The sequence below is a fragment of the Meriones unguiculatus genome, chromosome 11 (assembly GCF_030254825.1).
Source record: "Meriones unguiculatus strain TT.TT164.6M chromosome 11, Bangor_MerUng_6.1, whole genome shotgun sequence".
Taxonomy (NCBI): domain Eukaryota; kingdom Metazoa; phylum Chordata; class Mammalia; order Rodentia; family Muridae; genus Meriones; species Meriones unguiculatus.
In genome coordinates, this window is record NC_083359.1 from 40,119,288 (window position 1) to 40,221,514 (window position 102,227).

The window sequence follows — 102,227 nt, forward strand, 5'->3', positions numbered from 1 at the left end:
CGATGGCCCCTGCTTTGGTTCCAGACCCCAGATTCCTGCTTGAGTTCCTGCCCTGATTTCCCTCGATAAAGGACTGACCTGTAAGGTAAAAATAAACCTTTTCCTCTCCAAGTTGCTTTTGATCAGAATGTTTTATTATGGCAAGAGAAAAACCAGGACACCTGCCTAGCATGTACAAGGCCCTTAGTTCCATCGCCAGCAATCCAAAAGAGGAAGAGAGTGATGCCATGCCAGGTGTATCACAGGAGGTGAAATGTCCCCAGAAATCTTGCGGTGGCAGAATATACTTTACACTACCCTCCAAGGATGCAGCCACCCTCTGTCAGCCCATGGGGTCGTCACACCAGTGGGAGGGCACTGTCTATGGGTTGATTTGGTTGGTTGGTTGTTGTGATAACTCAGGCCGCCCTTGAACCTTTATTTCCCCGGTGCTGGCACTTACTTCCAGGCCGCATGCTAGTCAAGCAGCTCTGCTATAGAGCTACATCCCCAGCCCTGACTCTGAGCTCTCGATCTTCCATCTCAGCTTCTAAGTGACGACGTTACAGGGGTACACCTCCATGTCTGGCTCAGAGCAGAGGTGTGGTTTTTCTATTCTTTTTCTTTTTTGGTTTTTCAAGACAGGGTTTCTCTGTGTATCCTTGGCTGTCCTGGACCTGCTCTGTAGACCAGGCTAGCCTTAAACTCACAGCGATCAGCCTGCCTCTGCCTCCGTGAGTGCTGGGATTAGAGGCGTGTGCCTCTGAGCCTGACTTGAGGCATGGTTTTTCTTATTCCTAACATTGCTTCACTTTGCCTTCCAGCAGGGGTTCTATCTGTGGGTAAATATGGAGGAGGTCTCTGAAGGACTTTTCCAATCTCCTCCTGGCCCACCAACCCTCCTCTTAAATAATTTATATTTACAATACGACAGAGATGAGACATTGGCTTCTGACAGCAAGTATACTGCGCCTACAATATTTCTTAAAATATCATACCTACATCTGGGGTCTTACCCAGTGGAACTCCAGCTTTCCCGGTGTCATGGGAGGTATTTGGGGGCAGATGATCTGGGAGAACTGTCCACTATATAGGACATGAGCAAAAACTACTGATATAAAAGGATTTACCACCCAACACTTTCCAGGTTTCTCTCCACACCCCATCACTGAAGAATTGCTCCTTCTTCCAGAACATTTGTCCTGGTTGGCTTATGCTATTGTTTTAGTTTTCTATGCTGCTTAACAAATGACCAAAAAAAAGTCAGCAGTTCAATACAGCACCCATTTATTCTCCCAGGTTGCTGGGGGTCATGAGTTCTGGATGGCTGAGCAATGTCCTGTGCCTCAGGTTTCACAAGGCTGCAATCCAGGAGCTGGCCAGGGCTATGGTGACTCTGAGGCTTATGGCTCTCTTCAAAACTCACTTAGCTGAGGGGAGAATTTGATCCCTTACATTATAAGCCCAAAGTCCCTTTGTACTTGATAGCTGATAGTCCTGAGCCCCTTTAGGCTCTTAGAAACTGCCTGGTGGCCCCCCACAGCCCTCAGTCAGCTGATTGTTTCCTGCTGGGCCAGCAGATCTCTCTCTCTACCTCCTTCTGCCCCTTTTTATTTATTTTTATACGGGCAATAGTCACATTACACAAAATTAACCACCTAAGGGGGAACAGCTCAGTGGCGTTTAGCGCAATAGCATTAGCATTCAACCATTCTCCTGTATGTCCCAGGGAAACTTCACCCTCCAAAATGTAGACTCCCTTTGAAGGAAACACACCTCCCCAGCTAGGCCTGCCTGGGAGCTGCTTCCTTATGAGGGATTCAAAGTCTGTAGAGCAACAATCAAATCACACGAGCGACAGCCATCATATGCACGGTCACCCACCAATCTGGGGGCAGAGTATTTTACAAAGGTTGACGTTATTTTACCTCCTACCTCTGTGCCCTGGAGAGCTTGACCCCTCCCCCTACTCCACAAGGACCCACATATGTGCATGTTATGGCTAGATGAACCTGAGTTTATATGTAGTGTGCGTGTGTGTACATATACATATATATCCTATATAACATATAACAGCTTCTGGTAACATAATCCTTTCTCACCCTCCCTTTACTCATCTGTAATTAAAGGTAACAGCATAGCTATTTGACGTAAATTAAATAACACTGACTGAGCATTTGCCCACATCAGTGTAGTATGTAAAAATAAATATTCAAAAAACCATTCAGTGTAGGATATACTAGCAGGATATACAGGAAGTGCCCCCAGGAACGCCAGCTTTAGTTATCATCACCACCACCATCACCATTATCACTACCACCGTCAACATCATCACCATCTTCACCAATAAACATCATCGCCTCCCAATAGGCTTTTCCTTCCTCTCCTTGCTGACTCCCTGGAGTTTATTTCAGCAGATACCGTGAGGAACTAGTAAACTCGAGATCAGAGTTGTCTGACTTCAGGTCCCATGTCTTGCCCACTGTTTTCTAGCTGGGTGTCTTCCCTGTGTTAACCCCATTCAGGACTAGCTAGCCTTGAAACAGGAGGGCCTCCTCTGTCACTCCACCCCCCCTTCAATTCAAGTCCAGACAGTGAGACCAAGGGGCCAGACAGTCTCCGGATGCTTCTCCCCCAGAACCGTTGTGGTTGGCAGAATCCCCCCTGCTGTGCGGCCGCTAGGTTCCTCTGTGAGGGACAGGCTTTCCCTGAGGCAGTCAAAGCCTTTGTCTCAGGATCAGCTTCCCATCAGATATCCTGTCCTCCCTCATAGAAGACGGAAGAGGGATGATAGGATCTGACCGTGGGAGGCTGTCAACTCAGGCCAGATCTCTCTTCCAATGAGGGGCCCGGTGCAGAGCTCTGGGAGCAGAAAGACAGCGAGAACAAGATCTCTGATTGTTCTCAATTGCCTGACTGGAGATCTCGTTTTCCCCTTAATCAGGAGGCTCGTGTATGAAATGCTTCTGGCAACAGTTTTGCATTAACTGTTTTGGTTGACTGACTGTTTTTGTGCAGCTCTTCCAGCCAAAAGCACGCACAATGTGGCTCAGATTAGGCAGTATGAAAGGAATTCTCGGCCTCAAAGCCAGGAGTTTGGCTTTAAACTGGAGATGGGTGCTTCCTTGCCTTATGTCCCAGAAGCCTCAGCAAGACCCCGTTGCTGGGCATCACTTTTAGATAGATCTCACCATTTCTGAAAAGCCAGCGCTAAATGTCCCCTGACAGCAGGCTCTGGAGCAGGGATGTCACCTGGGGCTTGAGGATCTGCAGGTGGCACATGAACTGAGGGTCTTCACAACCTTGTTCACTGAAGCTCTCTGCTGGCTAAAACAGCCAAACCCCCAAGCCAGGCCTTCAGCTGTGCTCCTGGCCAGGTCCTGCCCACAGCCCATCTGGAGATGCATCATGTGGTCAAACTGTACAGAGGGTGGGGTCCTGCCTCTGAACCCCAGCAGACTGGCTAGCCTCCAGAGCCATCAAGAGCCCTGTCTAGCTTTCCATCCTCAATCCACAAGGACTTTCAGTAAATCTTTTACCCAGCCCAGCTTGTCCTGGATCTCTCGAGGGTTCACTGCTGAAGAGGGAGGCTGGACAATTTCAGAGGTGGTGTGTCTGGAATAAGCCACGGTTCTCAGAGGTGCTGTGGTGCCTATCAGCAAGCCTAGCACCGTGAAAACTTAGAACTACAGTGGGCTGGAACCCAGAATGAACCAGGACACAGTCTGCATCTGAGACAAGTCCCCAAGACAGGGCTATAGTTCCCCGGCTTGTGAAGGGAGGGTCTGGGCTTCAGTGGAAAGGGCCCTTGCTCAAGCCTGAGAAGAAAAGCCTGTGCTCTGGTTCTCTTCGGTTCTGTTCTTGTCTTGGTTTGATTTTGTTTGTTCACCCATTGAGACTGAGTCTTGAGTAGCCCAGGTTAGCCTCAAACTGTTTATGTAGCTGAGAATGACTTTGAACTCTTGATCCTCCTGCATCTATCACCCAAGTGCCTGGATTACAGGTGAGTGCCACCCTGTGCCTTTCCCTTCTTCACATGAATGTGTGCATGCACACACTTATGAACACACTCAAACACCATACATAGTCATTTATTTATCTCTCTCACACCTGAAACTCTCTTCTACTTTTGGCCAAGATGGAATGGCAAGGACTGGGTTGACCTTTCTGCTTGAAGCAAGCAAAGATCAGAATGAGCAAAAAGGTAAAATAATCTCCCTTCTACCATGACCTTTTAAAAATCTGAGCTGTCGCCCGTAATCCCAGCACTCAGGGAGGCAGAGGCAGGCAGATCTCTGTGAGTTTGAGGTAGCCTGGTCTACAAGGCAAGTCAGGACAGCCAAGGCTACACAAAGAAACCCTGAATTGGAGGCAGAAGCAGGTGGACTTCTGTGAGTTTGAGGCCAGCCTGGTGAGTTCCAGGACAGCCAGGGCTGCTAGCAGAAGATGCTGCCCACATTCAGGGTGGGTCTTCCCACATCAACTAAGGCAGCGGTTCTCAACCTTCCTGATGCTGCAACCCTTTAATGTAGTTCCTCATGTGTGGCCCCATAAAATTACTTTTGTTGCTACTTCATAACTGTGTCTTTGCTACTACTTTGGATTGTAATGTGAATATCTGTGTTTTCCAATGGTCTTAGGCGGCTCCTGTAAAAGGGTTTTTCAACCTCCAGGGGGTTTTGCCCCACATGATGAGAACCACTGAACTAAGGCAATCAGAACAATTCCTCAGGGGGGGTTCCCTACTCAGCAGATTCACAATTCCTCAGGGGGGGGGGTTCCCTACTCAGCAGATTCTAATTTATGGCAAGTTGACATTAAAACCAGCCATCACAGGTCACAGCGTTGGCACACATCTTTAATGCCAGCACCGGGGGGAAGAGAGCAGAGGCAGGGAGGTCTCCAATTTAGAGGTCAGCCTGGTCTACAGAGGGAGTTCCAGGCCAGTCGGGGCTACACAGAGAAACCCTGTCTCAAAAAACAAACAAACAAACAAACAAACAAACAGACAAACAAAAACAAAAAACAACAATCTTAATCCCTAACCCCCACTTGGTATCATCTAATTTGTGTCAAACCTCCTAGAAATGGGGAGTCCTGTGAGTTCATCACGAGGCTGAGGAAAATGCCATTTTGTGCTAAATTCCTAAAAGATAAGCTCCCCACGACCCTGATTCCTTGCTCCCTCCCCAGAGCTGTAAAGCTGCTTGCTCTGGCTTTCGTAAACCTGCTTACTTGAGTAACAGGGAGTGAGGGGGACAGCTCCCCACTAGCTGCGGGGAGTGAAGCAGTTCCCACTCACCTGCATATTCCAGGAAAATGAGGTAATTGTGGTCGCCACCTTAAAAAAGTCTCCCTCTAGCCCCTTCTGGGCGGCAAACCTTTGATTTGGCTTTAAGGCTGTTGCCCTGCTAGCGGTAATAATTACAGTTTTGATGAGTCTGCGGTCTTTTGCCCAGTGGATTCAAACTCCACGACATTCACAATGGCAGCACAATCCCAGTCCCTCCCAACGGAGTTCCAGGAACTGCGCTGAAGACTTCAGGGAGGCTCCGAAAACTAAACCATCAAAGGCCTTCTCACAACCCTGGCCTGTCGTCGGAAGCACTGAAGCGCTATGGACACTCCTTAGAAACCAGTCTGGCAGTTCCCTAACAGAAGCAAAAAACCCAGGGTAGGCTGACTCAGGCATAGGGCTCCTGGACAGGTGAGGAGGTCCCCTGGGGATGGCCTCTAAACCCAGACTTGTCCTTCATAGGCCACTCGGAGGACAGCGGTGAGAACCAGTAGTATATGGCCTGTCGCAAAGCAGGGCACTCACGGGTGTTCCCCGTGTTCCAAGGGTGCTGCACCCAGCTCCTCCTTCCTTCTCCTGGCCCCACCCTGACAACACATCCCTGGGTGGAAGCAAGCCAGGGGCTGCCTCCCTCTGATCCTCTAACTGTGCCCTGACCACAGAAGCTGGCCCAGCCCTACCAAGAGAGACCACCCACAACTAGAGACCTCAGGCTCACCTCACTGACAGAAGGGAGGGGTCAGCAAGTACAGCCCTGCAGTGCTCGGAGACTTGTCCTGACCTTATTGCCAAGATCTAGCACACCTCTGAAATGGGTGGGATGGTGATAGCCTTTTCAGGAGAGTGACACCTGAGAAGAAGGGTGGGCAAAGTGTCAGCACTTTGTAGGTATCCCAGGATGAGTCTTCATGTAAGGAGAGCATATCCAGGCAATGGAGACGGTAGATCCAGGGGCTGCCTTTTCTTGCCTCCCCTTGACCTTGGGCACTCAAGCCAGAGTCTGATCAGGATCACAGAATCTGCTGTATACAAAGCCACCAAGGCAGGAACAAGAACACTGGCCTCACCTAGCAACCCCTGCCTGGACCAGGTATGGCCAGGAGCCTGGGGCGGGATGAGGTCCTCCAGATAAGAGTAGCCTCATCCCAGGGCTTCTCCAAGCCCTTTCCTGGGCCCAGGGTGGAAAGGAGGCTTGTCCCCTCCCACTCCATCCCTGTCTGACTGAGAGCTGGAGAAAGGGTCCCAGGGCCACTTCTCCACTGGTCAAGACAGGAAGAAGGTAATTGAATCAGCACTTCTCACTCCATCTGGAACATTCCAACATGGAAAACCCACAGAGCAGCTGGGGAAGCAATTTAGGGACTTTAATTAAAGGCTGATGACTCCCCCAAGGAGCTCCACCCCCACACAGCCTGTAGGACCCACCACATCTGCCCACAATGTGTTCTGAGGCACAGCTGGGCACCTCGAACGGGGCGTTGGCCCGCAGGCTAAGTTTCCATTGGGTGGTGTGAGTAGTCCAGCTTTCTCCTTGCTGCATCTAGAAACTGACGTGACAGCCTGGGCCCAGGCAAACCAGTGCCCTCACGGCACTGCGCCCATGAAAGCTCCATGGTGGGAGGTGGAGTACTCACCTCAGTGGTCTCAGACAAAGAGCTCTGAACACAGGGAGAGAAACAGGAAAACCAGAGTGGAGGCCCAGCTGCCCAGCTCAAGAGTGGCCCTGCCTCTCATGTCCCTTCTGCTTCTATCTGAGTCACCTGCAGAGAAGGGCATCTGGGCAGAGAGATGCAAAGCTTGTGAAAGTAGAAAAAAAGCATGACATAGAGATAGAGATGGCAGAGGTCAGGGGAGCCAGAACTTAGAGCTGAGGGGAGCAGGTAAAATGGGAGGGGTGAGCTTTAAAGGTTTTAAGAGCTGCAGGCAGGCATTTAGTCTTCATCCAAGAGGCACTGGGGGTGGAGCTGGGAAGGAGAACAGCTTAAAATAATGGGATCTCTTGGGCATGGTGGCACACAACTTTAATCCCAGCATTTGAGAAGCAGAGGCAGGTGAGTTCCAGGCCATCCTGGTCTACAAAGTGAGTTCCAGCATAGCCAGGGCTACACAGAGAAACCCTGTCTCAAAACAAAACAATACAAAACAAAATAATAAAATAATGGGATCTGCTGAAGACACCATTCCAGTAGAGGACAATAATGAGTCAGGCTCACAGTAAAGGCCCTGGGACTGTCCAAGGAATAGATGTGTGTGCCCTGTTCTGGCAATTGACCCAGGAGCCAAGTGCTTTCCTGCCCTCCTTCCCACCTCTGACCCAGGGAATAAAGACAGTTCAAACCAAGCCATTAGGTGCCATCTAACAGGGCAGGGTATGGAATGTGTCTCCCTTGATCCACATCAGTGTCTGCGTCTCCTCTCCTCTGCATCTGGACCAACATCTGTCCAGCACATTCCCATGGCAGTTGCTCTGTGGGTGCTAGAAGGAAAGCCCAATGCCAGCCCCCAGCCCCACTGGCCTGGCCCAGGGCAACTTGGTCTGGAGAAAGCACCAGCCCCTCAGGGCAGCCCCAGACAGGAGTGTGAGCTCAGAAGGCACCCTGAGCAAAGGCAGAGCCCTGAAACCTTCCCTCAGTCCTTCCTCTTCCTCTCACTGAGCTTCTTCTTGGCACAGACATTAACTGACCCGGTGTTAACACTGCTGATGAAGTCATGTGACCAAAACAGAGACTACAGTGACCTGTGAGACCTTTGGCTCACAGTGAAACTTGAAAACTAGGTGAGGCAGGTAGTCCACAGACTATCCTCATCCTAGGTAAATCTTCCCTTACTCAGGGGTGTCCCTAAGCACCTCAGAGGGAAAGAGCCACATCACAGCCAAGGACAGCCCACGAGACCCAAGGAGTCTTGGATGCAAAAGCCACAGCCAGGTCCTTACGCAGGCCTGAGACAGTGCAGGTACGACAGGGCTTAAGCGGCCTCAGAGATCATTTTCAGAATAGCCGGGGGGGGGCATCTGGGGCAAGGGAGAGTACCTGGCCTGCCCAAGTCTGGCCTCTCTTGGCTAGGAATGGGCAGGTGGGCTGTTGGTGGGCACCAGCTCCGGCTCTGCCCTGACTGGAGAGGAGCAGGAGACCTGGAGAACAGGCATGGCATTGTGGGAATGATGGCTGGTGGGCAGGGCCAGAGGGGGGGTAAAGCTCCTCGAGAACCACTTGGTGGCTGTCAGAGAATCTGCTCACCTATCACTCACTCACTGCCCGGCTCCTCCATCAGGCTATAGGCGGGACTGAGGATGAAACGAGATGGTGGATACAGCACACTCAGCTTTGTCTTACCCTACCACTCAAGAGCCTGTTTTCATCCTAGGCATAGAGACAACCCTGCTCGGCCTCCGAAGGCTGAAAACAGTGGCTGTGGACAACCTCCAGAGCCACCCGTGTCACAGGTGCTCAGCCTCTCTAAGCCTTGCATGTTCACCTGGGACCTGGGACCATGTCACTGATCGCCTCTCAGGGCATGCCATGGTACAGTCAGTGTCTGACAGAGTTGGGTTTTATGATCCCACCCCCACCTTCAAGCCCGAGTGGGAGAAGATAGATTCAGACTTTATTTTCTAAATTCTCTCTACTCAGCCACCTGCAATGGCCAGGCAGACCGACATAAATTAAAGTTTGTCCAGGGACAGGCTGAGCTGGGCCCTGATCAGTCCCAGCCGAAGTCCTGGCCCGTCATCTGGTAGAACTTGAGGTTGAACGGCCGGTAGAAAGCCTGCAGCCGCCGAACCACAGCCTCCGGCACTCGGGGGTGAGGCCGGCCCTTGGATTTACCCAGGCAGCGGGGGCGACCACTGCCCTGGGCCTTTTTGAGGCAGGGGAAGCCCTTGGTAGCATTGAAGTAGAAGTGTTTGTCAGTGACAACCCGTTTGAGGCCCAAAAAGTCCTGTACGCGACCCATTTCACCCGCTGGGTCACTGACCAGGCGCTCGCCGCTGACGAACAGGAAGTGGGACAGAGGGAAGTAGCGCAGCCAGTTGTCCAAGTGCTGGGCATAGAGACCAATGCGCACAGCACTCCAGGCTGTGTCCACAGGACCCAGGCCATGGCGGAAGGCCAGGGCGCGGAAGCTAGGCAGGCCTGGGGTCTTGGAGAGTGTCTGTGCGTAATCAGAGATGGCCCGAGTCACGGGGTTCCGCACCACCACGATCAGCTTGGTGTCTGGGGACATGGCATGGATTCGGCGCGGAGCCTCCTGAGTCACAAAGTAGCTGGGTGTCTTCTCCATGGTGATCTGCCCGTCCAGGGTACGTGGCATCAGACCCCTGTGGAACGGGCAGCAGGAGTAACCGATCATAACACACATCTCTCCCAAGGCCATCTTCCCCTCTCAATTAGACCAACCCTCAGAACCAGGAGCCAACCCCTCCTCCTCTGAAGAAGGCCCAGGCCAAGGAAGACTATCCTCCTCCCCTCCTAGGTTCACCTCCCCTAAAGTGCAGGGGGGGTCCTGCCCATTGTGGGCCTGCAGTAGAGCCCCAAACCAGCCCCACCTTAGTCGGCATGGCTCTAGGGCAACAGCCTAGACAACCTCAGAGGGCAACAGCCACCAAGACATTCTTCAAGTTCTGTGACCCTTTTCCCTGAAATGCCACCTCCATAGAAACCTAGTAAGCCCCACACCACAGACCAACCCATTCCAAAGCTGCCTCACCCAGCCTTGACCAGGCACCCCTGAGGCTGGCCAGCACAGACCCTGCATGCCTCTTTACTGTAATCACTGACCATGAACTAGGTCATCAATTATTACTGACAAATGCAGCTACCAATGTCTGGCCTCTCCCTCCCTCCCTTAAATTTAATTACATCTCCTCTTAACCTTTAGTTTTCTGTCTGGGCCCAGCTAAGAACATCAAACAGCCATCAGCAGCGCCCAGCACCCTTAAGAAAGTTAGTAATATGGCTCTGATCTACCTGGGGGCCTGTCCCAAGGTCCCTAGTGGCCCTAGGGTACTAGGAACCAGTATTCCTGAAATTGCCTTTATTCTGAAGGAGAGTGTTGACCTAATCCAAACGTTCAGGGAAAGTCAGCTGACGACACCCACACAGAGCACCTAGCCCAGGCAGGCCCAGGCACCCCGAGAGGTGTCCTTGGGCTGCACCTGACAGTTGGTACACAGTGAGTTAGGGCAGGGGAGGGTGGGTCAGCTGAGCAAACACAGCTCCAAAGAAAAGGTAGGAACTAGGTCAACAGAGGCAGAGGGGTGGGGCTTAGATACAGCTGCCCAGCGCTGACTCCCCCCTTAGGGATACTGCTCTCCCCTTCCTAACAATCCCCAGGACCCACTCTAGCCAAGCTGACATACCGGACAAAGCCCAGCTTTACTGACCTTCATTCTCTTCTCTCTGTTCAGGCTCCCTAGAGAATACAATACAGGGCAGGTAAAAATGCACAGGACCCATACCGGGGTGCTTGGTTTGGGGGTGCTTATGAAAGTTAGTGATAGGGCACTAATCTATCTGGGTCCTGTCCCAAGGTCCTTAGTGGCCCTAGGGTACCAGGAACCAGCATTCTAGGCAGGGGATATGTACATGTACATAGATCAGGCAAGAGTGAGATCAGGCCCAGACACAGTGGCACATGTCTATAACCTCAGGACTCTGGGGACTGAGGCAGAGATGTTGGAGAATTTGAAAACGGGGTAAACCACACAAGACCATGTTGTCTCAGAGGGAGAGGGAGAGGCACCCGCCAGCAGTGCCCGGCTCCTGACATCACCCATGACCAAAGCGGAGAAGGGCGAGCGGCATGTAGGAAACTGCAGAACAAGGATCCAGGCAAAGCTGGTCTACGGAAGTTATAAGAGCACGTGTCTCTCTCCTCCATCTGGATGGCATGGTGAATCAGTAACCTTCCTCCCCCATTGGACAGGCAGGCATCTTAAGACTGAGAAAGAATAGAAAGTGCTGAGGGAAAATGATAGGCCTCGGGCCTCCTCCTGGCCCACCTGAAAGGAGGGAGTCCATGAGACTTCTGTTTCCAAAGCCCCTGCCCCCAATACTCTACCTTGTGTAGTCAGGAAACACATGGGAATGGCACCCAGACATTGGAGGGGGGACTTCATTGAGACTGTAGGGTGTGACTCCAAGGTCTGGGAACCAACCCCAAGCGCTTCTGCAGCCTGGCATCTTTGGCATCGATTACCCGCCATGAGCCTCAGCAGCCTTGCCTAGTGAGCGTGGGGAGAGGAGTGCGGTGTGTTTGGAGGTGAGAAGAAGCAGAGCAGAGCTCTGTCAAGTAGCTCCCTGAACCGTCTCTCCAGTTGCACCCACCCCATCTGGTCTGCATTTCTCCGTGGCTCCCAGCCAGCCCGAGACCACACCCCCTGCTTCCCCGGGCCCCTCCGGCACATCACCACAACCTCTGTATCCTACACCTCATTTGGGCCAGATCCAAGGAGCCCAGGGGGAAACTGGTTAGGGATCTGATCCCAGTGTCACAGAGTGCTAGGGAACCAAGTCCCCAGCCACAGGGGGGACGAATATGAACAGACCCTCCCCCTGCATGCCCTCACACCCCCTCACAGGCCTGATCTTAAACTCCAGAGACAACAAGGGTTCCCCTACCTGTATCTCTTATTGCCTCTTCTTGCTTCTCTGGAAGATACAGCCTGACAGACACCCCTGACAGACAGTGGGTAAGGGTGACTAATGAATGCTAATAAATGGGCTAATAAATGCTGAGTGATTTTTAGAGTGGTCAGGGGCAAATGGCCCCCAAGATGGAAGACTCTTAAAATCCTAAGAAGCTGGGATATAATTCAGCTGTCATAGGATTTGACTAGTATGCACAAGCCCGGAGTTCAACTCCTAGATCTGCATGAAAACCAGCCACAGGCTGGGTGTGGTGGCACATGCCTCCACCTCTTTGAGTTTGAGGCTGGCCTGGTCTACACAGCAAATTCCATGCTAGCCAGACTGTATAAATGGGACCCTGCCGCAAATAAACAAAAACAAACAAAGTCCCCTGGGGTCAGTGACATGGCTCAGCAAGTAAAAGCATTTGCTGTGCAAATCTGTTGACTGAATTCAGTCTCCAGATCCCACGGAGGTGGGGAGAGAAGACTCCTAAGAGTTAGCTCTCTGGCCTCCATGCTCATGTCAGAGTAGTCTCTCCTCTGTCTCTCTCTGTCTCTGTCTCTCTACTCTGTCTCTGTCTCTTAGAGAGAGGTGTTAGCAAGAGAATGAGAAGATCAGCATCATAATTGGCCACACTGGAAATTTGAGGCCAGCCTGAGCTGCAAGAGACCCTGTCCCATGATCTAATGGAGAGCCAGTGAGGAGAATGGTTGGGCCAAGGGCTGTGTCCAGTAGATACTCGGGTCACTGCCTGAATGAGGCAGATCACAGCCCAAAACCAGGAGTACCTCACCTGTGGCTGCTCCTCTCCCACCTCCCTCCCTCAATCCATACTGGGACAGAGTTCCAAAGGAACGGGGGGCTCAGCCCAGGTCCTAGGGCTGAAGATAATGGTAATTTTCAGAGGCTCAGTTCATGCATGTGATGGGTTGAAAGAACATTACCAGCCAGGCATGGTGGTGCACACCTGTGGTCCCAGCACTAGGGGAGGCACAGGCAGGTGGCTCTCTGTGAGTTTGAGGCCAGCCTGATCTGCAAAGTGTGTCCAGGACAGCCAAGGCTACACAGAGAAATACCCCGTCTCAAATAACCACCACAACATTACCTGAGGAGTGGTTGCCAGCGAGCATAGCAACCCTTTTGGCTATAGCCAGGTAAAGATACTAAGACCACACAGTCCAGAAGCCCAGCCAGGCAACTCAGCTCACTCCCTATGTTTGAGCAAATCTGAAGTGGCAAGTGGCAGAGGATGACCCTGACTAATGGGAGGGAGGCCATGGGTTTCACCCCTCCCCAGCACCCTATGCCCTATTTCCACATGGAGTCTGAAAATTGGTGCACTGCCCTGGACCCTCTCTACTCCCATGCTGGGAACATCAGTGTTTCCGAGAGCCTCTCCTCAGAGAGTGCCAACCCTTCAGACCCTGGGGGCTTGCTCTCTCCCAAACCCACAAGTCTCAATGCAAAAGGCAAAGCTAGCAAATGGGAGTAAGGAAGGACCCAAGAAGCAGAAGCGGGTGTGCCTGGGGGTCCTTCCACCCCTGCTGATTCTCCAAGCCATCTTGGCTCAGCACAGGCTTGCGGATGGGGCAAACCAGTCTATAAATCCCAATTTCCCCGAAGGAAAGGACAGGGTTATAAACCCCTCAGTGCCTGCAGAGCTCCCTGGGGTGGGCAGAGCCTGCCTCTAAGACCGAACTCAGCAAGGAGGGCCTAGTGTCTGACCCTCCACCGGGACTGCTACAGCTGGGGGGTGCGCCCACATTCCACTGATGCACCCCAAATCTATACTGGGTGGAGAGAGGACAGCTACAGGAGTCCGTATTTCAGCCCCCACCCTTGGGCTGTACTGAAGGGCAGAGTCTCCCTTGCCAAAGCCCAGACCTAACTTTCTCCGGACTCCAGCAGCCAAGGGCTCCCCTTGATGCAGGGTGGGAAGAGGTGCTTAGGGGTGGAAAGACACTTTCTGGAAAGCTTCTGGAAACCCGGAGACCCTCCCTTAACATACTTGACTAGTGATCAAATAATTACCCATACTTACCCAGAGTTATAATAGGGAACTGACGGACAGGAAAGGATGAAAAAGTGACTGAGTTCCAAGTATTTCTAAGGCTCACAAATAGTCCCACCGGGATTCTACTAACATAGTCCATGATAATATATGCGTATATATTAATAGCTTAGTGGTGGAATACTTGGTTAGAATATATGAGGCTTCATGTTCAATCCCCAATACCCGATCCCCTAAAACGTCTACCTACCCGGTTATCTCACTGGCTTGAAAGTACTTCCGGCTAGGCTAACACCTAGCTGAGTCCCTCAGCCCACCAACAGGAGAACAGTTTTCCCTATTTTCTGATTCCTGCGACACTAGGCTACAAATGACCTTTCCTTCAGGGGCCTCGTCCATGAGGTCAGGTCTGTTTCCCTAACAGGCTTGTTTCAGACCCAATGCCAGAATTCTACCCAAATCTTCCTGGGTTCCGGAAAAACACAACACCCTTGAGCTGAAAGCACAGCCCAAGGTGCCCGCGGACGCCGCTGAAGGAGCGGACTAGCAAGGGCACTCACCTGTACCAGGCGAGGCCGCGATCATAGCACCTGTCGAAGAAATGGGGTTCAGAGCCAAGCGCACGGACGTCGGGGTGCAGCCGCAAGAACTCCAGCAACGCGCGCGTGCCACCTTTCTTCACGCCCACGATGAGCGCCTGCGGGAAGCGCCGGAGCCCCGGGCCGCTGGCCACCGGCAGGCCGGGCCCTCCTAGACGGCGGGAGGCGGGGGGCGGCTCGGCGGGCGCGGGAACCGGCGCAGGGGCGCGGGCGGCAGGTGGACAGCGGCCGGGGAGGGCGAAGAGGCAGTAGGCAATTAGCAACAGAGCTACGAGCGCCAGCGGAGCACGGGGAGCACGCAGGGCAGTCCCCTGCCCCTGCCCCGCGCCCTGGAGGTCCCCGGCCCCGCTGCCCAGGCCGCCGCTACCTGCCATGGGGTCGTGCAGCGCCCGGGTCCGAGAGCGCGAACCTCAGACAGGCGCGCATCCCGGCTGTCGCACGCTCTGCCCGAGAGCGCCCGGCTTCTGAGCTCAGCAAGCCTCGTGCCCCGGGAGCCCGGGAGGGCGGGGCGGGGAGGGGCAGGGCCGAGATGCCCCGCCCCGTCCCAAGCCCGACTACGCCTGGAACTAGCAACTCTGGCTAATTTCTAGAGCTACCTGGAGCTCTCCCAGCTACCTTAACGCTCCTGAGCTGCTCTCCAGCTCTTTTGGCTCCAAAGTCTTCGCTCTTACACTGCGGGAAGGCGGTGGCGGGGAGGGACACGAGACAGCAACGAGGCTGAACTAGTGGGAGCCCCTGACCTGTCTTTGTGACCGGGCGATAGGTGTAAGGCCTCGTTCCCTGAGAGCGGGAGCGTCATCACTGGGCGAGCAGGAGGACCAATGAGTCCTCCCTGCCTGTGAGGGAGGATGAAGCAGTCATGCACCCCGCGCAGAGGGGGTCCCCACTTGTCTTTGAGCCTGAGGCAGGAACACTCGCTCATTGCATTCCTTGCCAACAGTCCAATAGCCCTCCTTTAGGGTGGGAGCCCTGCTCTGTGGAGAGAGCTTGTCTGATGGTCGGGCGTGAGAGATGGAGCTGGCCTCCCCAAGATGTCAGTGACGCCCTCGGGAAGCTGCAAGGTGGCTCCCCCAGAGGATTGGAAAGACCTGTACTAGAAGGCGGGGGCGGCAACTAGCTTCCTCTGAGCTTCCCCGGGGCCCTCTCCTGTGTGCACCCTGTCAACCTAGAACCCTATGGGGACTGCTCACCCCCATCTCCTGTTCCAGGCTCGCCAGGTCCACAGAGCTGCTTAATGGGAAGGCAGAGAAGGAAAGACTCTAGGAGGGTGAATAAGCGGTCCCGACCCAGGGATAAAGAAAGGTAACTGTGCCTAAGTCTTCTTTCTGCCTCAGTCCAACTTTCCAAGTCCAGCCCCTGCCCACACACAGATACTCAGCCTCTGCCCTGGGTTCTGTTTGTTTATCAGCTGTCTTTGGGCCTCACAGCATCTGAGCAAGTCTCATCACTGCAAGAGGGACAGAGAACTTCAATGACCCACAGACATTTAGTTCCCATACAGAGAACTTCAGTGACTCACAGACTCACCCCAAGAGCAGCTGGGTCCATGGGGGACATACAGCTCCCAAACCCAGTCTCAGACACTAGGGTAATATTTGCTTGTCAGGGCAAGCCGGTGCCAGCAGTCCTGTGGGAGGGTTTTTTGGCACAGCACTGTCTGGGAAGCATGTTAGTACATGCAGGGTCCCAGGAAGTTCTTCTTCAGATCTATCTGTAAATGGAATTTGTTGCAGACATGCTGGTTCCCCTCTGAGCACTCCCACGGGAGGCCCCAAGCTGCCCTTTTGCACCTACGCAGTCTGAGCTTGTCACTACTTGGGACTCCAAATCCCTACACTTATTCCCTAGTAATTCTCCATCTCCCTAGCACTGGCTGAATTCCCACCTCCTGCCCTTGGTTCTTCCTTTCCCCTGCAGGACGCCTTTTCCATCCAGAGACACTGGCCCAGAACATCAATATGAGCTGACAGTTTGGATGCTGACTCCCTTTCTCTACCTTCCCTCTGGCTGTCTTGGTGGAAATGGGTACAAATCTGCAAACACCCCAGGGTGACATGGTCTCCCAAGGTCTCCCAAGCACCTAACATAGACCCTAGCATGCAATGAGTACTCGATACATGCTGATTAGAGAGGAGAGATTAGGGAAGGCCTCTGGAGGTGGTGGCCAGGCAAGGAGGAAAATTCAGTCTAGGTAGAAGAGAGAGTGGGGTCAACAGAGAACACAGCTGAAGGGCAGCCGGGGAGACAGGGAGTGGGGGGTGCAAGCTCATCCTTCCAGAAGGTAAGGTATTAGAGTCTTTCCTCTAGCCTGTGACCACAGGCTCTGGCTACCTCCAAGTCTTTGGGGTAACAGCTTTCTTGAGGTACAATTCACATGCTATCCAAAGCTGAAGGTCATTGACTTCCAGAATGTTCATCATGCTGCACAACTGTGGCTATCATCAATTTAAACGTAAGATTTTGTTTTATTGTTTTATGTGTCTGTGTATTAGTTTATGGTTTTGCCTGCATGTATGTCTGTGTACCACCTGTGCCTGGTGTTCCAGGATATCAGAAGAGGGTGTGTGGCCCCCTGGGACTGGAGTTACAGACAGTTGTGAGATGCATGTGGGTGCTAGAAATTGAGCCCAAGTCCTCTGAAAAAGCAGCCAGTGATCTAATTCTCACACCTATCGATTTTAGAACATTTTTATCACCCTCAAAAAGAATCCTAGACCAATTAGCAGTCATTCCCTGCTTTCTCTCCCCCGGAGTGCCTGGCGGCAAGCCACCAATTCATTTTCCATCTCTCTGGACTTGCTGGTCTATTACCTAGATGTGGACTCGTTCAGTGTCTGTCAGCTCACCTCTGGCTTCTCCCAGTGAGTGTCACCATTTCAGGCTCTGCCCTGGCGCTGCATCTCGAGGCTCCATGCCTTTTAGTGTTTTTTAGTTCCCACGTGTGGGAGAGCACATTTCCTGTATCCCTTCCACCACTGGAGAACATGTGGATGCTTTCCACTCTCTGGATATAATTATTAGTGTTGCCAGGAACGTCAGTGTACAAAGCTTTCTGCAGTTGTGTTTCACTGTTCATGGGACTTTTCTCAGGAGGGGAGTTTCTTCTGGGTCTTAAGGCAACTCTACTTAACACTTTGGGAAGAGCCTCTTATTTACTTCTTTCTTTATTTTTAGAGATTTATCATTCTAATTATGTGTGTGCTTGTGTGTGTAAACCTGCATAAGACTATCCACATGTGAGGGTCCGTGCCCAAGATGACCAAAGGCCTTGCATTCCTCTGGAGCTGAAGTTAAAGGCTATGGTGAGCTAGCTGACATGGGTGTTAGGAACTGAATTTAGATCCTCTGCAAAGCTAATTGTACACTCTTAGCCAATGAGCCATCTCTTCAGCTCTGAAAAACCTCTTTTTTAAAACTTTATTTATGCCAGGAGGTAGTGGCACATACCTTTAATTCCAGGGTTTGGGAAACAGAGGTAGGTGGAGCTCCGAGTTCAAGGCCAGTCTGGTCTACAGAGTTCTAGGACAGCCAGGGATACACAGAGAAACCCTGTCTCAAAAATCAAAAAGAGGAGGAGGAGGTGGAGAAAAGAAAGAAAGGAAGGAAGGGAAGAAGGAAGGAAGGAGGGGAAACATTATTTATTACTATTTCATGTATGTGTGTGTTACGTATTGTGCGGGTACACATACTCTGGTGCTCATATGGAAGTCAAAAGAGAAAGACATCATTTCTCTGTCAACCCGGGGCCCAGGGATTGAACTCAGGTCATTAAGTTTTCACAGCAAGCACCTTTTCCCACTGAGCCATCTTGCCAGCCCAGAAATGCCTCTTTAAAGGTAAATCTTGATTCCAGAAGCATCCTCTGTGTTTACCAACCTCTCTCCATTGGGATGTCCAGGCTATCCTCTGCCTGGCTCTTGACCTACTTTGCTGGCTGGACCCAGCCCCAGACCCTGCTAGCTTCCTCCTATGTGACCTATCGACAGTGAGTCCCCTGAGCCATACAGTCCTGGGAAGGTCACTTGCTTCCTACTGTCTGGTTCTGCCTCTTCTGTTCAGCAATACACATGGAGTTCCTGGGAGTCTCACACATAATCTTCACACTTAGGAGGCAGATATAGCAGGGTCCTGGAGGGACTGGGTATGTAGCTAAGTTGGTTAAGTGCTTGTCTAGTGTGCCTAGTGAACCCAGGGCTATCCTGTGGTGCTATTGCCAGCACCACACAAATGAGACATAGCACTGCATGCCTGTATAAATAAAATAACAATTCACAGCAGGAGGACCAGGAGTCCAAGGCCTCCTCAGCTACATAGTGAATTTGAAGCTATCCTGGATTACATGAGATCTTATCACACACACACAAAAAGGCTCAAAGAGTGGGATGGGCAGAGGAAACCCACATACCCACATTTCACTGACTCTGTCAAGGCAAGACAGCCAGGTAGGTGATAAGTAGCCTCTGAGACGTGGGCCAGCCAGCATGGCTGCAGTTAGCCTTGGTGTAGTGGGTGGAAGGGAGAGGCCCAGGTACAGAACCTTAGACATGCCTCTGGGGAAGAATGCTAACCAGAGCGGGAATGGACAGATAGAAATGCCAGCCACCTAGCCCTGCCTTTGCCTCATCAGAGACTAACAAGTTCTTTGTGTGCGGTTTGTTTTTCAGTGCTAAGGATAGAACCCTAGCTTTGCCCATGTTAGCCATATTCTACCACCGAGCTACTGAGCTACACCCCATCCTGTTTGGGTACATAATTTTGACCCCCATTTATCTTGACCTCACAGTCAGTTTCGAAAACAGTGGGCATAGTCTCTACTCCTCTGAGGACTCCACACCTAAGCACGGACACTAGTGAGTGTTTTTAGCGTGGCTGTGTGCCTCTGTCTCTGTCTGCCTCTTCTGCCTCTTTTGCAGTCCCTCCCCTCTTTGCAGAGGGTACCCCTAGCCCGGGCCTCCTCAGCAGCAGGGAAGGCATGCATAGGGCTGCCCCTCTCTGGAAGATGATTAATAACATTGCTCAGTTCTTCCCTCCATGGGAGACTGCTGGGGGCATTAAACATATGTGAGAGCCCTAAGACCTCCTCCCTTAAAACCACACCCTTCACCCCCAGACCCATTCCTGCAGCCTGCAGAGCCCAAGACTAGCAGGGGAATGATGGGGCGGGGCTGTGGCCAGAGGGTGGGCCCAGATGTCCTTGATTTGTGCAGGGTTTTTCCACTTTGGAGGCCGGATATGGCTCCATCCTGGGGAGGAGCCCTTAAGAGAGACTTAGTCCATCCACCCAGCCCCAGAGAGTTCCGTTGAGTTCACCCTGATGGGAAAGGAGGCCAGGCAAGAGCCCCCTCTGGGGGCAGGACGGGGCACTGCTAACAGCATAAAGGGATGTAGGAGCTTTCCCTGCCTCTTCCCCATAGGTGACCTTGACAGGGACCCAGCGCCCTGATCCCTCCCTTCCTACTTTACAAAAAGAGAGCCCAGTCCCTACTTGACGTCTAGCCGTAAGAGGACAGAAGATGGCAGCGGTGACAAGCACCTGCTTCTACCATGGACAACCTGAGTACCTCATATTCTAGATTCCCTGGACCAAAGGTAAATGGTTTCCCTGTCCCCACCAGCCAGAGACTGGAGCCTCAGTCCGGGGGCCTGAGGGACACTGCCCTGAAACAAAGACAGGTCATGGGACAGACCAAGTCAGGAAGGGAGACAAGCAAAAGTCTCCTGTGTAGAAATCGTTACTAGCATGGTCCAGGTCAGTATGGAGCCTGCCTGCAGCTGCGAGGATTGTCAGAGATGCCCAAACCCTGTCGTGATGCACAGCTCCAGTCAGTCCCCCTCCAGGACCCCCATGGTTGGTTGGTTTTCCCTTGCACCTTGGAGGAACTAGCCCAGAAGGCTACTGTCCCTACTCCTGTCAGAGCCAGGTGCTAGGTTCCCATGACCTGTATTGCTTCTTGCAATGCGGCCCAGATCAGCTTGGTTTTGTTGCTGCTGTTTGCTTGTTTCCGAGACAAGGTCTCACTGTGTAGCCATGGATGGTCTGGAAAGTCCTTTTATAGGCAGGCCTTGTACTCAGAGGTCTGCTTGCTTCCTGGGTGCTGGGATTAGAGGCCTGCGCCACCACATCCAACTGGGTTCAGTTTGTAACCGTGTATCTTCTTCCAGGATTGCAGCACCAGCTCAAAGAGAGACTTTAACTAGCTTAGGGTGAGGGTGGGTGGATGAGAGGAAGATCCTGCAGAAAAAGTTTCTCCCTGCCTGCTCCAGTTTCATAACCCCAACCATGTCCGTGGGCTAAGAATATCCACTGGGCTTCACAGCCGACCACTCTGTGGCCCAAACTATCTACATTCCCCGCTGACGTCCCAAGGCCTGGAAGGTGACTGTCAACAACAGGAGAAAGAGACCTGGTTTCAGGCTCAGAAGCCCATGCTCTGAACGTAACATCCTGTTACCAAGTCACTGGCTTGGGTCCTTTTGCTCTAAGGGGAGAAGTGGGCGGAAAATAGGAGAAATCAGAGATCTCTTCAAGGGCTGAGTCGTCCCTCACCATTTGACAGCAGCGAGCTACGTGAACTCGTGGCGCCCTCTAGTGTTACCTCTTGGTTAGGCCCGGGAAAGTTGTGCTTCCTTAGCGTTGCGGCTTCTGGGTAGGCCTTCATCTCCCGCTCTGACAGCGGCCAGTGTTACAGCTGTTAGGCCTGGGGTGTCTAAAATCCTTAGCCTAAAGCTTAGCTTTCTGCAACTGCTCTTCCCAGCCTTCTATCCTTCAGCCTCCACGTACTGTCCTTTTTCGCCTCTTCTTCCAGTAGGCTTCCAACACCCTTGGACAGAGAGCTACCGCTAGACCCCTTCCTCCTGTTTCTGAGGTTTTGGCTGCAGGTCTGGCAGCTAAAGATTTGTCGAGCAGCCCCAGCCCCCGGGCTGCTGGCGTTCAGGCTGCCCCTCCTCCCTCACCTTTGCTCTACTACGCCATTTTCTCTGCCTGCGCTGCTGACAGCGAACAAGAAAAACACTAAAAGGAGCCTTTTCTTGGGCCTGACTTAGCAACACTAAAGCAAACAACACGGGATTGTGTCTTTCAGCTAATTCAGTGAGCGGAATTCCCTGCATAGTGTAAGAAGTGTTTACACCAATCATAGCACACAACTCCCATGCAAATGACCATTTTCCTGCACCAAATCACAGCCTGTTTTTTGTTGGTTTGGTTTGGTTTTTGTGACAGCGTTTCTTTGTGTAACCTTGGCTGTCTGTCTGGAACTCACTCTGTAGACCAGGCTGACCTCAAACTCAGAGATCCACCTGCCTCTACCTCCTGAGCGCTGGGATTAAAGAGGTGCACCCCCACTGCCTGGCTACAGCTTGTTTTGGTTTTTGTTGTGGTTGTTGTTGTTTTGTTTTTAAGATTTATTTATTTTTATGTGCATTCGTGTTTTGCCTCCATTTATGCCTGTGTTGAGGGTGCCAGGGCTGGGAATCGAACCCGGATCCTCCGGGAAATCAGCCAGTGCTCCTAACCACTGAGCCGTCCCTCCAGCTCCGTTCTGTTGTTGTTATTTGCTTGTTTTTAACACTCATCACAGCATTCCTTCTGCTAGGCCACCAAAAGAAGTGCTCCTTCTCTGGCCCGGGTAGAGATGGTTGCAGGATCATCTAAAATTTAGAGGTCTGTGACAGGAAAGAGCCTGGTATGAACGGTTTCAAACAGCCTTAGCTGAAGCTGTTTCTTCTGGAGCCTGGAGCGATCAACTTTGATCATTGTGTAGTTTGCTCCAGACGTCCATAGAATGTTCAAGGCAACCAGTGCTGGCGTAAGGATAGTCTGGCTGGCAATTTGTCTGGCAGTCCTTTTTTGCTCAAGGCAGCCAAGATAGCAAGGGGATGTCTAACAGCTGCCATTTAGGGAGTCAGTTGGGAAAATTATGGGAACATGAATATCAGAAGTTAGAATAAGAAGAAGTCATTGTTAACACTAATAGTGGTTTTTATTCCTCAAGACAGCGTTTCTCTGTGTAGCCTTGGCTGTCCTGGACTCACTTTGTAGACCAGGCTGGCCTCGAACTCACAGAGATCCACCTGCCTTTGCCTCTCCAAGTGCTGGGATTACAGGCCTGCGCCACTGTGTCTGACAACTAATAGTGGTTTTTAACAGATATTTAACAGTGTTTAACACCTGCCCAGTGCCCAGGAGAGGAGTCCTGTGCATGTAGTCAGTTTGCTGGAGGCTGAAGAGGGGTGCAGAGGTCCTTCAGCCAAGGTCTACTCTTTCCTCAATATAGAAATCTCACAGCATGAGTCCCCCCCACATCAAGACTGGGACCACTGAGGCCATTCAGAATGGCAAGCCCCAACCGGTCAGTAGACAGCATCACCAGAAAAGGTCCCACCTTCCTTATTCCTGGGGGGCATCTCAACAGTGGGCCAGACAGGTGTGCAGCCAGTCTAATTCACAGGAAGACCCTGGGCCCAGAGCATCTCCAGGCAAATGTTTCAAACTCCTGCAGGCCAAGCCCCTGCCTGGCTCCTCCAAGCGTCTAGACCTTCAAACCTGACCTATCCAGCCTTCCCGTCTTCCTCCGGGTTTTGAGACAGATGAGGGAGACCCAGCTCTCCCTGGGGCCCTGGCAGGTGTTAGGCATTGTTAAAATGCTGTTAAAAATCAAGTCAGATGTGGTGGCACTTATAATCCTAGTTCAGTCCCTAGCTCTGCAATCAATCAATCAATCAATCAACATGGCAACAAGCCCAGGCTATTTATTGATTTCCATTTCATCAGTCCAGAGAATAATCAAGGTGGGGTGGGCCTCAGCATCACCCTCCCGGACATCAAGAGCTTCCAAGCACATGCAGCAAGGTGCAGTGGCTTTCTCCTGGGAGGGACACCCTGCAGTATAACTGGAGGGAGTGGAGAGAGCAGGGCTCCAATACATCGGTCAGGTAATGGGGCAACCGTCTCTTTCCCAAGCCTGAGGGAGGCAAGATGCAGCCACAGATTGTGAAACAGAGCTCTGTTTTCTCTGCCAGAAGACAAGGGTCCAAGAGTCCATGGCATCAACCTGCAATCCTTCTCGGAGGTCACATATCATCACCACCCTGGCTGGCATAGAAGGATTTAACCAGAGCAGATCATGCAGTGACCAAGGCTGGAGCGGTTGGTGAGGACGGTCCCATTCAAATCTCCTGCACAACCCAGAGGAGATAGGCACAAGCTTTAGTGAGGGCCAGCACCCATGCCCAGCACTGAGCCCCATAGGGGTGAGTGTGGACAGCCAAGGAGGTGGGTGGCAGGATGAGGGGAAGAGAAGGCTTAGGTACAAAGTCATCCAGAGATGACCTAACCCTGAGTCTCCTACAGGCTCAAAACAGCCACTGTCTTAGCCCTGTCCCCAGGGCCATAATGGTAGAACAGTGGAGACTTTCCAGAACATGCTTCATCTACGGTGATTCCATTTAGAGACAAGGCACTGGAGTCTTCCTGGTGCTTCAACCACCTCCTCCCAGCCCCTGAGGTTCTGATACTAACATGAGGCTGCAAAAGTAGGCATACCCATCTGGGAAGGACAGCTGCTCACCTAGTGCCCCTGGGAGGCAGGGGCTTCTTTTCCTGGAAAAGAGAAGGCAGAGAAAAGACATCGCTGTTAAGTCATGCTTCAGCTGAGCATGATGCTCATGTCTGTCAACCCAGCATGCAGAGGCTGATGAAGGAATTCAGGAGGAGTGATCAGAAAGGGCTGTATGGCAAGTTCCAGGCCACCCTGGGCTACAGTATAGACCTTGTCTCAAAAGTTCTAAAACCTATTAGGAAGCAGAGGCAGGTAGCTCTCTGTGAGTTCAAGGATGGCCAGAGCTATATAGTAAGATTGTTTTGGTTTTTTTGTTTTGTTTTGTTTTGTTTTTTTCAAAAAGACAAAGGATAAAAGAAAGAGCTGGGCATGGTGGAGCACGCCCTTAATCCCAGCACTCATGAGACAGAGACATTTGAGGCCAACCTGGTCTACAAAGTGTGTCCAGGACAGCCAGGGCTCTGTAGAACAGAGAAAGCCTGTCTTGAAAAACAACAACAAAAAACTGCAGCCCTATAGCCAGGTGGTTTAATCCCAGCACTCAGAGGCAGAGGCAGATGGATCTTTCTGAGTTCAAGGTCAGCCTGCTCTATGTAGTGAGTTCCAGGACAGCTAAGGCTACACAGAGAAACTCTGTCTCAAAAAACAAAAACAAAAACAAAAAAAACAACTAAAAACTAAAATCAGGGATCACAAGATGGTTCAGTGAGTAAACATACTTGCCATCCAAGCCTAACAACTTGAATTTGATACCCAGGGCCCACCCAATGGAAGAGGAGTTGGTTAATTTCCATAAACTGTCTTTTGACCTCTCCACATGTGGTTCTGCACCCCAAGTACACGAAGTAAATAAATTACAATGCACTCTTGGTGGGAGGCCGGAGGGATGGGCTGCTCTTCCCGAGGACCGGGGTTCCATCCCCAGCACCCACATGGCCTGTCACTCCAGTCCCAGGGATCTGGTGCCCTCTCCTGGCTCTGCGGGCTCTACACAGAGAATATGCACAGGCAAAATACCCGTATACATAAAATCTCTTAGGTACAAAGTCATCCAGAGATGACCTAACCCTGAGCCTCCTACAGGCTCAAAACAGCCACTGTCTTAGCCCTGTCCCTAGGGCCATCATGGTAGAACAGTGGAGATAAATCAAGAAAAATGTACTTTTTTTTAAAAAGTACTAAAAGAAAACAACAAAAATCATGATAGAGACTCCAGGCCAGCTGAAAAGCCCAGGGACCCAGCTCCAAGAAGTCTGCACACTCTGCATTTCCTGAGATCTACAGGAGAACCCACAGTCTCTTCCTTCTCCACTAGCTACAAAGAACAAAACTATAGCCCAGTGTGGCCCAGGCCCTTCCAAACTACTCACTGACCCCACAGTAAAGCAATGGCAGCTGTTCTTTGACAGATCAAGAAACCGGATAAAGAGTCTGTCCACAGCCCTTGACCACTACTAAAAAAGGTTGATCTTGAAGCAGTTTTTTTGAGTTGTTACTATGTGCTTGGCCCCAGGGGTAGCACATCACATTCAGTAGTCCTCAGCAGCACTGTGATAGAGAGTATGCTGCCACAGCCTCTGGTCACATGGCCCAGGTCCTCAGCCTTTACTCACCCCTACACCCAACACAGGACTCCCATCCCATGGAAAGGCCAAGCCTACAGAGAAAACTTCATGCCAGGCCCTCCCTGATATGTTTCCATACAAGACACCCTGGACATCTGCCCCCTGGTCCTCTCCTTCAGCCAGCTGTTTGGGTGCCACTGGTAGGTGTACTTTGCCGTAGCCGATGGATAAACATACACAGCCTGCCTCCCTGATGTACCTTCCTCAGTTACAACAGGATGTCCCCAGCTGCTGAAGGCGCTCACCTTTAGGGATGAACTTCAGTGAGCTGCTAAATATTCAGAATCGGGATTGTCCGTGCTTGGGGCCATCATTCAGGAACTCGTGGCCCAACCCATTGCCACACTTGCCACAGGACACCTAGGAAAACCCAAACACCATCAGTTTCCTGCCTTCTGCCCATTTCCCAAGCCCTGAGGGGCGGGGCCTGTGGCAGGGAAGCTGTCCTAATGCTCATGTTCTCTCAGGATACAAGCGCTCTCAAAATCCTGGGGTGCAGCTGGGTGTGGTAACTCCCTCCTGTAATCCCAGCACTCGGGAAGCAGAGGCAGGTGGATCTCTGGGTTCGAGACCAGCCTGGTTTACAGAGTGTGTTCCAGGACAACCAGAGCTACAGAGAAACCCTGTGTCAAACAACAACAACATCTTGGGGTGCCAGTGCCTCAGCTGAAGATGGAGACCTGGAATGGCCTCCTGCAGGAACAAAGGAAGAAAGGTGTGCCTAGTTCCAACCCCTCCCTAGCCAGCAGTCAGCAGGGCTATCACACCCACCTTCAAAGCTCCCGGTCGGTTCTTCTCAGGGCTCTTGCTCACGCTGTCTGCATGGATGGTCTCTGTGAATGCTGGCCACGGGGATGAGTGCGCATACTTGGAGCGACTGGAGAACAACTCATAACCACACTTGGCACACACGTAGACGCCTGGAGTGGGGAAACGGCAAAAGCTGGGGCACGGATCTCCTCCTTCCGTCCAGGACAAGCTTCCTTGACCTTGGTCCCAGGAATGACAATCCTAGCACTGAGCCCATTGTGTTGGTAGATCTATCACCTGCTCATAGCCCACTGACTGGCTCTGAGAGAGACAGCACCTGGCAGTGCCTGGCTGAGTTACAGAGACCAGAAGTCACCCTTTGGGCTCCTTTCAGCTACTCTCAGTTGCTCTGTGATATGAAATCTTGGATGTTTTAATCCAATTGTTTAGTTTTGGATGTTTTTAAAAGACTTATTTTTATGTGTATGGGTGTTTTGCCTGAGCACCACAAGTATACGGTGTCCACAGAAACCAGAAGCGACCAGCAGACGGTGTCAGATTCCATGAGACCGGAGTGAACTATCATGTGGGTGCTGAGAATGAAACCCGGGTCCTCTGCAAAACACGCTCTTAACACTGAGCCATTTCCAGCCCCCTTGGGGTTTTGTTTTGTTTGTTTGTTTTGAGATAAGTTCAACTAGTTTGTGCCAACTATTTTTTGTCAATTTAAAACAAACTAGGGTTCCCCAAGAAATAGGGAATGGAGCTGAGGACCTGACTAGATCAAACTGATCTGTGGGCATGTCTATGAGGACATTATTCTTTTTCTTCTTCTCCTGTTTGTGTACTGGCTGATTTTATGTGTCAACTTGACACAAGCTAGAGTCCTAAGAGAGAAGGAGCCTCAGTTGAGGAAATGCCTCCACGAGATCCAACTGTAAGTCATTTTCTCAGTTAGTGATCAATGGGGGAGAGTCCGGCCTATTATGGGTGGTCCCATCCCTGGGCTGATGGCCCTGGGTTCTATAAGAAAACATGAGCAAGCCATGGGGATTAAGATAGTAGGCAGCACACCTCCACGGCCTCTGCATCAGCTCTTGCCTTCAGGCTCCTGCCCTGCTTGAGTTCTTTACTGACTTCCCTCAGTGATGGAGTGTGACCTAAGAACTGTTAGCCAAATAAACCCTTTTCTCCCCAACTTGCTTTTTGGTCATGGTGTTTCATTGCAAGAATAGAAACCCTAACTAAGACAGTTTGTTTGTTTTTTGAGACAGGGTTTCTTTGTGTATGGTTGTCCTGGAACTAGCTCTGTAGACCAGGCTGGCCTCAAAACTCACAGAGATCTGCCTGCCTCTGCCTCCTGGGTGCTGGGATTAAAGGCATAGGACACCGCCGCCCCACTGGGATGTTTTCCTGGATAATAATTGATGTGGGAGGACCCAGCTCGCTGTGACAGTGCCAACCCTGAGCAAGCACTTTAGGGTGTTTAAGAAAGGGGGCCAAAGCCGGGAGCAGTGGTACATGCCTTTAATCCAGAACAGCCAAGGCTACACAGAGAAGCCCTGTCTCGAAAAGAAAAGAAAAGAAAAGAAAAGAAAAGAAAAGAAAAGAAAAGAAAAGAAAAGAAAAGAAAAGAAAAGAAAAGAAAAGAGGAAGGAAGGAAGGAGAAAGAAAGAAAGAAAGAAAGAAAGGAAGGAAGGAAGGAAGGAAGGAAGGAAGGAAGGAAGGAAGGAAGGAAGGAAGACAGACAGCTAGGCTAGCAAACCAGTAAACAGCATTTCTCTGTAGTCTCCACTCAGTTCCTCCCTCCAGGTTCCTAACTTGGTTCCCCTCATGATGAACAGTAATTTGTAAACTGAAATAAACTCCTTCCTCCCCAGATGGGTTTTTATCCGTGTTTTATCACAACAGAAAAGCAAACTAGGCCAAGTCTCACACTGTCGCTCGGGCTATCCTGAAACTACATAATCCAGGCTGGCCTCAAATTTAAGGCAGTCCTTCTGCCTGAGCCTCCTACATCCTGGGAATGCAGGTGGGAACTACCATACTTGGCTAACATTTTCATTCACAGACAAGAAGGTAAAAGGGTCGGTGTTGCAGACACGGGATAAAGTATGTGGCCAAGAGAGAACCCTATAAATCTGAGTATAGCCTTCTTTTACCCCTGGACAAGATCCACACAGCAGGACCCCTAACACTGCCAGTGTAACCATTTGGTCCCCTCCCTCGAGTGGGCATCTCTACTCGTCAACAGTCTTAAACTGGATACCCAGCCGGGCCTGCTCTCTGACTGGCCCGAGGGAACAGTCTTCCAAGCTTAATAGGGAACCCTAGAAGAAAACAACAGCTGGCAAGAAAGGTTTCAACCTGTCCCCAAAAGATCCCATGAGTTGCAAAACTGAATTACATAACTGTTTGAAAAATCTTAAAAATGGGAAATTGCAGAGTACTGAATCATCCATCACCCGCCACTTAAGGACCGGCACCCCTAACTGTTCAGCCTGTATCAGGAACTCGTCCAGCTTACCAGGGCAGCCTGAAGGCAGCCAGAGTGCTACAGGCAAAAGGGATACAAGGGAGGCCTCTCTCTGCCCGGCAACCCTGTATCACAACTGGCTTATACAGATGCCCAGTGTCACAGTCCAGCCCTCTAGAGGACTGACAGCCAACAGATCCCGCCCTAAGGGACACCAGTGCCATAGTTTTTACCAAATTAGTCCAGCGTCAGCAGAAGCCAGCAAGAAGGGGACTCAGCAGCGTCTCTCACAGGCTGGGGCTTACTGTACCCAAGCTGTACTGGTCAAACTTCATTTACACTGGCAAGAGCCCACTGACACCCAACCCAGAGGGCGGAGACACCTGGGCCGGCACATTCGGGGCTGACTGAACGGAACGTTCAGAGCCTGCCCGCTCATCCAAATCAGTTCGGGAAGAACACGGCCAGGGCAAACTCCAACGCCGACCTTGGACCACATATCTCCATTGCTCTGCTCCAACGTCCCGACCACTCTCTAACCACAACGGTAGCACCACCCCGAAGCACCCGGCCCAGAGAATCCCCCAGAGAGAGCCACACTGAAGTTCACGGCCTGTCCTCCTCGGGAACAGAGATTGCTGGAAGTCCCTTCTCTCCTTAAATCCACTTGCTCCCCAATGCCCTGGCCAGCCCCCCTTCTAGTCCTTCCTTCCTAAGCTCGCTTCTCCACGGCAATCACACTGGCCAAATCCTGGCTCAGGAACTCCACCGCCACCCAGAAGGCGACGCCTGCTTCAATGCCACAGGCTATACCTGGCTCGAAGTGATTCTGGAAAACCTCGCCTCCGAAGAAGCTGCAGAACGACATGGCTGTGACCTGACAGGCAAAGGTTCCCCGCCCGGCACCTTAAATTCCTCCGGTCTGGCTCTAACCCGTCCCCCTCACAACGACCAATCACTTCCCAGTTCGCCCTAAGCCCCGCCCCTAGGGAAGAACAGTCACATCAGGATTCCCCACGTACCGCCTCCGGGGAGCCCCGCCCTCGACAAGCCTCTCCTCCCTAAACCCTAAACTCCACCCATCCAACTAGGCCCTCCCTGGACTAGGTCCTCACTTCCGCCTCCAGAGGGCCGGCCGGAAGAGCGACGGCCTTCAGCCGAAGTCCCGTACCCAGGCGGGGCTCTGGGAGAGCTGCCAGGCCACAGTATAGCTGTAAGAGCTATTGCTGTAACCATTGTGCAACTGGAGTGGAGGCACCAGCCGTATCCGTAGCCCTCCCTGGTCCGGCGCTAAACCCTGCGCCCTGGGACAGTCGGCCTGCCTTTTGGACCTCCCCAACCCTGACCCAGGCTTAAGAGTTGCCTCAGGCCTACCAGGGAGTGTGAAAAAAAAAAAAAAAAAAAGAAAGAAAGAAAATAAGAGTTGCCTCAGGACTTTATTGAACAAAAAGGACAAGACAGACAGCAGGAGCATTCCCGAGTGTGCTCCATTGCAGGCATTCTATATGTTTCCTGGGGTCTCCGGCTTCTCTTTCTCCAAATGCTTCTTTTGGGGTCCCTGGTTAGAGTGGGAGGACAGAAGGAGCGGTAATCACGAGAGTTGGTCAAGAAATATTGCCTAAGACCAGAACCAGCGCTACCCAGGGCCTGCTAAAAGCAGCCTTCCAATTCCTCTCGGGAACAAGTAGGATTTGGAGCTTCGAGACCAGAGAACAAGAGACACTACTCACCATGAAGGCCCTCTTCTCCTGCGCAGTCTGGAAACGTCCATGGCCGAACTTGGAAGTGGTGTCAATGAACTTGAGCTCAATACTCTCCAGGGCCTGGCGGCTGTGGTGCACTCGGAGGGACTAGGGAATCCAAGAGATAAGAGATGTCAGAGATGGAGGGGCCCAGCTCCTCCTGTGACCTCCGGCTCACACCAGAGAGGGCTAAATCAATCACTCTGCTCCTGCCAGACCCCTTCCTTTATTCTCCCACCAACACACCCACCACAGGACTGGCTAAAGGACAGAAAAGGCTCCTGGACTTTCCTACCCAGCCTGCCTTGCTGCACTCACTTTTCTCAGTGTGATCACCCGCTTCTTGGTGCCTGCAATGCAGCCCTTTAACATGACGAAGTCATTGTTCACTTCCCCATAGTGGGGGAAACCACCCTACAGGGAGACAGATGAGACCAAGCCAGGTTTAGGGCAGACAAGTTAGGGGGCTAAGATGGTTAGGGGCCCTATGCCCAGACCTTGGGGTGCGAGGACAGTACCCTCACCCTGGATCACTCACTGGGGGCGGTGGGTGGCTGCTGAGCCACATACTAAGTATTTTCCCTGTGTCTCATTTAACAGTATGCCTTCTTGTGGGGGACACTGATGCTCAGAAGTTTGCTGAGCATGGTGGTGTATCTGTAAATCCAGCATTTCAGAGGGTGATTTGAGTTGAAGGCCAGCGTGGGTAATAGTGAGGCTCTGCCTTAGTAGCTTGGTTTGAAGAACGCTAGCCTAGCATGCATGAGGCCCTGTGTTGATCCTGAGCACCACATTAAACACAGGGTGTTAGCCAGGCCTGGTGACACATGCCTTTAATTCCAGCACTTGGGTGGCAGGGGCCGGAAGCTCTTTTGAGTTTGAGGCTACCCTGGTCTACAGAGCAAGTTCCTGGTCAGTGAGGGCTACACAGAGGAAAGAAAACAAAAACAAACAGGATATTGTGACATAGCCACAGGCTCTGAGCACTCAGATGTTAGAAACATTAGGATCAGAGTTTCAAGGTCATCCTCAGCTATATAGAAATTTGGAAGCCAACCTGGGCTACATGAAATGCTGTATATATTTTAAAAAAATAAAAATTAAAAAAAATATTTTTTAAAGGATCTGGGCGGTGGTGGCACACGCCTTTAATCCCAGAACTCAGGAGGCAGAGGCAGGAGAATCTCTTATGTTTGAGGCCAACCTGGTCTACAGAGTGAGTTCCAGGACATCCAGGGCTACACAGAGAAACCCTGTCTTGAAAAAAAAATAAACAAACAAGCCAAAAAAGGGCAATAGACACATGCTTCAGGCTCCATGATTGTTTTGCTCTAGCTCTGGGCTAGTTCCTAGGTCACCATACTTCCTCCACAGAGTACAAGCTCCTCAAGGAGGTGTGAGCGTGCAGGAGCAACAAGAACTGGAGCAACAAGCACTGGAGCGACTCCCAAGTGCATGCTCTCTATTCTGTCAGGCCTCCCGTCCCTGCCCTCCTGCCGGACCCCTGGCCTAGTCTGTCTGTGTGTGTGTGTGTGTGTGTGTGTGTGTGTGTGTGTGTGTTATCCACTGTGGAGCATACTACAGAGCTCTAGGGACAGGGTAGTGTCCAGCTGGAGCTAGGGCCTGTCCCCCAGCCCCCAGCTCCCATCAGATCCTCTCTGGCAGCCAGGCCACCTTGCCTCACCAGTGGTGTGATAGACTTGTCCGTGATGTCATAGCTGGTAGACGCGTTGTTTTTAACCATCTTCCCATCTTCCATGTGCAGCCCCCGGCCAATGCGGTAGATCTACCAGGAAGACACAGCACAGTAGGGACCAGAGGTGGTTTCTGGGGCTGGCAGCATGGCCACATACATGCCCTCAGCACACATGCTCAGACTCTGGTATCTCATGATATCAGATACCTCATGAACCCAATCGGTGTTTGAGCCATACCATCCCACCAGAGACCCCTCAGAGATGTGACACACCTTCTTGTTCAGCTCTGTGCGGTGATGGTAACCCTTCTGCCCAGCCCGGGCGATGGAACAGCCTACTCGGGCAGGGTGCCAGGCACCAATGCAAGCCACCTTGCGCAGGCCTTTGTGGGTCTTCCTTGGCAGCTTCTTGGTGTGCCAGCGACTAGTGACCCCTGCAAATGGGGAAGGCAAGAGGCTGAGAGGCCACTCCAGCCCCCACTAAACAGTCTGGCCTGGAGCCACTGTCTCCATGAGGCCCTACCTTTAACACCCCGGCCCTTTGTGACAGCAATGACATCAATAACCTCACTCTGGCTGAACACACTGTGTACAGGCACCTGCTTCTCCAGCCGTGCCTGAGCCCAGGCCACCTTCTCAGCCACAGTACCACCATTCAGCTGAATCTCCATGATGTGGGCCTTCTTCTGCCGAAAGGGCAGTAGCTTCATCTGCAAGACATGGCAGGAAGGTCAGTCCACAGCCCCCGCACACCTGCAAATGGCTAGTCCACTGGCAATCTGAAGTTTTTCCCACTTGCGTTTATTAACAGACATCACCATACTCCTGCCACGTGCCAGCACAGGTGGAGGCGACAGCACCCCACATCTCAGGGAGCCCCACCGTGTACTTTGAAGATACATAAAGGCCAAGTAAACTCTTGGAGAGGGCACAGTGTTCTGATGGACTACAGGCTGCACCTCAGGTGAAGAAGGGCCTCTCTAAGGAAGTGACCAATAACAGCAGAAAAGTCACTAGGTAAAGATCTGAGTGAGCTTATGACGGAGGAAGCAAGCCGCGTGTGAAAAGGCCCTCATGTAAGGGAAGACCTTAGAAATTTGGTGGGATGGAGAAGATCCCAGTCTGGCCAGATGGGAGCTGGAAGAATGTCATAGCCAGGCAGACATAGGAATGGGCTCCAGCTTTCAAATGTAGATTGCTAACTAGAATATTCGACAAGGTTCTGGCTGCTATGAGCTGTGTGTGATGTGAGGGCATAGCAGGTGCGAACAGACCAGTTAGATCACAGCAGGGTGTTCAGCAGGTATTAACAGAGTTCCCACTGTATACCAGGTGGTAATCCCTGAGGCCAACAGGGGAACTAGATGAGTGTGACCCCTGCCTCTATGGCCCTGGAGGTCACACTGATGAACATCAAGCACGCACTTGCTTGTACATGACCTGCAAGTGTGAGAGTAACAAGCCTGTGTTCAGAGGGCAGGGGAGGTGCCAGAGAGGAGTGGGGGCATCAGGGCTGCTGCTGTGGTGCCTGGGGGACACTTCCCTGAAGACAAGGTGCCTAAGAATATTCCAGAATGAGTGTTCTGGCTACATTTCAGTCAGCGTCAAGCTGGACCCCAAGTACAGGGGGTTCTCCATGCTGGACTTTTGGCTGGAGACCCAAGCCTTTCAGGACATTTGGGGGGCCTGAGTGGTCCATGGGGCCACTAAAGCTGCTGACGGCACTGACATATAACATCACATGCCAGTGACCTCTCAATTCTGGGATAAGAGTGGCCAGTGAAGTGGCTGGCCAGATCTTGAACCTGTTCCCAGGGCTGGTGCTATTTTTAAGCTGACATTTGTCAGGGCTCTTCATTTTGGAGGTGGAGGATGGGAGCAGGCGCCCAAAGGTTGAACGGGCTGAAGGTGGGGGCTGGGCTGACCTGGGTGTGGACAATGACCCGAATGACCTTGCAGTACTTCTTCATGGCGGCAAAGTCTTTCTGGAGCTGCTTCTTGCCGTCGGAGTCTCGCCACCTCTTGCAGGCTTTGGTAAAGGCTTTCTTCTTACTCTTGTGCCTGAGCCATACACAGAGTATGCTAAGACCCAGCCTTGTTCTGCCTTGTCCTGCCTACCTTTCCCCACCCGCAGCCCCTCAAGCAAGAGTGCTGGCCTAGGAGCGCCCTAAGAACCTGGGCTGCTTCCAGTGACCATCCATAATGGTTTTCTTTCCCCCCTCCCTCTCTTTCATCCCCCTCCCCTTTCTGTGTGTATGGTTGTGTGTGTCTCCGCTATGTTACCCAGGCTGAACTAATACTCCAGATCCTTCTGAAGTGTTAGGATTACAGGAGTGTGCCTAGCAATAGTATGACTCTAAAGTTTCCCTCACACCATGAGCATATGCTCTGTCTCTGCTAGCAGACACCCCTCCTGGCTCTCACTGGAGCTCTAAAAAGGTAGAATGATGAGCCCCATCCTAGAGATGAAGCCACGGTTCCCAGAGGCTAAAACCTGGGATGAACACCAAATTCATAATACAAACAGTAAGAACAGAATCCTCAGTGCTCGCCAGTCACTGCCTTGATGGGGGCAGTAGGGGGTGGGGAGAAGGGAGTAGAGGCACTCTGTCCCCTTCATCCATCCGTGGCATGTAAGGGACTCAAGATGTCATCCAACCTGCCCTTGGTCATACAGTCCTGCACTCATGCTGGGACTCATATTCATCAATTAATTCCCATAGAGGGTCAGGGCTAGGCTGGGCCCGAGTCTCCAAAAGATATTGGAGGGATGAAGTTCCCCAGGCAGAAAGGTGGACCTTCCCTTTCAAAATAGTGCCACAGAAGGTCAGAGGCCTAAAAAAGCCTTTCTGTGTGTAAGAGCTTCTTTCTGGGGCCAGGAGAGATGGCTCAAAGGTTAAGAGCATGGTCTGAACTCAAAGGTCCTGAGTTCAATTCCCAGCAACTACATGGTGGTTTGCAATTATATGTAATGAGATCTTGTGCCCTCTTCTGGCATGCAGGCATACATGCAGGCAGAACACTGTAAACATAATAAATAAATAAATAAATAAATAAATCTTTAAAAAAAAAAGAGAGAGAGCTTCTTTCTGTTTGTTTGAGGTGGGGTCTCTCTACAAGGCGCCTGGCTGTCCTGGAAATCACAGAGACCCGCCTGTCTCTGCTTCCCCAACGCGGGATGGAGGTGTGCTTCACCATGCCCAGCATTGGCTGTATTTTGTTTTTTGTTGTTGTTGTTGTCCCCTCCCCCCCCACACTTTGGCTTCAGGCACACTTCGGTCAATTCTGAAATTTCATGAAATTAGCCCCAGAAATGTAATAACCTGATGATATTTAGCTGTTTACACTTATTTATATATGGTGTGTACAAATGCCACAACGCACATGGTGGTCAGAGGACAGCTCGCGAGTCAGTTTTCTCCTCTCACACTGTGCCGTGGATCCAGCACAGGCTCGCAGACTTGGCAGCGAGCACCTTTATTCTGAGTCATCTCGCCAGCCCAACCCTGAAGATTTGAAGATTTGATTCCTCTTTTTTCTGCATCCCAGTGTCCTCTCCAGCTCTCTGACACCTGTCTTGCTGACTTGAAGGCACCACACACACTATCTGCCTGGACAAGGCTCTCTCTCCGCCCATCGCTCTAGTATGCGGGCTGCGGCTAGGCTCTCTCACCAATCCTTGTAGAAGCGGCGGCGGCACTCGTCACTGAGGTGTTCGGCAAAGATGGTCTTGAAGCTCCTCAGCCCGCGGGGAGTGGCTACGTAGCCCACCACGCCCACCACCACCAGAGGCGGGGTCTCCACAATGGTCACAGCTTCTACCTCCTCTCGCTTGGAAACCTCTGTTTAAACCAAGGGACAGGATTTGAGGAGACCTTGTTAGCAAGCGAGGAAAGGAACTGTTGCCTGGCTGACTGTAGCTAGGCCACCATAAGCTTTGGTCTACTTTTAGTTTACTTTTAATAATTCTAAAAATAGTTTCATAAACACTAGGAAAACCTAGAAACCCACCATTTCATGGATAGTCTTTAGGCTGCCATGGATTTCATCGTTTTTGTTTGTTTGGTATGTTTGTTGTCTGGGGTTTTGTTTTGTTCATGTTTGAAGAAGAGTCTCCTGTATCCTAGGCTAGCATTGAACTTGCTAGTAGCTGAGGACAGCCTCAAATTCCTGCTCCTCCTGCCTCCACCTCCCAAGTGTTGGGATTAGGGGCATCAGCCACCATGCTCAACTGAAATATATGTTCTAAAAATGAAAGAAGGAAGGAAACGGGAAGAAAGGGAGGAATGAAGGAGAGAGGAAGGAGGAAAGGAAGGAAGAAAAAGGAGAAGAGAAAGGTAGAAGAAAAGGGGGAAAGTTAGTAAGGGGTACAGGGAGGGGGGGCTAATTTCATGAAATTTCAGAATTGGCCTGAGTGTGCTAGAAGCCAAAGAAAAAAAGAAAAACAGCCAAGTGGAAGGTTCTTACAGTGCTGGGCATGGTGGAGCACACCTCCACCCCAGCACTGGGGAAGCAGAGGCAGGTGAGTCTCTGTGACTCCAGAAAAAGAGGAAGGGAGGGAGAAGGAATGGATAAATTAAGGAAAGGAGGGAGACAGGAAGGAAGAAATGTGATGTATCCATCTAAGTGTAGCCTAGGGCACACCAGGGCAGGGCTGCTGGGCATCTGGGCTGAGGGAGTGTTGTGTATGTTTTCCTCCTTGGTCAGTGCTGTGACCCTTTACTACAGTCTCTCGCCTTAGGGTGACCCCCAGCCATAAAATTATGTTTGTTGCTACTTCATAACTAAATTTGCTACTGTTATGAATCATAATGTAAATACCTGTTTTCTGGTGGTCTTAGGTGACCCCTGCGAAAGCGTTGTTCAACTCCCCAAAGAGGCTGAAGCCCACCACTGTCCTAGATTAAACTCTTCCATTTTAGGAGCTGGCTGGGGTGTTGCGTGCCTTTAATCCCCGAACTCAGAGACAAGTCGATCTCTGAGTTCAAGGCCAGCCTGGGCTAGAGAGTGATTTTAAGGAAAAGAACTAGAGCTACACAGAAACAGAAACCATTCCCTTTGTTTACCAAGCCATAAAACGTTTGATCTACAATGCTGTCCTCCTGCCTGCAAAATCTGCTGGGGCAATGGTGGCACGAAGCTGGTGGGCAATGTCTTCTTTTACTTAAGGCCCACTCCGCTAGACAGAACCCACCCTAGACACTGCAAGGGTGACCAAGAAACAGAGACTAGATAGCAAGAGACCTAGGAGAAAAACACCAGTCTTTAAGAAAAAGGTAGTGATCAAAGTACTCCTAATGATATTCTGCTATACGCACAGCTCAGTGAATAGAGATTCAGTCATCATCAGGGAATAATCTTCTGAGGCAAATGAGAACAAATACAGAGACCACTGGCAGACATTACAGAGACAGAGACAGAGAGACAGAGAGAGACCTTGGGATACAGAGCTCTAACTGAGATGTCTCCATCAAATCCCTCCCCTCAGAGCTCGGGAACCCTGCAGAAGAGAAGGTGGGAAGAGTGTAAGAGACAGAGGGGATAGAGGACACCAGGAGAACAGGACCCTCTAAATTAACTAAGAAAAGCTCCTATGAACTCACAGAAACAGAAGCAGCAAGCACGAGCCTGGGTCTACACCAGGTCCTCTGCATATAGATTATAGCTTTCACTTTGGTATTTGGGGGACCAAGATTCAAGACAGGGTTTCTCTGTGTAGCCTTGGCTGTCCTGGACTCACTTTGTAGACCCAGCTGGCCTCAAACTCACAGTGATCCACCTGTTTCTGCCTCCCTGAGTGATAGGATTAAAGGCTTAAACGACCATCCTGGGTTAAGAATCTATTTTCAATAAAAGTGGAGGAAAGATGGTTACAGGGAGGCCAAATAACAGAACAGTCTTAGGTGAGATATGGAAAGGAAGGCAGTAAAAGCAGTAAGGATCCTCCCTCCAAGAGCATACAAACATTACAGACTGTGGAGCATCATACTGAGACCAGCCAAACTACAAAGCAAACTCAGACAGGCCCAGCCAACTGGAAGAAGCAGAAACCAGCCCAAAAGCCTAGAAGCAGAGAACAGCTGAGCTGCCTGGAAAGGCCGCCCTTTGACCTATTGAGCTGCCCAGGGTGTGAAGTGTGTTCCAGGTTTCCAGCTTTGGTAAGCTGTCACCCACAGCGGTGTGGACTCTGGTAAGGCAGCTCTCTTTGAGTCATTTCAGCTCCTATAAGTAACCCTCTCGCCCATATTTCTGTAATAACCCAGTAAAACTCATTGGTTCATCAAATTAGAGTTTGGTCTGTCATGGGCTCCCTATCTAGAGTGAGTAGACGTGTGTGTGTGTGTGTGTGTGTGTGCATGCGCACATGCATGTGCGTGTGCCAGTGCGCGTGCATGTGCCTGTGTATTGCATCTCTCCAGGAAAAGTCTGTCGCAACAGGCAGCAAGTATTACAGATTTACACAAGTGACCCATGAGTGCGTGCAGCAGAACTTAGGAAACCTGAATGTAGACAAGCTTGTAACCCATCACTCGGGAGCCGGGCAGAAGGACCACTTCAAGCCTGTGCTATAAGCCCCGCTTCAAAAACAAAGACCAGGCATGATGGTACACATCGTTAATCTCAGCACTCTGGAGACAAAGGAAGGAGTATCTCTGGGAGTTCAGGGCTAGCCTGGTCTACAGAGCGAGTCCAGGACAGCCAGAGCTACACAGAGAAATTCTGTCTCAAGAAAACAACAAAAACAAAAACCAGAAGAACACAGCCCATTCTCACAGGGGCACTTTTTTCAGTTAAGGTTTTCTCTTTCCACAAGCCCAGCTTGTGTCATGTTGACATACAACTAGACAGCACAGTGGCTCACAACCACCTGCAGCTCTAGGTCCAGGGTGTCTGACACCTTCTTTTGGTCTCTGCAGACACTTGCACTCATGTGCACATCCTCCCACACAGACACACACGCGTACATAATTAAACTAAAGTCTTTTTAATATCAAAGCACTGAAAACAGTATAAGGGATTGTGTGTTGTGTGACAGAACTTTTTCTGGGGAGACCCTACAGGCACATCTACTCACCCCAGGTGGTGAGCCCACAACAGATCAAAGTACACACACCACCAAAGCCCAAGTTTGTGGGTCAGCGAGTTTTACTGGGGTTACTCACAGGAATATGGGTGAGGCGTTCCTTACGGGAGCAGAAAGGACTCAGAGTCCACTCCAGCATGGAGGATAGCTCACCAAAGCTGCGCACCTGGAACATAGCCTGCACACAGCTCAACAGTCAGAGAAAGTGGACTCTGCGGCTTTCTGCTTCTTTCTGGTGCCTGACAGTCTTCGTAGCTCAGCTCTGCCCCTCTGAGAGGGACTCTCAGCTTTTATCGCTTACTCTGGCAGGGATGGGCCTAGTAAATCTGATCAATTTCAGGGACTTTCTAGAGCTATTTTGAGTTATCCGTGCAGGATGGAATGTTTCAAACTCAAGGAAACTGTCACACAACAATCCACATCTGTATCCTAGCCCTTCTGAAATATGTTCTAAAGTTCTATGGGTAGACACTACATGAGAGGTTTTAAGGAAGATGCGGTAACCCACTTTTAATTTTTCTGTTTTATTATTTTTAGCAATGCTTGGGGATTGAACCTAGGAATTTGAGCATACAAGGTAAGCACTCTGTTACTGAGCCACATCCCCAATTTTTTTTGTACGTTTATTTACTTATTTTGGGGTTTGTTTGTTTTTGCATTTTGTTTTTATTTGTTTGTTTGATTGGAGACAAGGTTTCTCTGTGTAGCCCCGTCTGTTCTGGTACTCATTTTGGCCTGGGACTCAGAGATCCACCTGCCTGTGCCTCCTGAAAGCTGGAAGGAGTAAAGGCGCGTGCCACCACGCCCAGCTTTTGTATCTTGATTTTGAGACAGAGGCTCACTGAGTTATTCAGACTGGCCTTGAGTCTGTGATGCCCCTGCCTCTGCATCCCAAGTAGCTAGGACTACAGTCCTGAGTCCCGCAGGGTGTCCACCTTTGAATTCCAGTTGTTCCACTTAGGAACTACCTGGGACCATTTTCCTAGCTTCTCCCTGCTTGTCTTAAATTGCAGGTACTGTCAGAAACCACTCCCTCCAGGCACTGCTCTTGAACAGGGCTTGACAAAGTTCAGCAGGGATCCTGCCTGTCCTGAGGGCAACTCCCCTGCACAGGAGGACATCATCTTTTCTGGGACTGTGGCTCCACTTGGACCACAAGAGCAATTTCTGACACCTAGCATCTGGAAGAATCTATTTCCCACCCTCTTTGTCCCCCCCCCCCATGACTCACTCAGTCCAGGGCGGTGCACTTCTCGAAGCGTGTGGGTCATGCCGGCCTTGTAGCCCAGGAAGGCTGTGAGGTGCACAGGCTTGCTGGGGTCATCCCGAGGCCAGCTCTTTACCTTGCCCCGGTGCCGTCGGCTCCTCTTGTGGGGCAGGAAGCCCAGGTGTCCATGTCGAGGGGCAGAGAACTTCCGGTGGGACTAGGGATAGGACAGAAGAAGTTCAGAACTAGGGTCTCCCTAGGGGTGGCTTCAGGGTAATCCAGGAGACTCTACACTCCAACCCTGCCTGCTAGGTGGGCTAGAGGCCTGAGGGAGAGGTTCACGCTGTCCTCAGTGCTATTCCATCCATCTTCCAAAGAACAGAGTGCAAATAATGGAGGTTTAGGAATGGGGTCTCTACCACCATGGGCTTCCTGCCCCTGCGAACTCGGCCTGGCAAGACCTGGAAGGATCCAAGACAGTAAGGTAGAGGCAGGTTGCTGCTGTGACTGGTCCATTCCATCCCTTGCCCATTTTGGTCCCCAAAACATAGCCCTGGCCCTTTGCTGCCTCTTCAAACCCATTCCTCCAGGCACCAGGATTGTTCCTGCCCCCTCCCCTGAAATGCCAGTCTGTTCAAGGCGTAGCCCCAGCCCACTAACCATGGCCGATCCCTGCAGGTCAGGAAGGGGCCTCCCCACCAGGCACCAGAGGTCGAATGACAGGGCCAGAACACTCCGCTGCCAGATCCCAGATTTAGCACCTGGCAGGCTCCTTGGCCAGCTTCTGTAGCCAGCCTGGCTTTTGACGCCAGAAACAAACCTGGGAGGGGCATTAGATGGGCAGCCTGCAGTGGTACGATCACCTGGGACCAGGGATAGAATTTTTCCTTCCAAGGTCCTGGGGACCGGGTGATGACTCTTTAAGGACAAGGGCTACTGTGGCCTGATCTTAGGCCACAACCAGAAGGAAAATCTGAGTCTGGTAAAGAGGTCTCCTATCCCGAGAGCTGTAAGCTCTACTGCGGCAATAAAGACACCATGAATGACTCTGGAGTCATAGCTCAAAAGTTAAACGCTCTAGCTGTTCTTCCTAAGGGCCCAGTTCAATTCCCAGCGCCCACATGATGACTCACAACTGTCTGTAACTCCAGTTTCTGTGAATCCGACATCTGCTTCTGGATTCCATGAGCACTGCATGCATGCATGTGGGGCAAAGACATGTGGGCAAGCAAAACACTTCTACATAAAAAAATACAATAAAATAAAATAAAAATGTAAAGACATCATAATCAGAAGCAACCTGGGGAGGAAAGAATTTATTTGGCTTATATATCCTGAGCACAGTCCATCATTGAGGGAAGCCAAGGCAGAACTCAAGTCAAAAGTGTGAAGGCAAGATGGGCTTGGTGGTACAGGCCTTTAAATTCTAGTGCTCGGGAGGCAGAAGTAGGTGGAGCTCTGTGAGTTCAAGGACAGCCTGGTCTACAGAGCAAGTGCCACGACAGCCAGGGCTACAAGGAGAAATCCTGTCTTGGAAAGAAAGAAAGAAAGAAAGAAAGAAAGAAAGAAAGGAAGGAAGGAAGGAAGGAAGGAAGGAAGGAAGGAAGGAAGGAAAAGAAAAATAGCAGGGCTAGAAATGTAGGTCAGTTAATAGAGTACTTGCCTGGTATGCACAAAGCCCTTGGTTTAATCTCCAGCACAGCAAAAACCAGGCACAGTCTGCACACAAGGGTATTTCCTGAGACTGAACCTCCAACCAAGGACCAGGCATGGAGATAACCTAGAACCACTGCACAGATGTAGCCCATGGCAGTTCAATATCCAAGTGGCTTCCCTAGTAAGGGGAACAGGGACTGTTTCTGACATGAACTCAGTGGCTGGCTTTTTGATCACCTCCCCCTGAAGGGGGAGCAGCCTTACCAGTCCACAGAAAAAGACAATGCAGCCAGTCCTGATGAGACTGGGTAGGCTAGGGTCAGATGGAAGGGGAGGATGACCCCCATCAGTGAACTTGGAGAGGGGCATAAGTGGAGATGAGAGAGGGAGGGTGGGATTGGGAGGGAATATGAGAGGGGGCTACAGCTGGAATACAAAGTGAATAAACTGTAATTAATATTAAAACATTTTTTAATTATTAAAAAAAAACAGGCACAGCAATAACCATAACCATAACCATAACCATAGCCCCAACCCTTACACTTGGGATGTGGAGACAGGAGGATCAGAAATTCAAAGCCATCCTCAGTTACATACTACCTTGAAGGCTAGCCTGTAATACCTAAGACCCTGTCACAAACAAAGAATCAAAGAAACATAAAAACAAATTCATACAAGTATCTGTTCTGGCTAGGTTTTTTTGTGTTTTTTTGTTTTTGTTTTTGTCAACTTGACAAAAGCCAAGGTCATCTGGCAAGAAGGAACCTCAATTGAGACAAGGTTCCCATAAGATTGGCCTATAAGTAAGCTTGTAAGGCATTTCTTGATAAAAAACTAATGTAGGAGGGTCCACTGTGGTGGTACCAGGTTCTGTGAGAAAGCAGGCTGACTCAGCCGTGAAGAGCAAGCCAGTGAGAAGCATTCTTTCAAGGCCTCTACTTCAGTTTCTTTCTTTTGTTCTTTTGTTGTTGTTGTTGTTGTTGTTTTGTGGGTTTTTTTTTTTTTGGAGGGGGGGTTCTTTGTGTAGCCTTGCTGTCGTGGAACTAACTCTGTAGATCAGGCTGGCCTCAAACTCACAAATATCCACCTGCCTCCGCCTCCTGAGTGCTGGGATTAAAGGTGTGTGCCACCATCACCAGGCTTTTTCCTTTTTTTTTAATTAAAATTTATTTTATGTGTATGGGTGTTTTGCCTGCATGTATGTTTGTGCTCCTCCTCTATACCTGGTGTCCTTGAAGGCTAGAAAACTCAGATTCCCTGGAGCTGGAGTTATAGACAGTTATGAACCACCATGTGAGTGGTGGGCATCAAACCCAGGTCCTCGGGAAGACTTCTCAACTGATAAACCATCTCTCCAGCCCTTTCTTTTTCTTTTGAGAAAAGGTCTCATATTATAGCCCATCTGGCCTTGAACTCGTCGCAATCCTTCTGCCTCAGTCAAAATGGCAAGCTTATAGACATAAACCTATATAAATGGCTCCTGAAGCTGGTCTTGAATTTCTGAATTCAAATGATCATCCTAATGCAGTTCCTTGTGTAGCTCCAACTACAGGTTTGTGCCACTGTGCCCTGGATATATGTCTTATCTCTCTCATCTCTCTCTCTCTCTCTCTCTCTCTCTCTCTCTCTCTCTCTCTCTCTCGACAGTATTTCTCAGTGTAGCCTTGGCTCTCCTGGAGCTCAGAGTTCCACCTGCCTTTGCTCCCAAGAACTAAGATTATTTTCTCTATCCCAAGAGTCTATTGTTACAGGATCAAGGTTCTGTAGTTGTAGAATCACTGAATCCACTAAGCTCAAGATGTTCCTCCGGGATAGTGATTTTGCACTAGATACATTCTATGCTACCAACATGTTATGATTTTGGGGTCTGAGTTAGCTGTCATGAGCTGATGTTTGTGTAATACTGGATTATGGTAAGTCTGTGCAACTGATAAATTCTATATTCTTAGTCCCCAATTCTGGCAGGAGGGGACCAGCACCTAGATGGCAGAAGTGAGGATTTCCACGTCCCAGGCTGCAAAACCAGGTTCTAAACAAATAAACTAAGAGTTTGGGCAGTACAGTCCTGGACAGTGGACAACTCAGAGCATAAGAGCTCAGGACCAGAACAGGACCCCCAGAAGCTCTCTGTGCCTAGGATAGGAGACCCTTTTTCCTCATTGACCACAGGGACAAGCTCTTCTTCTTCGGAGAAGCCCCAGGTTCACTGGCACCCACAAGCCCATGAGGGGTCTGAGCAGAGCCCAGAGCAGGCCAGACCAGAATGGCTTCCTGGAGTAGTGAGGGCGTTTGGTGTTTCTATTAGTCGTTGAATTGTGTGCTCTTGCCAAGCCGTTTTCACCTCGTTCCCTGCTATCTTAGCCGGTAGGTCAGAGCAAAGCCTTGCAAGGCATCTGGCAATCTCTGTCCAACTAAACCGGGATGCCACGGTGCCGTGGGAACCACAAGGGGGCGCCCGAGAGGCGAGGTACGATCCCGTGGTGCCTCGCGGCTGCCCACTGCGCAGACGCAGCTGCCGCCTCTCCGCGCAGGCGTAGAGGTCTCCGCGTCCTTAGCCGGCCGAGCTGGTCCAGACGCGGAGTTGGAAGGTCGACCGGGAGGTCCTGCTTAAGCTATGCCGGACTCTTGGGACAAGGATGTGTACCCCGAGCCCCCGCGCCGCACACCGGCTCCGTCGCCGCAAACCTCGCTCCCCAACCCTCTCACCTACCTGACGAAGGCCTATGAACTCGTCGTGGACCGGCCCGTGACCCTCGTGAGAGGTACAGGGTCTAGGATTCCGCCCGCTCAGTGGAGATTCCGGTACCCTACGGATCCCACGTCTAGCTCCCGCCCCCTAGACTGCTGCCCCTGGACACGTCGCTGTCCCGCACCCAAAACCCTGGGTCCAAATCGTGTCTTAACCTCTCCAGTGCACCTACGACACCCTCTGCCTTATCCGAGACACCCAGAAACGCCCAAGGGTTTTGCAGCCACTGTGGCAAGGGAAAATATTGGTCTAGGGATTGTAAATCCAAAAGGGATATACAAGTTAACCTCTTGCCCCTGGGGAATCATCACCTCCTTTTGTTTCCCCGCTGCACTCCATATCACTTCCCAGGACCTCCCGTCGCCCCTGCTGCATCGTGGGATAACCCACTTTTTCCGGGGACTGCCCCCTGTTCATAATTCTTTATGCTGTCAGCGGAACCCCCACTACTGTCGACCCTGGTCGCTCTTTTAAGCGGTGGTAGTCGGAATCCTGGGGGTGGCGCACGCCTTTAATCCCAGCGCTGGGAAGACAGAGGCAGGTGAACCTTTGGGTACGAGGCCAGCCTGGTCCACATAGCAAGTCTTATGATAGCCAAGGCCACTCAGGGAAACCCTGTCTCTAAAGCAAAACAAATACAAAAAACTGGTAGTGGTCGGGAAGGCCAAGCACTGTCCTTGGTGTGTGCAGTAGCTGGTCAATAAGTCCTTGTTGAAATAGGCTATTTGCAATCCATCTGCATGGTCAGGGTGGTCATCCTTCTCTTTGGGCCAGTTTCATTCGTGCAAAGGGGTGTTTTAAATGGCTATGCTCGCTATCCCTGCTCCCAGAGAATGGTCCATTCAACCCTTGGTCCTGTTTGCCAGAATGGTGAGCAGCCCAGAATCATGTTGGACTCTTCGTCCGGTCTATTAAGCAGCTCATTTATCCAGCATTTGGGGTGCAGAGCATGCTTAAGTGATTTGTTTTTTTCTCCTTTAAGTGTTGAGGAGCTGATTTCAGTGGCTTCTTTGTGAGACAGCATGTTCAGTGTTGTCCAGGTCAACATAGCAGATACCTTTGTCAGCTTCCTAGTAGCTTGGTTTAGACACACGTCACTGCCCCTGGCTTACAGGTGGTCCTTGGATTAGGAAGGTAGTCCCAGGTGCATTACTGCAGTAAAGTCACCTCCATTTTGGAGGCATCTTATACTGTCTGGATATCTGCACCCTGTGCTGTTTTACCAGTGGAAAACATTGGGTCCTACTGCTGAATTCCTAATAAAGCCTCGCCTACTCAAACTCTGGGTGCTGTGGGCCCAACTATATTAACTCTCAGCGGACGGAGTATATCTGTTCTATAAAGACCTGCCCTATAAGGTAGGGCCCCAAGGTGAGATGTCCTGCAACTGAAGGTGGTAGCTGTCAACCACTGTAGCCCGTCCTTCATTGACTGTTTCTGTAAAAGCTTGGAACTTAGACACCTAACCTAAGGCTGGGTGAGCCATTGATTTTTGGTGTTTTCACAGAATTTATTGAGAAACAGCACGCCAAGAACCGAACCTACTACTACCACCGACAGTATCGTCGTGTGCCAGACATCACAGAATGCAAAGAGGGTGACGTCTTGTGTATCTTTGAGGCAGAGATGCAGTGGAGAAGGGACTAGTAAGTGAGCAGCAGGGAACACAGAGTGGCCTTATGTACCTGCACATCCTCCTGGAGAAGACCCAAACTCCTGGGGTGAGATAGGTTTGTATCCTTTCAAAATCTTGATAGGTAATTCTATCCTGTATTCTTTCAGCAAAGTTGACCAGGAAATCCTCAACATCATTCAGGAGAGGTTTAAGGCTTGTCAGCAGAGGGAAGGAGAAAGTGCAACCCAGAATTGTGCCAAGGAATTGGAGCAGCTCACTCAGGTGGCCAAAGCCTACCATGACCGCTGTAAGTAACTCAGCCTTACTAAAACCCTGTCTTCCCAGTTGTGCATAGCTGTGGGTCAGTATTGGGACTCTTTCTTGCCCCAAATTCCTGTGCATGTGACAAACTCTCCATGCCCCATCTTTCTCCAGACTTTGACCTGGGAGCCTATTGTTCTGCCAGAAAGTGCCTGGCGAAGCAGAAGCAGAGGATGCTGCAAGAGAGGAAGGCTGCTAAAGAGGCTGCTGCTGCGTAAGATTCTAGCTACAAGAACTCTTGAAATAAAATGATAGACTGTACATGGCCTGTTTCTGGTGTCGACTAAATGCTGAGATGTGAGTTCAGCCTACTGGGAGCCAGCCAAAGCTATGAGATGCTCACCAAGTCTGGGGGATACAGACAAAAAAAAAAAAAAAAAGACAACACTAACAGATTTAATTCACTTTATTTTTCTTGTATAAAAACCCTTATGTGGTAGCCACAGCTGGAGCCTGGGTCCTCTGAACAGAGACTCTGGTGTGGGTTTTCACAAGATGATCAGTGAATTCCTAAAAAGAGAAGCATGACATATTGGTACAACATGCACCCCAACTCTTAGCTAAGAGTTAATTTAAAGGCAGCCAACAGACCAAGCTGACCAACATACCTGATAAGGGGACTTGGTGAACACAGTCTCTTTCCAGAGGTCAGGGGTCAGGTAGCTATAAGTCTTGGAGATGGCATCAAAGGTGGCCTTGGCTGAAAAACAGTAAAGCGGGTTAGTGGCTTGACTTAAGGATAAAAAGCGCTGCCCACCAAGGAGCTGTTGCACTCTGAACAGAGAAGCCACTCTGGAGCAAGTTTACCCAAAGTGCATTAGGAGGACCACTACCCCCCCCACCACACACACTTAAAAATACGCCCACCACACACTGGGCCTGTGTAATCCAGCGGAGCTGAGAGGCTGGCAACTATGAGCTACCTACCAAAGTTGCCCAGGGTGGCAGTGCAGCCCCTGGCTGATGTGTAGCAGTCATCAATACCGGCCATCATCAGTAGCTTCTTGGGCACAGGAGCAGAGACGATGCCAGTGCCTCTGGGGGCAGGGATAAGACGCACCAAAACAGAGCCACAGCGGCCTGTCACCTTGCACGGAACAGTGTGGGGTTTGCCAATCTTGTTGCCCCAATAGCCTCTTCGAACAGGGACGATGGAAAGCTTGGCCAAGATGATGGCTCCTCGGATGGCAGTGGCTACCTCCTTGGAACACTTAACACCAAGACCAACGTGACCATTGTAGTCTCCAATAGCGACAAAAGCCTGTGAAAAGACTTAGATGAAATGGCTGGCTGGTGGTACAACACCAGCACATCCCAACCAGACCCTGTGGTGTTCCACTAGGCAAGAGAGGCCACTGTAAGGCCAATCCAAGGCACTAGAGGAACTCGTTTTCTCTCTCTCCCCGTACGAAAGTCACACGGGCAATACCTAGTGTAACTATGCAGAGTGAGAGAGTTTTGCTCACCCCATTGTTTAAGCAGTTCCACCTTGCCAAATAAACACAATACCTTGAACCTGGTCCGCTGGCCAGCCCGTGTCTGCTTCTGCACTGGCATGATTTTTAGTACCTCATCCTTTAGGGAGGCACCCAGGAAAAAGTCGATAATCTCAGATTCCTAGAACAAATTTGTGGGAAATGTTAACTTGTTAAGTATCAGCAGGCAAGAGTTGGTCTTTTTCTCAACCCTGACAACTTCTAGTTAACAACGTCCCGCCCAAACGTTTCTGCACGGAGGCTTTCCTGTACCTTAATGGGCAGGGAGAACAGGTAGATCTCCTCCAAGGACTTTATCTTCATGTCCTTAACCAGGCGGCCCAGCTTGGTGACAGGGATCCACTGCAGAAAGACACCAGTCAAAGGGCTGCCTCTGCGTCCGGTGCACGAGCAGACCCGCCCTGCCCGCGGCCCGGACCTACCTCCTTGTCTTCGGCTTTACCTCCACGAGCCCCGCGGCCTCGGCCACGCCCACGGCCCCGACCCCGACCGCGGCCCCTAAGACCGCTGCCGAACCCTCCGCGGAAGCCGCCACGGCCTCCTAGTCCTGGGCCGCCGGGCCCTCCCGGCCCTCCGGCTGCACCGGCGTCATCCGCCATTTGCTACAGAGACAAAAGAGAAACAGAAAGCACTGAACAGACCCCTAGACTGTGCGAACGCTCGGGGCTCCGGAACGGGACGGTCCTCTGAAGGGTGTCTCCGTCCGGATGTCCACGGATTCCCACAGGCCCGAGAGCAAGGCCGTGATCCACTAACGCAGACTCACGTGTTTTCCCGAAGAAGAAGAAGAGCGAGGCCGTGCGGAAGGGAGTTTTTATAGTGCACCAAGAACCGCGAGATCTCGACTGCTCACCCGCAGGCGGTGATTGGCTGCGTCTTGTCCCGCCCCCGCCACGTTCTGCTTGCGCCTGCGCACCTTCCCTCCCTGAAGCAGCGCCTTACCCCAGGCTGGGCGGGGCTATAAATGTTCGCGCTGGCCACACTTGGTCCTCCGGGGGTCCATGCGTGTTGTCGCTCTACTGCTGCTCAGGTAAGTTGCTCATCGGCCTCTTGCTGCGTACGCTGTTGACCCGATTAGTGGGCGTTCGTTGAAAATCATCCTCGGCCTTGGCTTGTGGCCGGAGGTGAGATTCGGCGCCCAGAGCCACAGGGGCCTCAGCTCACCGCCCGCTGCCCCAGTGTGGGAGGGTGAAACCCAGGCCCCTACATTCCGGATCGCCTCGCCGCCCCGGCCCGCTGGCTTGTGGCAGCGATCCTAACCACGTCCTTTCTTCGCAGGTTCCATGGATTTGGAGGTCGTCGCAGCCGCCGCCTCGTTCACGAATATGGCAGGTTCGGGTTTTTCCCTCAAATAAAATGATTTAACTTAAATTGTCGTGTGTGTATGTTTTTGGAGGGTTTCCAGCAGTCAGCATCTGGGTATCCAAGGATGATTTCGGGGCCACCTTTTTTTTTTTTTTTTTTCTTTTTGAGACTGGTTCTTGTCTCTAAGAAGGAGTGTACTTTAACAAGCCTACTTAAGCCTTTCAAACGTTGGGCTTAACATTGACTGGAGCCCGGATGTGGTTGCCTGTACTGGAGAGGCAGGCCTGGTCTACAAAAACAGTTCCAGGCCAGCCAAGGTGGCAATAGTGAGACTATTTCATTACAAAATAGGATCACAGGGCTAGAGATGGCTCAGCTGTTAAGAGGATCTAACTCCAGCTCCTACAACTCTGGCGTCCAAGCTCATCCACACTCCAGACATAACATGTGGTTAAAATTTTTTTTTAAAGATGACTACCTAGACTAAAGCAAACTTGCAGGAGTGCGTTAGCATTGGTTTTTTCCCCAAACGGGGCGCCAGCGGTGACCAAGGTATGGTCCCACTGAAGTTCAGCCTCCTGAGCACATGTGGCCCCATAAAATTCAGGGCTGCACCTGCCTGGGTTGGGATTAAAGTCATGAGGCAAGCTGTACTCCAGCACTGCCTGGCTAAAAGGGAGACTTGAATGTCAACAGCTCCATTACTGTAGCCTTAGGTCTCCGTTGTATTCTTAGTTAGCATGGGTTATCTAGCCACTATGACCTCTATACCAATATGGAGACCATATTATGTCCAAAGGGGAAAAAAGTACACTACAACATGGATACCACAACTCTCGTCTACTCAAGGGCTTTCTTAAAGATTTGTTGAAAAACCTGGGGGCTTTTCACAGGATGGGCCTCCTGCTTATAGGACATGATCTTGGGGAAATGATACGAGTGGAGGAAGCAGCAAGCCCCTGTGATCCTGCTAGTTTTGGGGAATGAGGTCCTAAAGACTTGGTTCTCTTGCTTAGGAATCAGGAGTCAATCACATCCAAGGGAGAGAATCCAAGACAACTGAGTTGAGGCTACCTTACCACTCACCTTCAGAGTAAAGCAAGGTGGGCTCTGGCCCAGAGCTGTGATTGGCCTAAGCCGGACAATGCCACTGTGATGTCGGTCCACATGTGCTATGAAATGGAGGCTTCGGAGGCCTTGCTCTCAGTGGAGCTGCCGTGCAGACACAGATCATGGTGAGCCTCTGGCCTCTTTCCACCAGCTCTGAGATTTGTACTCAATTCCAGACAGCTACCCGGCTGTCTAGAAACAGATCTTATCTCTGAGAGAATGGATGACAGTAACTTTGTGGGACAATGAAGCTTTTCAGACAACTCTTAACCAATGTAGTCTAGAAGTGGGTGGTGACCCCTCCAGGCTCTCCACTTAGTTTTTTTGTTTGGTTGGTTGATTGATTGAGACAGGGTTTCTCTGTGTAGCCTTGACTGTTTTGGACTGGTTTTGTAGACCAGGCTGGCCTCGAATTCACAGAGATCCACCTGCTGCTGCCTCCCAGTGTGCCCACCGCATCTGGCTTATGAGTTTCTTTATATACCCTGGCCCACTATCAAAAGATTGCCAAGGTATCTTGCTGGTATGAGTGCCTGGGTAAGGGGGCTTGGAGGCTGGTTCCACCCTGGCCTTGACCTTAACATCAAGCTTGCCTTTGCAGAGTGGTGGGTACGATCTCAACCTCTTTGCCAGCCCTCCTGACTGCAACTTCCTGTGTTCTGTCTGCCATGGGGTTCTCAAGAGGCCAATGAGGTTGCCATGCGGTCACATCTTCTGCAAAAAGTGCATCTTCCAGTGGCTAGCCAGGTGCCATTGGGAATACAGGAGGGTGGGCCTGAGGCTGGGGCCCAGTTCCTATGGCCAATGGGAAAGTCTGCCAAAAGCTGGGCTCCAATGGCTCTGAGACTCAGCTGCAAAGTCTGGGACACTAAGCCTGAGTGTGCAATTGCTCCCTGGTGTCTGAAATCCCCAGCCTCAGCTTGGGAGCCAAAAGCTCACTGTAATACTCCCTTTATGCCACCTCCTGCTGGAAAGGGAAGGACTAGCTGGGTCACCTAATGAAGACTTGCTCTGGCTGGCTTATGACTTCCACCTGTCCCCTTCCGCTTCCAACGTCATACCATGCTTTCCTCTAGACAAAACACCTGTCCGTGCTGTAGAAAAGAGGTGAAAAGGAGAAAAATGGTCCAAGTGAATAAACTCCGGAAAACCATTGGCCGCCTACAAGTCAAGGTAGCTCTGAGTGTCCATGCCCATCTTTCTGGGGGGAGGGGAGACAGCCCAGAAGAGGTAGCAGGAACAAGTACAGGTCAAAGGTCATAGGGCAGAAGAGTATAACCAATGAGTCTACCACTTGCTGTGTGACTTGAGCAAGCTGCTTATCCTTTCTGAGTCCCTAAGAACCTCAGGTGTAATGTGGGGATTATAAACCATCTTCAAGGATGAAGTGCCGTTACTCTTCAGCCCTCTAACGTTTCAAAATAGAGAAACTTGGAACCACAAACGCTTAGGAGGCTTCAGAGTTCACTTGTTTCATAGTCAGTGGCTATCACAGGTTAGGGATTACACGGGAGCCCCAGCTACGCATGCCTAACTTAGTTTAATTCACACTGAGCTTCCTCATCCTTTGTAGTGCAAGAACGCTGCAGCTGGGTGCCTGGTGACCTGCCCCCTGGCTCATCGCAGAGGGCACCAGGACTCGTGCCCCTTCGAGCTGATGGCCTGCCCCAATGAGGGCTGCACTGCGCGGGTTCTGCGCGGGGTCCTCGATGAGCACCGCCAGCACTGCCAGCAGGGTGGACAGCAGCGCTGCCCCTTAGGCTGTGGGGCCACTCTGGCTGCCTCGGACGGTGAGCAGCACAACTGCTACCGTGAGCTACGGGACGCTTGGGTCCAGCGCCATGAACGCAACCGGACCCTGCTGCTGAGCCTGCTGGGGCGTGTGCGCCGGGTGCACCGCACGACCGACCTCATCCGCCGGCAGCTGGCCCAGCTGGGCAACTTCCTGGAGGATGACAACCTGCTCCTGAGCGCCCGGGCCCAGGAGACTGAGCTTGCCCCGGAGGCTGAGATGTGGGGTGCGCAGGGTCAAAATGTCTTATAGAGTTAAATAAACGCTGAGCCCAGGCCTGGCCCACCTCACACCACATGTCCTCTGTGCCCTCCGTGTCCTCTGTTGTCCTTGTCACCTCTGCAGACCTTAAACATCAGATACTGGCCTTTGTCCTCTGGACTGTTCTCTCCCCGCCTTTTTTTTTTTTTTTTTTCCTGAGACGGGGTTTCTCTGTGCGGCTGTGGCTGTGTGCCTCCCACCCTCGATCTCCTAGACTCTTAAGTTCTTCCCCTGGTTGGATCTACCACCGAGTAGTCCCCATCCTGCAAAGCTGTTTTCTTCTTCATAAATTAACCCACTTTTTTTTTTCCCCATGGCCTTTCTGCACCTTCCTACCAAACTATATAGCTTCCTAGCTGGTAATACAAATGACTCAGAACCCTAAACCAAGAATAGAAGTCAAAGAAGTCCGTGTCCTCTTGTTCTTAGTCTCCTGTGCCCTCCCCACAGCCAGCCAGCCACCTCTCAACTTACAGCACCATGTCCAGAAAGCTGCAGGCCTCCCAGCTCTACAACTTCAGTTGCTCGGGGGTTGGTTTCCCAATGAAAGACTTTAAACCTGCCAGCCACCATCTTTTGCTAAACCTGTATTGACACATTAGGCTTTAACTAGTGTGAATTTTCTCTCCTCCCTGACCATCCTACTTGGTCCCTGGAAAATGAGCTATATAAGATCAGGAGTTTTAAACCAGGAATAGTGGCACACGTCTCTAGACCCAGCACCCCAGAGGGATGAGGCAGGTGATTTCAAGGCTTGCCTGGTCTACATATGAACTTTTAGGATGGCCGGGGCTACATAGACCTTGTCTCAATAAAAGAAAAGGTTGAGGCAAGATTAGATATCTCAGGGATTAAGACCACTAGCTGCTCTGAAAGAGGACTCTGTTTTAAGCACACTACCCACACAGTGGCTAACAACATCTGTTACTCCAGTTCCATGGGATCTGATGCCCTCTTGTGGCTTCTGAGGGCAGGAGGCACACATGTGGTACCCAGACATAACATGCCAGTGACACACAAAAAGATGTCTGTTTTCTTAATTTATTTTATGTACATTGGTGTTTGACTGCACGTATGTCTATGTGAAGGTGTTGGATCCCCTGGAACAGGGGTTACAGACAGTTGTGAGCTGCCATGTAGTGTGCTGGGAGTTGAACCCGGGTCCTCTGGAAGAACAGTCAGTGCTCTTCACCTGCTGAGCCATTTCTCCAGCCCCAACGTCTTTGTTTTCTTTCCTGGCAGTCTCTCACAGACAAAACATGTTTGTTCAACAGATACTTGTTTTTTGTTTTGTCTTTTTGAGACAGGGTCTCGTTATACTCTCCTAATTGGCCTAGAACTCTCTATGTAGGCTGGCCTCAAAATCAGAGTCACCCACTTCTGCCTCCCCAAGTGCTGGGATTGAAGGTACGCCTCGTTACATGCAGCCTTATTCCCTCCTTAGCAAACTTGGGGATCACAATGTACACTCCAAACCATATTGGGCCACCTATCTTCAATAAGCCTATTTAAAGAGCTAAACTGAAAAGCAGGAAAAAATAATTCAATTTAGCCACATTGAAAAGAGCAACAGGACTGGAGAGATGGCTCAGAGATTAAAAGCAGTGCCTGTTCTTCCAAAGGTTCTGAGTTCAATTCCCAGCAACCACATGGTGGTGGCTCATACCAACTATAATGAGATCTGACGCCCTCTTCTGATTTGTAGGTGTATATGCAGGCAGAGTACTGTATAAATAATAAATCTTAAACAAAAAAGGAACAAATATCCAGTGAACCCCAAGGCAGTCTTATGGGTCCTGAAGGGAGACCAAAATTTAAGCAGAAGGCCATGAATATGCAGATTTATGAAATCTCTGTCAAGATTTTGTGGACAGGTTGGCTCAGAGCACTGGCTGATACTCTGGAGGCCGAGGCAGGTAGATCTCTGTGAGTTCAAGGCCAGCCTGGTCTACAAAACATATTCTACAAGAACCAGGGCTGTTACACAGAGAAACCCAGTCTTGAAAAAAAAAAATCAAAACAAGGCACTGGCTGATCTTCTAGAGGACCTGGGTTTGATTCCCAGCACTCACGTGGCTTGCTAACAGCATGTGTAGCTCTAGTTCCAGCAGACTCTGCTTTCCTCTGACTTCCACAGGCGCTGCATGCTCATGGTTGCACAGACATAGATGCAAAACACCCACACAGAAACAGAAAAAAACGTCTTTTTAAAAGGTGTGGCCCCTCCAATTATTGACCCATCGTTATGTAAGGTGCTCTGACAATTTTTTAGAGCTGTGAAATCTCTTTCCAGAAGATGAGCTCCTCCTCTGGAGTCTGGTTCTATGTCCTAGAACTCACTATGAGAACAGGCCGGACTCAAACTCGCTCAGATCCTCTTCCAAGTGCCACGAGTATCTCTTGATTTCTTTCCTGTGTGTGAATGCTTTACCTTACATGTTTGCATGTGAGCCATGTGCGTTCCCGATGCCCTAAGAAGTCAGAAGAGGTCACTGGATACCCTGGAAATGTAGTTACGGATGTTTGTGGGTCCCCATGTGAGTGCTTGGAATCAAAGCCAGGTCCTCTTCAAGAACAAGCACTCTAAACTGCTGAGCCATCTCTCCAGCCACGACAAGCATCTTTTTTAGAATACTTTCATTTCTGTGAGGAATTAAGAGTTAGACAGATTCCATGATATGCAGACAGGGAAAGGAGTTATGACTAGGTAATAAGGATTGCATTAGTTGGGGTTCTCTAGAGGAACAGAACTTACAGAATACATATATATATATATATGTATAATATATATACATACATATAGAATATATATACATATATATATATACATACATATGATTTATTAGAATGGCTTACAGGCTGTAGTGGAGTTAGTACACAATGGCTGTCTACAAATGAAAGGTCCAAGAAGCCAGTAGTTTTTCAGTCCATGAGGCTGGCTATCTCAGCTGGTTTTCAGTAGACACCAGAATTCCGAGGAAGAAGCCAGTGAAGAAAACGACTGGCAGAGTGAGAGTGAGGGTAACCAGGCAGAGAGCAAGCTTCCTTCTTCCATGTCCTTTATGTAGGCTGCCAGCTGATGTGGCCCAGATTAAAAGTGGATCTTCCTACCTCAAAAGATCCTGATTAACAAAGTATCTTTGCGCCTCATAAGATACAAATTAAAAGAGGGTATTCACAGCTGGCTGGTGATTGTCAGTTGTACACCTTTGATCCCAGCACTTGGGAGGCAGAGGCAGGAAGATCTCTGTGAGTTTGAGTCCAGCCTGGTCTACAGAGCAGTTCTAGAACAGCCAGGGCTACACAGAGAAACTGTAACTTGAAAAACCAGGGGACAACCAAGAATAACCATGACAAGGATACTGAACTTCCAAGATGGTGGCTAACTTCTTCCTCACTCTCCTGCCCTGGCAGTTTAAAACAAAGGTCTTTTGGATACCCCCCGTCCCCTGATTTCTCTCTATGTAATCTTGGCTGCCTTGGAACTCTCTGTACTCTAGTCTAGACTGGTCTCAAACTCAGAGATCCCAGCCGCCCCTGCCTCCTGAGTGCTGGGATTAAGGGCATGAGCCATCACCATTGGTTTGGTCTTGGAGACTTTTTCACATGCCAGTAAGGTCCCTGAGAATGGACTGGCTCAACAAGTTCAAGCCTGGGTCAGTTTACATTGACACAACAGTTGTGGCCTAATCAGCCATCCTGCTTTTCTTCAAAGCACCAACTCTAATTTAGGGGATGAAAGGCCCTTCAGAGACTTTAAAAACTCCGGGCTCTCAGGAAGCTGGGTTTTGGTTTTCTGAGTGCCTCTTCTGCATTGTAGGGGGTCTTTATGCCTGCTGTACGTATGTCTCCTCACCATTAATAAAAACCTTTCTTCACCTGCTTATTCTGTCTGGTCCTATTTGCTGTTTTATTATTATTATTATTATTTTAGATTTATTTGTTTATTAATTATACCACATTCTGCCTGCATGTGTGTCTGCACACCAGATCTCATTATAGATGGTTGTGAGCCACCATGTGGTTGCTGGGAATTGAACTCGGGACCTTTGGAAGAAAAGCCAGTGTTCATAACCTCTGAGCCATCTCTCCAGCCCCTATTTGCTGTTTTTGAGATTTCTCTGCTGCCACCTGTTGCACTTGAGGTGTTTCCCCCTCCTCCACCTCTTAATTCTTTTATTGACAAAGAAAATGAATCTGATCAAGACCCCTAGATGGTAACAGATGCCAGGTACCTGCTGACGGGCAAAAGTAACCATTTCCAAAAACATTTAATAAAAATAAAATAAAAATAAAATAAATAATAAAATAAAATAAAATTAATAAAATAAATAAAATAATAAAATAAAATAAAGGCATTTGATATAGACTACATAGCCCTGGTCGACTTGAAACTCATTTTGTAGACCAAGCCAGAGAGATCTGTTTGTCTCCGCCTTCTGAATACGGGGATTAAAGGCATGACCAACCTTGTGCGCAGGCCAAAAGCATTTTAAAAAACCCAGTTAAGATAAAAAGCCTGGAGGTTGGGGAGATAAGAGTACGGGCTGCTCTTTTAGAGGTCCCGAGTTCAATTCCCAGCAACCACATGGTGGCTCTCATAACCACCTATAGTGAGATCTGATGCCCTCTTCTGGCATGCAGGCTGAACATTGTATACATAATAAATAAATCTTAAAACAAATAAAAAGATGAAAGGCCTAGAGCCAGGCGCGGTGGCGCACGCCCATAACCCCACCACTCAGGGAGGCAGAGACAGGCAGATCTCTGTGAGTTCAAGGCCAGCCTGGTCTACAAAGCTAGTCCAGGACAGCCAAGGCTACACAGAGAAACCCTGCCTCCAAAAACAAACAAACAAACAAACAAACAAACAAGGTTAAAGGCCTGGCAGTAGGGCGGTGGTGGCACACCCCTTTAGTTCCGGCAGAGGCAGAGGCAGAGGCAGATCTCTGTGAGTTTGAAGACAGCCGGCTCTGCACAGCAAGTTCCAAGACAGCCAAGGCTACAAGTAGAAACCGAAAAGAAAAAAAAATGAAAATAACAGTTAAATAAACTAAAATAGTAAATTAATAACCATTAAAATGCAAGACATTCAACAAGGTAGCCACTGCCAGCCTCTGGGCTCGGGACCGCCTTCCATTTCCGCTCCTGGTCGCGGAAGCCGGTACCCACAGTAACTATGTCTCCCGCGCGCGCGGTGATGACGTCAAAGCAGTTGTGGCTCCTGATGTCATCACAACGTGCCTTGGAGTACAGAGTAGCGCGCTGGCTGCTTCACGCGGCCGAAGGCTGCTGAGCTTGGAGGGATCCGAGCTTGCAGGGATCCGCTGCGCTAGGACATGGCCGAGACTGCGGCGGGAGTGTGCCGCTTCAAAGCCAAGTAAGTCCTGGGCAGGGGCGCTGAGGGCGAAGGGAAATGGGGAGGAACCCGGAACGAAAGCCAGGAGTTGAGGGGCGTTCACTGTGATACAGGGACCTGAGTCCTGTGCTCAGTCAGTTCCTCTTGCTGTGAATAGCTCCTAGGATAGGAACAGGAGAGTCTAGTTTATTCGTAGAGTCTAGTTTCCAGGCAATTAATTTTCATCCATCTCTGAGTAGATTGGATTATGGCAAGGGCTGGCAAAGAGAAATCTCAATGCTGCCAGCATCTGTGGTGATGGGTTAACTGGGTGTACAGCATCAGAGGCAGGTTTTATCGTGGGCAGACTTCCAGGGAATGGACTTAGGGGATTGGGACAGTGGGGCATTGGCATTTGGAAAGACCAACACAGGCCACATACAGGGTAGAGGCAGCTGACCTGTTATAGAGAATTCTTGTCTAAAAAAAAAAAAAAGGAAGGAAAAAGTAAAAAGAAAGAATGATAGGCAGCAGTTCAGGGAAAGCTCCCAGGAGCATGTGAGAGGAGAGGAAGCTTAGTGAAGGTCATCAGTTCTGAAAGGCACTGACAGCTGAGATGAAAGCGTGGGCTGGGAACCCACTGAGGATACTGCAATGGCCACCCCCTCTAGCCCTCAGGAAAGTGCAGTGACTCAGGTTGGACCAAAGCAATAGAGAGAGCAAGAAAGAGGATGACAGTAGTATGACAGCTAGGCAGGGAGAAAGCAAATGCTGCTGGAGGAGGAAGACTTGTTGACCTAGTGCCATGCTGGCCCTCGCTGGGGAAGACTTTGAGAGTATGTTGTATGTTACCCTTTTCTGGCCTCCCCCAGCTAGCAGGGCCCCCCCCAAAAAAAAAAAAAAAAACTCTTCTGAAGCCTGGGCTGCTGTTGGGCTTTTTTCACCTGACTCAGGCCCGCCTCTTCAAGCTACATGAGGACCCCACAAGATCCACACAGGCATGTTCACCAACTGGCTCCGGGTTTCAGCCTCTGAATAATGTGAAGCATCCTCCCACTGAGCTGCTTGTTCTAGCCCTGGGTTCCTGCTGCTGCCTAGACACCCTGCAAAGTCAGGGATTTGGTTCATCTCCAGGCTAGCACCCAGCACAGCTGGCCACTGGGGCAAAGGAGTTGGGCGATCACTCAGTATCTTGTTCTCTTTCCAGCTATGCTGTTGAGCGAAAGATTGAACCTTTCTACAAGGGTGGGAACGTACAGGTAACTACCCCAGGGGGCAGAGTGGAGGGGTAGGGAGTACTGAACAGTCCCTTGGCTGAGACACTTTTGTCCCTAGCTGGACCAGACTGGCCATAACCTCTTCTGTGTCTGTGGTACCAAAGTCAACATCCTAGACGTGGCTTCAGGGGCTTTGCTCAGGAGCCTAGAGCAGGTGAGGACAGGCTGGAGTGGTTGTGGGCAGCTTGAGGGGAGGGCAGCACATTCTTACAGTGCTCTGTATTCCCACTCTTCCCTCAGGAGGACCAGGAGGACATTACTGCCTTTGCCCTCAGTCCTGATGATGAGGTATGATGGGTGGTGTGTGGGGGGGTAAGCTGTGCTACCTCCCTTCCACATTGAATCGGTGAACATGTCTTGTCCCACGCCCTCCCCCCAGGTACTGGTAACAGCCAGCCGGGCACTGCTGCTGGCTCAGTGGGCCTGGCGAGAAGGCACCGTCACTCGCCTGTGGAAGGCGATCCACACAGCTCCTGTGGCCTCCATGGCTTTTGACGCCACCTCTACACTGTTAGCCACAGGTAGGAAGGACCCCAGGTAGGTGGGTGTGCCAGAGGGCACAAGGGCAAGGATTTTGTACACGCCTAACCCCAAACACATTCCCACAGGTGGCTGTGATGGGGCTGTACGAGTCTGGGACGTTGTGCAGCATTACGGGACACACCACTTTCGTGGCTCACCGGGCGTCGTGCAGTGAGTGGGGCGGGGGAGGAAGGGTGGGCAGATGCACACCTCCCCCCCCCCCGGAGTACAGCTCATTTGTCTCTACTTGCTTTCAGTTTGGTGGCCTTCCATCCAGACCCCTCCCGCCTGCTGCTCTTCTCCTCAGCCGTGGACACCTCTATCCGTGTGTGGTCACTGCAGGACCGCTCATGTCTGGCTGTACTGACCGCACACTATAGTGCTGTCACTTCCCTGTCCTTTAGTGAGGATGGTCACACTATGCTCAGGTCAGTGGCTGGTCACACAGGGCTTGGGTGCAAGGGTGGGTGTGTACCGAGGCTGAGACTGGAACCGAGGGAACTCTTTCTCCTCAGCTCTGGCCGTGATAAGATCTGCATAGTTTGGGACCTTCAGAGCTACCAGACCACAAGGACGGTTCCAGTGTTTGAGGTATGGTTGCCCGCAGGCCAGGGCTGGCGAATGGGGCAGGGATGGGAGGCATGGTTGTATAGACTCTGACCTTGCTTATCCACAGAGCACAGAAGCCGCTGTGCTATTGCCTGAAGAGCCAGCACCTGCTCTGGGTGTGAAGAACTCAGGCCTACACTTCTTAACAGCTGGTGACCAAGGTGTGGGGGGCTGGCTACATGTGGACCAGGGGGCTGGATGAAGCCTGTAGACCTCATTCCCCCAACAGCCCTTGTTCCCCTACAGGGATCCTCCGTGTGTGGGAGGCAGCTTCCGGGCAATGTATATACACCCAGTCACAAATGCCAGGCCTACGGCAGGAACTGACCCATTGCATCCTGGCCCGCCCTGCTGGCCTGCTCCTTACTGTTACTGCTGATCACAACCTGCTGATCTATGAGGCACATTCTTTACAGTTGCAGAAACAGGTAGGCACGTATCCCTGTCTGGGGCAGGGCTTGGGCTTCTGGCTTCCTTTCACACAGGCCCTTACTCATGACCTTCCTACCCCCCACAGTTTGCTGGCTATAGCGAAGAGGTGTTGGATGTCCGGTTCCTTGGGCCCAATGACTCCCACATTGTTGTGGCTTCTAACAGCCCTTGCCTGAAAGTATTTGAGCTACAGACTTTGGCCTGTCAGATTCTCCACGGTCACACAGGCAAGCCCTCCAACATCCCTGGCACCTTAGCCTGAATTTGATAGTTTCCCTTTGCTGCCTCCTTGTTAAACTTGGTCTCTGATCACTCTTCATCTCTCTCCCAGACATTGTCCTGGCCCTGGATGTGTTCCGGAAGGGGTGGCTTTTTGCCAGCTGTGCCAAGGTGAGACTTCCTAAGAGATATGAAGGCAGCTGGGCGGTGATGGCACAGGCCTTTAATTCCAGCATTGGGGAGGCAGAAGCAGGTTGATCTCTGAGTTCAAGGCCAGCCTGGTCTAACAAGTGAGTTCTAGGACAGCCAGGGCTACACAGAGAAATCCTGTCTTAAAAAAAAAAAACAACAAAAACCAAAAAAAATGAAGGTACAGGCCTTGTAGGTGAAAACCAATGCAACAGAACTCATCATTTCTCTTCCATCCCTTATCTCCGTAGGATCAGAGCATACGCATCTGGAGGATGAACAAGGCTGGCCAAGTGGCCTGTGTAGCCCAGGGCTCTGGACACACACACAGCGTGGGCACCGTCTGCTGTTCTAGGTAGTGTATCAGAACTGGACCCAGGTGTATCCAAGGAGGTAGAGGCCGAAGTCATTGGGTTCTAACACAGGGTGGAGAATGAGTGTGCTGATTTGGCCACTCTATGAGGCTTTAGCAAAGATGCAGAACAGAGAGACAGGAAGACTCAGGTGCCATGGCAGATTTTTTGGAAGTGGCCTTGGAAGGTGGGCAAAATGGGAAGGATCTGAAATAGAGAAAAGGACATTGAACAAGAACAAGGTCCTGTTGGAGAAGGTGACCTTTCATTAAGATCTTGACCCTGTGGTTGGAACCAGGTGACACAGAGGCTTGATGGTGCAGGCAGAGGCATTTGGGGTGTTGCAGGCCAGTCTGCATGCCAAGGTGACCCCTCTGGTCAATGCAGAAGGCTAGATCCTGGTGCAGTACAGACTGTCCTTTGGCCTGAGCAGTGTCTCCCTCTTTCTTGTTGGCTATAGGCTCAAAGAATCATTCCTGGTGACAGGCAGTCAGGACTGTACTGTGAAGCTCTGGCCCCTCCCTGAAGCCCTATTGTCCAAGAACACAGCTGTGGACAGTGGCCCCCTGCTTCTACAAGCTCAGACCACCCAGCGCTGCCATGACAAAGTAGCCACATGTGGCCTCTGGGATGGGGTGTGGCTGGGCCTTTGCTGAGATGGATGCCTAAGTTTTATCACTTGCTTTCATCACCAGGACATCAACAGTTTGGCTGTCTCCCCCAATGACAAGCTGTTAGCTACAGGCTCACAGGACCGCACAGCTAAACTCTGGGCCTTGCCTCAGTGCCAACTGTTAGGTGTTTTTTCAGGCCACCGACGTGGTCTCTGGAATGTCCAGTTCTCACCCACAGACCAGGTGCTGGCCACAGCCTCTGCAGATGGCACCATCAAGCTCTGGGCACTGCAGGACTTCAGTTGTCTTAAGGTAAATATTCCCCTAGTCCCATCCCCTTTCCAGTAACATCTCACACTCACTCATAAGACTTGGCTCACTCTATCGCTCCCCTGCAGACATTTGAGGGACATGATGCTTCTGTGCTGAAGGTGGCCTTTGTGAGCCGTGGCTCACAGCTGCTGTCTAGGTGAGTGGGCTAGGAGAGGGCTGGGGGTGCCTGGTAAGGGACATGCTCCTATACCCTACACTGTGTCCTTCTGTTCTCAACCTCAGTGGCTCTGATGGGCTCCTGAAGCTGTGGACAATCAAGAGCAATGAGTGTGTGCGGACCTTGGATGCTCACGAGGACAAGATCTGGGGTCTACACTGCAGCCGACTGGATGATCATGCCATCACCGGTGGCAGTGACTCCCGAATCATTCTCTGGAAGGTTGTGAACCCTAAGGGGTGGGATAAGGCATGGTAAAGGACAGCACTGGGGCTTGTCTGACCCTGATTTGATCCCAGGATGTGACAGAGGCTGAGCAGGCAGAAGAGCAGGCCAAACGGGAAGAGCAGGTGATCAAGTAAGTCTGAGCATCCCCTCAGCAGGAGTATCCCTTGCATGTCCTAGCAGTACCAGCTCCATGTCCTAGCAGTGGCAGCTGCTGCATCCAGTCAGTAGCAGCAGCCCCGTGTGCTCCCTGCTGTGCAGCACAGGAAATGGGTTAAGGTAGTGCCCACACTTGGGGTGCTTGGGCCCAGGCAGGCTCTCTGAGTGACCCTGTCCTTTTTCCTCTGTCCCGCCAGGCAGCAAGAACTGGACAACCTGCTCCATGAGAAGCGGTATCTCCGAGCACTAGGCCTCGCCATCTCCCTGGATCGTCCTCACACCGTGCTGACTGTTATCCAGGGTCAGTGTGTGCCCCAGGAGGAGGCTGGGGGGTGGTGCTCCAGGAATCAATAAACCCTTTCCTCAAGCCCAGACTTCCCTCTTGCAGCCATCCGGAGGGATCCTGAGGCCTGTGAGAAGCTGGAGGCCACTGTGCTCCGACTGCGACGAGACCAAAAAGGTTGTGAGCAGGCTGGAAGGGACCAGCCTGGGGAGGGGGGTGTCCTGGTGGGCAGAATGGGGTGGAATGGCCCAACAAGCAGTGTGACCATCCCTGTCACCTACAGAGGCCCTGCTGCGCTTCTGTGTCACCTGGAACACCAATTCTAGACACTGCCACGAGGCCCAGGCTGTGCTTTCTGTGCTGCTGCGGCATGAGACCCCCGAGGAACTGCTGGCCTATGAGGGAGTGCGGGGTACACTGGAGGCCCTGCTGCCCTACACTGGTATGGGACATGGCCCTGGGTCCAGGGAAGCTCCTGGTAGGTTTGAAGACAACCCCTTACCCTAGCCCCAACCTCCTCTGTCTTCCTCTAGAACGGCACTTTCAGCGGCTTAGCCGGACACTGCAAGCAGCTACCTTCTTGGACTTCCTGTGGCACAACATGAAGCTGTCCCCGCTCCCTGCTGCTGCCCCAGCCCTGCAAGACACATAAAGTTGCACTTTTCTATCTTGGCTTCTCATGTGAATCTGATCAGTCTCTCCCAAAATCCTTAGCCATACTTGGCTGACCAAGACTTCAACTGTAGAAGTTCAAGCTCCCCCTGCCCTCCAGCCTGAAGTCCCTTACGGCACAGCGAGATTAAGTGATATCACTCCAGTTTTATTTAGAGGAAATGGGGAGTTGCTGCCACTTGGCCCTGCCAGCCATAGAGCCATAGAGCCCCACCCTCATCCTGCCCCCTTGGCAGGTCTGGGTCCTTGCTTTGCCTGTGGTTGGGGTTGACAGTGCAGCATCTCTGCAGGCCCCCCACAAATCTTCAAGGGGGAACCTGGGTACCTTGGTCCTGACTCAGTGCTCTGCGGGTGATGGAGCAGCATCGGCTCTGGATGGCACTCCTACAGGGGCGAGTTGGTACCAGAGGGGGAACAGCCGTGTCCTCGGCCACCCTGTCTTCCCCACCATTGTCTAGGAGCCCTGGCCTGCCCAGGAGGGAGCCCAGCCCTTCAGGTTGCAGCAGCACTGCGGGCAATAGGCCAACACGACCATTGTACCTGCAACAAGAGCAAGGCTGGGTGAAGGATTTGCCAAGTGCTGTGTTCCCCTCCCGCCAGGCAGGGCCTACCACTGCCCCGCCGCACATGCACACCCGCGTGCACACGCTGTACCTGCACAGCCACCAGCCTCGGTCCGAGGTTTCCAGCACTTGCACACGTGCCCCCAGGGGCACAGAGAGCTCATCAGTGCGACTGCCTTCGTAGGCCTGAATAGCACAGAACTGCTTCCCTAGGATAGATATTTGGGGATCACTGAACTATAAGGCCAGAGTCCTGACCTTTCTCTGGACTCACTTGTAATGCACCCTGGACTGCTCTGAAACCCACTAGGGCTTTTTCCTGCCTGTCAGCCGTACCACTATCACCTCACTCGTGGGCTTATCTCAGCCATGCCGTGAGATCCGTTGTAGGGAGGGCTCATACCACTGCCTTGCAAGGCCAGGCCTGACTCCTGGCCTTGGCCTGGGGCTATCTCCTCCAGGTAGGGAGCTGGAAACCAGGCTGTCTGTTGATCCTTGTTTGCCACCAGCCACCAGCCTGTTCAAGAGGCCAGGAGAGGGCTCAGATGCCAAGGTCTGCACCCATCTTGATCAGAGGACCCAGGTTCTTAATACTATAACCCTACCTGAAGGATGCCGTAGTAATATGTCCAGGATTTCTTGAGCCTGCGTGTGGAAAGGACTGTCTCTTGTGTCATGGGTGTGGAAAGGCTGTAAACAGCGCATCCTCTGAGGCTCCAGGCTATGAATAGTAAGGCTGCCTGCAGGTTGGGATAGGGGCTCCTCTGGTGTGGGCAGGATCACCAGGCTGTACAGGGCAGCCAGTACACGTGAGAAATGAGGAGGAAGGATGGGAATACTCCTTTCCCCGCATACACATAGGTCAGCCCAGCCTTCTCATCTGCCCTTCCAACAAGAGCATGGGCTGGGAGTAAGGTGAATATTAGTCACCTGCCAGGAGGCAGTGTGGGCTCCAGATCCAGAGGTTTGGGTGCAAAGAAGTCACTGAGTGCTGAGCTCCTCAATACGCGCTCTGAGGTTGCCAGCAGCGCCTGCACATAGGTGTCCAGCAGCCGCAGACGTACCAGACCTCGGCCAGTATGCCCCCGACGAGTCAGCAATGGAGCATCTGCCCAGGTGTCACAAGCACACACTGTGGGACCCCTCTCACCCACCCACACTTGTTCGGCTCACCATCCCTATGACCCCTCAAGGCCTGACCAGGAAGCTTAGGAAGAACTCGTTCAGATGTCCGCAGCAGGCCCGCCTCCACTGGGAAAGTTTTCTTAAGGATCTTCTGATGGGGAGAAGCATGTGTCAGTCTCTGGAAGTGGAGAGAACCCCCAAGGGAGGGAAGGGTCCCTAGAAGGGCTCCTCCAGGCAGAAAGGGAAGTCCTTGGACCAAGATCATTGACAGGTCATAAGGCCTCTGGACTGGGGGAGATAACCCATTGAGGTCTAGTTCCAGTTTTACCTGCAGCTGCCTAAACTCATCCCAGCTCCTGCGAACAAACGTGTCACTCTTGTCCGACCAGCATACAGAAAAGGCAAATGTCTGTGAGGAAAGGTCAAGGTGCCGTCTTCTTCAGACTTTGCCAGCTACCCTTCTGCCTCTTTAGAGAATATTGGGGTAAGAGTGAGGGACCTAACTGGTCCTACCTGGAGTCGTTCCATCTGCACCAGGGCTACAGCATGGGCTGCTGCTGGGTGTCTCGGACTTGCCATGGTTTTGGATGGCCTCCCACAGGGTGCTTGAAGGGATTCTGAGCATCCAGAAGAAGTGAGATGGAATTTCCCCACACAGCCCTAAGCGGAATCCCTGCAGCACAGTCACAGGTTCAATTTCCTGGTTCCTAACACAAAGTCTAAGAAAGTCATCCTGGGAAGATTGTCCTGGGGAGGAGCAAGCCAGGGCGGGTGGAAGGTAAAAAATGAAGTCCTTTGTACAGGACTGTTCTGAAACAGACCCAAGGGGCTGGAACTGCCACCTGGGGCTTCTTTCCTAGCTAAGGGAAGAAAGGAGGTAGGGAGTATTACTATCAAAGTGCCGCCTCAAGGGGCTGGAACTGCCACCTGGGGCTTCTTTCCTAGCTAAGGGAAGAAAGGAGGTAGGGAGTATTACTATCAAAGTGCCGCCTCAAGGGGCTGGAACTGCCACCTGGGGCTTCTTTCCTAGCTAAGGGAAGAAAGGAGGTAGGGAGTATTACTATCAAAGTGCCGCCTCAACCTCCTCACCTGACCCATGCCCCTTCCCCGCCCTGCTGTAATCTCCCGACAGGGTGTGCCTGACAGTTTGGTCTTTGAATTCCCCTGTGGGGCTATGTGCTGTTATCATCTGAATCAACTACTTCATCCCTGGGTCCTTTGAGTTTAGTTTAGTTGTTGTTGGTAGTGGTGGTTTTGTTTTTGTTTTTTGACAGGGTTTTGTCAAATTCCCAAGGCTGGCTTTAAAACTGAGATATTCCTCCTGAGCAGCTAGACCTGTGTCACTAGGTCATGAAATTCTCTTTCCTGGGCCAGTCTTGACATTGCCTTTAACAACTGGTTCTTACAGTTGGAAAAGGGGTGTGTGCCTACCACTAGGGACCTAGAGGAATCGTGAGCCCCTCTCACCATCCAACTGACAGGCTGTCTACCTCTCCCAACCTTAGACGCTCTCTGCTCTCTTCACTTACCCCTCATAGCCTCCTCACTTAGATGCATACAGAGGATCCTCCCTGTCTCTTAAGAATCCACTCACAAATCAGATCAGGTTAGCTTTGTCCCAAATTTTCCAACATCTTCCACGATTTTTAGAACAAATGCCAATTCCTAGAGAGTCATTTGTAGGCCCCTAGTTCCCCAGACTCCTTCTCCTGGTGGTCTGGTGCTTCTGCAAAATGCCAAGAGCCTGAGCTGATTCCTCATCCTACAGGCCGATGTCTAAGGGTCTCCAATTTTAGCCCACACCCTATGCATGGCTTTCCACAGTTTTGTAAATAAAATTTATTCTGGTGACTGGGTTTTTCCCATCTTCACTACTGGTTAAAGGCTAAAGAGGCAGTCTTCTTCCTTGTTCTGCTCAGTGCCGGAAACAGCACTTAGAGCAGAGTAAGCACTGTACAAATATTTACAGAATGAGTGAATGAACACACGGAGGCAGGGGAAGAAATCCTTCCTATGACGGCGCAGGCTTTTAAGACAAACACTCGAGGAGGTCATGATGGTGGCGAAGATTCAGGAATTCAACGTCATCTTCACTCGGCTACAAACGGAGTTCGAAGTTAGCCCAAGTTACATGAGCCCTGTCTCATGAAAAAAAAAAAAAAAAAAAAAAGGAATTCCTGCTCCTGCGGCTGCAGCTTTGTAAGCATAATAATCTTTTATCCAGGCTATATAATTAAGACGAAGCCTCTTCCAAGCTTGCGGAGAGGGGGTAGGGGGAAAGGGTGTAGTTACTAGGGCACAGGTGGCCCCAGACCAGTAATGCTTTTTGGTCTCTGTGAGGTCATACCCCGTCGCGCGTTACCAAGGCACCCAGAAGCGTATAGGTGGTCAGAAAGGCCCAAAACTTGGCCGCTGGTAAGGATCTAAGCCAAGCGATGGGGGTGACGCGAGAGGCATCTCCGACCCCGTCTCAGCCCGAGTTCTCAGCACAGCCACAGCGCACCTTCCACCACACACTACATTTCTTCTGGAGGAAGAAGCCCCGGCCCCGCCATGGACCCCGCAGGCCCAGCTCGCGGAGGGCAACCAGGCGCCAGACTACCGGCAGAGCCGGAGCCGCTGCCCCCGCTGCCGCCGCGGCCTGGGTCTCCGGCTCCGCCCGTTCCCCTTCCGAGGCCTCCGGCTCCGCCGCGCCCCGGGCCACCGCCGCGGCCGCCAGCCCCGCCCCGCCGCCAGGCCCCGCCTCCCGCCCCAGCGTGAACCCGGCCCGGGGCGGACTCCCGCGCTCCTGCCGCCGCGCCCTGGCGCTGGCGTGCGCTCGGTCGGCCTCCGGGCAGCCCTCTCCGCCCCGCCGTCGCTACGCCATCAAGATGGCTGCGCCCAGCGAGCCGGCGGGCTTTTCCCGCGGTCTCTTTTCCTTTCCGCCGGGCGGCGCGCGCTCCGACATGACCGACGACCTGGTGACTGACGCGCGGGGCCGCGGCGCGGGGCACAGGGAAGCCGCCGGGCCTGCCGCGACCCCGGCACCGCAAGGTTTGGAGCACGGGAAGCGACCGTGCCGGGCCTGCGTGGACTTCAAGTCGTGGATACGGACTCAGCAGAAGGTGCAGGTGCCCCGCGTGGCCGCCCGGTCCCGATCCCCCGCCCCACACCTGGTTTCCCGGGGCCGGTTCAGGCCTCCCCAGGCCCTAAGCCCTCAGGGTTGGCTGTGCCTGAACATGTCCACCCCTCACCCACACACACCGTTAGGCTCGAACTTTGAGCTTTCAAGCCACTGGTTGGTTAGCTGGTTAGAGCGATTTAGTCGGCTGCCAACTGAAAAAGGGAGCGTTCTTGTTCTCTTTATTATTTATTTATTTTTGTGACACTGGGAATCCAACCCAAGGCCCCTGGCGTTCAATGCAAGCCTTCTGCCACTGGGTTGGAATTTTATGGGCTTCTGGTTGGGTAGGAATGAACTGACCCTTAGTCGGCCTACTTCTGCAGCGGGACGTCAAGTTTAGGGAGGATTGTCCAGAGGATCGGGAGGAATTGGGTCGCCACACCTGGGCTTTCCTCCACACGCTGGCCGCCTATTACCCGGACATGCCTACCCCAGAACAACAGCAGGATATGGCCCAGTTCATACATATATTTTCCAAGTTTTACCCCTGCAAGGAATGTGCGGAAGACATAAGGGAGAGGTAAGTTGTAACTGCACCTCTGTCAGTAAGGCGCCTGAAAGGGGCCTGGCTGTTGTCATGGAGAGGGGCCTAGAAAAATAAAAGAAGAATAGATTTGGAAGTAACAGGGATCCTTCTCCTTTCTCAAAAGCCTAGTTCTTTAGATCGTTAATCTTAAAGCTCTTAGGAAGGGCTTCCCTGCCACTTCCCTTACTTATTCCTCATGGGCAGATTAGCTAAGACTACATATTGCCTAATTTCCCTAATCCCTCAGCTTGGTTACAGACTTTAAAAATGGGAATGAAATAAACTTGTATCGCTCTCAATGGCCTAACCTGCTGCTAAGGAACTGTTCCTTGTGCCAAGCCCCACCTATCTGTCCTCTTCCTGGGTCAGTAGACGTGGGCTGAAGTTCCCTGATTGTTACAAGGTTGTAAAATTGCCTGCTTTAGTATATCTTGCTCTGGGCTCTTGCTTTCAGGTGAGTCTCCTCCTGAGCCCAGGAAACCTTTGGCCTTCCCGTCCCCTCTGAATATGAAGGCATCTCCAAGTTTAGTTCTTAGCAATGCCCCAGCTCCCTGTCCCCAGGCACTGGCGACAGAGGAACCAGCATCTCCTTACTTTCTTCATGTGCTTCTCTCACAAAGGATAGGCAGGAACCAGCCAGACACAAGCACTCGAGTTTCCTTCAGCCAGTGGCTGTGCCGCCTGCACAATGAGGTGAACCAGAAGCTGGGCAAGCCTGACTTTGACTGCTCAAGAGTAGATGAGCGATGGCGTGACGGCTGGAAGGACGGCTCCTGTGACTAGAAGACCGCTGGCAGAGCATGTGGGCAGTCTAGCCAGGATCTCTGGGCAGCCTGGCTAGAGAGGGACAGCCTATTGATTAAAGTGCATCTGAGCCAAAGCTTGTTTTGGTGGTGGGGAGAGGGGGTCCCTGGCACGCTGTCTATGGGAAGCCCATCCACAAGATTAAGAAGTGAAGCTGCCTGCTACAGACACTTGGGTGGCCTCCTCAGCCTAGGCCCCATGGGTCTGAAGATGGAGACGTAGTCCAGGGAGTCTCATGCTCTTCCTAATGCAGCCTCTTGCTCATTATACCCCTGGGACATAGTTGCCTCATAGCAAGATAGGCTAGAGCATTGCCTTCCTACTGCATAGCCGGGGTGCCTACGGAGCTGTGACCCTGGCAACTCTGTGCCATTTCAGAACTGAAGCACGGTACTGAGCTGTCTCTCCTGTACCTGCTCTAGTAGTTTTTCTATTAGGGTATACCCACTGTGGTACCCGCTGTGCCTGGCACATGGTCTTCCACAGCTATGACAGGCGTGCCAGCAGAGGATCCTGGAAACAGCTTCCTAGAGTCTGAGACCAAAATAAAGTGAAGCGACTTAGAGCCTGGTTTCTGTGTGCTTTGTTCTGGGGTTTACAGTAATGGTGTGGCCTGTTTTTGCTTTTCTGTGATTAGCTGGGTCCTCTTGTATGAAGTAAGTTCTGGAGAGAAGTCACTGTGGAGCAGCTGAGGCAGAAACTCTTCAGAAGAGTCAGAATTCCCAGGGTGAGGAAGAAGCTGAAGACTAGGGGTCTGTGGGGCCAGTGTTGGCAGCTGGCCAATTTTGCATCTCAGTGACATTCAGAATTGCTGAATGTGGTGCTGGAGAGATGGCTCAGAGGGTAAAGAGCACTGACTGCCCTTCCAGAGGTCCTGAGTTCAATTCCCAGCATCCACACAGTGGCTCATAACCATCTATAATGCCATCTGGTGTCCTCCTCTGGCCTGCAGGCAGAACATTGTACATAATGATTTTAAAAGAAAAAAAAATACATGCAGGCAAAACATTTATTTGTTGTATCCTCTGTCAGTCTTCCTTCTCCGCCCCACCTCCCAAACAAGGTTTCTCCATGGAGCTCTGGCTGGCCCGGAACTCAATTTATAGACCAGACTGACCTTGAATTCACAGAGATCCACCTGCTTCTGCCTCTTGAGTTCTGGGATTAAAAACAAAAAAAGGAAAAAGGCCATTTGTGGTGACACATATCTTTACCTTTAACCCTTGCACTCAGGAGGCAGAGGTAGTCAGATCTCTGTGAAGTATAAAGCCACTACTGAGTTCCAGGTCAGTCAGGGTTATAGAGATCTTATCTAAAAACTAGGAGAGAGGAAAACCAACAACTCAGTTTTAAAAAATAAATGAAAACCTTCATTTTGTCCCTGTTCACATGGTGTCCAGGTCAAGGCGGGAACCGTAGTATAGGAAGGTATGGTTTGAGCTGGCATTTGAGAGCGGTCCTGCACATACAGAGGAAGAGAGGCAATACAGAGGGGTAAGTACCCATCGATGGTGGCACACACCTTTAATACCAGTACTACACAGTGAGGCCCTGTCTCAACCACAGGGAAGGGCCCAGGACCCTTTAGGCCCACAAGTAGATCTGTTAAGTGGATTGGGGAAAGGGACTTCCAAAAGGGACTCGTGATGGCTAGGGATGTAGCTAAGAAGGAAAATGTTGCCTGTTGCATAATGCCCAAGGTTCTATTTCCTGGACTGGGTTGGGTGGGTGCTATAGGCTATGAGGTATAAGAAGGTATCAGTAGAATCAAGCTTGATCCTGAAATGGCAGGTGGGGGTGTCTGGCTAGACACAGGGCAGATGTTTGATTACACTGGGGATTCTGAGGGAGAGGTACTAGAGATAGATGGGTAACAGCCTAAATTTGCTGTTAAGAGGAATGGGTGGAAGTGTGACCAAGGGACGCTTGTTTTGGTGATATTGGGAACTGAATCTAAGACCGACCCCATGCTTGCTAGGTATCCATTCTACCACTGAACCCAAGAACCCTGTTTTTCAAAGACTGTGCTGTGTGTCTGGTGCTGATGAAAGTGATAGAGGAAAAGGGGGAACACATATCTTCTGTCCGAAGCTAAGAGGAGCTGGGATGGGATGAACTGTCAGGGAGTTGACCAAACTGGTGGGCTACCTCTGTGTTCAACCAGACTGAAGAGTTTCAGATCAAAACCAGTGGGTTTCCTAGGGACTGGACCCGGCACCTCCAGCTACACGTCCCTCTGAAGAACGAACAACAGGTCACAGTAAAGCGCTTGGCACTGTGTATTCTCAGTGTATGTAAACTTTGCTTAGACCTGGCTCTGGTCCCAGGAAGACAAAAATAGATAACTAGGGGCCTTACCCACGATCACTACACCCCAGCTTCTGTGGCCGTGAAAGTGGAACCATTCAGTCTTCTACCAGCCTGGCACTGCAAGAGCATGAAGTAGGTCTGTTACTTAGGCCGGGGTCTTTGGGAGTCCCAGCAGAGGCCTAGGGGGCTAGGCAAGATTTTATCTCAGCTGCTTCTCCACAACGCAGGATTAATTAGCTACAGATCAACCGAGGGAACCAGAGATGAACAGAGCTTCTGGAAGACATGATCTGGCCAGAGGAAGAGGACGGAAGTGCTCAACCTTCCCTCCTGCTGGCCACAGGGACTCTGCTTCCCAGTCAAGTGCGGGGAGGGTAGGAGCCACAATTCCCACATGATCCTGTTAAGAAGGTACAACCTATGAAGGAGAAGCCAGAATGCGGGGGGTGGGGGGGTGGGCCACATGTCTGAGCTGAGATGTTCTCCATTCTCAGAAGGAGGTCAGGGGCTTCTTTCCTTACGTGTTCTTTAATTTTCTTACAGACACAAGGGCTACTGAGAAAGTCCCTCGGTGACTTACCTCTGGTCTTCCGAGGCAGAGGCTAGTTTCCTCTCCCTGAATGTAAAGGGTAAGATGCTGGGCCTCAGTTTCCCCTTACATACTCACCAAAAGACCCTTCCGGTCAGAGAATTGGGGTAATGTGCTTGTCGTTTTGTCGAAGCTCTTGGCCATGGCAAAATCTGAGCTCAGCCCTTACCTTCTCTCTTGCCCACCTCTAAACCCCATGAGGATTTCGCTTTGTTTCTTCTGAGAACGTGTCCATCCCCTACTCTGTCAAGCAGGGGAGAGCTAGCGGGGAAGGCTGGAGGGCGAGGGCTCAGGCCCGGGCGCGTGGACCTAGTCGGGGGCGCTGGCTCGGCCCCGCCCCGCGCGCCCGCGCCGCAGCCGAGGCGCGCTCCCGGGAGGCAGTGGCAGCGGCAGCATCCGTAGCATCAGCAGCCTCAGCAGCAGCCCCGGGCGGTCTCGGGCAGCACAGACCTGCGGGACAAACGGACAGAAGGCAGAGGTCCCGCCATGGAGGGAGGCTCCTTCGGCGCCGGCCGTGCGGGAGCTGCCTTCGATCCCGTGAGCTTCGCGCGGCGGCCCCAGACCCTGTTGCGGGTCGTGTCCTGGGTGAGTGGCTCCTAAGCAGGTCCCTTCCCGGACCCCCGCCTCTCCTAGCATCCCCTGTCCCCCACCCTCCCCCACCCCCCTGCCCATCGCCCCTCACCCTCCTCTCCGCCGGCCCCTCCCCCCGGGCCGCAGGTTGGGGTGACGTCACATGGCTAGGCGCGCCCACCTGCGGGCGGGGGAAGGGACCGCTGTTACCAATAGACCTTGAGAGGTCACCTCTCCCCCTGCCCTCAGTTCCTCTTTAGGTCTAATCCAGTCCTCTTCCTCAGTCTTCTCTTCATTTTTCTGGTTCCCAGGACCTGGAAGTGGGCACAGGGTTGCGGATATGATTCTCCGAGGGATTCAGGGACTAAATTCCCGATGGAAGAGGGGGTATGGGAGCCAAGGGGAAATACGCAGTTTCCTTCCCTTTGCCTGATCACAAATCCACTGGCTCATTTGAAGGGTGATGGTCCTTCCTAAACCCCTCAGGTCTAGCTGGGAGTTGAAGGAGGAAAAGAGGGCTCCCTGCTGGTGTAAGGGAAGGGGCTCATCTGGGAGGGCTTCCTGGAAGTGGCATGGAAGCCGCAGAATGGTGGTGTGTGTCCTGCCTGTCCTAGGGCAGAAGCTTTAGGAGATGGGTGCTAAATTCTGGATTTTTGTCCAGCTGGTGCTCATCTAATCTCCATGCCTGCCTTGGAGGAGGGCGGTTCCCAGGGTGGGGCAGCCCCTCCCCCCAGGACCTCGTGGACTGAAGGAGGAACACTCTTCTGATTGCTCTCAAGGGACAGGTCCATGCCGTGGCATTTTCCATGACTACATTATCAAGGAGATTGGGTGAGAAAAGGGTGGAAGGATGAGTTGAGACTAGAGGGCATAGTGAGACCGCAGGACTGACGGGACTTAGAAGTGTCTGGTTTAAGAGGACTGTGGCTTCTGTCACGCCTCAGAGAACTGGTGGACGGAAGGTACCGAGGCTCGGCCGAACCTTGGAAGTCAGTGGTCACCTTTAGAACCCAAATGCTCTTGACTGGTGTTATACCACCAGCAGCGGCGGACGTTCCCGGGACCCAGCATTCCAGCGAGGTGGGGTTCAAAAGGGGAAGGGCTGACATACTTCTCTAGACAGCTGCCCATTGGCATCACCTTCCACATGCCCTGGCCCACCACAGCCCTGGAAGTCACCCACATGGGTGAAGGCTCAGTCTCCACATTTAAGTATAGTCACTCAGTCATGTGACCCTGAGAAGTAAAATGTGGACCCTAATATGCCTCCTTATCAAAGGGATAAGAGTGGTGCCTCTGCTCTTTTTGTTTACGGGTGTTTGGACTGCAGGTCTGACGGTGTGCGTCATGTGCTGCCATGTGGGTGCTGGGAGGAGAACAGCCAGTGTTCTTAACCACTGAGCCACGTAGTACTGTTTCATTAGAGACAGCCAAGGCTGTCTTCCTCTTACCCTTCTTCCTCCACCTATCCAGTGTTGAGGTCACACTCCATGCAAACCCATCTAATGTAGCGGTTTTAGCTACTTCCTAAATGACTCTTTATTTTCAATACTTACTCAGTACACGAGGGAATGGGAAGATAAGTTCAGTGCTTCAGGGGAACTCTGGGACAGCAATCAGACGTGGGCTCTAGACAGAGGCAATAGATGCCTCAGGGGATGGCGGGAGGAGACCTGGGAGCCCTAAACACTTCCCGCTGCCTGCAGGTATTTTCTATAGCCGTGTTTGGCCCGATTGTCAACGAGGGCTACGTGAACGCAGACAGCGGTCCAGAGCTGCGTTGCGTCTTCAATGGAAACGCGGGCGCCTGCCGCTTCGGCGTTGTGCTGGGTCTCGGGGCCTTCATCGCCTGCGCCGCCTTCCTGCTGCTGGACGTGCGCTTTCAGCAGATCAGCAGTGTCCGAGACCGGCGTCGTGCAGTGTTGCTGGACCTGGGCTTCTCAGGTGGGAGGCAGGCGGGGCCTGGTGTAGGGAGCGGGGCTGGTGGGGGACCTGGTGCGAGAAGGGTGTGGCTGGCCTCTGGGAAAAGGTGGAGCCTGACCATATCAGGGAGCTCCTAGGACGTTTGCATGGACGCGACTGGGTCTCTAGGGATGGACCAGGTGCAGGGACTGCCGCTGGGCTTCTTCCTGGGCTCAGAGATGCTTCTCAGGGTTTTGAGCAGTTGGGACCCAGCCACGAGAGGGCGTGACCTAGAGGTACAGGGTCAAAGCCTTACACACAGGGAGCTCCTGGGATCTCTGGACTCATGGCCAGTCTAGAGAAAGGGGTGCCTGAAGTGCAGAGTAAGGCTATGCTTCGAAGGGGCAGGGGCAGGGCTTTGGAGGTCTTGTGAATGGCGCTTTTGAACTTGAGGGACACTGCAACTTCTCTGAACGCATGAGGTTCTGTGGTTTAACTAGAGCGAGGATCCTGGTGGCGGAGGAGCACCATCTGATCCCCAGCCCCCACCTGCAGGGGTCTGGTCCTTCCTGTGGTTCGTAGGCTTCTGTTTCCTCACCAATCAGTGGCAACGCACAGCTCCAGGGCCAGGCACCGCACAGGCTGGGGATGCAGCACGGGCCGCTATCGCGTTTAGCTTCTTCTCCATCCTCAGCTGGGTGAGTGCGGGTCCGTGGGCGGGAGGGGGTGTGTGGGGGGAGTGTCTCTGGGTTTGCCCTAGCTGACCCTGGCTCTCCCATCCAGGTGGCGCTCACCGTGAAGGCCCTGCAGCGGTTCCGCCTAGGCACCGATATGTCTCTCTTTGCCACAGATCAGCTAGGTGCTGGGGCTGCCCAGGCCTACCCAGGCTACCCAGTAGGCAGTGGTGTGGAGGGCACAGAAACGTACCAGAGCCCGCCCTTCACCGAGACCTTGGACACGAGCCCCAAAGGGTACCAGGTGCCTGCCTATTAGTAGCTGTTAGGCTCCGGCCAGGGCTGGAAGGCCACCTCACCATCGTAGGCCTCAAGGCCTCCTGAGACCTTTCCTGGGTCCTACCGTGCCAGGGACAGAGAAGGTAGCCACTGTGGGACTCTGGGACAAAGGGGAGTATCCTCCCTGGGGTGCCTGGACTGTCTTCACAAAGCTTCCCCTAGCCGGAGGTCCCAGTTCTAAGGCCCTGAGAAGAAAACAGTACTTCCTGGAGTGGACTGGCCTGGGAGGCATTCCTTTCATGGGGCCAGCCAACCAGGGACTCTCCTGTCCACTCTAGGGTCAGAAGTCCAGCTGCCTTTCAGGGCAGGGTGCAAGGGCTTCTGGGACCAGGGGGAGAGAGACTGATTGTTCCCTTAGGTGGAGGTTATGGCCCTTGTTCCCAGCCCCGTGTCCCTGTGGGCAGCGACTGCCCTGGCTCCTCTCGTGGTGGTCCACCCTGTCCGGAGGCTCCTCCCACTTCCTCTTGCAGGACCCCTAGAGCAGCTCAGCCCTGTTGGTGTTGTGATTGTGATTAAGTCTTCAGGTCTCATCTCATAGTGCCCCATAAGCTGCCCCTCTCCCATGTGGCTCCTGCCAGGTGAGGGTGCTTCTGACCAGGAAGGCATAGACAGCTATGGGCCTGGGCACCCTTCCCCCTTCAGTAAGACCTTCCCTAGGGAAGAGTGAGACAGCTGGGTACCTGGGTGCCAGGCAAGACAAGCCTCTTACAAGGAGAGGACTAAAGGTCTCATCTGCCCAGGGTGTCACTGGAGAGAGTCATTTCTGTAAATGGCTTAACCTCGGCTTCCTGAACCGGTCCTTCCCTATTCTCCTGTCTATCCCTTTTATGGCCCAGACCAGGTGTGGGTCCCTACGCATAGCAGACTACTCATGCATTGCTTGAAGCTGGCTTTTCACATCCAGTCAAAACCAAACGCGTTGCCATATCTCATTCTTTCAGACAAAATGCCTCCCTGTGGAGTTGCAGTTGAATGACACCCCTGTACGTTGTAGCATAGACCAATCATGTGGATATTTAAGTGGACATGTTTACAATTTTTGTATATATGGATCTATTTCTCTCTCTTCTGAAAGAACAATCTGTGATTGTGTATTTTCAGTGTCCCCTGTTACAACTGCAACTTCTTTACAATAAAGACTGTAAATGCATTGACCATGACTAAGGTCCTCCCAGAATCATTTTCACCCCTATCCCTCCTGTGCTGGGGGCTGGGGAATCGGGGTTTGGGGGCCCACAATTTAGAAGGGGTAGGAAGGTGGGGATCAGGCCGACTCCTAAGTTTTAGAGAAAGACCACACAACTATGATCCCTCAGGAGAGCACCTTGGTCTGGTGAAATTTGCTGCTCAGTGCAGGCTCTCTGAAATGCTGAAGATCCTCTCTGCTTCTTTCTTTCTTTCTTTCTTTCTTTCTTTCTTTCTTTCTTTCTTTCTTTCTTTCTTTCTTTCCTTCCTTCCTTTCCTTCCTTCCTTCCTTCCTTCCTTCCTTCCTTCCTTTCTTTCTTTCTTTCTTTCTCTCTCTCTCTCTCTTTTTTTTTGTTATAGTGTATGTGTGTCTGATTTGTTTTGTTTTGGTTTTTGGTTTTTCAAAACAGGGTTTCTCTGTGTAGCCTTGGCTGTTCTGGACTTTGTAGACCTGGCTGGCCTTGAATTCACAAAGATCCATCTGCCTCTGCCTCTCTGGAATTAAAGGCATGTGCCACACCCCAGACAGGGTTTTCTCAATGATGTAGCCCTAGCTGTCCTGGAACCCTGGGATTAAAGGTGTGTTTGACCATTCCCCAGCTCCACCCCCACTTTTAAAGATTCATTTGTATTTAATTTATGTGTATGTGTCTGTGTGAATGCATGTCACATTTGTGTTGCTCTGTGGAGATGAGAAGTGGGCTCTGGATTTCCTGGAACTGAAGTTACAAGATACTTGACGTGGGTGCTGGGGACTGAACCTGAGCTCTCTGCAAGAGCAGCATGTTCTTAACCACTGAGCCTTTCTTTGGCTCCCCACCACCCCTTTTGAGACAAGATCTCTCTTATAGCCTTGGCTGTCCAGGAACTTGCTATGTAAACCAGGCTGATCTCTGTAAACCACAGAGACCTCTCCTAGAATTAATGGTACCACTTCAACCCTTGGTAACTTCTAATTTATGATTTATGACCATGTTTATGCTAAGTAGTTCATATAAACGGAATCACATAAATTTTTTTCTTTTCTTTCTTTCTTTTTTTTTTTTTCTTGAGCTAGTCAGGGTCTCATATTGTCCTGATTGACTTAGAACTTGATGTGTAGAGCAGGCTGGCCTCAAACTTGCGGTGATGCTCTCGACTCTGATTGCTAGCTGCTCGATTACAGGCTCGTACCAATCATCTTACCTCTTTTATGTAGTTTTAGAGGTTGAACTCAGGGCTCTCTGTAGGCACTGTCCACACTGAGCTACACACCAGCCCAAAAGCAATACCTTTTTTCCCCCATTTTGTTTTGTTTTGGTTGAGACAGAATTTCTCTGTGTAGCCTTGGCTGTCCTGGAACTTACTTTGTTTACCAGGATGGCCTCAGACTCACAGATCTGCCTGCCTCTGCCTCCTGCCTCTACCACCACCACCCAACATGGATTTTTTTTTTTCACTCCTTTGACAAATATTTGTATTTTAATTTTTTAAAAAATCAGAAATATGCAAATGACCCCATCTTCTGCCCACAGCTTACTGGCTCAAGACGGGACCATGTGGCCATGCTGGCACTGTCAGTGAAGAGGTAGAATATATTTTAAAAGGACATACATGCTGGCTTCTAGCTGTCCGGGTTGGAATTCAAATGTTTGTATTTTTGCTTTAGCAAGTAACTGACCTGGTTGCTTCCAGGCTGCTCCTTCCACTGGATGACTGTCAACTGTTTTTGATGTTATGGTACGTTCAGACCTGGCCCATGTAAATATCCCCAGTGTCCAGTCTGAGGCCAAATTGATGGTGAAGTCTGTAGGGTATGTGAGCATCTGGGGGATGAACCTGGGCCTCACTATTTTATGGGAGTCACCTTCCTATGTTCTTGACTGTTTGATCTTTAGCATTTTCCAGTTCCCTAGGCCTCCTTCCTCAGTCCTCTGCTAAGAAAGCTAGACTTTGTCTTTAGTCCTATTATCTCAACACACCTTGGAAGGTCAGAAGGGTTGGGCCCTGGCTAGTTCTTAGGAGGAAACCAGGCCTTTATTCACCCTGCTCTGCATTCAGGGATGATGGCAAGACCCACGATGATTACCCTGTGAGAGCTCCAACAAGAAAAGGATTCCTTTCAGATCTGCAGACACAACTAGACCTCTGGTACTGTCCTGTCCTGCCCCCCCCCCCCTTTAATTGCAGGTCTTTAATTGCAGAGGCAGAGGCCAATGGATCTCTGGGAGTTCCAAGTCTAGCCTGGTCTACAGAGTTAGATCCAGGACAGCCAAGGCTACACAGAGAAACCCTGTTTTGGAAAAACAAAACAAAATAAAACAACAAAGGGGCTGGATAAATGGCTCAGTGATTAAAGGCACTGACTGTTCTTCTAGAGGACCAGGGTTCAAATCCCAACACCCACAAGGCAGTTCACAACTGTCTTCACCTCCAAGATTTGACACCCACACAGATGGACACATAAAAGTAATTGCACATAAAACAAATTCATTAATATTTATAATTAATTTTACTTTTTCTGTATATGAGTGTTTGCCCAATGCATACACATGGATCATGAGCATGCTGGCCTGGTGCCCACAGATGGCAGAAAAGGATGTCAGATCCCCTGGAACTGAATTACAGACACTAGTGAGATGATGCCATGAGGATCGTGGGAACCAAACACTCTGCAACAGCAATCCTTAAAAAAAGTTCAATTCCCAGCAACCATGTGGTGGCTTATAATCATCTATAATGAGATCTGGTGCCCTCTTCTGGTGTGCAGGTGTACATGCAGACAATACATTGTATACATAATAAATGAATAAATAAATCTTTAAATAAAGTTTTTGAGATTATATTTTCTTTCCTTTTCTACCTCAAATCTTCCCATATACCCCTTCCCACTCGCCTTCAAATTAATTGCCTTTTTTTAAAAATTGTTATTGCATGTATGTGTATACATATATCCCAAATGTAACCTGCTCAGGCCATGTAATACTACTTCTATTTTCAGCACTGACCACTTGGCATTATCTCCATCCTCTCTTGCATGGTGCTGTCACCCTTGCTCAGCATCAAGTGCTGTTTGTTAAGCACTGAGCCATCTCCACAGCCCCAACAATTTCCTGCCATTTTAACCCTACATTATAGAGCTGGGGAGATGTCTGAGGTTAAGAGCACTGGCTGTTCTTCCAAAGGTCCTGAGTTCAATTCCCAGCAACCACATGGTGACTCATAACCATCTATAGTGAGATGTGGCGCCCTCTTCTGGTGCGCAGGTATACAGGCAGGCAGAATGTTGTATAAATAAAAAATGACATCTTTTAAAAAAAAGAGAGCATCTAAGCCAAGTGTGGTGGTGTCCATCTGTAATTCCAGCACTTATGAGGTAGAAGATCAGGAGGTGTAGGCTATCAGCAGCTAGTTACACAGTGAGTTGGAGACCAGCTTGGGTGACATGAGACCCGAATAACCCATAACCAACACAAAATGCGTGAGGGGTTGCCTTATGGTTGTAATCCCAGGGCTGAGGCGGTTAAGGCAGGAGGACCCCTGGGGTTCACTGGACAGTCAGTCTAGCTTAATTAGTGAACTCTAGGTCAATGAGAGACTCTTTCTTTTTTTGTGCATTGGTGTTTTACCAACAATGTAAGTCTGTGTGAGGATATCAGATACACTGGAACTGGAGTTACAGCTGTGAGCTGCTTTGTGGGTGTTAGGAATGGAACCCAGGAACTCTGGAAGAGCAACCAGCTCTCTTAACCATTGAGCCATCTCTCCAGCCTAAGAGGCCCTTTCAAAAGGTAGATGGACTTCCTTTTTTTGTTGTTGTTGTTTGCTTTTTGAGACAGGGTTTCTCTGTGTAGCCTTAACTGTCCCGTCCTTGGCTTTGCAGACCAGGCTGGGCTCAAACTCTGAGATCCTACTTCCGCCTCACTGAACGCTGGGATTCCAGGTGTGCAGCACGCGCCCAGTTTAAATAGCTTTCCTAAGGATGAAACCTGAGGTTGGCAGGTTCTTCCCTCTACCTCCCAAGTGCTGGGGCCAGGCAGAGTGGCATACACCTTTAATCCCAGGCAGTAGGGGCAAAGGGATCTCTGAGTCCAAGGACAGAGTGGTCTATGAAGTCCAGGAAAACCATGACTACACAGAGAAAACCTGTCTCAAAAGACCATTATCAGCCAAACCAACAGAAAATAAAACCAACCCCCACAAATTAAAAAACTATGTATGCATGAGCCTGTGTGTAGAGGCTAGAAGACAATCTGTAGAGTTTCTTCTCTCCTTCCATTGTGTAGGTTCTAGAGAGCAAACTCTAGATGTCAAGAGTGGCAGGCAGCAATCAGTTTTACCCGCTGAACCACTCCGCTGGCCTGTTAGGCTGCGCACAGCCAGGCCTGTCCTGGAAACTGTGGGAGGGCGGAGCTCCACGCTGGACCCAGGGCTGGCAGCTTCTTCCTGTGAACAAACCCCTGCTGCCAAGTCGCTTCTCAGGCCTCCTGCATCGTGGCAGAGCCACACCACAGCATATAGTAAGTGCACGTACCAGGCTTCCTGATACACTTGGAGGCAGACACTCAGAACACCAACTATATGCAGTACTGCAAAATAAATTTATTTGAAGATAAACTGTCTTTTATAAAATGTCAGAGGCAATTTGAGATCTTAGATTTAACTTGTCTTGTAAAAAGATTGAACTTCAAGTAGCACAATTTTGTGTCTGTTTTTAATCTGGAACATTCTCTATGAAACAGCCAATTGTTTACACAACACACTTGACATCTGACTCCAGCACCAGTGGACCCGAAGCTGTCAGGTCTGGGGCTATAGGCTCGACTCAGGAGGACTCTCGTCAGGCCACTGAGGCCTCTAGCTATGACCACAGGCTCAGATCTTGGCATCCTAGCCCTTCCCTCCCCTGGCACATTCCACAATCACAAGAGTACAAACCAAGATTGACCCTCTGCCAAGAACTTATGGGCGATGGTGCACAGGGTAGACCTTTCCTGATGTCCTCCTGGCAGCCTGGCCAACCAGGAGGTCTGAGCCTCAGCCTTCCCAGGGCCCTACCTAGCTGCCTGGCAGCTGGGAAGAGGAAGGAAGGAGGAAGGAGGCGCTAGCATGTGACAGCTCTTGCCCTCACCAGCAGGAGCTACGTAATGATCCTGGCAATGGCTTGAAGGGAAGGGAAATCATCGTCCCGGGCAGCGTGCAGGGCCTGGTGGCTACTGATGTCACCGTGTGCCAGGACCTGCTGGCAGGTGGGGCACACACAGCAGTCCAGGCCCAGCTGCTGGGTGTTGGTCTGCCACGCATTCTTCTTGTTCTTCTTAGACTTGGAGCTGGGAGGCTTCTCTCGACTGCGGAAGTCAGTGTGCGCAGATAGCAGCTCTTGCTGTTTGGCTGTGTCTGGCAGGAGTGCCAGCAGCTCGCTGAAGATCTTCTGGAAGTTTTCTCCGAGGAGGTCTCGGCAGCTTTTGTAGTACTGAGCCGCAGAGATCATCCCCTGCCACCCAGAGAGCCACAGCCAGTTATTTTCACCCTGGGCAAAGGCAGGCCAGCCTCCCCACCTGCTCCCCGCTCACCTGTCTGAACTCCCCCGAATGGCTCTTAAACTCGCTGAAGCTGGCCTCATCACTTTGCAGAAAGCCCTTGATGGACTGGATGAGCTGTAGGTTCCTTTCCCGGAAATTCTCAGGAACTAAGTAGGCTCGTGGTGTGGGTGCTAGCCGGGGGCTGAGGTCAGATGAGGAGGCTTGAGCCTTGAGGGTGGCTTAGGTCGCACCCTCCCTCTAGCTCCCAGTGGCAGGTCAGGCAGCCCACCCCACTTACGCTTTCATGGTGGTGGTGGGACTGGGAACACAGGCTGGGTGGGAGCCGGGCAGGAAACTAGAGAAGCCAGGGGGTGGCTTGCTGACAGGAGGCACCAGGCCTGGTGGGGGTGGGGGCGGGGGTGGTGTGCCCTTCAAGAGCAACACAGTGCTGAAGCCTGTAGGGTGACGAAAGAACTTCAATGTGGTCCCAACTAGCCCAGTTTTTCTGAGTGTCCAGCCCCACTGGGTTGGCCAGCCCACAACCAGCTCCCCAGCAGGCTCAGGGCCAGAACCCTATGTGGTAGGCTCACTGCTATAGGGAACCCGAAGCACTACCAAGTACTATGACATAGCTAACTGGCAAATCAACGTGTGGCACCTGCATCCAGACTAGACTCCCTAGCATGCAAGTGTCCACCCAACACATCCCAGAGGGGGCTGGCCTCCAGCCTGACTAGACTCCAGCACTTCTCAGAAACCTAAGGAACCCACTGGTATTGGGTACACATACCTGGGGGAGGAGGCATCCTGGGTGGACAAGGGCCTCCAAGAGCTGGGAAGTCTTCCTGTGGTATGGGGCAGGGGAGGGGACCCAGGGGCCTTGGAAGCCCTGGAGGTTCCTTTGGGGTATTCCGTGCCGGGGTGGACCCCTCTGAATGTCCATTGACAACGATGGTTACTGGCACTTCAACTCTGCTCAAAGGGGCTTCAGGGACCTGCTCAGCCCCAGAGAGCTTTGGGGTATGATCAGGGGGCAGCAGTGGGGACGATGTGGCCCCAGGCTTCTCAGAGCCCACTTTCTTCTTCTTGCCAACCTTGGCTGAACTCTGGTTAGCAGCTGGTGCCAACAAAGAAGAGACAGCCACGGTGGTAGGCACACTCCGCAGCTCCTGCACAGTGAGGCCACCCCCCTCCTCCTCATCCACTGGGGCTGGGCCACCCTTCCGGCCACCCCTGCTCCCCTTCCCTGCCTTCCGGGAAGGCTGGCTGCCACCAACCACAGCCTGGGACCCTGCAGGTGGGTTCCCTTTCTTGCTGCAGCTGTTGTTCCAAGCGGAGATGAGGCTGGAGGGGGCATTGCTGGGCTTGGGTGCTGAGGAAACCAGGGCAGGGAAGTCCTCTTCCTGGAAGGTATTCTTGCCCCTGGGAGGCCCAGGATAAGCCAGTGCCAAGCCCACAGAGCCTGGGGTAACCGCTGTGCAGCAGGAGGAAGTGGAGGCACAGAGACTGGGGAAGTCTTCATCCTTGAGCTTGGGGTTGGGCGGTGGGAGGGTGCTAAGTCCAGGGAGGGGACAACTGGTCAGTGGCTCATCACCAGGACTTGACTAGATCTGCCCGTCCACCACACCCTGCTTCCCAGTTCCCTCACATACTTTGAGGAGGCAACCACTGGGCCAGTGGCTGGGAAGGCTTCTTGGCTTACAGGACCATTTGTTGAGGCTTCCTTGGATCCTACAGACATGAGATGAGGTAAGGCTGTGATGGCGGGCTTGCAGAATGAGAAATATTGACTAGGGACTGCAGCCTTTCCCAAGGCCAGGAGAACTGCCATTAGGTGGGACTGGGTTGGTTACCTGCACCTTCACCCTGAGTCCGGGGCAGACGCCGGGGGCCTCGGGACTCCTCGGGCACCCTGGAGGCTGCCTCCTCTTTCTTGGACCTACTACCCTCTTCCCGGTCCTCAGCCCTGTGACTCTCCTCCTGCTGCTGAGCAGCCACAGAGGCCCGAATGGCAGCTGCCATTTCTCGGTCTTCTTCTTCCCTGGGATGGAGGAGGGGTGGGGGAAAACCTCAGATTGAGCAAGACCCAAAGGCACAGCCTCAGATGGGCAGTGTCTGGGCTCAATCCCTACTGCAGCCTGGGCACGTGCTTGCTTTGCAGGTACTTCCTGGCACAACTGTGGCTCCTGAGTGCCATTCCTTCCCCCCCCAGATTCTGTTGTCTCTGGCTAGCAATAAAGAAGTAAGAACATTCTACTTGCTGAGCTGACATTGTTGGCACCCTCAGGACCCCAGAAACTCTGGCTGGAGCCCACTGACCTCATGCCTACTCCCAGCTTGACTGCTGGCAGCTGCCACCATGTGGAGGTGGTGCCAGGAGAATGTCAGTGGTATGCAAATCCTCCCACCTCTTGTACCTCCAGCTTCCCCGGCGGTTCTGCTGGGCTCCACGCCCGCTGGCCCGGCCAGCTCGACCCTGGCGGTTGTACCTGTCCACCTCCTCGTAGTCCTCACCACTGACGACTCCTGTGGTCAGTACATAGCCCGTCATTGTCCCAGACCGACAAAGCAGCAGGACCAAAAAAACTGCTGTCCTGACCATACTGAGGCCAGTGCTCCTGTCTGGAAGGCAGAGGCTTTCCCACCCCAGAGCTTATGATCTGCAAGGATAGGCCCAGACACTGCAGAATCCAAACCAGCTGTGACCTCTAGAAATGATACCCAATTGGTGAAAGGGCCCTACCTTTGGAGACAGGACATATGGGCCGCAGTAATAGTTTCCTGAGGCAGAGAAGTGCCTTAGGGACTCCAGAGCAAAGATGCAAAACACTGGGAGCGGGGTATGAGTGTACAGACAAGGAGCTCTGGACTATCACTAGGCTCAGGGATTGTGAGGAGAAAGGCTGTGTCTCAATTGGGTAGGAGGAGTCTAACTAGGTCCTGGGTCTGAGGTCTGAGAAGCAGGTACTCACAGAAGGTCCCGGTATTTAAGCCTGGCTGAGCCTACAGGCACCTAGCTCACCCTCACTCCGGCGTGAGTGCCGCGGTGCAAAGCTAAACTGAAGGTCAATCTGACGGTTCTGGCGCGCCTCGGCCCGGCTGCGGCTGTGGCAAGCTGTTTTATGGGCCTTGAGGTCAATCTCAGTGCGGAAGGCATGGGTGAACTGTTCAGTGCTGCAACGGCCCTCCTCACATAGGAAGTGCTTCTCCCGGAAGTGCTCACGCAGGTATGCATAGTCGCTGGCAGACAGAGTCAGCAAAAGCCAGATCGTCAATTGCACAACCAGTAACTCCCAGAAGAATCCTAGGCGAGTCACCCCCACAGTCCCTGGAGCACCCCAGGCCCCGCCCACCTATAGGGCTTCCAGGCCCCTCCCCCCCAAGCAGCCCCAGCCCCGCCCACCTATAGTAGTCCTGGGCCCCGTCAGAGTCACAGAAATGGCAGAAGTAGTGGTCGCGGCGCAGGTGCTTCAGCAGCTCATCGTTGTCCAGGTAGCGCTCGTCACAGAACTTACAGAGCGGGTGTCCTCGATGGGATGTGTCATCAGGGTCTCCCTGCATTCGGTGCCGAGCGAGGTCCTTGCGGGAGTACCACTTGCGCTCATGGGTGAAGATCTGCAGAGAACACAGGGCTGGACACAGGGCTGGGGCTCCCAGCCTCCTGACTGTGCAGTGGAGCCCTGAGGACAACGAGTGAGCCTTGATAGTAGCAGCTCTGCCCCAGAGCTCACGGAAGGCTGGAGGATGCTTGCAGCTACTCGGAGCCCCTCCATGCCCAGCTAGAAGCACCCTAAGGCTCTGCGGAGGCCTGGAGCTTCGGGGGTCCCCAGGGCAGATGTACCTTGAGGTGCTTGAGACACAACTTGCAGCAGAAGAGCTCGTGCTGCTTCCGCATGTGCTGCTCCAAATCCCCAAAGGTGCTGAAGGACGGCAGGTGGGGGCACCGCGGGCACTCGTGCTGCAACAGCTGCCTGGGGAGACACCACAGCCACCGCCACGCTGGGCTCTAAGCGTCGCTGTCCAGAACAGGACGCGCCAGGCTCCCACCCAGGAAGATGACAACTACGTGCACAAGAGGCAGGGCCCAAGTCTGTACTCCTAGCCCTGGGCCCATGAGAAGAGTAACCTTGTGACAATCATATTCTTTCTGGGTTTCTGCACACCCTGAGTTAAATATATTTGCATATTCTCTTATCCTTCAAAAGGCTAAAACAGCAAATACACCCCCTTCATTTCTACTGCCACCTTGGTGGAGAGCCAGGAGCTCCCGACCTCACAAGAGAGGCCCAAGGTCACCAGCACCATGTACTCTCCCCATTCTTGGTTCTGGGAGAGGGGGGTCACAAAGATTCAAGGCAGCTGCAGCCCTTCCAGCTGAGGACCCCTCACCTGTACAATGCAAACACCTTTCCATCAGCAAAATAGATGTCATATTTCTTCTCATGTTGGAGCTGATGGATGGGGATCATGGCAAAGGCAGGGAGTTTCTTTCCAAAGACCACCTGGAGAGACACAGCGGTGAGCAGACTTGGGTGGAGTATCCAAGGACCAAGCAGAGACTCCACGAGAGGTGCCCTCACAGTCCTAAGCTGGCAGCAGCCACTGCTTCCCTAGATAGCCTAGGCCTCCTCTCACCCCAAGCTGCGCACAGAATTATTGAACAGATGTGCTATCGAAAGCTCACCACCAGGAGGCAGCCATGCTTCCTGTAGGCCTGGTTTTCACACACAGCTCCACTCTCAAGCTGTAGAGGGGAACTGAGTATAGAACAACTTTCACAGGGTGGTGTGGAACTGGAGGGAATGCATTCTAGACAGCAGCTAAGGAACTAGCAAATGGTGCCTAGTAGCTGTCAGGCACAGCAATGCCTGGCTACCCTTTCCTGAACCACTTAGCATGTTTCCATGATGCCACAGAAGAAAGGGGCTCCCACAGGACTGGCGTCTGGACTTGGTCACAGCCTCATGACTTCTGCTTATTGTAGGTTGCCTAAACTCCATTCATGAGCCATATGGCAGCTGCTGGAGAAGAGTACAGGGCAAGGGCTTGGAGCACGCTGGGTGTCCCAGCACAGAGATCTGGACATCCAAGCCTTTTTCTGCACCCTCCAAGGACCCCTCTTCTCTCCATTAAGCTCCTTAGGTGGTGACTTGCAGTGCCAACTCCACAGTGACCCTCACTATCGCACCTCTGACTCAAGCCCTAGACCAGATGCCTCTTTGCCACTCACTGTCCCCTATCTGGCACTGGTCACATGCTGTAGCTCAGTCCTTTCAGTACCTCCCTGCCTTAGGAAAGGCTACACCAAGGTCATCAGTTATGTCTAGTCTTAGCCCATGAAGATATTTTGAAGCAAGTACAAGAGTTTGGGGCAACAGCTAGCTGGGCATGGTGGCACACACCTGTAATTCCAGCACCTGGGGAGACAGAAGCAGGCAGATATCTATGAATTTGAGGCCAAGCCTGTTCTACAAAGTGAGTCCAGGACAGTTTGGGGAAAAAAAAGTGACCAGGAAGAATGGGCTCACTCATACTCATGTCCTATGCATTGAGCCCCCAGCAGAAAATGACGAAAACTGGTTCTCTAGAGGACCTGAGGAGAGCCCAGCTCCACTTTCTCATGATATACTTGGAAACAGCAAGTATATCAGAATCTACTCTTCTAACTGGCCCTTACCAGGAGCCCAGGGAGGCTGTATGATTCAACCACACCTCTCTTGGGGATGGGAACAGGTCAGCAATGGCCCAACAAGTCATATCTGGTAAGGCTAGAAAGAATGAACTTCCTGTCTTGGGCTCTATGTCCAGCTCAAGTAGGTATCCTGGGGGTTACCTGAACTCTCAACATTTTTTTTAACATAAAATATAAAAAGGCCAGTTGGTGGTGGCACAAGCCTTTAACCCCAGCACTCAGGAAACAGAAGCAGAAAATTCTCTTTCTGAGTTCGAGACCAGCCTAGTCTATAGAGAAAGTTCCAGGACAGGCAGGCCTACTCAGAGAAACAACAACAAAAAAACAAAAATCCTGCCCCTGCTTCCAAAGTGTCCAAATTATAGTCATTTACTACCACACCAGGCTAAGAGACCATTCGACCATCCTTAAATGGTTGTCACAGCCGTGCTCTCCCTAAAGGCAAAGCAGTGAAGGCTCAGAGTGGGGATTCCTCACATGGGCTGCACTGCCCCTCCAAAGCACAACTTTCTTGTTCTCTGGAAACTCTTTTCCAGGTCCCAAATATGGACAGGGATCCCTAGACTACGCTGGTTTCTTTTCAAACATTCTACGGGTAGACTCACACTCAGCTATACTTTCCAACCATTCCCAACGTAGCCTCTCCAGTCCCGATCCGAAAAGAGCTCAGCGTCACAAACTATGCAGAGTGCCGATAGGACACGAAGCCTGAGAATTCCTGCATACAAGCAAACTGCAGGGCCACACAGCATCAGGCACAGCCACACCCCCACTCAGCTCCTCGAAGGCAGGCAGAAGAACAATCTGAGGAAACTCCCTGAGGCTGCCAAAAGCACCCAAGCCCAACAGACGTAGCGGAGGATCAACTTCCTTCCCTCAAGGAAGCTGCGCCAGGGACGCCCCCGTCACTGCCACTAGCTCCAGGGACCTCTCTCAGCTGTGCACTTCTACTCTGCGTAGCATCTCAGGCTATCACGGAAGAGAAGTTCATCTACGTTGGGGCTATGGGCACAGCACCTGAGCTCCTTTGCTGGGCAGCCAGGGCCAGGACATGCTGAGCAGAGTGGCTCATCTTGTATATCTATGCCCTCAACACAAGAGCTTGGTGTTCACCCATACAACATTACTGTGAACAGCCTGGGCTCAGAGCAGCTATTCTCAGAGAAGAGCAGAAGGACAGCGCACGTGCTGTAAGGAGCAGCACCAGACACAGAGCAGAGTTCCTTATAAAGGGCCTGGCTGGTAACCAGAGGACCAGGGTGAGAGTGTAAGAGAAGCACACCTGATTTACCTGTGCCACTGAAGCCAAGAACCAAAAAGCATGATTGTAGACTGCAGGGCAGAGATGGCGTCAAAGGACCGCTGAGCCAAGCCTGAATGGAAGTGGGTGGGGATGTGCCAAGCAGAAAGAGAGGGCCAGCAGGGTCCAGGCATACCAGTCTGATGGAAGTGGCCTAGGCTGGATATACCTGGGTCAGGGCTAAGAGGTAAGGAAGGAGATACAGGGTTGGGTCAAGAAGGGAAAAATACAGGAAGAGGCTTTAGGAAGGGGGCATGGGCAGTGCAGAACAAAGGCTGGGTGTGTTGGATCTGAAGCTTGCAGGCCTAGAGCTATAGGCAGAAAAACCTGCCCCTCCTCAGGCAGGGAGACCAGGACTGCCTATCTAGACTTCCTGGATTGGTACCAGAAGAACAGGGCAGCCTAGAGTGTCCCCAGCAGAGGTTAAAGCAGGAGTCCAACCAGCAAGACTCTCCCTTCCTCAAGACATTGCTGTGAGGCTAGGTGGGGACAAAGAAATGTGGGAGTGAGGGGGAAATAATCTGCCTGGGCTGTAAGGGGACAAAAACCAAGGAGTCGGGCGGAGAGGACTCCTAGGAAAAGGGTCACAGTCTGAGGAAAAAGCTTAGCCGGGCCTGGGTGTGAAGCTGGGCTATCGGGGACCTAGGCGGGCAGCACATGACCCAGAGGTCAGGCAGGTTTTGAATCAGCTGTGTGGCACTGGCAGCTCAGTTCCAGAGGCTGAGGGGGTGGGACGCTTGTTCACCTGGTGTCTTCCAGAGGGCCTTGCTACTCTTCACCTCCAACATGTAACATGTGCTCAGTAAAAAGCAGATAAGACAGGTGGGGCATCATGCATCAAAAGTGTACCATAGGAGCTGGAAAGATGGCTCAGTGGTTAAGCTCTTGCTTCTCTTCCAGAGAACTTGGGTTCGGTTTGTACCACCCACATAGAGGATTACAACCATCTGTAACTCCAGTTCCAGGTGATCTAACATCCCCTTCTGGAAGAACACGCACACATATAAATAAAAGAAAAATAAATCAGTGGGGGTGTGGGTGCGTGGGGGGAGTGGTACACACCTATAATCCCAGCCCAGAGGCAGGTGGATCTGTGAGTTTAAAGTCAGCCTGGTCTACAGAGTAAGTTCCAGGACAGCCTGAGCTACAGAGAAACTCTGACTCACAAAAATAAATAAATAGATAGATAGATAGATAGATAGATAGATAAAAAAGGAAAAACCTTTTAATTACTTTATGCACATATGCATGTATGTGCATATGTCTGTGCCCCTCATCCATGCTTGGTGCTCACCGATGCTAGAAATAGGTATGGTGGGAGCCCAAAAAGGGACAGGAGCAGGGGTAAATTTTGACAAGGTCAGGAAAGGCATGGCGGTGTAGACATTTAATCTCAGTACTCAGGAGGCAGAGACAGGTAGAGCTCTGCGAACCAGGATAGGTACATATGAGGTTGCTTCAAACAAAGGAAGGAAGAGAGAGAGGGAGGGGAGCACAGATGACTGACAAGCGCTCACAACAGATAAATACCACTGAGTCATCAGGTACCAGCAGCTGACCTGGACCTGTGAATGATCCTGGGAGGCCTTCAGCATTCCCCTCCCACTTCCTGCTTGTGGGTGTGGCCTGTCCAGCAACATGACAAGTGTGTGAGCAACATGAAGAAAACGGCTCTAGAGATGTGTCCAGAGTAATGTAAGAAGCTCCTAAAGGGTGATAACCAGCATGTGTTGGTGTGTCTCTCTCTCAAGTGCTAAAGACTGAACACGAGACTCTCCACCACTCAGCATGGAATCAAGATTGTCCACCACCTCCACAGCCTCACACCACATGGCAGCCCTAAGTCCAGATTGCCCTGGTTCTTCACCAGACCACCAGCTTCAAAGTTATGCCCTGTCTCCCTGCTATGCCCAGACCCCACTCCAAAGCCTGCACAAGGAAGATCAAGGTATATAAAACAATCCAGCGAGGGAAGCTGACCTATTCCACTTGGCTTTTTAAAGACAGGCTTTCTGTGTGGCCCTGGCTGCCCCAAACTTACCATGTAGACTAGCCTGGCTCCGACTCAGAGCTCCGCCTGCCTCTGCCTCCTAAGTGATGGGATTAAATGTGTGTGCCACCACTGCTCACCTCCACATAACATCCCAGCACACATCCCTCCTAATTTTTACTTAGTCACATCAAGGAACTAAGGGCAGGGTTTAGAGACTAAGGGTCTTTGTGATTCTGGGTAGGAACACAGGACACACTTAGAGGGTAATACAGGACCAGGTAAAGGACAAGGTAGTGTCATGGAGGCAGCTGCAAGGTTACAAGTGGAGAGAAGGCAGAATGGCTGGAGAGGTTGAGCTAGACAGCTATTACCTCACACAACTCCTCAGGAACTCCTGCTGCCCAGTGTGGTGGTGCAAGTCTAAGAGGAAGCCCAGGGTTGGCCAGGGGCACATAGTACCAAGCCACACCCCAGGCTTGCTGTCAACAGCCCCTGCCACAGAGCACTTAGAGGGTGTGGGGCCCTCGAAGAATGAAGGAGGGCAGACACTGGCTACAGCTGACATATGTGTGTGTTCACTCACTTCCTGAGTGAGACACAAAGCCCAGACCGGGACTACAAATGTAAAGATGTACAAAAGTCTTCCTAGAAGGCAGCTACAGGTGTGCTGGAAAACCTGTGTTAGACTTTCCCACCAGCATGTGCAAGACTGGCCCACAAAGTGAGCTCCAGCAAGGTCCTCTGGGTAGGCCACCAGCTAAAAGCTTCCTGGAGTGCTTCTGAAGCCCAGATTTCACCCAGCAGGGTGAGGCTCTTCGCACCACATTACAGTCTGAGTTCTTCCAGCTGCTCTTCCCCAGTGTGACACAGACACTTAGGGGATGTTCAGGGATTCCATTCCAGCTCACTCCTTTGACATTAATATGAAGAAAGAAAAGCTAGGTGTGCCAAATGTGGTGGTGAACCCTTTAATCCCTGCCCTGAAGGAGGGGAGGAGGGAGGCAGAGGGATCTCTGTGAGTTCAAGGCCAGCCTGGACTACAAAGAAACCTGTCTCGAAAAATAAAGAGAAAAAAGGAAAGACAGAGAAAAGAAATAACCTATTTCTCAGCATTACTTTTATCCATCTGCATCACTTCTAAGAACAGGAAAAGGAGATTCCCTGGCAAAAGCCACTAGCCAAAACCTTCTGTGAACCAACCAAGGTAATCTGGAAGCAAACAGATCTCCAAGGGCAGCAAACCAAAGGTCCAGCTGGAAACTCCCCATCAACAGCTGGCACTGGAGTGTGGGTGAACGCTCCTGAGTCCTCTGACTCCTCAGGGGATTCCAAGTCTAGAAAACCAGAAACACCCCCTTGCCTACACCCTGGAATGAAACCCCAAAGCTAGAACTAGTAAAGAAGAGGAAACTTCCTAACATTGTGGACCGCCAAGCACCTGGGAGTCACGTCCTGGTAACACCTCTTTCTACAAATGGAAACGCTGTCTCAGGAGCTGACTAAGGGTCACTGGTGGAGCCCAGAAGCCCTGCTGGAAATGTTCAGTTTAATCCTTTTTCCAGAGCAGTCAGCTTCCAGGACAGACAGTCCCTGGCTGTCTCCTCCACCTCAGCGACAATCCCGAAAAAACGAACACTCACAGACAAGAGGGCTCTCGACCTGACCCTGCCCTTCCCGCGGCCAGGTCAAAGGGAAAGTCTCCGGGCTTCGAGTTCTCACAGGCATCGCTCCTTCTTCCCCGGCCCAGGGGCCTCTGGCTTCTCCCAGCCTTAGGAGGCCCCGGTGATCGCACGCTGTCCCGAGCGAACACCGGGGCCTCCGGCGGGAGCGGACGCGGGCAGGCCGCGGCCGGCCACCAAGCAGGCAAAGCCATCAGGAGTCCGCCCCTCCCCGCGCCCCGCCGCGCGCCCCGCCGGCGCACCTGGCGCAGCTCCTCGCGGCACACGGCGCAGTAGCGTTGCTCGCACAGCACCCGCATCTTGGTAGAGCACCGGTAGCACACCGGGTGGTCGCAACGGCCCAGCGCCGTAGCCTCCAGGTCACCGCAGCACAGCACGCAGCTCCCGCCGCCCCGCTCCGGCGCTGCCACCGCCTCCAGAGCCGCGCGCCTCCCCTCGGCGCCTGCCGCCGCCGCCGCCATGGCCGGGCTCCGGCCCCCTCCCGGCCGGCGCGGTACGGCGCGGCCTGGCTCCCGGCGGGCCCGCCCCTTCCGTCGACGTCATTCCCCCTCTAGGCAACCGCCCCGCCTGGCGGAAGTGCGCACTGCGACTTCCGCCCGGGCCTGCTGCGCTATAAAGCTGCGATTTGTTTCCCGGCATTCTAGCCTGTGACTCCTGCTCAAAACCTTCCCGGCCGTGCAGAGTGTGGGGTCTCTTCGCCTTCCCCGGCCTTAGTTCTAGAGAAGATGGACGAAGAACAGGACATCCAGTATTTCCGACAAACCACGAACAGTGTCAAGCTAAGTATAACACAGACACTAACGGGCCCTACGTGGACGAATTCATATCTGAAATGCAAATTTAACTAGACGTCCTGGGGAATATAGCTCAGGAGCAGAGACTTGCCTACCACGCGTGAGACTCTGGATCCCATTCCCAGCACAAAATCATTTCTAAGTAATTAAGCTAGTAATGACACAACCTACCTTTCTATAGCCCTGCACTGCTCTTGTGTTTGGATCATAAGCCTTTGACACTTCGTAAAAAGCTGCAAATTCTTGTGTGTGGGGGTGTTTTTTGTTTGTTTGTTTGTTTGTTTTTTGTTTTGTTTTTTTTTTTTTGAGACGGTATGTCTGTATAGCCTTAGGTGTCCTGGAATCACTTTGTAGACTATGCTGGCTTCGAACTCACAGAGACCTGCCTACCTCTGCCTCTGCCTTCCAAGTGCTGGAATTAAAGACTTGCAGCACCACCGCCCAGCTCAGGCTGCAAATTCTTACCAGGCATTCTCACCCAGCCCTGCTAGAAAAAGGACCTTGTGTTCTCTTGGTTGTAGGAGACACACATCCAGCCAGGCATAGTATCTAGAAGAGGAAGCACCTAGAGAGCCTTGAATGGATAGTGGTGAACCTGAGGCTTCAAGCCTCTGTAGCTGTTGGGAGGTCTCCTCTGTATCTTTCTGAAGAACTGAGATAATTCCAAGTCTGAACCCTTCTAGAAAGAGGCAGTATATTGTATGTGAGGCGGGAAATGTGCATGTGCACACGCCTGCACGCTCTGTCTAGAATCAGAGAGAAGCTGGCTTAAACCCCCAATTCTGGTACTTACGTGCTTGTGAGCTAGGTTCGCCCACTGCAGCCCAAAACTGGGGTCTCCATACCAAAGTAAAGTGGACTAGGCTACATTTTCTATCATCAGACAGATGAGGGGGATTTACCTCTCCCTGGGCAACTGGGCAGATGTTTAGTTAAAATGACCAGGTGTGGTCACACACACACACCTCTTTAATCCTAGTACTCAGAGGCAAGAGACATGCCTATCTTTGAGTATGTTCATCCTGGTCTACATAGAGTTTCAGGCCGGCCATAGCTGCATAGTGAGACTATCTCAAAAAAAAAAAAATCTGTTAAAATAGGGGTCTGATATGAGACTAGAATGCTGTAGAAAACAACAACCACAAAACAGTCAAACAAAGAGCTCTTGGAGAGGCTAGAAACTAGACCAGTTCATAAAGTTCTTGCTGTGTGATGCCATGATCACATTGGACTAAGCCTCTGAAACTGTAAGCATGCCCCAGTTAAACATTCTTGTTTTGTAAAAGTTGCTGTAGTCACAGTGTCTCTTCACAGCAATAGAACATTTGACCAAGACACTGAAAATATGAGGACTCAAGTTCAATTTCGATCCCTAGAATTCATATAAAATGCTGGGTGTGGGGCTGGTGTGATGGCTCTGCAGGTCAAAGCATTTGTAGGACAAGGCTGAAGAACCACCTCTAAAAAATTGAATCTAGGACTGGAGAGATGGCTCAGAGGTTAAGAGCACTGGCTGTTCTTCCAAAGGTCCTGAGTTCAGTTTCCAGATGGTGGTTTATGACCATCTGTAATAAGATCTAGTGCCCTCTTCTGGCATGTAGGCATATGTAATATATAAAGTACTATATAAATAATAAATCTTCAAACAAACAAACAAAAAAGTCACCAGATTCTCTTTCTGTGTGTCTCTCTGTTCTCTGTCTCAACAGGGTTTCTTTTGAGACCAGGCTGGCCTTGAACGAAGATTCACTTCCATATACCTTTTCTTTCCAGAATTCCTACCCTAGTGTAATTCCTAAGAGACACCATAGGGTTTGGCTATTTTCTTCTCTATCTGCTACACTCCATAACTAACACTTCGGGCTTCCTCAATACTGTTCTTAAGTACTCCCCTCCCCTCCTTATGGCTGGCCCATGTATGGCCTCCATTCTCTTCCTCTGAACATCTGTGAGATTTACAGCTCACCTGTCCTAAGGTTTTCCTTCTAATCATGAGTAAACTGTCTCCGAGTTTTATTTGAGTCTATTCCTTGTCCTTCAGTTTCCATTCCTGTCCACTTTCTAATTATTTTATTAATGAGACTAAGAACTGGGGTCCCTGATTTTTCCAATGTCATGGGACTTCACAAGATTTCCAGTAACACTTCTTTTTTTTTTTTTCCTTTTTTAAAAAAAAGTTTTAAAAAATTTATTTTATGTCTGTAAATGTTTGCCTGCAATTATATAAGTGCACTGAGCCCATGCCTGATCTCTGTAGAGGTCAAAAGCTGATGTCAGATTGTTGTGAACTACCATGTGGGTGCTGGGAATTGAACCTGTGTCCTCTACAAAAGCAACTGATCCTCTTAACTACTGAGCCAACTCTACAGTCCTTCCCTACCCCCATATCTATCTCTCTGTCTTGAGACAGAGTCTTTCTGTGTGGTTCCAGCTGTCCTGGAACTCCCTATGTAGTCCCCTAAAAGTCAGAGTAATCTGCCTGCTCCTATCATCTGGGATTAAAGATGTGTGCCTCGACCTCTTTTCAGTCTTTTATTTCTTTAATCGGTAGAGAAGAACCCATCCACGTGTTCCTACATGGCATCAGACCCATAATGAAAGGGAAGAACCAACTCCCGAAAGTTGTCTTCTGCCTCCACACACATGCCTGTACTAACACAGATACATAGTATACACACACATCACGATGAGGGTGATGATGAGAGAGCATGTAATCCCAGAGATGGGGAGGTAGAGACAAGAAGACCCAGGAGCTCTCAGGCCAACCAGCCTGGCACGTGGCGCCAGCCTGGCACACAGAACGTTGAATACCAAGGAGAGCCTGTCTCAAACAAGGCGGCAGAGGGGAAGAACCAGCACTGAGGCCTCCTCAGCACCCACATGGTGGCTCATAACCGTCCATATAAACTAGTTCAGTGGACCTGACATCTGATCTCTGCAGGCACCAGGCAAGGTGCTGAACTTACATACATACAGGCAAACACTCACAGGCATGAAATACAATAAATAGATCTTTTTGTTTGTTAATGTTTATTTTTTTATTTTTTAGTTTATACATTTTTTTATTCTAACACTTTTATTTCTTACAGCCAATAAGAGTTCCAGAACACATAAGTAACAAACACCAAGAAAGGGGTACAATAATTTGTTCCTCTTTTCTTCCTTCCTCCCTGCCTCCTTTCCTTGACTATCCTCCCTCCCATTCTCTTTCCCTTTCGTCTTTATTCCCTTCTCTTCCTATACTCCAATACATGTTCCTCTTCCTCAGTTTTTCTTCTCTTTCTTTAAGATTTTATCAGAATCTTAGGAAAGTTTTGTTCTTCTTGGTGAGTTAAAAATAATGGTACTTATTTTATCACAGCATGGCCATCTGTTAAACAGTTTCTTCATACCAAACCCCAAATGTATACATTTTATGTATATGACACTGTGTATACATAGATGTAGTTACATTTTTATCAGAAATAATTACATTTCAATTCTGCAAGACCTTTTTATAATTTATATATATATATTTATTATTATTATTTTTACACTTTATTCACTTTGTGTCCCCCCATAAGCCCCTCCCTCCTCCCCTCCCCGTCCCACCCTCCCTACCCCTTCTTCATGCATGCCCCTCCCCAAGTCCACTGATAGGGGAGGTCCTCCTCTCCTTCCTTCCCATCTTAGTCTATCAGATCATATCAGGAGTGGCTGAATTGTCATCTTCTGTGGCCTGGTAAGACTGCTCTCCCCTCAGGGGAAGGTGATCAATGAGCAGGCCTATCAGATTGTGTCGGAGGCAGTCCCTCTTCCCATTACTATGTAACCCACTTAGACACTAAATTGCCATGGATTACATCTGCACAGGGCTTCTAGGTTATCTCCATGCCTGGTACTTGGTTGAAGTATGGGTCTGTGGGGAGACCCCTGTGTTCAAATCTTCTAGTTCTGTTGCTCTCCTTGTGAGAATAAATAGATCTTTGTTTAAGAAAAAACAAAAAAGAATGCTGCTGAAAATCTAGTAAAGTCCCAGAAGAGCTATCATATGATCCTGGAGAGAACTAAGTCCATATGCACCTGGACACACATACACAAATAGATGCAGAGCTGGAGAGATGATGGCTCAATAGTTGAAAAGCACTTCCTGGGTTGGCTTCCCAGCACCCACATGGCAGCTCACAATCATAACTCCACTTCCAGGGGATTTAACACCTTCTGTCCCTGTGGGCACCAGGCATGCACATACATGCAGGCAACACACTTAACACATAAAGTAAAAATGAATGAAATATTTCAGAGGGAGGAGTCTAGAGTCAGAAGAGACATGAGATAGCTCAGCGGATAAAGGGATCTGTCACCAGGCCTAACAAACGGACCTGTGTAGTGGAGGAAAAGAACCGACGACCCCTTCAAGTTGTCTTCTGGCTTCCATTTGCCTATGACGGTGCACACAACATACGTACATGTGTGCACACAAAATACATTTTAAAAATAGTGAAATCAAAATAACAGATTTGGGGATGTACCTTGTAGTAGAATGCCTGGCTGCCTACCATGCCAAAGACACTGGGTTCAAACCCCCCACCAAGAAAAATAAATAAGAATGATAGTAGATGTATGAACCTAGAACACTGGAAGCTAGAATCTCCTCAGATCCTGTAGGACTTGTTTCTCCCAAAATAGGAATCACACCTTGAAGACCCAGAGTCCAGAAAACAGGATTCCAACGTGATTTGAAGCAACAGGCATTGTAGAGGCTTTACGCGAGGGTGGAGGGCTAGGCTAGAGCCAGCAGCTACCAGCTCTCCAAGGAAAGCTCCAGAGGCTCTTCAGTGGGGCTGCTGTCATGGGTCCCTTCAGCTATGGAGACTGGGGAAGACTACTGCAATTCCTTTATTAGCCATTGGAATATTTAGGGGGAAAAAATCAAAATTAGGGTACACAGAAAAGACAAATATTGTAGCTTTCAGGAAGAAAGGGAATGCAAACAGGATACTCTTGAGGACTGGGGAGATGGCTCAGCAGTTAACACCTGCTGCTCTTGCAAGGGACCCGAGTTTAGTTCCAGCACTCAGGCAGCTGGCTCACCACTCTGCAACTCCAGCTCCAGGGGATCTGACGCCCTCCCTCTTCTGGCCTTCTGGGCCAATAGGCACGCACATGGCGCACAGACTTACACGCGGACAAAATATCCATACACATACAATAAACAAAAATTTAAAACTCAAAAACTGCATGATAGCTAGATGGCTCAGGTTAAGGTGATTGTTGTGCAGCCTGATGACCTGAGTTTGATCCCCAGGGTCCACATTGTGAAAGGGGAAAATAAACTGCATGTTGCCTCTGACCTCCAGATGATAAGTGCTGTGTTCCACCCTGCCCCCAAGTAAATAAAAGTGATAGTTTTATTTTTACATTTTAACACTCCCCCCAATAAAAAAAATCAAACAAACAGCATTTAGTGGCTTGCAGACTGGGAATATGGTTTAATTGGAAAAAACAATTGCCTAGCACAGGTAAAGCCCTGGATTCAGTCCCTAGGACTTCATACACCTGCAATCTTAGAACTTGGAAGGTGGAGGCAGGAGGAGCAGAACTTCAAGATCACACTGGGTGAGCTGTCCCAGGCCTTTAATCCCAGCACTTGGGAAGCAGAGGCAGGTGGATCTCTAGCCTGGTCTATTATAAGGAATTTCAGGCCTGTGAGACCCTAGCTCCAAACAAAGAGGAAGGATGGTGAAGTGGGCACAGCCAAGTCAGTAGAAGTATGTCTTCTTCCGAAAGAGCACCATTAAAAATGTAGCGGTTGGGCTGGAGAGATGGCTCAGCAGAGCAGTAGCTATTCTTCCAAAGTTCTAAATTCAAATCCCAGTAAGCACGTGGTGGCTTAGAACCCATCTATAGTGAGATCTGGTGCCCTCTTCTGGTTTGCATGCACACATGCAGGCAGAACACTGTATAAATAAATAATAAAATAAATATTTAAAAAAATATAGCAGTTGTCTAGGCATGGTGATGTTCACCTATATTTCCAGCATCAGGAGGCTGAAGCGAGAGAGAGAGAGAGAGAGAGAGAGAGAAGATGGGAAGGCAAGGAGATGGCTCAGAGAGTCAAAATACTTGCTACACAGTGCTTGATGATGTAAATCTTGTGACCTGAGTTCAATCCCCAGGACCCACAGATTTGAAGGAGAGAGTTGATCCTTGCAAATTGTCTTCTGGCCTCTGCATGCTTACTGTGGTCCGTGTGTGTGTGTGTGTGTATGTGTGTATTAAATACTTGGGCCTAGATTTACAGTTTGAAAATATTAAAATCAGTACTATCTAAAAGAGATGGAAGCAGTGGCAGCCCCTTGCTTTCTTATCAAATGGCATTTTGCATTTTGTTTCTAACCCTCTGATGAGAGGCGGAATCCTTTGTTTCTGGGTCCTGCACGAGAGGGAGCAGGACACAGACCTCCCCTGTATCCTGATCTTTAGGATAATTCTATGCTCCGCTCCCCTAACCCCACCTTGGATTGCTTCTATCAGCTTCTGTGCACCTCCTCCCACTGGGCCCATGGTCTTTCCTGCACACTGATCTGATCTTTTCACTCCCTTGGAGCAAGGCCATCAACAACACTGAGGTTGCTGGTGTTTAAGCTCCCAGAAGCAGCGGCATGCTGAGTCAGTCACGTAAATTGTACTTTTTGTGTAACATTCCACTCTTGTAATTCACCCATGCCCTGTTTCAATTTTATTTCTTTTTTTAAATGTTTATATCTATTTCTTTCTGTGGGTGGGTGCGTGCTTATGTGTGTGCCAGGACATGATGGTAGAAGTCAGAGGACAGCCTGAAGAAGTTCGGTTCCCTCATTCCACCTTGTGGGTCTCGGGAACTGAACTCAAGTCAATAGTCATCTCTCTGGATCCATTCTTCCTTTCTTCCTTTTCTCCCTCCCTTCCTCCTTCCCTCCCTCCATTCTTCCTTCCTTTTAACTGAACCTAGGGACACACACATGCAAAGGAAGTGCTCTATCACAGAAAAGGTTTTTTGAGATAGGGTTTTCCTGTGTAGTCCTGGTTGTCCTGGAACTCTGTAGACCAGGCTGGCCTCAAACTCACAGAGATCCACCTGCGTCTGCCTCCCAAATGCTGGATTAAAGGTGTGTGGCTTAAAAACTATTTTAAAGTGGGAGGGACTGGGAGA

General features: G+C 51.1%; 11 protein-coding genes, 1 long non-coding RNA gene and 3 other non-coding genes across 22 annotated transcripts; 6 read left to right on the forward strand and 9 right to left on the reverse strand.

Annotated features, from left to right (window-relative positions):
* Positions 1-8,859: 8,859 nt before the first annotated feature.
* Hs3st6 (heparan sulfate-glucosamine 3-sulfotransferase 6) lies at positions 8,860-14,982 on the reverse strand. The gene is made up of 2 exons (XM_021644781.2): positions 14,479-14,982; positions 8,860-9,593 (listed from the first exon to the last, which is right to left on the reverse strand). The coding sequence occupies exons 1-2, from the start codon at positions 14,889-14,891 to the stop codon at positions 8,978-8,980; spliced, it is 1,029 nt and encodes a 342-aa protein (XP_021500456.1). The 5' UTR covers positions 14,892-14,982; the 3' UTR covers positions 8,860-8,977.
* An 8,260-nt stretch (positions 14,983-23,242) lies between these two features.
* Positions 23,243-29,901, reverse strand: Msrb1 (methionine sulfoxide reductase B1). 3 transcript variants are annotated; one of them, XM_021644797.2, is made up of 5 exons: positions 29,742-29,901; positions 26,474-26,622; positions 25,948-26,062; positions 24,087-24,118; positions 23,243-23,694 (listed from the first exon to the last, which is right to left on the reverse strand). In XM_021644797.2, exons 1-4 carry the CDS (start codon positions 29,794-29,796, stop codon positions 24,087-24,089), a joined length of 351 nt encoding a protein of 116 aa, XP_021500472.1. In that variant the 5' UTR covers positions 29,797-29,901; the 3' UTR covers positions 23,243-23,694. The 3 variants fall into 3 exon arrangements, with proteins under 3 accessions (XP_021500472.1, XP_021500473.1, XP_021500474.1); XM_021644798.2 differs by having other exon boundaries at positions 24,062-24,118; XM_021644799.2 differs by having other exon boundaries at positions 24,038-24,118.
* Positions 29,902-30,347: 446 nt separating this feature from the next.
* On the reverse strand, positions 30,348-41,427 carry Rpl3l (ribosomal protein L3 like). Its single transcript, XM_021644790.2, has 10 exons — positions 41,318-41,427; positions 40,682-40,874; positions 36,040-36,208; positions 34,292-34,427; positions 32,890-33,076; positions 32,640-32,800; positions 32,355-32,456; positions 30,989-31,084; positions 30,659-30,778; positions 30,348-30,486 (listed from the first exon to the last, which is right to left on the reverse strand). The coding sequence occupies exons 1-10, from the start codon at positions 41,318-41,320 to the stop codon at positions 30,430-30,432; spliced, it is 1,224 nt and encodes a 407-aa protein (XP_021500465.1). The 5' UTR covers positions 41,321-41,427; the 3' UTR covers positions 30,348-30,429.
* A 3,391-nt stretch (positions 41,428-44,818) lies between these two features.
* Ndufb10 (NADH:ubiquinone oxidoreductase subunit B10) lies at positions 44,819-47,259 on the forward strand. The gene is made up of 4 exons (XM_021644777.2): positions 44,819-45,075; positions 46,570-46,708; positions 46,845-46,984; positions 47,113-47,259. The coding sequence occupies exons 1-4, from the start codon at positions 44,928-44,930 to the stop codon at positions 47,214-47,216; spliced, it is 531 nt and encodes a 176-aa protein (XP_021500452.1). The 5' UTR covers positions 44,819-44,927; the 3' UTR covers positions 47,217-47,259.
* Positions 47,260-47,389: 130 nt separating this feature from the next.
* Positions 47,390-49,216, reverse strand: Rps2 (ribosomal protein S2). The gene is made up of 6 exons (XM_021644776.2): positions 48,917-49,216; positions 48,747-48,836; positions 48,508-48,615; positions 47,926-48,259; positions 47,607-47,698; positions 47,390-47,508 (listed from the first exon to the last, which is right to left on the reverse strand). The coding sequence occupies exons 1-6, from the start codon at positions 49,091-49,093 to the stop codon at positions 47,428-47,430; spliced, it is 882 nt and encodes a 293-aa protein (XP_021500451.1). The 5' UTR covers positions 49,094-49,216; the 3' UTR covers positions 47,390-47,427.
* Positions 47,761-47,905, reverse strand: LOC132646574 (small nucleolar RNA SNORA64/SNORA10 family). The gene has a single exon (XR_009584837.1). It is a non-coding gene; the product is annotated as a small nucleolar RNA SNORA64/SNORA10 family (small nucleolar RNA).
* Positions 48,322-48,455, reverse strand: LOC132646573 (small nucleolar RNA SNORA64/SNORA10 family). The gene has a single exon (XR_009584836.1). It is a non-coding gene; the product is annotated as a small nucleolar RNA SNORA64/SNORA10 family (small nucleolar RNA).
* A 183-nt stretch (positions 49,217-49,399) lies between the features above and the next one.
* On the forward strand, positions 49,400-53,041 carry Rnf151 (ring finger protein 151). 2 transcript variants are annotated; one of them, XM_021644796.2, is made up of 6 exons: positions 49,454-49,524; positions 49,773-49,826; positions 50,816-51,034; positions 51,511-51,656; positions 51,986-52,082; positions 52,483-53,039. In XM_021644796.2, exons 3-6 carry the CDS (start codon positions 51,032-51,034, stop codon positions 52,951-52,953), a joined length of 717 nt encoding a protein of 238 aa, XP_021500471.1. In that variant the 5' UTR covers positions 49,454-49,524; positions 49,773-49,826; positions 50,816-51,031; the 3' UTR covers positions 52,954-53,039. The 2 variants fall into 2 exon arrangements, with proteins under 2 accessions (XP_060219979.1, XP_021500471.1); XM_060363996.1 differs by lacking the exon at positions 50,816-51,034 and having other exon boundaries at positions 49,400-49,524; positions 52,483-53,041.
* Positions 49,578-49,705, forward strand: LOC132646630 (small nucleolar RNA ACA64). Its single transcript, XR_009584882.1, has one exon. It is a non-coding gene; the product is annotated as a small nucleolar RNA ACA64 (small nucleolar RNA).
* Positions 53,042-58,188: 5,147 nt separating the features above from the next.
* Positions 58,189-64,339, forward strand: Tbl3 (transducin beta like 3). The gene is made up of 22 exons (XM_021644787.2): positions 58,189-58,342; positions 59,508-59,559; positions 59,636-59,731; positions 59,818-59,865; positions 59,957-60,098; positions 60,186-60,270; positions 60,357-60,527; positions 60,615-60,690; positions 60,776-60,869; positions 60,955-61,136; positions 61,226-61,367; positions 61,472-61,530; positions 61,800-61,903; positions 62,362-62,509; positions 62,597-62,827; positions 62,914-62,984; positions 63,071-63,227; positions 63,305-63,363; positions 63,587-63,690; positions 63,778-63,849; positions 63,956-64,114; positions 64,206-64,339. The coding sequence occupies exons 1-22, from the start codon at positions 58,302-58,304 to the stop codon at positions 64,322-64,324; spliced, it is 2,412 nt and encodes an 803-aa protein (XP_021500462.1). The 5' UTR covers positions 58,189-58,301; the 3' UTR covers positions 64,325-64,339.
* Positions 64,340-64,476: 137 nt separating this feature from the next.
* Positions 64,477-68,658, reverse strand: Noxo1 (NADPH oxidase organizer 1). 2 transcript variants are annotated; one of them, XM_060363998.1, is made up of 9 exons: positions 67,562-68,658; positions 66,546-66,705; positions 66,361-66,441; positions 66,108-66,183; positions 65,838-66,015; positions 65,513-65,694; positions 65,311-65,424; positions 64,999-65,116; positions 64,477-64,884 (listed from the first exon to the last, which is right to left on the reverse strand). In XM_060363998.1, exons 2-9 carry the CDS (start codon positions 66,609-66,611, stop codon positions 64,650-64,652), a joined length of 1,050 nt encoding a protein of 349 aa, XP_060219981.1. In that variant the 5' UTR covers positions 66,612-66,705; positions 67,562-68,658; the 3' UTR covers positions 64,477-64,649. The 2 variants fall into 2 exon arrangements, with proteins under 2 accessions (XP_060219981.1, XP_021500463.1); XM_021644788.2 differs by having other exon boundaries at positions 66,546-68,658.
* A 134-nt stretch (positions 68,659-68,792) lies between these two features.
* On the forward strand, positions 68,793-71,090 carry Gfer (growth factor, augmenter of liver regeneration). Of its 2 annotated transcripts, none has more exons than XM_060363999.1 (3): positions 68,793-69,136; positions 69,519-69,715; positions 70,347-70,413. In XM_060363999.1, exons 1-3 carry the CDS (start codon positions 68,903-68,905, stop codon positions 70,411-70,413), a joined length of 498 nt encoding a protein of 165 aa, XP_060219982.1. In that variant the 5' UTR covers positions 68,793-68,902. The 2 variants fall into 2 exon arrangements, with proteins under 2 accessions (XP_060219982.1, XP_021500379.1); XM_021644704.2 differs by having other exon boundaries at positions 68,799-69,136; positions 70,342-71,090.
* A 113-nt stretch (positions 71,091-71,203) lies between these two features.
* LOC132646332 (uncharacterized) lies at positions 71,204-73,145 on the reverse strand. 2 transcript variants are annotated; one of them, XR_009584501.1, is made up of 5 exons: positions 72,884-73,145; positions 72,674-72,761; positions 71,894-71,984; positions 71,643-71,683; positions 71,204-71,471 (listed from the first exon to the last, which is right to left on the reverse strand). It is a non-coding gene; the product is annotated as an uncharacterized LOC132646332 (long non-coding RNA). The 2 variants fall into 2 exon arrangements; XR_009584500.1 differs by having other exon boundaries at positions 71,204-71,683.
* A 606-nt stretch (positions 73,146-73,751) lies between these two features.
* On the forward strand, positions 73,752-78,069 carry Syngr3 (synaptogyrin 3). Its single transcript, XM_021644707.2, has 4 exons — positions 73,752-74,009; positions 75,701-75,938; positions 76,452-76,594; positions 76,680-78,069. Exons 1-4 carry the CDS (start codon positions 73,911-73,913, stop codon positions 76,887-76,889), a joined length of 690 nt encoding a protein of 229 aa, XP_021500382.1. The 5' UTR covers positions 73,752-73,910; the 3' UTR covers positions 76,890-78,069.
* Positions 78,070-82,655: 4,586 nt separating this feature from the next.
* Positions 82,656-94,791, reverse strand: Znf598 (zinc finger protein 598, E3 ubiquitin ligase). 2 transcript variants are annotated; one of them, XM_021644756.2, is made up of 12 exons: positions 94,502-94,791; positions 87,985-88,097; positions 87,437-87,566; positions 86,999-87,210; positions 86,618-86,835; positions 86,013-86,121; positions 85,449-85,636; positions 85,248-85,326; positions 84,386-85,149; positions 83,894-84,050; positions 83,647-83,797; positions 82,656-83,567 (listed from the first exon to the last, which is right to left on the reverse strand). In XM_021644756.2, the coding sequence occupies exons 1-12, from the start codon at positions 94,718-94,720 to the stop codon at positions 83,214-83,216; spliced, it is 2,694 nt and encodes an 897-aa protein (XP_021500431.1). In that variant the 5' UTR covers positions 94,721-94,791; the 3' UTR covers positions 82,656-83,213. The 2 variants fall into 2 exon arrangements, with proteins under 2 accessions (XP_021500431.1, XP_021500430.1); XM_021644755.2 differs by having other exon boundaries at positions 86,004-86,121.
* Between the last annotated feature and the right edge of the window lie 7,436 nt (positions 94,792-102,227).

What these genes read in the sequence shown, in the direction of transcription:
- Gfer (XM_021644704.2), top strand. Translation starts at nt 68,903, where the DNA reads ATGGCTGCGCCCAGCGAGCCGGCGGGCTTTTCCCGCGGTCTCTTTTCC. An exon ending in GGATACGGACTCAGCAGAAG is followed by an intron (nt 69,137 to 69,518) that starts GTGCAGGTGCCC and finishes CTACTTCTGCAG; the next exon opens with CGGGACGTCAAGTTTAGGGA. An exon ending in GCGGAAGACATAAGGGAGAG is followed by an intron (nt 69,716 to 70,341) that starts GTAAGTTGTAAC and finishes TCTCTCACAAAG; the next exon opens with GATAGGCAGGAACCAGCCAG.
- Rnf151 (XM_060363996.1), top strand. Translation starts at nt 49,459, where the DNA reads ATGTTCGCGCTGGCCACACTTGGTCCTCCGGGGGTCCATGCGTGTTGT. An exon ending in GTCGCTCTACTGCTGCTCAG is followed by an intron (nt 49,525 to 49,772) that starts GTAAGTTGCTCA and finishes CTTTCTTCGCAG; the next exon opens with GTTCCATGGATTTGGAGGTC. An exon ending in TTGGCCGCCTACAAGTCAAG is followed by an intron (nt 52,083 to 52,482) that starts GTAGCTCTGAGT and finishes CATCCTTTGTAG; the next exon opens with TGCAAGAACGCTGCAGCTGG.
- Rps2 (XM_021644776.2), bottom strand. Translation starts at nt 49,093, where the DNA reads ATGGCGGATGACGCCGGTGCAGCCGGAGGGCCGGGAGGGCCCGGCGGC. An exon ending in TGCCACCCTGGGCAACTTTG is followed by an intron (nt 47,699 to 47,925) that starts GTAGGTAGCTCA and finishes ACTGTTTTTCAG; the next exon opens with CCAAGGCCACCTTTGATGCC. An exon ending in TCACCAAGTCCCCTTATCAG is followed by an intron (nt 47,509 to 47,606) that starts GTATGTTGGTCA and finishes TTCTCTTTTTAG; the next exon opens with GAATTCACTGATCATCTTGT.
- Znf598 (XM_021644755.2), bottom strand. Translation starts at nt 94,720, where the DNA reads ATGGCGGCGGCGGCGGCAGGCGCCGAGGGGAGGCGCGCGGCTCTGGAG. An exon ending in GCACTCACGCCGGAGTGAGG is followed by an intron (nt 86,122 to 86,617) that starts GTGAGCTAGGTG and finishes TACTGACCACAG; the next exon opens with GAGTCGTCAGTGGTGAGGAC. An exon ending in GGAAGCTGGAGGTACAAGAG is followed by an intron (nt 85,637 to 86,003) that starts GTGGGAGGATTT and finishes CCTCCATCCCAG; the next exon opens with GGAAGAAGAAGACCGAGAAA.
- Tbl3 (XM_021644787.2), top strand. Translation starts at nt 58,302, where the DNA reads ATGGCCGAGACTGCGGCGGGAGTGTGCCGCTTCAAAGCCAA. An exon ending in TTTTTGCCAGCTGTGCCAAG is followed by an intron (nt 61,531 to 61,799) that starts GTGAGACTTCCT and finishes TTATCTCCGTAG; the next exon opens with GATCAGAGCATACGCATCTG. An exon ending in CCCGAATCATTCTCTGGAAG is followed by an intron (nt 63,228 to 63,304) that starts GTTGTGAACCCT and finishes ATTTGATCCCAG; the next exon opens with GATGTGACAGAGGCTGAGCA.
- Hs3st6 (XM_021644781.2), bottom strand. Translation starts at nt 14,891, where the DNA reads ATGGCAGGTAGCGGCGGCCTGGGCAGCGGGGCCGGGGACCTCCAGGGC. An exon ending in CGCGGCCTCGCCTGGTACAG is followed by an intron (nt 9,594 to 14,478) that starts GTGAGTGCCCTT and finishes CCCGTTCCACAG; the next exon opens with GGGTCTGATGCCACGTACCC.
- Ndufb10 (XM_021644777.2), top strand. Translation starts at nt 44,928, where the DNA reads ATGCCGGACTCTTGGGACAAGGATGTGTACCCCGAGCCCCCGCGCCGC. An exon ending in GCCCGTGACCCTCGTGAGAG is followed by an intron (nt 45,076 to 46,569) that starts GTACAGGGTCTA and finishes GTGTTTTCACAG; the next exon opens with AATTTATTGAGAAACAGCAC. An exon ending in CAAAGCCTACCATGACCGCT is followed by an intron (nt 46,985 to 47,112) that starts GTAAGTAACTCA and finishes ATCTTTCTCCAG; the next exon opens with ACTTTGACCTGGGAGCCTAT.
- Noxo1 (XM_060363998.1), bottom strand. Translation starts at nt 66,611, where the DNA reads ATGGCAAGTCCGAGACACCCAGCAGCAGCCCATGCTGTAGCCCTGGTG. An exon ending in TGCAGATGGAACGACTCCAG is followed by an intron (nt 66,442 to 66,545) that starts GTAGGACCAGTT and finishes CTTTCCTCACAG; the next exon opens with ACATTTGCCTTTTCTGTATG. An exon ending in ATTACTACGGCATCCTTCAG is followed by an intron (nt 65,425 to 65,512) that starts GTAGGGTTATAG and finishes CCTCTTGAACAG; the next exon opens with GCTGGTGGCTGGTGGCAAAC.
- Syngr3 (XM_021644707.2), top strand. Translation starts at nt 73,911, where the DNA reads ATGGAGGGAGGCTCCTTCGGCGCCGGCCGTGCGGGAGCTGCCTTCGAT. An exon ending in GCTGGACCTGGGCTTCTCAG is followed by an intron (nt 75,939 to 76,451) that starts GTGGGAGGCAGG and finishes CCCCACCTGCAG; the next exon opens with GGGTCTGGTCCTTCCTGTGG. An exon ending in TCTTCTCCATCCTCAGCTGG is followed by an intron (nt 76,595 to 76,679) that starts GTGAGTGCGGGT and finishes TCTCCCATCCAG; the next exon opens with GTGGCGCTCACCGTGAAGGC.
- Rpl3l (XM_021644790.2), bottom strand. An exon ending in ACAAGTCTATCACACCACTG is followed by an intron (nt 31,085 to 32,354) that starts GTGAGGCAAGGT and finishes GTCTCCCTGTAG; the next exon opens with GGTGGTTTCCCCCACTATGG. An exon ending in AGGAGAAGAGGGCCTTCATG is followed by an intron (nt 30,487 to 30,658) that starts GTGAGTAGTGTC and finishes CACTCTAACCAG; the next exon opens with GGACCCCAAAAGAAGCATTT.